General features: G+C 39.4%; 2 protein-coding genes across 3 annotated transcripts; both read left to right on the forward strand.

Moving 5' to 3' along the window:
• Positions 1–16,423: 16,423 nt before the first annotated feature.
• Positions 16,424–41,403, forward strand: LOC139709473 (integrin beta-6-like). Its single transcript, XM_071621434.1, has 9 exons — positions 16,424–16,700; positions 31,992–32,139; positions 32,632–32,729; positions 33,303–33,401; positions 34,863–34,950; positions 35,704–35,835; positions 38,131–38,227; positions 39,625–39,718; positions 41,350–41,403. The coding sequence occupies exons 2-9, from the start codon at positions 32,070–32,072 to the stop codon at positions 41,401–41,403; spliced, it is 732 nt and encodes a 243-aa protein (XP_071477535.1). The 5' UTR covers positions 16,424–16,700; positions 31,992–32,069.
• Positions 39,635–61,017, forward strand: LOC139709492 (integrin beta-3-like). 2 transcript variants are annotated; one of them, XM_071621454.1, is made up of 16 exons: positions 39,635–39,718; positions 41,337–41,507; positions 43,359–43,439; positions 44,232–44,327; positions 45,645–45,734; positions 48,035–48,222; positions 48,787–48,871; positions 49,785–49,924; positions 51,989–52,061; positions 52,632–52,713; positions 53,489–53,616; positions 54,859–54,951; positions 56,389–56,518; positions 57,523–57,639; positions 58,418–58,596; positions 59,634–61,017. In XM_071621454.1, exons 2-16 carry the CDS (start codon positions 41,403–41,405, stop codon positions 59,742–59,744), a joined length of 1,698 nt encoding a protein of 565 aa, XP_071477555.1. In that variant the 5' UTR covers positions 39,635–39,718; positions 41,337–41,402; the 3' UTR covers positions 59,745–61,017. The 2 variants fall into 2 exon arrangements, with proteins under 2 accessions (XP_071477555.1, XP_071477554.1); XM_071621453.1 differs by lacking the exon at positions 59,634–61,017 and having other exon boundaries at positions 58,418–58,893.
• Positions 61,018–144,179: the final 83,162 nt, after the last annotated feature.

A 144,179-nucleotide genomic window follows, 5' to 3' on the forward strand; every position in this document is an offset into this window, starting at 1 on the left:
AGGTTGAAAGGAATACAGGGAGGGCATTACTAGACTTCTGTTGACTGTTCATCAGTGTTACTGAAATCTTTGACATCGCCGATCCTGCACGATTCATGGCCTATATTGTACGATGATGTCACTGTAGTTCTTTTCGCTCCTTATACTCCGCTTTGTTATTATGATAATTGATTGTGACAATGATTATGATGATAAAAGCGATAAGCAGGCCTACTATTCATAACAGTAACAATAATGATAATTGATTGTTATTATTGTAATAATTGATTATTATTATTATTATTATCATTATTTTTATTATCATTATGATTATTTTTATCGTTATTATTACTATGATTATTATTATTATCATCATTATTATCATTATTACTATTATTATTATTATTATTATTATTATTATTATTATTATTATTAATAATGATGATAATAATAATAGTAATTATTATTATTATTATTATTATTATTATTATTATTATTTTGGGCAATAGATGATGTTCGATTACGGTCACACTTGGAATTTTACTTCGAAGAGTTGAATCCGAAATAAGTGATCATGATCACTGTCAGGTGCACGTAACTTCGTTCCAGCCACTCCGATGTAACACCACTTCGGCACAGTTATTCCCATAGAATTTGAAGCAAGTTTCTTGTATACTTCCGTGGTTATTCCCCAAGCATTTGGTATACACTGAAGTCGCATGCACTTCCGGCTTGAGTCGAAGTAGGTCATGTCACTCTCCCATTGTATGACAATTACGTTGTGTTACGTTTACGTTGTGTGTCCCATACAATGCATGTATAACTGGACGTTTCCCTGTCAAATGGATTGCTCTTTTTTTCTCTCAAACCGAACCAGCTTCAGCAATCTATTATTGCATTCTAGGGGGGGGGGGGGGGGGAGGCCGGGGGATGGATAATCTTTTGATTTCTGATATATGTATCTTAAAAAGGGGTGATATAGTTTTGGTTGAGATGGGGATTCAGCTTTAAACTTTGCGGAGATTATTAGTTACCTTTTATGACATATGAAAGAGCATATAATTCTAAGAGGAATTCAAAGTTTATGTGATGAAAATCGGATTTGAAATGGCTGAGAATGTGATATCCAACACAAAGCGATCCGAATAAAAGATGGGACCCACGTTTTAATTAGGATCGCTTTGTTCTACGTTGTTTTCGGAAATCTCGGCAATTTCAAAACCGGTTTAATTAAATAAACTTGAATTCCTCTTAGAATTGTATGCTGTTTCATATTCATAAGTGGTTTCTAATAATCTCACAAAAAGTTACCACCTAAATCCCCATCTCAACCAAAATTCTAATACCATCCTTTTAAAGAGATGGTACAGTGGATTGGTGGAGATGAGAATTGGGCTTTTAACTTTTTTGTGAGATACCAAGAAAACACTTCTGAAATAGTACAGAGCATACCATTTTAAGAAGAATCCAAAGTTTATTTGATGTAAATCCGGTTTGGAATGGCTGAAAAATCCAAAAACAAAGTAAAATAAAGCAATTGTAATAGAAGGTGGGTCCCACATTTATTAGGATCGCTCTGTTTTGGATATCTCAGCCATTTCAAAACCAATTCTCATCAAATAAACGTTGAATTCCTCATGTAATTGCATGCTCTTTCATGTTTCATAAGAGGTTTCTCATTAGCTCACCAAAAAATGTTAGAAACCCGAAGTTAGGTCTCAACCAAAACTATATGATCCCCTTAAGACTCGTCAGCTTATAAAATAAATGTTTGAATAAGGTACAAGAAAAATTCTTCATAAGCATGATGAGGAAGTATGTAGAGCGTTATAAGTGAGGTGTTGAGCAAGTAGTGTCTCGGGCTGGGAAGATGTATTTCAGAGTTCCTATCTGTCAATAATGTTCGAAATATGATCATGTTTGAATATCAGCTCGACCAGAAGGGTTATGCTTTCCGCCTATGACTTATGATTAAAGACACTCTGTACCATTTGCAGATGAAACAAAAACCCAGCCACTGCCAGCGTTATAGTGCTTCAGAATAGTTCTGAAATGTGAGTTAGGGACAGAAGCAGCCAATGCAAAAAGTTAATCAGTATGAATTATAATCATCGTTAAGTATTGGTAAATAATTATGCAAAATATGAACAATAGCTTTATCAAAATTGTTTCTAGAATAAACCGTCTACAGTCACGGTTTATTGAAAAAATAGTGATATCTCGTTATATTTTAGGATTTATTGCATTTTTTCATGGTAGAATATTTTATGATACAACTGACCTACATCGTGTATACACATATGCATCAGTGTGATGACGCAAAATTTTTTAAATCAGTGCTCCCAATGGTAAACAGAGTGGCTTTAATAAGACAATGATGTCTGTCGACGAGAATTTTCAATGATGCGATATCCACGACATATACTTAATCTAGCTGGCTGCCTCGTACTTATTTCAGAGAAAAGAGTATAAAGCGATATCTACAGGAAATTATATGGTTTCCGTCGGTAATTCTGTTCACTCTTTTAGACGCTATACTTACGTCCTACAAACGCGACGGAAGTTGCTCGGACGGTTCTAGACCAGGATTCTCCCATGCCAATGATAACTTCATCATTCTAGTTCATTCAACCCGCCCGTCATTAGTTGAAATTCCCCTGTTTTTGTTTGTTTTTCTCGGTCAAGGACGATGACTTATGAACCACTAAGCCTGATCCAGACAATGACCAACAGACCGCAGTATACAAAGATATAGTTCTACGTAAACACTGTTCAATTTCCACGGAACATATCAAACCTCATCTCCCCGTGGCTTTTGGTGTCCAAATGTAATACACATAATATATATTCTATATTCAATATTCAATATTCTATATTCTACCTCTATATTCTATATTCTCTATTTTGTATATGTATAAATGTTATATGTTACATATTATGTATTATGTTGTATATTGTAGGTTATATATTACTTGTATATATCATATAATTATCTTTTTTTTTGACAATGTATACCACTCTGTGCTGTCCATTACAGTTGCACTTTGATGTTGGTCAACGACCTTTCGTTGACTTGTTTGACGATTTACTATTTAAACCACAACCATGTAGCGTTGCATTTTTAATTTTCCAGGGAAAACATACAATCACAGCTGAGGTTGGAGTCACGGTCTAGTTGAACGTTCAGTGGTAAACAGTAGGCGTAAAAATGCCGATTTTAAAAGGTGAATGAACTACCTGTGTCTTTTATTTGATATACACCAAAAGCAGTCTTGGGAAAACAGCCAACGCATTCCTAGTTGAAGAGGCTATAGTTAGTTCTTACCCGAGGTTCGTTGTTTTAAAGGTTCGTAGATCCGAAAACGAAGCAAGGTTGTTATTTCAAAGATTCGTTAATCCGAAAAATGGAATACGGTTTGCTATTACGAAGGGTTGTTAATCCGAAAAAAAAAGTTCGCTTATCCGAACATTAGTAAGTAGTAAATCATTGAGGAAATAATGGGCATACAAACTTGGGTCTGATGATTCGAATCCCACTCAGTAAATCTATGTTCGTGATCTTTTTTTCCCATGAATACTAAGTGTACTACTGAAACACTGAATAATCGTCGTTTGTTTACGTCGATGAAGGGCAATTGTCACTCAGTTGCAATACAAGGGAACATGTCGTTGAAACTAATCGCAGTCGACTCCTCGAGAATTAAACAAGTTCAAAGTTTGCTTAAAGGACAAGTTCACCTTTATAGACATGTGAGTTGAGTGAATGCGACAATATTAGTAGAACACATCAGTGAGAGTTTGAGCAAAATCGGACAATCCGTTAAAAAGTTATGAATTTTTGAAGTTTCTGCTCAGTCACGGCTGGATGAAAAGACTACTATAGCTTGTGATGTCACATGAGTACAACGATATAAAGAAAGAATAAAGAAAATTCAACATATTTCCATTTTTCTCGCATAACAAAAGAACACTCGACTTCTCTCTTTCAGAAGGCAGGGGGAATAATATTACCCTTAACATACGTCAGTAGCAAGTCGTAGAACTGTGTACTTTATTCAAAAAGTAAAGTTTTGTGAAATTCCCTTTTTATTTTTCTTATATAGTTGTACGCATGTGACATCAATCACTGTAGTAGTCTTCTCTTCCAGCAGTGACTGCGCAGATACTTAAAACATTCGTAACTTTTGAATGGATTGTCCAATTTTCCTCAAACTTTCAGTGATGTGTTCTACTAATATTGCTGCATTCTCTCAATCCTTATGTATATGAAGGTGGACTTGTCCTTTAAGTTGATATGCTACTAGGATTTCAGTACACCTGAGTTCAGTATATACCACGTCTTGCCCCCTTGTTAGTTCGTCTGTTTGTTTGTTTGTTTGTTTGTTTGTTTGTTTGTTTGTTTGGTTGGTTGGTTGGTTGGTTGGTTGGTTGGTTGGTTGGTTGGTTCATTGGTTCATTTGGTTTGTTAGTTTGTTTGATGGCGTATATTTATTCATCATGGAATTCCTGGGTGATACGGCGAGACATCAATAGCTTGCAGTGCGGGAGGAGACTTAATACAGGGAGGTTTTCGTCTCACCTCCCTGCTTTCCCCGACTCAACCTGAGGTGGAGACAACTTGTACACACAACGCTTGGTGTTGCCATGACAACATGAAGGGGCGTGCGCTCCCAACCCCCTCTCGGTGACCCAAAGTGACCTTTCTCTCGAGCAGGTGTTCTTTTTGGTTGTAGACGTGCTACCCGTTGTTTTCTATGTGCTCAAGGCGAGTTGGAAGTCGTAAGAAAAGTCCCTCCTCCACCCATCAAGAGTCCATGTCTCTTTTGCTCTACAAAATGAAGGACGGTATGAAATTTTCATGTTAGACTTTCCCATCAACGTAAAATAATGTGTGTTTAGTAAAACGAGAAATATAGATTGATTCATATAGTGAATTTTTGATGGTATGTAAATATGTAAGTTTGAGGAAAAATCTGGCAATCTGTTCAGAAGTTATGAACTTGAAAAGTTTTGGTGAATTCCCCTTGTCTTTGTTCGTATAAGGGAATAGGATGGGGAGGGGGTAATGCCGAGATGGAAAGAAATACATACGGGGTTTTCCCTTTTCCAGAGATTGTCATCTGAAGGCGGCCTCTAAACATAATTATTCCTGACATTTATATAGGAGAAAATCTCCCGGGGATATCGAATCTATTTTCAAACTTGAGGTCGGTTTACATCGTGGTCTTTTCAACGAAGAACAGATTCGTCCTGTTGTTTGTGTTATTGTATTCTTCTTCTTCCTCTTCTTCTCGTGCTGTTGAATCATAATTGTCTTCATCTTTCTTTGTAGTTATTAATCATTTGGTTCAAAATCTTTCTACATTGTGGAGGTATCTGTACATTCAAGTAAATTATGACCTTAGATAAATCAATGCAACGGACGTAAACGTCAATAAAAACGTGCATTTGTGTGTGATATATTGCAAGTGATAGCTTGGATGACCTGGGAGTTTTGTTGAATCGTGTTGGCATTCCAACTAAAACGAAAGGAATGATCTCAAATGCGGCTTGGGAAAATTGCTTTAGAATGATGATGAAGGGTGAAGAGTAAAGGGAAGCAGAAATGATTATCATTATCAACATTGTTATTGTTGTTGATATTATCGTCATTGTTATCATTATTATTATTATTATTATTATTATTATTGTTATTATTATTATCATTATCATTACTACTACTACTACTGCTACTGCTACTACGATTATCGTTATTACAATTATTATTATGTAACTATTATAATTACTACTACTACTATAACTAATATTATCGTCGTCATCATCATCATCATCATCATTATTGTTACCTATACTATAGTCCGTATTGGTATCCGTTCCATATCGGATACCTAATCTTGAAAGTATTAAATGGAGCACCTCCATACAATCGAGAGAAGGGGTAGGCCTGTAGAATTGGAGAGACTACTACGTCTGACGTAAGAAGTCTAGTCCATGTGTTGCCTCCCTCACCAGAATACTTTATAGGGGGCCCATATAGCATTTTCTGGTACATGTATTATAACAACTGTTTGTAATGTCCTGTTTCTCTGAATGAATAATCATGATAATGACAATAACAAGGAAGGAGACACAATCGATGTCTCCAGGAAAATAGCATAGTTGTAATTCGAACTAGCATTACAATGTAATATCATATTGCTGCAGTACGCAGATATACGGATGGACATGGGAGGTGGAGAGCACCGTGCTGTATAAAACCTGTCAATTTTTATAATTTTCGGAACTCACATGTTTATTGTCACGTATTATTCTGATATGAATTATGCCTTTTATGATAAAATGAATAATTATATTTACATATCTATACATCCATACACTGACATTTATGTTATTATTATTATTATTATTATTATTATTATTATTATTATTATTATCATTAATTCACATATTCATCCATGAAGCGGGTTCATGAAGAAGTTTTGGTGTTGTGAAATTGGCAACTTACAACGAATATCTTCATGTATCTTGGCATTGTTGGCTCACAATCGATTTTGATGATGATGATGCATTAGATGGACAAGCAACTGCAGCTGTGCTTTGAGAATATGAAATGACGCATCGATGAAGTATTGCGAGGGCGGCTGTCTCAAACTTACTTTTTGTTTCCAAAGTTCATGCAAGGTCATGTGAAAATATCGGTCTCATCCCATGATGCAAACTCCAAGTTAAGCTGAACTACCCCTTGCAATAACAGGTGACCACGTTATTGTACATGGATTTTATAACATTATTTTAACCATACGTTTATCCTTATCTGTATTGTAAACAAGGAGTCGACTTGTATACGAGAGAAGGATCCATTCTTGTGTCAGTCTTACAGAACGTTAGCCCTTTCCGGACTTTATTAAATACCATCGACATCTTCCACATATACTTACAAGTCGAAAAGGTGAACAAAAAAATGCTATGAAATACCATCTTTTTCACCAGTTTAATACATTGTATAATAGATACAGTAATGTTAGACAAACAGAATGAACAACAAGATGTTTTATCAAAATCGGACAAATAAGAACGTTATGGCATGATCAAAGTTCATGCATCCTCAGAATAAAATGATAAAGATTTTCTGTGACTTCATTCAGAACCCGAGAAACTTCAAACCGTTATTCTCGGTACCAAAGTGGAGCGTATTGTCAAGTGACGTGGGGTTAGGTTTTCACTTCTTCTTTTTTTTTTAAACTCTGAGGCGTATGACCGTATAAGATTTCATTCACGATGTCCTGAGACATTATTCTTCAAATATGCAAAATTTCGTGACCTTTGCTAAAAGGACATACGATTTATAAGTTTCATGTGTTTTCAGAGAGTATAGTGATTTTAGTCGCCATCACACTCACAGATTAGAGCGATGATGTCATCACCTCTTGGCTTGCCTACTGGCTGGATCATGAAAATCATAATATTTTTGTCAATGATGTAGCAGCATTTATTACGATATAAGTTTGTGAGGAGGATACGACAAAATTATCTTGTTTTTACTCGCCATTGCGTCATCACTTCGCTGGGATGGCGTCACAATGAGGCACAAGCCATATTACTGTGTGAAGATCATGGCCATACGAACATGAAACTTTCAATGTCGCATACGAAGTCAGCCTCGAACTTTGTTAAGCCAGTCAACTGCCGAAGCAAAATTAATACGATGCGTACGGAAGGTGACATGATAAAACCCGAACCACATTAGAAGGCAACACGAAGATGTGATGAGTCTTTGTGTTAAAACGAACCCTATCAAGATCTTTGGGGCTATCTTTTTGTCTTGCCTCAGATTTTACCGTTCCCCATGAAGTTGCTACCGGAGCCTGAGAAACTCCATCGGTGGTCATACGATTGCTTAAGATGTCTTCACGAATGACAGGAAGTTTATACGACATTTCCTTTATTGAGTGTCAATCTTAACTCAATTTCGAGACAGCGTAGCGCCTGCATAAACGTACGCATCGCGCTACATACGACGGGAAAGTACCAAAACAGTCCAGAATTTAGAGTAGATGTTTATTATGAAGAAAGCCAATTAGCTGATGTCGTACTTAGTTTTTGATGTCATAATCATGCTGCCTTTCGAATATACAACTTACTAGTACACTTTTATAAAGGTTCCTGTACAAAGTTTGCTTCCAGTGAGAAAACGGACGTTAATGACCTCAATCCCTGAAGAATAACAATTACCATACAACGGCAAGTTACTTGTCGGAATTGCTGTTTGTTATGGAAGTCAAACGTAGTCCAAAGTCAAATCGACGGTTATTGGGGTCATTCTCTTCCCTGTAGTCCCACTGTCCCACGGGACACAAGTCTCACTCCCAGGGAAAAGAATTTTGAGAGAGGGACAATCGATCTAGAACGTCATGCCAAAAAACAACAACAAGAAAATACAAAACAAAAACAAACATACAAACTAACTAAAAACAAAAACAAAACAATGAATACACAATGCAAACCGGAATACATTTATTTCACTCCACAATATCAGATATAATGACGAGTGTGTATAATCTTTTGGCTACAAAGAATAAATCAGTCGACGAGTGTAATTGAAACTTGCATGATGGAAAAATGCTGGTAGCAAACCCATTCCTTTTGTTATTATAAGCACTATGATTCATTTTCATTTTATGTGTATGTAGGGAGATGATCTAGACTTATGACGAAACATTCTTTGCAGAAATGAAGGCACTACCGCAACTTGATATGTGCCAGCACTTATACGTTCATTTTCAAGCAATACCTGTCTATTCTGTGCAGAGAATGAGTAGTTCTTTGTCTTTACGGAGAATGATATGAATTCGTGTATCATAAACCTCACCATTTGTACTTTTGCCAAACTCACAAAAGCACGTTTGTTGTTCCGTATATGGATGTACATATTTTGTTTGTTTGATTGTTGTGGTACAGTTTACTATAAAAAATATTTTTAAAAAATAGAAATGGCATTGTTATTGCACGTGACCAGGGCGCCACCTACGGACAAAGAGACTGAAAAGGAAGAAGTTAAAGTACAGGTTCTTGTCGCTTTATACAACGATTTACATAACAGTTTGGCATGTGAAAGCGCTTTCCGCAGTTGATTTAGTATTACATTTAAGATCTAGATTATTCTAAAGTATTCACATAGTTTGAAGATAGACGTTGAGGGGGAACAGGCTCTATTGAGCTTTGAGCTTATACGTACACTCAAACACTGCCAATATCAATTACAGAACATCTGGACTGACGATGATAATAATATTGAAAATTAATGATATAGTAATAATCAACATCAATGTTGTCAAGAACAATGGCAGTACGATGTAATAGTGCACGTAATACCTATATCAGTAGTCAAGGAAATTGTTATAATGGCAATGATAATCGTCATAACCATAGTAATAACAGTAACGATGGTAATAATGTTGACGATAATTGTAATGATTAAATTGAAAAAAAAAGAAAATGAAACGAACATTATATGAGAAATATGACAGTGAGGATTGTGAAACATGTGGAGATGAAATAACGAAGAGCTGCAGCGGCTCATGATGATTGCGTACCTATGTAATAGATTTCCTGAACTAGAACAGCCTTTGATCCAACGATGTTTGTTTTCATTCCTTCACATTTTCCTCATGAGGATACTCTTTTTCACCAAGAGTTTTATTTGTATTATAAATCTCTAGAGTCCTTCTGAGCCTCAGACATATGTTGCGCCCACTCGGCAACCATAGTCAACGACTAGACGTGCAGAACTTCAAAATACCCAAACGTGATTATCTCAAAATGTTTGAGGTCGCGAGGGTCATCTATCTTTCACCCCACCTCCCTCATTCCTCCACCCACATTCTACATTTGTCTGCATTACTGAAAGATGAGTTTTGAAATATTGATACCACTCAAATTCGGCACGAATTCTGATGAGCTAAGCGAAGTGGAAAAATTCATCATCACCACGACAATCATCATCTATCAACATCATCACTATCATTATAATCATCATTAGACTCATCATCATCATTTAGAGTCATGATCATGATCATCATTATCATTAGATGAGTCATCATCATCATCATTATTAGACTCATCATCATCATCATCATTATCATCATATAGTCATTATTATCATCATCATCATTATCATTAGACTCATCATCATCATCGTCATCATCATTTAGAGTCACTATCATCATCATCATCATCATTAGACTCATCATCATCATCATCATTATCATTAGACTCATCATCATCATCATCGTCATCATCATTAGAGTCATCATCACCATCATCATTATCATTAGACTCATCATCGTCATCATCGTCATCATCATTAGACTCATTATCATCATCATCATCGTCATCATCATTAGAGTCATCATCACCATCATCATTATCATTAGACTCATCATCGTCATCCTCGTCATCATCATTAGACTCATCATCATCATCATCATTATCATTAGACTCATCATCACCATCATCATTATCATTAGAGTCATCATCGTCATCCTCCTCATCGTCATTATTATCATCACCACTGCTACCTTCATGACACATGGCAGCATATCATGGCACAGCCGGTATTGCATTATTCTTCGTCAAAAATGAGTGATGTTACGCGATCCACCATCATGACCTTTATGCTGTCTGTAGAGGATTAGATTATGATCTGCTCAAACGGCAGCTTGCGATGTTGTGTCGTGTTAACCTGGGTGGTATCGGCCAATGTCTCTTGGAAAAGGTCAAATTCTTCTCGATGTGAGGTCAATGCTGCTTATCGTCGCTCTGCCAAACAGGTCGACCAGCCTCGACTAGCCTCGAGCAGGGGGGAGGGGAGGTGGATCCTATCCACCACCCTCCCTCCAGTGAACTGCAGCGGGCGGCGCGGGGCTCGGAGCACGGGATTGACCCGCTCTCCCTGCCACCATCTCAACGTGCTATAATACACTATGTAAAAAAAATGCAATCGGATTCCGCATTTATAACTTTCAAAGAGATTAAACAATCTGAATACTAATTCAGGGAATGAAGCTATAGCTTCTTACCTACATTTTGCACAAAGCCCCATTTATTTTGGTTAAGTGATCACAGAGAAATGTGGATCGTTGTATAAAGCATGTCATGGGTCCATTTCTTCCAAGCCCAGCAGTTGGATGCTCTGAGAACTGTGCACACTATGGACAAACTTGGAGGGAAGGGATTCCTGACAAGCTCTACAAAGATCTTAATTTCTCTTTGATCACTGAAGCAAATCCGGTAGGGTTTACTGTAAGATGTAGGTAATAAGTTGTAGTTTCATACCTTGAAATTACATTTGGATTGATTGTCTATTCTAAAAGTTATCCTTGCGGAAAGTCCGATTGTAACTTTTGTGGGGCATACATTATATTCACATGGTGCCTACAAAATGTATCGGTATGATGACAACGGTCTCGGGTTAATGGGTATTAGGTGTAGCATGCGTTCCCTGGCTGCAATGGAAGCTAATACACCAGATCGAATGTGAACTGTTGTTGACATAACATTTATTGATGCCACTGAACGTCAACAGTTGATGTCTACTGTCCAGACAGCACTCAGCCTATGGTTACACATTCCAATGGATACCTTTGAAACTCTCGACCTTCGCCATGTTCGCCCTTTTACAATGTTAACGTTATTGAGACGGGAGCATATACAACACTCATGCACTACCCCCCCCCCCCCCCGTCTCTCTTCGCCTCTTGGCAACTCTGATTTCAGTGACTTAGATCAACTGAACAACTTAATTTTAGTCGGTTCTGGTTTTTAAAGGGCATGCATCATCCTTCAAAAACCCATATCACGAATATTATCATGTGGCTGCTCTATTGTCAGTATTACAGTCCCAGACCTCCCCACTTTTTTTTGACTGCAGAATAGGCCCCATTTCGGATGATTTGTTTCAAAAGTAGGAAAGATAGTGCAGTTCCCATAAGAGTGTGTAGTAAAATTCTCAAGTAAAATAGGAAACTTCCATTGAAACAAGAGCTGGGAATGGTCAAAATTCAGATTCTTTCCTCCAAATTCAGAATTGTTGGAAAGTCTGCATTCCCTAGGTAGCGATTGATAAGGGAAAGCGTCATCACATTATTACCCATAATTACCTTCCCTCTTCTTTCTTCTTCTTCTTCTTCTTCTTCTTCTCTCCCTTCTCCTCCTCCTCCTTCTCCTCCTTCTTCTTTTTCTTCTACCTCTTCGTCTCCTCCTCCTTATTCCTCTTCGTCTTCTTATGATTAGTTTCCCTCTGATAAAGATAAATGAAGGCCTCTAGATATACCTGTATAATGCATTATGAATCAGCTGTAACGATAGGCCGGCTTACCCATGATGTGGGCCGATATTGATCGAGAATTCCCCTTTCCAAGACGTCATAAGGAGTGTTGGCCTCCAGCTAGATATGCATCGGCTCAATATTGCTATGCTAGGCAAGTCTCTTGGATTCTTTGTGGTGCTCAGGAGCTAACTATTGTGCAAAGGTTATACCTAAAAAATTTGAATTGTATTTTAGTTCAGTTTTAGTTTGAATTAGTTGTCTTTCTTTCTTGAGACATGTTTGTCATAATCGGTTATACCCTTTCGTTCTACCTTTAACCTTATTGTATTCAACAACTCCACTCACCTATAGTGAACCGAAAGTGAGTATATACTTCGTCTCTTCTCTATCATCTACTCTCTCCATGCACAAAGCATATTTGCACACAATGATATATTTGCAGTTTGTAGCTCGTATGCCACAAAAAGAAAAAAAAGTGCGGACTAGACGACTTCCCGCCAATTTACAGCTCATGCTGCAAACGATACAAGCGGTCCCTTCTGTTCCTGTGTGCTCTCTTATGATATCACTTATACTCATTTAAACAATTGCCGTCAGGCAGACGGGAACCACAGTGGATGATGTATATTTTTTTCTGGTATGTTGGAGATAGAAGAGGTTTGATGTATAGGTGTAATACACTCATGCTTTCTACCGCAGCACCAGATCTCATGTATACCGTATGATGACGTAATGCCGCCACATCAGTGTTGTTCGATGAGACGATAATGTGGTTGGGCAATGACAACAAAATTCGATGACTTCACCCAAACCTTCCTTGGAAATGAGAGGCTTGGTGGATTTTTTAAAACGTCAACGTAACAGAAGAGCCAGCTAATTTTGCATATTAATCCTTCAAGCATATCGATTTTCTCTATCCTGTATACAATGACACCATACTAATGTCATTCTATAAATCACTGATATGAAGTATTAAGAGGCCGTGCCAGACCTGTCCTGTCTCCTTAACAAGTTTGATGTAGTATTGTTGTTTTTTTTTCTTTTTGCATCTGTGAATGTGTAAAATTGCCTCTCTATTCAAAGGGCGGAATTCACCTCCTTGGCTTTGCTCAGCTGTGTCTCTCTAACAGGCGCCATGGATACAAGATCTTCGAGCAAAGTATGCATAATTAGGTCTTGGTGTCTCATTTTGCATTAAAAATCTTGAAAGTGCATCAACTCTTTTCGAAGTTTCAGTGGCGGAGGGGAAATAATAAATTCGGAATATTTCTCTCAAAGCATCAATCACCTTGCGGACACGTAGGCTTACGTGCAGTTCTTCCATTGTATTGCCACTAAGAATGGACTGTGGTATGTAGAGCTGGAAAAAAAAACAGAAACACACACAACTCGGCAAATAGCGAAATGAAGACAGCCGAGAACTTGTTGCTGTTGAATTGAATATCAGTCACCGAAGATGGATGGCTGGTCCCAAGACCTTTTCCATCTCAGAACAATCTTGGCATCAAGCAAACTTGACAGGTAATTTCGCAGGGAGAGCGTCGACTTTACTTACATCAGCCTTGGAAAAAAAAAAGGGGGACCCCGACGGCTCACCTTTTTGGCCTGTGCGTGTCTGGTAAGCCAAGTTCTCGGCCAAACGTCTGTTTGGTGTGTGTGTGTGTGGGGGGGGGGGGTGGCGGTTGTTTTTGTCATATCTACCTAGTCTCAGCTCCAGGATGCTGTGTTTTTATGTTCTTTTTTTTCTTTATTTTTTATTTTTGCTGCATTTATTCTTAGACTCGAAACGCAGACTATTCATGTGTTCCACTGCGCAGAAGTCTTTGATTGATATTGACCAGCAACATATGTCCGCTATGTGCATGAGAAGAGTGTGATGTCAGGATTGGGCCATTAGAAGTAAAAAATCTAAGAAATAAACAAACGACAAACAAACAAAATATGACTTACAATTATAACATTATTCTTATTGAATGGAACTCAGTAACACAAAAAACGCCTCGAAACAAGGCTACTTGCACGTGGCCTTTTTTCTTTCTTTTTTTTTTTAAATCGCGTAACCTGAGAAAGTTATTTAGTCGTTTGACTTCTCTTTTTACTCGAATTGTTATACGAGGTCAGTGCGCAGAACAAAGAGGGCGCTTCGCTAGTGGATAATGTTATTTTCAAATCCACCTTGACCAGAGCTCACAAAACTTAAGGTCAAAGCTTTTTTCACAAGGTGTATTGCAAGGGGATTATCACTAGACAACAAAAAAACTCACAGCCGCGACACGATTAGCCGGTTTCGCGCTGCGGATGATTATGGAAATTCTCTCTCTCGGCGTTGCTCGTACAAAAACGATGTACAAAATGATTGTTATCATGGTTTTATTGACTTCTACAAATGATTCGCATGGGTTGGTGTTTTCTGCTATATGCACTTGTTTGATGAATGTGATCGCCTAGTCGTATGTAAAATGTCTCCCGTATATAGGGCTCACACCTGTAAATAAAATGGAATGTCCCAGACCCCTTCACAAATTCGTACCAAAGATACCAAAATAAATGAAGAAAAAAAATGATTAAAAATCAATGAAAAAAACTGAATAGCTGTAGATACTGAGTATGAATTCCTCTAGAAACTGCATTTTGGTTGGAAGATGAAAGCTTTTCTGATGGAATTTGAGGGGACTATATTTCATTGGGTACGTGTACGGAAAATAGGTGATTTTTTTGAGTGACAAGAACTCGTAGTCTGGCTTTGCGGACCCTTGGACAGAATTTGGGCAGAAGAACCCACCCTGGAAATTTGATGGATGAAAGGGTATATCTCACTTATCCAGGTTAGTGAAAATAAAACTCCTCATTTCTCCCAGCTATTTTACAGAATTTTTTGAAATTTGAATTTTAAAACACGTCTCTAAGGGGAATTATTTACCCGTGTGTATACTTCTTTCTCTTATTAGTCGGAAATGTATCTCCGTTTTATCGGTATCGGTGCAGACTGCTTCCCGGATATGTATGGTTGATGTGTGTTTTTCTAATTTCCGCTCTCATTCTCTGTAGTGTAAAAGCGTCACTTAGTAAGTTATAATAATGTCATTGCAGTGCATCGCTCACCTAGTCATATAATAATTATGATAAATTTCTTTCGTTTTGAATACACACACACACGCGCGCGCGCGCGCGCGCACACACACACACACACACGATCATTGTACTGTGTATGCGGATCTGTATAAGTGTCATTAGTGTATTACTTGACTTTTATGCCCAGTTTTCATAGTAGTCGTGACTAGAGCTAGGTATGTGTTGATTCCACACAAGAGGTGAGTGATATGGGTAGACATATTGCAAACAGATGCGCAAGTTCAACCCTCTTACCATCATGCTGATATTTTAGACAAACAAAAAAGGACTGGTACGAAATGTAAGAAACAAGCGACAAGTTGAGTGTGAAATTGCATGATATGACTCCACAAGTGAATGAAAATATAGAATGTCCCTCTACTTCCTCTATTAAAGTGTGTTCGATGTTTTTGTCCCGGGGGAAAAAAACGAAAATAAAAAGTGTTATAGGTCATTATTCTCATCCAAGTCAATTGCGATATATCAATGTCAGACACCTACCTTGATTTATAGTGCAATTCCCTTCAAGCCCTCTTCCCTCTTGTACTATGGACTTCGAACCACACTGCTGAACAGTTCACAGGATGCCTGTGAGAAGGGGTTCTGTCTCGAGTAGAAAAAAATGATGCTTTCTTTTTCTTCGCGATTGTATCTAGTGGAAAATACATGTGTAACATAGATGCGTATATCAATGCAAAAACATCAATATCAACTCTATTCATTCTAAGCATTACCTTTTAGGGATTTCCCTCTGAAGCAAGCAGTTACTGTAGACAGAAAAAATCGTGCATGTATTATACCCTTTTCACGGCGCCACGATTCGCACAAGGGCAGCGGAGCGTGCGTATAATGTACGCATGCGCGTTTCATTCATCAGGTTGAAAGGTGCTCAGCGAAGTGTGTGTTTCGTATTTACCATTAGGAAAGGACCTGTGGTTATTGAGGTTATCATATATGGCATTCCAGTCCTGTGTCAGTGCTATTGTATTACGATACCACCGGGTATATACGATAGTCGCGCATGAGCCCAACCCTCACTGTATACCGTGCACGTTAACGCAGAGCCCGTCGTACACATTGCGCGGTATGATTGTATTGATAACTTAATCAATTTGGCAAGACTGGAACACTGTTTCTCATAGGGATTTTAAAGGATATATCACGAATTTATCAGTGACGCTATGCTCGGTTCGATGTGTACTGCCACTGCCGATAACACACCTTCAGACCAACATCATAATCAGCTAGCAGCAACGCCACATTATATCGTTCGGTGCATTACGTAAGTAAATGGCTTCCAGAATCTCGTTCAGTCAAACCGCACAGCGAGTTACAACTGATCGGATTTGCTGAACCCGTTTTACATCATTAATTGTACGTCGTTGTATGGAACTAAGCAGCCTCTGCTTTAAATGCTGTGGTGGTTAGACTTTGGATTACGTTGTAACAATGATTTTTGATGAATCAATGAAAAGAAAAAGCGTATAAATCCTCTGATATTTATATTCCCCCCCTTTATTTGGCCCCTGCTGGCTCTTACCTCTCTGCGGGGCTCTACGCTGTCTGACAAGGTACGGATGTGTTTGTAAGTCATTGAAGTGTAGCTTACACTTACAGTGACAATATTCTGATGTAACCGACTGAACATCAATCTATCCAACTCTGCCCCCTCATATACATTGTATCAACTATCTAATAGGAAGGTGCTCAATCCTGAACATCTATCTCCTACCCACGCTCGTCAATCTCCGATATAAACGGAGGGAAGAAAAGAAGACGACCAAGTGTGTGTATAGGTTTATGCAATATACTGTTTGTGATCAAATGCGAACGATACGAATTGGATATAGATTGGTTTCCGGAACAAATCCAGTGCTCTGATGTCTATCCATGGCCTTAGTGTGGCAATACAACATGATTATATGCTTTGATTTTTTTATTTTTTTTTTATAATGAGGGGCTGGCAAATGAAACTTGAAAAAGACATTATTATGCATCGATATAGCATGAGAACAATATAATGGGTAGCAAGACCTACTTGCTTATAACTTCTTGCTTTAACTACTTGTTATAACTCAACAAAAAGACATGGTATAATACGGATGCACATTGCTCCTTACAATGATATCAAAATGGAATTAACCCCACCCAACATATCAGTTAATTTATGAAGTGAAGAATGATGAAACACGTCATTGGATTTTGGGAGATAAAAAAAAAATGACGAGTTGTTCAACAGGTTTGACTTGATTCTATGTGCTGTACATATTGTACCAGGGAGTTGGAAGATTTATCATCGGGAATCGTGATAACAGCTCACACAAGACAAGAGTCTGTGAGAGGGATTTCCACGCCCATTGACTGATTTGGCTTGACGTACCATTGTTATACAAGTGTAAGATGCTTCTGAAGTTTTTGGTTTGGATTTGATTGAAAATAATTATACAGAAACGCTGGTACTGCCACTGCTAGTGATGATGGCAATTGTCGCCATTACGCTGTACAATACGTATTTCAAGCGTACATGTAGTGTGGGACAATAACGGCATCCTGTTTTACCACACGATGGTCAATGCAGTGTTACATCTCTGTACAAAATGTAGTTGATTATCATTTTGTTTTCTCTCAAATTAATGATAGCTGTCTGGATATTAGCCCATAGCAATGTACCGATTGACCCCTGTTTTAAGACTGTATGTTGGGTTCTAAAAACATTAGATACAAACAGTGTTTCAGGGTTTGCTTCTTGGCCGAGCTGTCCCGAGTGGCGCCTTTTTGTTACACCGGCTTTTGGATCGGATAAGGACTTTTAGTAATTAGTTGTCTCCCAGCAAAAACGTCACCAACCGGAACAATCGTGAAAAATCACCAAGTCTATCCTTGTTCGTATACGCCCGCCGTAAATCATAATTATACCATTGTACATAGTCACAGTTACACCAGACAAGCTACCAGTACTCGCACCGCGCACCGGTGATTTCAATCCAAAATGCTCTCAACTTCTGTTTATGAACATTGAAAATTCCAGGCTGGTGGGGGGGGGGGGGGGGGGGGAGGGGGAGGGGGAAGAAGAAAATGAAGGTGGGAATCCCACCTTATAAACAAGAGTAAAAGTACGTTGAACTGCTCTAATGAACCAGAACAGTCAAACATCAAAAAATGAAAGATCTTATTCATTGTATTATCGTATTTTCAGATCATTCGCTTATAATCATGATTGTTATTAAGTCGGGTACATTTACGTATCTAAATATTCTTTACGTATTTATTCATTTTATCTTATTCAATCTTATTCATTCATTTCTTTGTAGTCATAAACTTGTACACTACATGTTGATGCATGTACGTATGTTCATCAAGTCCCCACCCCCTCCCCCCCCCCAAAAAAAAAAAAAAAAAAATGAACGTCATCACTTACACTTTGCATGGTGAATAGGTTGAAACTGATTTCCCCCTGCAATACTTTCAAACAATCATGAAAACAAGATGAACGAATTGCACATACAAGTTTTCCATCCTTTTTTAGAGATCTACTACACACGTACAATAATGTAAGCCTACATGTAGGCATATTTTTTACGTACATGTACGTATACTGCAATTTTGAACCATGGATGGAACAGATTGAAAGGCTTCTTGGCGCCAGACAACTCCTACAGTCCTGGGAGCATGTTCTTGTCGCGTCGCTTGCTGCAATTTTGAACTTTATCCCCAGTCTGCAAACATGCCCTTTGTAATCTTCCCGATATAGAACAAACAAAAAAGCGGCTCTAGACTGTAGTACAATACACGTGAACACGCATTTATTAATAATATGTGCGTGAGATCTTCAGCGATCGAGGGGGGACAGCGAAGTATTAAGCACTATTAACCCATTGGAGACTAGTCCCAAGTGTGCTCAGGCAGGACGTCTTGGGGAAAAGCATGTTGTAGCAAAATCAGCCCGTCCTCAACGGGTTAAGATAATGTCGAATCTTGTGTACGTGTTGTGATGCCACCTAGACACTGTATAGTCTATTTACTATACGCTCACGTCTCACAATTCTGACCTGGCCTGGCATCCAATCTTGAAGTGAAGATTGGCTTTATCAAAGAGTAGGCCTTATTTGCTAATGTAATATACAGCTGTAATCGAATAAAAAACAACGGTATAGATTCCTTGATCTTTCTATTGTGTACATTATGAATTAAATCCTATAGGCCACATTTTACCCCCTTAAGGATTATATTTAAACGGTCATTAATAAACTCCATAATTATTATTGTTTTATCTGTTTAGAAGTTACGTCAGTTTTATGATAATTTGTACTGTACAAGGCAGGCAGAGAATTATAAGCTGCACACCTTTAAGGGCATACGTGTAGTTCGTAAGTGGTGATGATTGTAAAAGCAGGGAGGTGGAAATGGTTTCCTTCCCATTAAACCTCCGTGGCAAAACATCACCAACAATCAAGTTCAGGTTGAAGTAGTGCCATCCACTTGATTTCTCAGGGTCCCTGTAGTATATGTATGCCTACACCTTTTATGATATCTCGTATTTTGTGGTTTACGATTGAATAGTGCATATACCGCGCACCATTTTTTTTTCCATGGCGTCTATAATAAACAACACTCAGTCAGGCATGAAATTGATTCTTTCTTGAGCAGGCTTGCCAAGAATCAAGGTACTTGTTTTTGTGATTGTTTGCTTGGGAGTATTTTAAATTTTGGGAAACTGTGGATCTCCCTCCCATGCCCCCGATGATAACACGAGGGCAACATGATCATGATAACATGGAGCTACTGAGAAGGTATATCATATTTCTATGCATAGTCTCGCCTATATTATGATATGACATACGAACGGTAAACATGTAAAAACCGTGTGTCACATGTCATGTCACAGACTATTTTGTCCTACCAGTCCAGACCTACAGTATACTCATTATGCTCTCAGCAGAGCCAGGACTGCCATAGAGCTGGTGTACAGTGTAGCTCCATCCAATAGTCAGAATATTCTTGGGCTCCCCTTTAATAGGCTCGTCCGACTCACAGCAAGCAAAACGAAGTCCAGTCGCACAGTGTGGGAATGACATTTCCCCAAGAAGCAGGTGTATTGTAATAGAAAACATGCTATCAGTTTTGTACGTCGACATTCTGGCCGGCGGGCCGTCCACTATTTTTTTAAACAATTAAGCAAACCATGCAGTCTGTAATGACAACCGATACAATTTTGCACTAGCTGTGTCCTCTTTAAAGCCGGATGTAACATTATTGCTTCTCCATTCGTACTTCGAATGACCATTGTTTTTTAGATTAAAAAAAGCAGAATACGTGTGAGATGATTGTTGCCAAAGACCAAATGACAACGTTTGCAGTGTATTATGATTCAGCGTACAAATATATAGCCCCTATCCTCACGTGTTCGCTAATGTCTATCAAATTTATGGATGCATGCATATTTATAACCCCCCCCCCCCGAATTCGGGAACGCTTTCTCATTTCACCAGTTCTTCGACATTTGCGTCCAGTGTGGATGCGTCAGTTGCGTTGTTGCTACGTCGGGCAAGTCTCGACGCCGGCTTTCTAGCTAGACCGGGAACAGCCTTTATCATATACAAGAATAGGCCTATATGTATGTACATGAGATGTTGATATGTCAGTAAACTGGTTTATAAATTATGATCTGTGTATGAAAAAAAAAGAACTAGCCAGGAAAGAAGAAAGCAAACCAAAATATGATTCTTTTATAACGAGGTTGAACTGATTTATAGTCTGAGTGACCGAGTGAACCTATAAACCAGTGCCTTTCTAATTTCCTGTCACTTTTGATGTTTTTGAGAGCAAGTAATAAAATGTCGTTATCAGGATTGTGATGTTTGGAGAGTAATAGTGTCCCATTTTGTAGTTGTTTGTTTCCCCTTACAGTTGATAGACGTGATAAATAATATGTTCATAAAGCCATGAATCTCATCATGATCAATGTACATGTACCTAAATGGGACCAGCCGATGCGGATCATTATTTCGTCTTCTAAGGACATACTAGTTAAGTGCTTTTGATCCATCGATATATGCACATAATATTTAGCTTCTGTTATTGGGCTTAGCACAATTTTCACAGCGATGAAGGAACCACTCTCAGGCATAAACGTTTTGAAACTAAGCTGTTGTTGTCAAATGATCTACAATTTGTATGATATTATAAACAAATTATGCATCACATCAGCAGTAAACCTTCTCCATTAACGACTTTTGGAGGATCTCCTTTTAAGGGCCTCTTCCATAGTATGGTGACTGATAATGTATTCAAGAGGTTTCACAGAATTAACTGTACTGTAGTAATGATGTCACAATGATGTGGTACTGGATGGTACAGCCCGGACCTTTATTGTGTTCAAGGGGAAACGAACCTCTGGACTTGCACAGCCATGACATCGGTACAAGCAGGAGGTCTACACTTGAGCAATGTACATGACGTATAGCCTTTGACACACATAAACATACAGCAACGGGCTCCCAGACATCTATACGCCATGTAGGCTATACACAAGCAATGTAGGCTATACACAAGCAATAGTATGTAAGCATAAACGTGTAGGCGTAATACATTGCTCATAGTATCTTGCAATTATCATGATTGTGTGTGCAAATCATTGTTTTAGCTCTATACAAATGGAATGAGGGGGCGCACCGGGCTCGCGCCCCCTCTTTATTTTTCGTTAAAACAAAAGAAATAAAAAGAAACAAACGGGGAGGGGGCGCGTGCCCCCCCCCCCCCTCCCCTTTAATTTTGTAATGGCGCCTCTCCTTTACGGAATCCCTGCAATCCACCCCTGAATGTAATTTACAGGGTACCGTATTGTTTTCCATCACGATTGATTTGGATGTGTGTTTTCTGTTTTTCCCTATGGACCAAGCTGTAGAATTAAGGTATCAATAGGTCTACATTGTTTTGCGTAATGCTTCCTTGCCGTGCCACACCTCTTTTCATCATTAAAAAAAAAAAGATGATGGGAGCTGGAAGGTGGAAAGCATCGTCTCTTTCCACCTCCCTGATGGGACTGAGGTCCATATCGGTGTTCCATCTATTTCCTCCTGTCCAAGGCATACGTGTGCGACAATGCACTGTTGGCGCCAAATCGTGAAAGGCAGAAATTGCAGACATTGTTACTCTATAATGGAAACATGTGCATATAAGAAATAAGGTGAAACAACGCTATGGTAACACAATTTCAATTGGGAAACGACGAAAATCGCATGCAGCAGTTTGTTAGTGCATGTGTTTCAGTACTAGGGCCTACTACTGCTATACTACTAGTCTACAGTGTAGTAGGCCACGATTCGATCATTGTGTACGAGAAATGTTCTACCAACCCACTACTGAACAGGAAAGGCGTGGAATAAGAAATAAAAGTACAATCATGATAGGGCCTACAATCGAAATTATTTTACACCTTTATCTTATATGTTAGATACTCATTATCCTTGTCTTCCAGACAAGTTTCTTGGTAGACTCTTTCGATATAGGTATACATGTACCTATTGCAAGCAAATTCAAAATGGTGGAAGATGAATGTGGAGCCCTCCTGAGAACTTTACATGCACGGTGTAGCTTTAGATTCAGCAGTAATTTCGCACTGTGGGAATCTAATATGGACTTTGTTCACAGATCAATAGCAATATGGATCAAAGGGGAATGCGCGACAGAAATCGCAGTCATGCGCTGGAAACATGCAGCCTGCACAAAATGACATTTCATGCATAGTGCATGAAGTATAAAAGCGTTCTTGTGTATAGTTGGCAGTCTTACAACGACTGGAAAATCGGAAATTTGGCTCATTGTTGTTCAGACAGAAAGAGGAAAATGAACTATGGATGATTATGTTCTGTTTACGAGGTTTTGAATCTTTTGACGCCCCCGCCCAGAGGGTGCCGGAGGCGCTTAGTTTGACAATGTTTGAGAATGTTTGTTTTGATATTAAAGTATTTTCTTGATTCTGAGTCCAGATAGTGCGACTTTATCTGTGGATGTGTGATTTAGATCCCCCTTTTTTGTGATGTTCATTTCCTTGAGGTTAAAGCTCAGAGGTCTCTGAACTTTGGCTCTAGAGAAGAAGAAGACCCATTGCAGTAAGAACGAAAAGCAAGAAAGAAAAGCTATCACTTTCCAGCCATAAATTCGGCCAAACATTTAGACGGAAGGCTGTAGAAATTAATCATACAAACATTTGCATGATAATGGGGGATGGATATCACATGGGGTGTACTGTTTTTCGTTTTGTTTAGTAAATGCCTTGAAGACTTGGTAACGTTTAACCCCCTCTGACCTCATTCTCCGGAGTAAACGTGATAAGTTGTTTCCCACGGGTATGATGGAGCATATCTGATGAACAGGCCAATGCTACTCTTAGCCATGAATACATTTATAGATTTTCTTTTGAAATCCCTGTGCTGTCGTGATTGATATTTCGTTTTACTGAAAGTGTCGCAGTGGTGAGCTTGTATCATAATAAAAAAGAAGACAAATCAGCGCGAGATACGACGAAAAAACGATTGCAAATGTTGCGTGAAATGATATACGCCGATCTTACTAATATCAAATCGCCGTGAAATCGGATCATTTCCGTTCAAAGAGAAAGGGAAGTAAATTATAGTTTCATGTTTCACAGTGTTCTCATTAACCAGCGATGTGGGCCTTAACTCTTTCTGTGCCAGTGTGAGTCTGAATATAATGTGCGCAAATTTAAATCAAATACATTTGAACATATGGTGTACCTAAACAGGAAATGAGCATAGCGCACAAAGGGTTAATAATGTATAGGTTAGAAGAAACCGTAATGCCATTACCTCACCACTGTCCAATGTGGTTAGGAGTAGTTTCACGTAATGATGTAAATTGCTTATACAGGTGTACTATAGGGCTATACATTATTATGAAGGCCCTATATGATTTGTAAGTCATTGAGCCAGTGCTGAATCACAACAACTCTGATTCATTTTGATTGGGCAGATAAAAATTGAATAGCTTCGTGTTTTGATTAATTTATTCAGTATATTTTTGAATGCGGGAAGATTTTAAAGAGGAGACAGTGGGAAAGCATTGAGATGACCTGATCACCAGTAGCCTGCCAGTATCTTATTCGGATTTTATCTAATTGGATTACTGTCACTGTTTGATGAAGACGTGTTGTGAACGTCGAAAAATGGGTGGTCCAATTTGCTGAAACCCCCCACTGTCATGCACTGTTCTGTACTTTTAATGACATGACTTCCTCGTTATTGTTCACCTGGGTTTCCAGCCGTCATTTCTTCCTCCGCTTACTTTATTTTAGACACACACATTATATTTATATAATAATATTACATTATATTCACACCTGTAAATAAAATGGAATGTCCCAGACCCCTTCACAAATTCGTACCAAAGATACCAAGATAAATGAAGAAATAAAATTAATAAAAAATCAATGATGCAGTTTGGCAAAAAAACTGAATAGCTGCAGATATTGAGTATGAATTCCTCTAGAAACTGCATTTTGGTTGGAAGATGAAAGCTTTTCTCATGGAATTTGAAGGGACTACGTTGTATATTATTTCATCGGGTGCATGTACAGAAAATGGGTGATATTTTTGAGTGAAAAGAGCCCGTAGTCTGGCTTTGCGGACCCTTGGACAGAGTTTGAGCTGGAGAACCCTCCTTGGAAATTTGATGGATGAAAGGCTATACAGCTGTATCTCACTTATCCAGGTTAGTGAAGATGAAACACCTTATTTCTCCCAGCTATTTTACAGAATTGATTGAATTCTTAATTTGAACACACGTCTCTATGGGGAATCATTTGCCCGTGTGAGCCCTATAGGTTCCTATAAATACTAAGCGCTAGCACTTGTTCGTTGGCCTCTCCTATCATGCCTATGGAGGAAAACCAGCTGAATTTAGCTATTGTTTGCTTTTGCACAATATTATACAAAAAAAGGAAACTAAGTCTTAAAACGTTTTTCTTTAAGAATAGGGAACCATGTAGCATTACTGTAGCCTTGTTCAGAGACCGACACGCTGTTGTCAGTGCCAGCAATGGCGAGCGAAGAATTATGCCGAGGCCGAGTGCTTCAGCAGGAGCTAGGGGGCTTGCTTCCCGCTAGTGACTGATTCCCTCGCCCGACGGTCCTCTGCTCGCTTCTCTCTCATCTCAGCGAGAGGGCCTTTTACAAAGGCTACAGCTCTTGGCGTTTCTCCAGTTGCATGGAAACACTAACGGCCAAGAAGGGCACGAGTTCCTCAGGCCCAGGAGAGAAGTTCACCCAAGGTCTACAGCGTGCCTGGACGGACAGCGCAGCTGTTTCCTGGATGATGCTGCCAAGATGGCGGAAGACACTGATGGCGAGGGTTCCTTGTTTGCCTGGATGTCTCACGTCGACAGTGGTTGATGACGGATGCTTGGCTCTAAACGACGGATTTTTTTTTTTCGTGTCATCTTGTCTCCACAGTTTTTGAATCCTACACAATGGTCATGCTGCTTCCAGAAACCAAGAATGCCCGTGCACTCTAATCAAAATAATATAGGATCCATGACATTAGCTCCAGCGACAATTATTGCTTCCATAAAATGTCTGCACGCTAGGTCATACCTAAATTTTACCCACAAACATAACCCTGACCCTAATCCTAATCCTCGCATCAAACTAAACCTACAACCCCATATCACAGCCCTATATATAACCCTAACCCTAAGTCCTTGAAGAAATAAGACGGCCGTTGCAGGAGCAGCTGTAGTTGTCATCCATTTGGTTATGTACTAGCGCCAACAACGGCAAGGTGTAGACAGTCAGGTTCCGATCCCTCGGAAGTCGGTCTCCAAGTCATCAAAGTACATGTATAATTATTGCGCTTAATCGTATTTTCTGTTGTCATGATTGCAGTGCGAATCCATGAAAGTTGCATGTTAAGTCGATTGATTCGATTGGTTTCAAGTTGACCAATTTACCGCCCAAGATAATTATATTCGATAAGGGTCATTTTCTTTTCAGGTGAAGTGGCATCATAATTTAAGTGACTGGGTATACGAATGGTTATTTATTGCCATCGATTAAAATCATTTTAGTTTCAGCTCGAGTGTCCATAAACACACGATAATTCAGTTGCTTTATGGGACAAATCCGACCGCCTGTAACTATTTATTTCTGGAGCCTGCTCACTCAACTATCGATTTTTCTATGGTAGCTATGAAAACTGAAAGTAAACCTTTATAATTATTACAATGAGGACAATATCAAGCTATCGAGAGGATTCCGTGAAAAAGTGAAGCGCTTTCGAATCGCTAACTAAACGATTCAATAACCTCATACTCAATCCACAATATAAATATCTTTTATGCGGGCATCTTCTCACGCAACCAGTGAGAATCTTGTCAGGGTGGATTGTGTTTTGCAAGGAAGTTTCCTCGAATCGAAGTGATGTCATGAGATGCGTAATGATGATCTCACTTTGATAGAAAGGACAGACAAACAACTGGATAGAATTCTTTAAATGTGTAATCCGAGTATCTTTTCAATGCTAAGATGATACCTACACTCTACACTTAGTTCCTTGTCATAATAGTTCAAATGACCTTCGAATACAGGCTTGGAAAATCCTATAACCGTTTTATACCATAACTGCTATATCAACGTCTCTCCTTATTATGTAAAAACGGAGCCTGAAAAATTACGGTTGAAAGTGATAGTCCAACCCGGAAGTGGCTAGATTACCCATGCTTGATTTGCCTACAGACAGCAATAGTGTTTAATAGCAAAGAAAATTTCGGAAACCCCATCAACTGACATGAAGAAATGAAATTTGTTCGCAGGTGCCAACAAGCCGTGCAAGGGTCTTTGAAGAAAAGGCTCAACACATCCTAGACTATCTCCACCTGACGGAGAAAATTAACTCCATGGGGTTATGAATACATTGTACCCCCACCCCCTTCTTACCCCGTTGATCTTTCTTTCTCTGCTGGTTTAACCAGGTACCTGCAAATCGCTTGCCCTTGTACTATGCCTCTTCCCACTGTTCCCTTTGAGACTTGCTATTATACTTCCGGTATGTCCCACACATACCGAACGAAGACCTCTTGAACCGAAACTTATAGGCACGGGAGGGCTGTGTTTTGCAACCCGTATGTAGTCGCATGATCTTGAACCAATCAGATCCTTTTGCACAAAGCAAGACAACTGTCATAGTCAATCCATCATTGTAAAACACCGAATGGTCCGTTTCCAATATATATATAGGACTAATACAATGTACTTAGTACGCGCCAATGTGTTCTTCGTCTACTTCCTTAATTTTTTTCCGTTCCTAGACACAGGCCACTACACAAAATAATGTAGGCCCTACGTATAGGTGCACAGAATTGGTTATCTTTACAGATAGCGATGAGATTTAAGTCATGATCACTACATAAACTTACAATCAAGTCAACCCAAATGAAATTCAGTATCATTTAGTTGTGAGTCGATGTAGGCCTACGTCTTTCAAATGCATGCATGTTGGAAGCTACAGACAAAAACAATGAGTTATATTGTAACTGTGTCAATATATAGAATTGTTTGTAAACAAGATGTACATGCAGGCCTATTAGTCTGTTTGGGGAGTTGTGTAATTAGCCGAATTATCTGTGTTTCGGAAGGGTGTGGGAGAGATTATCAGGAGATTCTATGGCAGTGGGTCATTTTTTTATATGTATTTTTATATTTCAGTGTATTTTATTTACTCTCCGATATTTACATAGTTCGTCGAGTCGTTGGATAATTTCAGCTGCTGAAACTATGTTGGCAAAACCGAATTATCTGAGCGTCCTGTGTTGGAGAAATATAAGATGGAAGTGGTTGCATGAATGAAATCTGCACAAAAGCAAAACAACAACAACAACAACAACAACAACAACAAGTTTAATCTTCTGAAAATATGTTGCCAATTTAAGGACAGGATACATTGGAAGTTAGAGATTTAACTATTTAGGGGCTTTTGATTATTATGTAACTGTAGCATACAATAATCATAACTAAAGAGAGAGCTCAATTTATTGGTTTTTTTTAACTCTATATTATGGTTATGACACACTGAAAGGCAATAGATATTAAAAAGAGATAATCATGATGATGATGATGAGAATAATGATAATAATAGTAATAATAATAGTAATAATAATATTACTGATAATAATAATCATCATCATCATCATCGTCATGATAATCATAATCATCATCATAATGATAATCATAATAATAATAATAATAATAATAATAATAATAATAATAATAATAATAATAATCATAATCATAATCATCATACAATAATACGGTAGACTTCACCGGAACCCCAGAAATGTGGTTTCTCTGTGGATTAAACCAGGGAGGTGAGAGGAAATCACCTCCCTGATTAAACGAGGCTGCACGGAGGCGGTAAATAAAATGAAAACAACGTAAACAGGATGTACTGAATTCCGAGTGTATTCGCAAGCAGCACTTTTAAGGCGACGTTGACATCCGGATATTGTTTACGTATCATTTCCGAATATTTTTAACAACACGTAATTTACCCATGTTCTCCATTTTGGGAGAGAATCCAGTTAAAGTCCAAGTTCATTTCGTGTTTAAGTTGGCTTCCATAAGTTAATAAAGAGTAAATCAGATTGTTTGGAATTGATAGATATTTCGTGTTTTCTTCAAAAGAATGTTAGGAGCAACCACGTAGAGGAGACACGGATTCTCACAATTCACTTACGATTCTCAGTGTTGTTGTTTTTTTGAATAAAAAAAGAGTATATTAAATCATATTTTGTGTGTAATTTTGTTCCTAATTATACCCATTTCCACCTGAAGGTCATAACTGCTAGTAAGGTTTTTACCAGACTGCAACAATACATATTATGATTCGTATTGATTGATTGCACTTTCAAAAATAAAAATAATATGAAAACGTGTATTCCATTATATTGCACATTAGAAATATTCATTTGACCAAAATAGCAGACATGTGATCATTGGTCGTGTATATTATTACCGTGTAATGAACACGTGGGAAACTATCTTGTTTTTTCTAGTGGGAATATAGGCCTACTTTTTTTGATGAATCTTTAACCTGCACCCATTCACTTGCTCTGATTGTGTTCTATCTATCCAAACCAACGGAGTAGACCCTGTACGGTGTAGAATTGCGCTTGTAATCACCACCGAAAACAAAAAATTAATGGTCGGTATATGCGAAAGCGAGATGCAATATGATTGATGCGATCATACTCTGCACGCAACTTCCATCTTTAGCCTTGTTTAAACACCCACTCAGAAAAATCATGATTGATTACCAGTATCTGTATTCTACCTACTCTACAATATTGAGCTACAAATAAGGTAGAAGCTCTGTGACTGTACGTGTGGTTATGCTTTTATATATTTCCGCTATTTGCATGGCGCATTTATGAAGTATATACATAGCAGGGCGGTGCGAGCTATCGGTAAGCGAGCCATTTGTTCTTATAAACCAAGAGGTTTGGGTCCGAGACCTATCGAATCCAAGTAGACATTGACGTGACTGTGCTTTCGTGCTGTCCCCCTTTTTGCAAGACAGAACAAGCTCTTACTATATGGTCCTTTCGGTAGGACAAGAAGCAGGGGTCCCGTATACTAAGTATGTGAAGTTGAGAAACATCGTCAGATCGTACGCGGGGAAGACGTCCCGTATAACACACTGTAGTTGATTTCCCCTATAAGTCGAAGGTCTCACGAATCGAATTTCGGCTAAGTCGAGGGAAATTTCATGGTATACATACAATATTGCGGCAGATTTGCGTTAAGTCAGACATGCAAGTTGAACTCTGTCGAAGTCAAAGCCTTTCCTTTGATCCTGCCAAAGTCTATTTAGGCGAAGTTCACTGTACACTGCATTTTTATTTTGAAGAATGGGCTATATTTCCGAGCGGTATCAAGTATAGGGCCAAAGTGCATGCCACAAGAAGTAAAATGCGGTGCCCTGGTTCGTGCACTTGACCGTGACTAAAGTGTGTGGACCTTCACGGGAAATTTGCCCTGTATTAAAGAGAAGAGTCGAGATCAGAGCAATGAATGGGATTGTCAGAGTGCAGCTATTTTATTATGGCCCACTTCCGACATAGAATGGCAATCGGCATATAAAGTACGTGTAGTGTCATTATTGTCAGAATGTCTGAGGAGATGAACCTGTAATTTGTTCGTGTTGTCTGACTCTTTTTTTCTATCAGTCTTTCTCTTTCTCTGTTTGTCTGTCTGTCTGTCCCTGTCACCGCCCCTATTTTGCAGACAATCCAGATGAAAGTATGAATAACGTAAGTCACTATGATCACCGCAGTTTATGCATGTATAGGTCTACTCGTTGATATGCGAGTAAGGGGGTCTCTCATTGCCCCGCTGTACCCCGAGACTGTTTTCAGGGCAATAACCTCTTTTTCTGAAACCTCCATGAGTGGAAGATCCATTGACTGCTGACCCCTTTACGGCAACTCGCGGTCAAGTCGTCTACCACATGTAGCCAGTGGTTGCTAAGATCAGGGAGGGAACTCAGGTCTGGAATAGTGAAGAAATCCCAAAATTGCTCCCACGCATTTTGCGTGCTGCAGTATAACTATTATTAATATGTGAGTGCAGAACGTGCGAGTAACATACTGAGTACTAGGAAAACATCAGCATTCGACTGGAATATCTAGAGGGAAAAAAAGTAACAACAAGAAATAAAAAAGAAATCGGAACGGCAAAAGAAAACAAATAAAAACTTGAATAAAGAAGACGATTACAATAGATAACCTCAATACCATGGACAGGATGGTAGTAAATATAAATTGATGAAATACAATATATACATCGATGCACATGAATATGCATGTATAAATATGATTATAGTATAATACATATTGAATTACATGCATTGCATGGTAAGGTCTGCGTCATATTATAAGAGGAGAATGATATTAGCTGGATTAGATGGTGATGTCTGTTTGTGTTTTGTGTGCTCAATGTGCGATGATAATAGAGTTTAGGAGTCGTTTGACATCACAGTGCAATTAGATGAATGAGTGGATGGCGCACATTCCTATGAAGAAGATGGTAATCCCTAACACACAGTATCTAGGGAGGCGGGCCACATCAGGTGCGTGCTGTATCGAAACTTCACTAACTTGATGAACAGAAGAAACTTCTCCTCCGCCCCGCTCGTCGAATGGAATTATCTGTCATCACTACGGCGTGAATTCACGAATTCACCATCTGTCTCAGCTCACCGCTGCCCCAGTAACCCTTGACCGTAGACTTCCCTAATATCGCTTACAAAAAAGTATGTCTTTCATTTTTGGTTTTGCTGTATTTTTTAATTTTAATAGTCTTCCTCCATCATCATCAAGTTACAAGAGGAATATCCTTGATTTGACGAATACTTGTTGTCGGACACTCGTGCCCAAATCACCGCTCTTCGTACGAGTTTCCGATTTTTCTAGCGAGGGACGTACTGACGTATTGAGCGTTTAATTGAAACTGTTTTTGATCTGGATCTTTTTTTGTGTGTGTGTTTTCAATTCCCTCTGCAGAGTTTTCACTGGATTTTGAAAGTTGTTGTTGGCACACCGAGTTGCAGCTGAGTTACAGTGAGTGAAGTGGAGTCAGACATGAGGTGGTTACACGGGACCCTTCTCTGCACGCTCCTGGCTGCTGTACTGGAGTGTTGCTGTGCCCAGAGTGAGTATAATTTTATCACCTGTAGGGCTGTAATAACCAATCCCCCGGTATCATAATAAGTATATGCTGTGTGGTGAGGGAGAAGTTGGTTACACTAAAAAATATTGTGCCTTCCCACATCATGCCCAAGTTGGTTTTTATTCATAACATATGGCAAATAGCAATGAAAACTGCGTCAAAACCGGACATCCAATATAGAACTTAAGAGTGTTACATGTCTTAAAGACCCCCCCCCCAAAAAAAAAAGAAGAAAAAAAAAGAAGTGGTATTTGATTGTTTGCAACAGATTTGAAAGATAAAAAATAACGAAGTGTTTGATACAGAGAAGATTTATAGGGAATATGTTCAAATCTGAACAAACTCGAGAATGATCGGCATGTGCTGATTCACGTTGATTCACACTATGTTCGACTGTTATACAGGATATACATGTGTGTATACAGTATGTCACAATAATTTGTCTGTTTCTGCCTTCGTGTTTGTGCATTACAGCTACGGTAGTGCTCACTGGAGCAGACTTGTGTCAAGAGGCTGCAAATTGCGCAGAATGCATTCAGATTGGTCCCGAATGCGCATGGTGTGCGCAGAACGTAAGTACAGTTTGCGATAAATAATAACGATTTCGAAATGAGGATGCAAATTCAAGAAGATGTTACAAGACGGAGGGGTTACGAAAAGAAAGTAGGAGAAGAAGAATCCACTTTTGCCAGTGTCAGAATGAACGAAGAAAGGCTATTATAAACGTCAAGCTTTTCGATACACCATTTTTGTTTGTTTATTTGTGTGTGTGTGTGTGTGTGTGTTTGTTTATTTGTTTCTTTGTTTGTGAATGTGTGTTTGTTTGTGTTTTTTTTTTTGTTTATCAAGAGCAGCATCTTCATTGGGAAACCAAATTTCTCGGTGTTACTTCACTTTTGCATGAAACATGATGCAGTGCAAGGTATTTTTTTTGTATTCATCATGCAAATGTGCAGTTTAAAGCTGATATTGCAGACAATCACCCTGCTATACATTTTAACTGCAGTGAACGTTTCAAACAGAATGATACTATTTGTTGTGGTTTTTAGTATTATTATTTATTATTATTATTATTATTATTATTATCATTATTATTGTCATTGTTATTATCATTATTGTTATCATTATTATTACTTTTGTCACAGGATTTTACCGGAGAGCGTTGTGACTTGACCTCCAATCTGCGTGCATCGAACTGCACCGACTTACAGGACCCTGTGCCATACGTTATAGACATCATAAAGGTTGGTGGCACCCTTTTAATTTCAAAGAATAAGAAGAGGCATAGCCCACACTCTATGTAACTATCGATAGTTAGAGATATAGTGATAGCCCGTTACCTCGAGTTCTCCCCTGCACATCAGCGGCAGGCGAGATTTCTTTTCCTACATGTGTTTATCATTAAAGATTTAATATAAAATTTTGGTACCTCAAAAGTTTCCCTGAGTTTCCTTGTCTTAGTTTGTGTTTCAGGTTAAAGTACCTTTCATATAACTAACACAGTGAGACTTACTTGCCCCAAAGTGCTCTCATGTCTTAGTAATTATGCAATAATGGTTTCGTACCAGAGCAGAGCGGGCTCTGAAAAATTCGAACGAGCCGTTAGTATTGTTTGACTCGACGCGGTACCGCGACAATCAATATACACGTATTGTACGAAACCATTATTGCATGATTACTAAGACATGAGAGCACTTTGGGGCGAGTAAGTCCCACAGTGTTAGTTATATGAAAGGTACTTTAACCTGAAACACAAACTAAGACAAGGAAGTTCAGGGAAACTTTTGAGGTACCAAAACTTTATATTATCTTTAAGCTGCTCAAAAACTGGTATACTCACAGCGCAGTCTTATGCTGTGGCATACGAAACCACAAAATTGTTCCAGCATTTTCCCACAGCTGTTATAATGTTTTTCTTCCTCTCCCCCTCTTTCCTCTTCCCCCACCCCTCTCTCTTTTTCTTTCTCTGTCTACCATTGTCACTATAAACATGACACCTACATAATTAGTATAATTATCTCATATCAGAGAAAGTTGCATGGAACTGGGTAAGGTAATTAGAACCGCACAAGTTTAGAAAGCATATATATTATGCAAGCAAGGGGGAGGGATTTGTTGATGCGCGGAGACTTGTCTTTAAAATAAGGCACAAATAAGGGATGTGGTATAATTTCTGTTGAGAGGGGTTTCAGTTCCCCACTTTTTATGAGATACTGAGAAACTTATAGAATGTGAAAGAGCATTCAACTCTAGAAGGAATTCAAAGTTCATTTGATAAAACTGGTTTTGAAATGACTGAGATATCCAACAGCAAAGGGGTCCTCCTCATCCTCATAAAAGGTGGGCGCCACTTTTCAGTAGGACCATTGTGATTCACTCTGTTTTTGGATATCTTAGCCATTTCAAAACCGATTTTCATCAAATGAACTCTAAATAACTTTCAGAATCGTATGCGCTGTAATATTTCACTGGTGGTTGCTAATTATATCGCAAAAAAGTTAAAATCTGAATCCCCCATCTCAACCAAAATTATACCATTCATCACTTTGAAACAGCGAGAATGGGAGTAGTGAAAAACAACATGCTGGCGTGCTCCACGAGGGCGCTGTTTAAAATGTGACGCTATAAATTGCTTATAATTGAGCGTGCTGCGAATCCTCCTGAATTATGTTTCGTTTCTATATATCATTATGACCTATGTACAGAATGAAAACTTGAGTAACGCTGGGGATGCTGCCCTGGGCCAGGCTGTGCAAGTCCAGCCCCAAGAGGTGTCCCTCAAGCTGAGAAAAGGTACGTGTGAGTGTCTCCCCACCACTCCTTACCAACCTTTCCGTACCCTCCTTCCCCCTCCAACTCTTAATCCCTTCATATCAACCATACTCTCCATAAAGGAACGAACACATATCACTCTGTTTTACTTTTATCGGAAGAACGTTGTGTACAATTACGTTTGCAGTCTGTTTTCCCGAAGGTTCGTTAATCCGAAAATGAAATAAGGTTCGTTATATTGAAGGTTTGTAATTCCTAAGGTACGTTAGTATGCTCTTCAAAAAACAAACAAACAAACAAAAAACAATCCGGGTTAACGGACCTTTTGGATTAAACGGACCTTTGGAATTACGAACTTTTTTGTCATTTTCTGATCAACCACTAGAATAACAAACCGGAGTTTCATTTTCGGATTAAAGACTTCAGACTAACGAACCTACCTAAATAGCGAACCTCCGGAATGATATTACATAGATATGTTCATAATTTTTAACGAGCCTTCGGAATATCGAACATCACCCATAACCATATCCACCAATCAGTCAGGATTTCCGATCAATATTGGCCAAAGGATGTCTCATCTTGTTTGCATAAAACAGTGACAATATAATGCAATTGAGACAAAGCAACATTCTTTCATATTTCATAAGAAGTTTTTCATTATTTCAAAAAACATCATTAAAAAAGTTGAAAACCTGAAGCCCCATCTCAACCGAAACTGCCATCCCTTTAAAGGCTCACTTCATTTCACCTTCTCTTTGTGTTGCTTCACAGGAGAGACTGCTAGGCTAGAAATGAAAGTGCGCCAGGCCGAAGACTACCCGGTGGATCTGTACTACGTTATGGACCTCAGTCAGTCCATGAAGGAAGATCTGGACACCCTCCTGCGTCTGGCCGACGATCTAGGTGAGTGTAGCACTCAGTGCTATACCCCTTATACCTGTCCGTCCTTGACTTACACCTGTAGGGTGTTGGGTGGGGTTTTGATTCGCATTTAAAGCATGGGATTTCAGCTGCTGTTCAAACTTGGACCCGTTGTGGTTCATTGGAGAACCAAAAGATAATGAATTTAGAGTGACAAAAACAGAAATTGGTCCCTCAGTCTAGGCCCCATTTCATAAAAAAGTAGGTATGATGGCAATTGTCATGGTAACGACAAGAATCCAACTTCCTGATTGGCTGTTGCTATGGGAAGTTGTCATTCCAACAAGAGTTGCTATAGTGACATCTTCCATGAAATGGGGCCCTGGAAGTCCCTGGTAGCAGCTCTCATGTTCGCAGACAAAGGGCATCACCTAGTTCTTCCTTCGGAGGGTACTCAAAGCTATCGGTCCGGTGGTAGCTTGCTTCTATAAGCATATCCATTCTTCCTCGGTGGCCACGTGAATCAATCATTACCTAAAATCATAATTCAGACTTCGAAGCAGTGTATGATCTGTCTCTCTTCCACCTCCCTGGTATGATACACATGAAAGCTGATATCAGACGGGAAAGGGAGGGGGAGAGTTTCCCAAAGGAAAAGTGACAGCAACTACAACAACAACACGGGGGAGGGGTTGAAAATGAGGTGAAACAGGAGAACAATAGCAACGTTTAGCGAGCACTAGAGAACAAACATTGAGTCATCTCATAAATCATCCTGTAGATATGTCAAACCGGACGTCGTGGCGATACCCCAATGTCTCTAGAAAATCCCAAGTGGTGGGAACTTTTTTCCGTTGAAGTTGCCGCGATGCCAAAGAAAACGTTTATAAAAGGAAGACATGTCCACGATGACAAGCTAATGTCTTCCCACTCACTTCTAAAGGTTCAGTCCGATTCCTTACGTCGAAACAACCGTTGGAGGTAGTTGTACGATTCAAATGCAAGTTGATTTTTTTTTCCCGAGATGGAGCAAAATCACAAAATGGAACCATCAAACATTTACTTGAAACCTTGAAGCTTTTTAGAATATTTTTTTTTCTCACGAAAGAGTAACATCTTGTCGCATGGATCTATGTAATATCCCATTAACGCATAATTTTTCACTGCAATACTTAATGCGTTTATAGATAAGATTGGCGATAAATGTTGTCTATTCTACAAGATCAATTAGCTAGATGCATCAAATGTAAACAAAGGTCATGTCATGTTCTTATGGCAGATATTCTGATTGTGTGAATTGTGAAGATTAAAAAATATATTCCAGTCGACTACGTTAAAGCGATTGCATAATACCGGTTGAGGTAGGGAATTTAGATGTTCACTTTTTGCGAGATAATTACAAACCACTGAATTAAATATTTAAGCGTGATACGATTCTGAGAGCAATTCAAAGTATATTTGATGAAAATCGGTGTTGAAATGGCTGAGATATCCAAAAACAAAGTAAAGCAAAGTGGTCCTCATAAAGGATGGATCCCACCTTTTACTAGGTCCTCTTTGTTTCTGGATATCTCGGCCATTTCAAAATCAATTTTCGTCAAATATGTCACACAAAATGTTAGAAACCTGAAGCCGCATCTCAAACAAAACTGTTTACCATTCCTTTAACAGTGAAATTGTAATGCTCGAGTTCAAGTTGAATTATCCCTTTCAGCCCCCGTCGAGGCATTGGTTACAGCCCGTTATTCCGAAGGTTCGTTATTCCGAAGGTTCGTTATTCCGAAGGTTTTTTTTTTGTTAGTCCGAAGGTTCGTTATTCCGAAGGTTCTTTATTCCGAAGATTCGTTATTCCGAATGTTTGTAAATCTGAAAATGTGATGAGGTTTGTTATTCCGAAGGTTCATTGATCCGAAAATGAAATAATTTCCGTTATTCCGAAGGTTCGTTAATCCGAAAATGAAACAAAGCTCCTTATTCCGAAGGTTTGTTACGGACCCTATATCATTTCGGATCAACGAACCTTCGGAATAGCGAACCCTATTTCATTTTCGGATGGACGAACCTTCGGAATAACGAACCCTTTTTCATTTTCGGATAAACGAGCCTTCGGTATAGCGAACCCTATTTCATTTTCGGAATAACGAACCTTCGGAATAACGAACCTCCGGAATAACGCCACAAATGTTTGGATTAACGAACTCTTTTTCATTTTCGGATTAACGAACCTCTACGTATAGGGAATTTATGTGTTTCGGATTAACGAACCTTCGGAATAACGAACAGCTTCCGAGGCATTAACCTTCTGTTACACACTTTTGTGTTTGCTTCCTATACCAGTCGTTACTCTCCAGGGTTTAACAAGAAACTTGGAACTGGGCTTTGGATCTTTTGTAGACAAAGTTGCCATCCCATTTGCGTCGATTCTACAGAATGGGTGAGTCCACTCAGTTTCTAAAGTCGCTTGCTCTAGGGCGAAATCATGAAGTCTAACAGCCTATGTTCTGATCTTGTATATTTTTCACGTTTTCCTTTTCGGAACAGCTTCCCCCACCAACCATTTCTACAAGTATCTAGCTATCTCTCTATTTGTCCATCCGTCTATGTATATTTCTAATCAACTGTCTTATCAACAAATCAATTGTTTACCTGCTTATAGTTTCGTTACACTTTTTTCTTGGTTTTACATGCTGACGGCTTACGCGTGTTGCTGCAAAAAGAAGGCTACGTGATAATGTACAAACGCACAGCATATCATAATTATTGATAGGATGTGATTTGTACCGTCGCTTTGACATTCGCATTACAGACATTGTCTGCTCCGTAATATCACAGTTTTCATGCCTGTAAAGATCACTGGTGACCCTAAGACTGTTTTTTTTTTTTACAAAGAAATTTTATTCATATAAACATTCAGGTACAAAATAAAATAATGTCACATACCGTTATGATCAAAATTTGACAGGCAACTGCGAAACAATCAAATAATGTAAATACGATTCCAATTAATATTAGATACAAAACCTTTGGTTTTCTCAGACCTATGTTCGTCTACTTTCTTTGCTTGTTTTAGGAATTGACAAAATTGGCTAAAATGTAACGATTTCTTTTTATTTCTTACAGAAAATATGAAGTATTTTGCGTACAAATAAACCACGTTGTAACATTTTGGATTTTCTGTCGAACCAAGTATAAGGGAACTTTTAGTAATTTGTATTTTTTTCTGTAACATAATTTCTTGTATTTGAGCAATAAACCTTTGGGTAGCGTCACATTCCCAAAACAGATGTGCAATTGTTTCTGTGGAGACTGAAGACTGTTTTTTTCAAGGCATAACTAAATGTATCATTGTTTTTCTATGATATCAATAAAACCGCCATCAGCGCGTTGGGTCGGGGGGGGGGGGGGGAGTGTCATCCTGGAAGTCCTCATATCGTCTGTTGAGAATGAGAAGGGCGTTAAGTGGTCTTGAACACTATGGGTTTTGTGGCGACTTAACGCCCTTATCATTCTCAACAGACGATATTATGCTCTAATATATACAATTAGGTATTGATATTTTGATTGTTGTTGTTAAGGTGAGCATACATATTTAGATACAATAAATCGTATGAACGTATAGGTGTACACATGCACTCATTCACACATCATTCAGTAGACTTTTTCAATACGTGCACGCTACATCAAAATACATATGAATCATTAACATGTGTTACCCTGTTTGCGTGTGTTGTGTATGTATGCATGAAAATGTAAGAAGCATACACGCTTGCGCACACAATATAATCATTCTACAAACATGACATAATTCGTTTTTTTTTTCCCTCTACACAGGGAGGTCAAGATTGGCTCAGATTGCATCGGTTGTGAAGATCCTTACATCTTTAAAAACGGCCTCCCGCTTACCAACAACACAGATCTCTTCAAGGTAATTGCTATACGTCACATTTTGATTTATAAAGAGCTGCTAAATTGTAAGTTTTTTACCAAATTTTTGCCTAATCCAGAAAAGAAAAATATCAATGGGAATTTTTTTTTGATTTGTCTTATTATGTTGAATAGATAAGAAAATCTCTATATATAGATTTTCTCATCTATTTAACATAGTAAGACAAATTATTATTTATATTAGAGGCCCACGGCGATCTATAAACTAATAGGTGAACATAACATTATTATGTTCTGCTATTAGATTATAGACCGCCGTGGGCCTCTAGTAGTAAACGGTATCAGCATTGATCAACGCTATAGATTAAAACAAGGGGAAAGTACTTCCTACTCGTAGTACCGTAACCTATCAGCCTTTGCATGTTATTACATTCATGGGATCGCTGCCAAGGTGCTTGTTGTTGAAAGCAAAAAAAGACGAATGCCAAGGCCATTTCCAAGAAGATATTAGTCTCTACCTTGTTATAAAGCCAATCATGATGAAATCTATAGGGCCTACCCACTGGCAACACCAGTGTGTTTCTCTCCATAAGACAAGGAAAGCGTTTATGGGTGTTATTGAAAGCTTCATGTCGGGCCCGAAAACGCTTATGCCCCAGTCACAAAGACATCCCGGATCACCCCGGACCACCCCGGATCTGATCCGGGGAGAGATCCGTGTTGACGCCGGGAGGCCAACACGGCATTATGCCCCAGTCACATATAAACACGGATGCTCAAAGGTCTACACGGTGATCCGGGGGACGTCCAGGGAGATCCGGGGAAATCCGGGATTTTGGTATGATTGTACACACGGTATCAACACGGCAGCTACACGGATAAGGCCGGAAAGAGCGCGGCGTCTACACGGACAAACACGGCATCTACACGAATCAACACGGCAGCCACCCGGACCACCCAGGATTGCTCTGCCAACACGGCGATCCCCGGATGACGCCGGATGTTTTTGACCTCCAAAAGTTGCCGTGTTGGCCTCCCGGCGTCAACACGGGTCTCTCCCCGGATCAGATCCGGGGTGGTCCGGGTTGATCCGGGATGTCTATGTGACTGGGGCTTTAACATGTGACAGGCGCTATACCGGCTTAACATTTTACATTTTATAATGTAATAATAATGATAATGGTAAACATGATAATACTACTACTACTACTACAATAATGATGATGATAATGATGATGATGATAATAATAATAATAACAATAATAATGATGATGATGATAATGATAATAATTATAGTAATAATAATAATAACACTAACTATTATCATTACTATCATCATCATTATAATTATTTTATTAATAATGATAATAATGTTGACGATTATTATTGTTATCATTAGTGTTAGTAGTATTATTACTAATATTATTATTATTATTATCGTTACTATTATCATTATTATCATCATCATCATTACTATTATCACTCAACTGAAAATGGTGAACTGAAAATAATGTAATTGTTGTAGCTTGTGATAGTACTTTTTTCGTTACTGAAGGATGGGTTGGAATGGGGACTACATAGTGTACCTCAGGCATTTGGTAGAATCGAGTAGAGAACGATGCCATTAATTTTATAAACATCTCTTTTTCTCCACCAAGACCACTCTGGCAGGTACCGCCTCCTCAACCAGTCAAGACAGTCCGGAAGGAGGCTTCGATGCTCTAATGCAGGCAGCGGTGTGCAAGGAGGCTATCGGGTGGAGGGACAGCTCGCGTCACATAGTTCTCTACGCATCCGACGCCCTATACCACTCCGCTGGAGACGGGCGGGTATGGCGGAGCTGTTTGTAGCCAATTCCCCAGATTCTTTAATATAGGGGGATATCTCACTGAGCGGCGAATGTTTGCGAACGTAGCAAATATTAGTGAATTTTAGGTTTAGTCAGGATTTGTAAACAGTTGCAATTATTATTTTGTGAATAGTTGCGATCAAATTCGCTGATAGTTTTGATTGTCGCAAAGAAATTTTGAATATTTTCAAAACTTCTTTGCGACATGCAATAAAAACTGTTCACGACAATAAAAAAACTTTCGACGTTGATTTCAATTGTTTACGAATTTGAGTACAACTGTTAACGAACCCTCACGTAACCTGTCAAATCCCTAGAATTCGCTACGCTCGGAAACATTCGCCGCTCAGTGAGATACCCCATTGAGGATGCTCACTGCAAAATTAGATATACTATCTTCATATCTTGCCAACAAAACATAAACGTCTTCCCGTTTGAGGAATTATCTATAGTGTATTTTTCGCGTATTGAGATCCATGTAACGCACATAAACTTCTTCCTGATTGGCTCTTTGGAATCTCCTGATTTCGATATTGTGTAAATATCGACATGCGTGGTGTGTCTCACTTTCGTAATTGTAATAATGAAAATGTAAGGTTCTTTTGAAGCACAAACTGCGATCGAATGATTTCCCTGTATAACATTAAAAGCCTGCATAGTGGCGTGCATGTGTGTTTGTATATGTGGGAGTAGCCCGACCAGACGCTGTTACGCTATGCGACGTACCATGTACAGCGACTGGGCTGTGTATAGTTAATGTGGGAGAAGTTTGTACTATATCTCGTCGTCACACAAAGTTATATGTTCAATAAAGGTACACAAATTAACCCTATTCTAACTGGGCTATTTGAGACCAAGTTTTTACTGGGGGGGGGGGGGGGGGGGGGGGGGTGGTCAATTTGATCCCCCCCCCCCCCTTCAGATCTCGGCCGCCGATCACGCGATCGCAGCAAAATTTTGCCTGAACATAGAGCCGGATGTCAACTATACAAGATTACATGGTCATACAAAAGAAAAATTTTGATTTTCTATTTTTAGTAAATTAATTATGCAAATGTACGCATGAAATCATATCTTCACCTATAATTCCATTAAAAAGACTGAATGATTGCTAAATTTTTGTGTAAGAGTTCCTCAAGACACATTGAACAATTTTCCTGTAAAAAAATAGCACAATCAAAATCAGCTTCTTTTTTTTATTGTTTTGTTAATTTTGTTTTCTATTGTTTTTTGGCCAAAATTTGTTGCAGACACTTTTTCAAGCTTATCTACATTAAAATTGATTAATTTCAATGATTATAAGTTGAAATAATCTAATTTATATCAATTTAACCAAAAAACACAATTTGCGTTGGATTTGCACACGATATGAGCCATTTTCAGGTTGACATGCATACGCAAAACATTACGTAACTTCAGAACGGTGTACCCGGACATCGCAAATTTGGTCTCAAAATATGCGGGAGACTTCAAAGAAAAAAGTGTGTTGCGGAATAGCGGCGCGAAATGTCGAGGGGGGGGGGGGGGGTCAAATTGACCCCCCCCCCCCCCCCCCCCCCCCCCCAGTTAGAATAGGGTTAAATCATTACATCAGTTACTTACAGTTTTAAATTCAGAGGACGGTTTCATGTCTGATACCGGATGATTCATCAACTCGTCTCAATTGAATACATGAAGTCCAAATGCAATGATGTATTATTATTTTTAAGTTGTACCTTTATTGAACGTTACCGGGATGAATAAGAATTTACTTCAAGTGAAAATATAAATGTTGTATTTTAAACGTAAAAAAAAAAAAAACTTCCCATGTATCTGTTTGCATTTCATGTAGCTTGGTGGGATCGTAACACCCAATGATGGAGTATGCCATCTCAACACGGATACAGGTTACTACGACTTTGACCAGCAAATGGTAAGACATCCCATGATTGCAGCTAACAGTTAAATATGCTGGAGGATGTTTCATAAAGCTGTTCTTAAAGTTACGAATGACTTAAGAACGACTGGTGATCAGTTCTTGTGCTGAATTATTGAAATTCTGATAAGTATAGCACGTCAGAACTGATCACCAGTCGTTCTTAAGTCGTTCGTAACTTTAAGAACAGCTTTATGAAACACCCCCTGGACGTACATAATTATGTATTACATCATGTATGCTTATAAGTATAATCTTACATGAATATAGATAACATATTAGACCTCTCCCGTTAATACTCTCTCTTTCTATATTTCTCGTTTACACATACATAAACCCGCGCATTCGTTCACTCCATCTCATTTTCTGTCTTCCTTTCTTTTTTGTATTCTTCCTCACTCACAATCTAACTATCTCTCTATCTATCTATCTGTCCATTCATCCATTTATCTATATATCTATCTATCCGTCCATCCATCTATCTATCCATTATGTTTATCAATCTATCTATTTATGTATGTATGTATGTATGTGTGTATATGTATGTATGTATGTTTGTTTGTATGTATGTAGCTATCTATTTATCTACTCATCTATCTGTTTATCTATACTATCTATCTTTCTTTCTATCTATCTATCTATCTATCTATCTATCTATCTACTCATCTATCTGTTTATCTATACTATCTATCTATCTATCTATCTATCTATGTATCTATCTATCTATCTATCTATCTATCTATCTATCTATATACTTAAGTATTTTACTATCTCTCTTTCTTTCTCCAGGACTACCCATCCCTTGGACACCTGGCCCAAAAGATTCGAGACCAGAGCATCATTGTTATGTTTATTGTTACAGAAGACGTGGAGGCAGAATACAGGGTAAGAGTAATAATCTCTTGATTGCCCTTGGTGACCTGATAGGTAGTAGAGAGCTATTCAATTTCACCTAATTCCCTTGAGTACAGTACAAAATGTACTTCAAATCTGGTTTGCATGTATTGATTCATTGTCATGTCCTCGTTTTCGCTCATTCAGGTTTAGACAGTGTGTGTGTGGAATTAATAACATGAAAAGCGGGCAGGTAAAAAAAAAACATTTAGCGGTTGGATGTTCTGGAATTTTGCTGTAGCAGTCTCCAAGTATAATTCATCCCCTTTTTTCATGAATGCGAATGCACAAAGCTTGTTACTTTGTTCAACATCTGTGGCCGGGATATTTCTGATGACGACGCGATGATAGAATATTATGGCAGATGAAGAGTTGACGGAGTGGGATATCGAATAATTTGATATTTGTAAGGATCACTCGAATGATATTTTGAGCGAAGTGAAGTGTCTTTCAGTTTCACATAAATATCTAAATGGTCAGTTTCGGAATACACTCAAGTTTTACGCGCAACCTCAAAACAAAGATTCTCTTTAGCAATCTTAGAACTTGTCCAGCCTCATATTACATGCATGCAGCCAATATTATTGTTAAGTGGATCTCACTCGGGGGTTGTTAACCTTAGATTCGGAAAACAAATTGAGGCATCTTTTGAGTATATATGTGACAAATCTCCCTCCTTGTTACACTGTACATAAGTACACTTTGGTAGACATTTGATAATGGATGGTATATGGGGACGACCACGGTCGTGTATCTCGCTATAGTGTCGATAAGTTCGTCATAAAAATGTCTCCTTTTTTCCATTCTTTGTTTGCTTCCTGTTGTTATTGTTAAGTGGATCTCTGTCGGGGGTTGTTAACCTAAGATTCAGAAAGCGAATGGAGGCATCTTTTGACTAGAGTATATGTGACAAAACTTTCTCCTTGTTAAGTACATTTTGGTACACATTTATGATAATGGATAGTATATGGGGACGACCATAGTCGTGTATCTCGCTAAGTGTCGATATGAAGAGTTTGTTCGCAAAAACCGATAAGTCCATTTTTGAAGATTTTGAAGTACGGTCTCTGTCATAAAGTACAAAATAATACCTTTTAATTGATATATTGGTCACTACAAGGTACATTTTTGAAGTTATAGTCAAAAGAAGCAAAAATTTTCTTATTATTCTCTTTATTTTTCGTGACCTTTATTCGCAAATATCTCCATTTGGCAAATATGGACTTATCGGTTTTTGCGAACAAACTCTTCATATGTTCCTCATTATGTCTCCTTTTTATCGTTTCATTGTTTACTTTCTTTCTTCAGAGTCTTCTGCCGCATATTCAGGGGTCCCAGATTGGTCAACTAGCTGCTGACTCCAGCAACATCCTCTTTTGGATTGAGCGTCTGTATAATGTGAGCAGACAAAACTTCAACCTCGACACGCTTCTCTAGCACTGTATAAGCAGTTTTGTAGAATACCTGAGGCAACAGTTTTCTCTTTGTGTGTGTGTGTGTTGTCCGTCATGCAATATTTGTACGCTTGAAAAGAATATGTTTTTTTTATCTTGTACTTTAAAATCAAAGGGCGGGTCTTCAGAATGAGATGGTATAGTTTCGGTTGCAATGGGGCTTCTCAGGTTTCCGATGTTTTTGATGTGTGTTGTTTTTTAGATAATGAAAAACCTCTTACGAAACATGAAAGAGCGTTTAATTCAAAGAGGAGAACTGAATAAAAGTGGTTTTGAGATCGCTGTGATGTTGAAAAGAAAGCGATCCTCATAAAGGATGGGACGTACCTTTTATTAGGATAGCTTTGTTTTACTTGGTTTTTGGACATCTCAGCCATTTCAAGTCCGATTTTCGTCAGGCAAACATTGAATTCCTGGTAAAATTGTATGTTCTTTAACATTTGATAAAGTGGTTTCTAAGTATCTCGCTAAAAGTTTAAAGGTGAATCCTCATCTCAACCAATACTGTACCATCCCCATAGCCAAAGGCGGTAGGGATCATCCTTATTGGGGCAGAGGACACAAACTCATTCAAATTGTACAGATGGGTGTTAGATTTAACACATTTGGTGTTAAATCTAACACCAATCAAGTGTCAATAGAGGACCACACCAACAGGTGTAGAAAGTCTGTTATGATGGTGTTGAAAAGTGTTTACCTGGCACTTCGTGGTGTTAGTTTGGTACTGTAGCTGATGATCACTCCGATAGTTTTGACACTGCGTTGGTGTTAATTCAACAATGACACTAGATGGCGTTGATTAGATATTGCTGATGTTAATGTCAGTGGTATAACACCCGCCTAAGTGTCAGTAGGAGACCACACCAACAGGTGTTACTGTTGTGTAGGTGTGTTCACAACTTTAAAAAAAAAATCAAGTATTTTATCGGAAGGTTCTTGTTCCTCTTGTTGAAGTTCAAAATCAATAAGAAGAACAGTAATTAATTAGTAAGGAGTTATTTAAATATTTGAAAAAAAACACATGAAAAACACAGATAAGTGTTTAAATTGTTTGTACCAAAGAAATGGCTTTGTGTTGAAGTAATAATTTTGTATTTCATCCATCCTCTGTATAACTATGTTGCTTCGAGAAACCAATAAATTCTATCATTTGAAAAAAACCCAACTAATTACCTATATTGAAAAAAAAAAGTTTCTTATTTTGAAGCGACATTAGGAGGTGTTAATTTAAAGGGATATTCCGGACAATTTTCATAATTTCACATCATGTAGTGCATAAATCGACAACTCCATGTATAGATTTGTGGAATTTATTGTGGTTCTTGAGCAGAGAAACAATACTTTGAAAAATCTTAAAACAAATCTCACTGAACAAGGATGATGACGTAGGAGGTTCACATATTTCAGAAATGTAGCAGTGTAATTGTTATTACAATACCGCTTGCTTGTGAGTTCACCTGTGTATAATCTATGCATGCCTTCTTCTTTTGTTCTGCTTCCTTGAGCTCCAACTCATGCATTCTTATGGTGACTCTGCCATGTCATCATCCTTGTTCATTGCAATTTGTTCTAGATTTTGAAAATATTCTTATTCTTCATCCCAATTATCAAAAAGTCTGAAACTCAGTCCTCAGTATAACTAATTCATAGTTGTTCAAATGTAAAAATCTGAAAATCATCCGGAGGTCTCCTTTAACACCACAAATGAGAACCGGAAATTAAACACCGGCTCGGTGTTTCGTATTCAACACCCGACTTTTGTTGGGTGTTATTTTCAGGCATGGTTTTCTTCAGATCCAGTATAGTAGTTGTAGTGATGATTCGCTTTGACACCCAAGGGGTAACTCAAGTTGGAGCGAAACTCGAACCCTTGGACTTATCACTTTATTTTCCTCCTTTGCATAGAAATTGCCCGCTTTGATTCCCAGGGGGGTTGGAACACAATGCTGGGTCTGCCACAATCCTTGGACTTATTGTTCTCATCTAAAAATGAGTAGAGAACACACAATCAAATTTTAGGTTGATTTTGCAGTAGCATAATATGTCGGGCATCCAAAGTTGTTTAAACCAGGGAGGTGATTTCGTCTCACCTCCCTGTTTAAACGTAACGGGCAGTCTGTATTAAGGGTGCACCCGTGTATTAAAGTCTGAAAGGGAAGTAAAGTAAGTCAAATTGCAGTTTGGATCAAGAGGTAGCAGCTCATATCATGCCGTGCCTTGGTGTATTGATTTCTCTCTTCTCAGAAAATTACATCCGTCGTAGAACTCAACGTCGACGTCGGCGACGAACTGCTGCTCGAGTTCACCTCAAACTGCCTGAACGGGGTGTCGACACCGGACTCGATGATATGCGATGGCCTGACCATCGGCGACACCGTGTCTTTCTCGATCGACGTGACAGCCGAGAGCTGCGTACCAGGCGGCTCGACGAGGTAATTGTAATATTAATCCAACTGGAAAGTGTTTGAGGATTACTCATTTTGATCACTTCTCCGAATTGTTGATCACCCACGGTTACAAAATGTTCACCAACCCCGCAACTGTAACCAATCAAGGTAAAAAATATAGCCAATATTCGAATGAACTTTTGTTGTGTAATACAACTTGTTAAGAAGCTGCCTTGTGCTGTTTGACTAAGTATTCTTGCCATTCTTTCGAGGAATTAGATAGGAAAAACGTGAAGGGGGTTCTTACTATCCCGTGGTAAAATGTCCACTCAATCAATCCTTCCATCCACTCATCTTTCCATCCAGCCATCCAACCATCCATCTATCCATTCATCCACCCATCAATCAATCGTTCATTTTTAGTTTGTCAGATGGATTATTGTTTACCAAACTTGACCGAGACTTTGAGGAAAAAGGTTGCAATTCATTTCTAATCCTTTGCACGATTCTGTTCCGACTCGACGGGTTTGCTTGTTGGTTTAGGTTTCATGTATTTTTCACTGATCTATCTTTTTTTTACTTATATATCTTTTTTCTTCCCTCTTGTAGCTTTACCGTGAGTCCGGTTGGTTTCAGCGAGGCGATGACGGTCAATGTCGAAATCGACTGCGACTGCGACTGCGAGCTTGAAGGGGTAAGTCATCGGCACTCCGCCATGGGGGTATCTAGGCATTACCTGTCTCAGTTAATCGCTCTTCTGATCAACACCTTAGAATCGCGTTGCCTGTTTAAACAAATAGATTGTTGATTAATTACTTTTTTTTTATACTTTCCAAAATGGTTGTATTTCTTTGTTGTAATCTGCCTTACATCACGGCATTGAAGGGTAATTACAGTCATCCAGAGCTCATGTATGGCGTTTGTGACATGAATGCATTGTGAGAGGAAATGACAATTGTTCGTAATTTATTTTCATTTTGCCACAATTTGGAGTTTCACATTTCACCTTGACATGTTTTAACCCTAAAATGTGTGTGTGTGTGTGTGTGTGGGGGGGGGGGGGAGGGGGATTCCCCCCCCCCCCCCCCCCCCCCGGCTGGTGAGATGGGTAGAAAAAGAACAAACAAACAGACAAACAGATAAACATACAAACAAACAAAAATGTTCTTATCCAATATATAGACGGTCAAGTATAATTGCCTCTTTCAATTAATATTGCCAAATAATAATGTACCCCAAATACAATACCCCAAAAGCGCCAGCAGCAACATAAATGAACAGACAAACGTTTTCTTCTACTTTCACTGAGATGAGACAATATGGGATCTAATTCTAACTCTTATCTGCTTCTCAATTTGTTTATTTCTGTGTTCGTCGGCTCATTCGTTTTTCAAACTGCTGTACACAGTGCTTTTTCATAATGTTATTATCGTTATCATTAAGTTGGTAAAGTTTTGAAATTGTTATACCAAATCAGTTTGCCCATTGTATTTCTTTACCGGTATTTGCCTGTTGTTGAGAGAGATACATTCCGGATACTGAATTTCCTCACTTGTAGACCATGCTTTCAACACCCACTAGAATTCCCCTGTATTGTTTCTTTCAAGGTCCTGAATAGTCCCAGGTGTAATGGAAACGGGACATTCGCCTGTGGCCAGTGCGCCTGCAACCCGGGCCGCTACGGCGATTTCTGTCAGTGCAGCGGGGAGACAGCCACGGTTGGGGACGATAGGGCTGCCTGCATGGCGTAAGTATCATTTTGTATTCCCCTGTTTTCTTGACCAATCTTCTTCGTTAACCATAAAAGAGCTGGCAATCTGGCTTAGTCGATTAAGTGTCTTCCCTAGATACTAGAGGTTCCTTGCTTGCTAGAGTTTCCGCTGAACCAGGGTTCAGAGCCAAAAGTGGCTGGCATAGAACACACAATTGATGTCCAAACGTGTGTAACAGGATAACAAATTATGCATGTGAACATGCCTCCTTACTTTCAATTCACATTAATTTATTGGGTATTTTCTTCATTGAATATGTATTACAAATGAAATACAGTCATTTCTTTTTGTTTTCAAGGCAATAAAACATAAAGTGTGTACATCCGAACAAAACTGAGATATACATGTACAGATTAAAGAGAAGAATAAGAGAACACGTCAATTGGTAACCACTCGAGATAAAGTGAATCACATAATCTGACTGAATTATGCCACATGTATTGGAAGTGTGCATGCAGAAGACTGTCGTCAAATAAGAATGTAGCTTGAAGATACGACAGCCTTGAAAGAGAAGATGAAAAAAAAGCCGAAAATGGGCAAAACATACATCATGTATACTTATAGAAAACAAAGGGAAAAAAAAAACAGAGTCATTCTTTAAAGGCAATCTCAAAAAGATACCAACCTCGTGTTTCGCCCCGGGTAACTAACAATAGTCACTGAACGAACGGCATCAAAGAAAGGGCACGTCGTGGGGAGAAAATAGAAGAGAAAAGGATAGGCATAGTATTATTGTCGAATGGTAGAACTTCACTGACCGTTTGAACCGCGTGCGCACATCCAGAAGTGAGCATGCGCAGCTATGACATACTATGAGCGCATTATCGAGCGGCAGCTCCGTTCTACGGTGAAAACAATTGAGGACGCGGTCATAAATTGCCGAAATTTCATGTTGAGATATAAGAACAGGAAAATGTAATGAAATGCGTGATATCAGTATATTTTCGCTATAAGATAGACACTGAAATGTAGGATGTTATAATATCTGACAATTCTATTCTTGTGGCGTTTTATCATCATCATTGTTATGATTGGTAGTAGTGATGATGATGATCCACAGAATTTGTATGGCGCCATATACCTGTTATAGAAACATTCAATGGTGCAGACTCCTCCAAGACAGTTAGCAATCGAATGCCTTGTGAAAAATGTGAGTTTTGAGTGGTGGTAGATTTGGCTGTAATAGTAGTACATGTAGTAGTCGTAGTAGTAAATAGTAGTAGTAGTAGCAGTAGTGCAGTAGAAACAGTCACGACAGTAGTACGAAGTATAGTAGTACCAGTAGTACCAGTAGTAGTAGTAGTAGTAGTAGTAGTAATAGCATTAGTAGTAGCAGTAGTGTAAGTAGTAGTAGTAGTAGTTGTTGTTGTTATTGTAGCAGTAGTAGTAGTAGTAGTAATATTAGAATCATTATAATTTCTATTATATTCCACATACTAAGAATGTTGCAATAGGATTGGTCCAGAGCTGATAACGTGATGAAGCGTAGTTTTGCCCATCACATCACCTGAGAAGAAAAGTTCGTTACACTCTATGTTGATAGTCCCTTTTGTTTCGCTGATCTCCACACAGTCCACACAGTCCTAATGCAAGATGAGTACGCGCGAAATAAAACTACGTTGCACTGTGGACTATCATGTGACCTAGGTCACTTGATAGTACACAGTGCTACGCACTTTCACTTCGGTGCCGCGCGGTGCGCGCAGCAAATTCATTGTTTTGTCATCTACGCGCACACGTAGCCTAAGCCCTATGGATACCTAAAGACAGCTAAAACGGTTTCAGATGTGGAATAAAATGGGAATTTCTAGGACCCTAGATGTGGAATATAAAGCAAATAATAAACTTTTAGTTTCAGGCAATGAGACAAACTATCACTTCCTCGGCGATCTGAATGTGTACGCTATCTTTCCTCAGCTGCGCTTCGGAAAGATAGCTACATCCAGATCGCCTCGGAAGTGATAGTTTGTCCCATCACCTTCACCAACGTTGATTATTTGCTTACTATTGATGTATTCATTTATTTATGTGCATTGCAGACCAACGTCCAACCTGATCTGCTCCGGACGCGGGGAATGTGTTTGCGGCGAGTGTGTCTGCGATAAGCAATCGGTAAGTTGGTCAGCTGTTTATCAATATGTTTCTCTCCCCCTTCATTTCCACACAGTAATCAATTTAAACAAAAAGGGGCTGTACAGCATATTACTACTACTACTGTTGTTGTTTTTGTTGTTTTTGTTTTTGTTTTTATTGTTGTTGAGATTGTTGAAATTGCTGTTGAGAGTGTTCCTGTTGATGGTGCTGTCGAAGTTGTAGTTAGTTGTTGCCAGAGTTGCTTTGATTTGTTTTGTTGTTGTGGATCATCATTTCTTGATGATATAAATGCTATTGAATGGTACATGTCGCAAAGTTGTTGGAGTTCGAGCTTAGCGCAAGGACTGTATAAGTAGGGATGAATATATTTTTCGTGTTTGTATAAAAATTACAATCACGCGCACTTTTATGATATAAAAATACGGAGTTCAGAAGATGGATTCAAGCAAACATATAAATGCAGGCAAGAGGAATACATTCTTGGACACAGTGCGTCTACTTCTTCTCAAGCTCATATCTGCCAATTTTTTTTTTCTCTCTCTCTTTCTCTCTCTCTCTCTCTCTCTCTCTCTCTTTGCCTAATAACAGGACCCCACCCACGTGGTGTCAGGAAGGTACTGTCAGTGCGACAACTTCAATTGCCCCCTCTACGACGGACAGCTGTGTGGCGGTAAGAGATTCGGGTATAGAGATATTAAAGACGTGATTATCATCTGTTAGAAGTAAATTGAAATAAAGATTGGACAGTGAAAAGATTATTATGGGAAAGAGAAAAGGTGAAAGTGTGGAATCGTTTTACGTTATACGTGCTTCCAGAAAAAAAAAATGGATGGATACAATTACCTAGGTAAGTATTCATATGCAGATATGAAACAAAGATATTATTAAAGAGAATTCCCCAAAACTTCTTTGTTCCCTTTTAAAGAAAAACTCACATTCCTTGGACTTGTTACTGACATATTTTTAGATTATTATTAGTACCCCTGTCCCTAAAAGAATTGTTGTTGGCTTCACAATGAACGTAGCATAGAAGGTGACATCTGGCTATTTTCCCAGCATTTTGCCTATAGTTGCAGGGTGCTACATAATTGTTCTTTTATTTTTTAATTTTTTTTTTACCACTTGCCTGATCGGGCAAGCAAGTTTTCAAATTGTGGACAGAACACTTGCCCGAACACAAATTTGACCTGCCCAAATTAGTAAGTACAAAAATATAGGAAAAATGATGTGGAAAATCACTTGTAAGTCGAACACTTCATTAAACACAATCACTTTATAGTACAAATTTCTATGTTGTTGTTTTTTTCTTCTTCTTTGCGGGCAATGTGTCTCCATCAGTTCTGAAGATTATTGCAGATATCAGCCGGTGTTTTGAGTGTTTGATCACTAATTCACCGGAATATACTTAAAATGCAGAGTTTACTTTACTTAACTGACATAATCAGGCCCTGCACGAGGACGATGTGAGTGCGACATGGCGACCCAACAAAGCAAGTGTGTGTGCACGTCCAGCTACACAGGCGACTCGTGCAACTGTCTCAGGTCACAAGAGCCATGCAGAGCACCAAACGGGGTAAGGTCATAATCATCACTCCTGTGTTTCGATGCGTGCGTAGGTTTATTAAAAAAAAAAAAAACCCGGATATTAATACTTCTTCGATCCGATTGGGTGATTTGCTGTGTGAGAGTTTTTTCATCGACTACTTTTACTATAAGTTTCCAACTCTACAAACTGCATCTACATTATTCCATATCACAGCATTACCTGTGTCTCCGGTAAAATTGAGCCACGCTCAATAAAGTTGTGCAGAGGAAACATCCTTCAGGTGAATTTGTGTGTGGTCATGAGTCGGCAATTCCATAGATGGATGGATGAATAGATAGATAAATTAAATAGATGAACAGATAGATGGATGGATGGATGGATGGATAGATAGATCGCGATGAATTGATGGATAGATATATTAGATGGATATATAGATAGATCGATATATAGAAAGAAAGAAAGGATAGGTAGACAGATAGATAGACAGATAGATAGATAGATAGATAGATAGATAGATAGATAGGTAGATAGATAGATGGTACCGTAGAGAGATAGATGGATAGATAAAAGAATAATTCCATTGATCAGTTCGTTTTATAGTATACCTAAAACCTTTTGTTTATGATAGCATGATTGCTCGCACTATACGTTATAAAAATTTCCCCAATGTTTCTCCAGTGAATCTTCAACTATTTTTTTAAATCAAATGATATAATTTATTCAGCATTTTCCTTGCATGAAACAATGCCAGAATGGATGAATTGATATGAAATTATTTCCAAAAGAATAATACCGTCTATCAAATTGCCTTGCTGACCTTACACGTCTCTCCCTTAAAGGGATGAAAAGTATTGGTTGAGATGAGATTTCAGCCTTTGACTATAGGCGAGATAATCGGAAACCACCTTCTGAAATGTTTAAGAGCATACGATTCTAAGTGGAGTCTAAGGTTTATTTGATGAAAATCGGTTTGAACTGGCTGGGATATTCAAAAACAAAGTAATAAAAACAAAGCGATCCTAATAAAAGTTGGGCTTTTTTTTTTGATATGTCAGCTATTTCCAAACCAATTTTCAACAAATAAACTTAGAATTCCCTTTAGAATCACATACATGTACTTTCTCTTATTTCATAATAGGTTTCTCATTATCTTTAAAAAAAAAAAAATCATCATCATCAAAAAACGTTGTAAACCTGAAGTCCCATCTCACCCGAAACTAAACCACCCCTTTATCAATATTGTTCTCCTCTCTCCTCGTCTATCCCCAGCTCATCTGCAACGCCCACGGGACGTGTGACTGCGGATCCTGCAGATGCGAGGCGGACTCGCCTTTCAAGGGCGCCACCTGTTTTGACTGCGCCGTGAGTAGCTAAACCAGTCTACTGATTCATTCCAGGCAGAGACTCGAAACTTTGGTGGCGCTGTTTTCGCAAAATCTCCCTCTCTCCCGTTGTGTGCCTCCTGAGTCAAATGTGCCTAAATTTCACACATATATCTATGGATAGGAAATCAATTTTGCACGCAGAGAGTTAAGACGTATTTTCTGCTGCTTAGAAATTAGCTTTCTGCCGCCTAGAGTAGCTTTGTCATATAATTATGATATGGTAGAATGTTCGACATGTGCATGTTCGTGCGAATGTTCGCACATTCAGTCTCCAGTTTGCTAAGTGGTCCAGGCGGGAGAATCCCCCGTTTACAACTTAGGGGTTGGAGTTTCGGTCAGGGGGCAGTCAACCAAATTATAGTATACGTGGCTTGAGCAACAATACTGGTCGGACACACCTGTGCAAGGGAAATTGTTAAAAGGTGTATTTTTTTTTTCAGTGAACAGTCTGATTTTCCTGAAACTTCACTACAGTCTACTACTCGTATTTCTACATTCACCTTATCCACATCTGTCTTTGGGATAACATCCTTTTAATTACCAAAGTCAAAGGCAATGACTTACCATAATGGACAAGTGATATTTCGAAACACTGGTTTCGAGAAAATAAAAAGGAGCTATTTATTTATTTTTTTTTTTTTTTGTAATTGTGGCAAGTATCTTTTTTTTTTTCGTCAAAAGATGTGAAGTTGGAAGTTCATTAACAGATCTGCCCGATTTTCAAATACTCTCACATGTTGGTGTTAAAGACAGCCAATCCCTTTTGCATGCAAATTTTTGAAAAATTGGTGAGAACACTTAGGTATTGAAGAAAACACTATTTGGAAACCTCCTGTAAATTTTGAACTCAAGAGGGTCTTTATTTGTTTAGTTAAATTGACCGTTAAGATTTGAATAATTTTTGCGTACTACGCAAAAATTACAAATCTAAATACTAGTCTAGTTTTACAGACCTGTGTGATGCACTTAGTTGTACATGTAGTTCATGTAAGTGGTGTGTTGCTATTTGCCATTGATAACAAAGTAAGAGAAGCTAGTGAATTCTTCTTTTCTGACAGCTTTAACATGCATATCTGTTGTTCGAAGTATAAGTATCATATTACAACCACAGGAGGATTAATGTATGCAGCTGTGCCTAGTACACAGAATACGTTACGGTGAGCGTTTGGTGCATTATTTGAATTTTAACGGCTAACAACCTTCAAATATCACAGAAATGTTATAGATTTACAGTAGTCTTGTCATTCTGGTGGAATATATCATGTTCTGTGCCATTTGGGAAGGAATGCAAAAGGGAAGGGCCATCTTTAACTTCCAATGTATGTTACTTCAATTGACAAACAAACTCGTGGCCAGTAGAATAGTTTTATGTATCTTGTCATTATTTTTTGTGGTGTATTCTTCCATTTTTCAGACATGTTCGGGACAGTGTGAGGTCTACCAGGAGTGTGTGCAGTGCAAAGCCTTTAACACGGGGCCACTGACCGAGCAGCAATGCAGTATGTGCGTTGCAGAGGTTATCATTGTGAAGTCATTTCCGGATGGTGAGTTTGAGTGGCTGGAGACAAGACTAAGCTCAACGTGTCAATCTTATACTTGTATGTGACCTGATTTTACGTGATAAGATATCGTGTAATATTACATCATATGACATTATGAGACGAGTACATCAATCATGGTGGCATAATCTGGATGTAAACAACAGAGGGCAGCACCGAGAATTTTCAGATTATGCTCCTGTCTGGTCTGTTACAGAGTAGATATTTTACACTCATGGAAAAGAAATTAAAATTTGACGAGAGTATTATACTGTAGTAAAAAAAAATGATATTTTGCAACCTATATAGAAAATCCCCTGCCTATAGGGTATGATAAAAATGCGTTCTTTTCGTGCGGGTACGTGGATTACGCATAATCACACCTTAAAACAGCACATAATCAAAGTATGTTTTAAGATGTTTTCTGCTGTTCATGTCGTGGAGATAAAAGCATGATTAGTTTATTTTGCAGACACAAATCTTACCAGCTGTACAGGGAAGAAATAATAAAAGTCCATTTACCACAATAATGAATGTTTTATGCAAAAAAGTAAAAATATATCAAAATCTCAGAATATTTCAATTAAGATAGTTAGGAACACATCTTCTGAGTGATGAAAAATAATTTCATATTAAACAAAATATGCAAACGTAGAAAGGAAGGCTGGATTTTTGAATGCATGTCAGGTTTGCCCAAAGAGAAAGAGGGACAACAATTTTGTCACAAGTGCTTAAAGTATCTAGACGGTATGTGGCTGAGTAGCAGGCCCATAGAGCACCCCCACCCCCCCCCCCCCAAAAAAAAAAAAAAAATACATGGTCACAGACCCTCCTACTACTCGAAATCTATGGCTCCTTTAAAGTTTGATAAATTTGTAGCCCAAGAATTCTTGATGTGCGTGATTATTACTGCGTTTTACTCTTCGTCTAAGAAATAGGAGCAAGTTGTGTCGTTTTGGATGCTGATGGTTTCAAATTCTCCTTGGATTCTATCCCATTACCTTCCACAGTGTCTTACGAGTATAACTGCTCAGTGCCACACACGGATAACTGCTCTATTGTCTTTGTACCCTACTTCGCCAATGGCACTGCCGATGTGCCCACTTTATACGTGCTGGAAGAAGAAGGTTTGTATTATTCTCATGCTCTGACGGAGTATTATCACTACACACCTTTATGATTGTACATTCCTTGATCAGTTTTATTAGATACTTGACATATCATTAATTCCGAGTAGGTGTGCACAACTGTGAATGAGACTGCTATCTTAGAACGGATTATTTTCGTATTTTTTTTAAACTTTGTTCCTTTTCTCTTGTCAAGACAAGATGATAATGAATAATTGTTTCATGATAAAATGTGATATAACGGACACGATTTAGAAGGTTATAAGGCCTTCAGACGTACAGTCAATCACAATGATGCAGAATTGTATCCCTGCTCTGAACTCTTTTCCAGTGGTTTTGCCATTGAGTGATGTTATGTTCTTCCACACCCGGTGGTTCAACATTGATAACGGTCAGGCTTTTTTTCTCTCGACCGCTTTCCGCTGCTGATACACTTATTTAAATCGCATCAGTCTAACGGTGACTGTCATTTTCTTTCCGACCTCGCACCGTGATACACAGGATGAGGGTTAGGGCTCTTGGGTAAGACATTTTAGTGCAAATCTTAATTGGCGGGTACATCTTCAAATTCAATCCCAATAAATGCCCCCCTATGCCCAAATGTATAGGCATGGATGGGAAGTGGCAATAGACCAATCGTAGAGTAAATAGATTATGACGGCAGGCTTGTAATGAAGTATTGTGCTTATACCGAGGATTCTACTTTGGATATCAAGATATTGTAAAATGCAATGTAATCCACTCATTGTTATTGCTCACTTGCCCTTTTTACACGCAGTGTGCCCCCTGGTGGTACCGTACCGAGTAGACGCGCGGTGGGTCGCCGTCGGGCTGGCCGTTGCGATCGTCCTCATAGGTATTCTCTTCATTATCATCTACAAGTGCTACATCACGTACTTAGATCGCAAGGAGTACGAGGAGTGGGAACGCGACAAAAAGAACGCCCAGTTTAGCTCGGTGAGTTACCCCACTCATCCCCTCCCCTTCCCCCTTGCTCTACCCATTCCTACTGTATACCTTGCCTTCCTGTGTACTTCTCTCGTACCTCTGCCTCGTCATTGTTCCTATCGTCTTTTGTCTCGGACCTCTAACTTACAAACTTGAATTACATCTCATAATCACAGTGTTGTCATGTTAAGCATTGGAAGTATGGAAGAGTTATTGATAGGCCCCAAATTTATGCTCAGTGCGTTAAGAATAGTTACGGTGTTGATGATGATGGTGATGGTGATGATGCTAATTACAGTTGCGAATTCAGAGGGGTACACACCGTGTGCGCGCCCCCTCTTTATTTTTAGTTAAAACAATAGAAATAAGAAGAAAAAAGTGGGGGGGGGGGGCCTACGTGCACCCCCTTTCATTTTGCAAAGGCGCCTCCCCTCCGGAATTCCTGGATCCCCCCTGTAATTATGAATCATTATTTTCTCAAAACTTGTCGTAGCTATGGTATTTATCCATCAATATCATCAAAGACTGCAAGGTCTACAACCCACTGTTTTTTTTTTGTTTGATTGATTGTTTTTGTTGTTCACGTCCTCCAGTCTCCCACATAGATCTCACCTGCTAAACTTCGATTCACTTTTAGCTTTGTTTGAATTGAACGTGTTTGCTTTGAAATTCCTGTTCGCCATCGTGAAGAGAGGTTGAAATCATGTAAACAACGAAGGAGGAAAATAAAAAGATTGAAACAGGATGGGAAGAAGAGAGGAAGGTGAAGAGGAGGAGATAAGGGGAAGAAAGTGATGATAAATAATGATGTAGGATGTAGAGAAAGAGAAAAGAGAAGAGAGGATAACAGGAGAATGCATGCCCTCGTCATGTCGGATTTTCTGAGCTCATTTCTGCAGTGACCAGAAAAAAAAATCGTTCACATCGAGAATCGAGTTTAGTGCTTCATGAAGAGGTAACTTCATCAGTATCTTATGTGCCAAAATCTCGCAGACATGCCCTCATTCATGAACTCTCGCATCTCTATTTTCCAATTGCTTTCACAGACCATCAACCCCATCTACAAAGCGGCCAGTTCTATGCATCAAAATCCCGCGTACGGTCAGGAAGAAAAGGCGGAGGAAAGCGAGAAAATGAAAGAAAATAGTAATTCATAGCACTTCGTCACCAAGCCTCGTCATTTGCACTTCGTACCGTTGTGATCCTTTCATTGGAATTAAGGGAAAGGAGTAATAGTACGTTATACGTGTACAGTGTTGGAGACATACAATGTAGAGAGATGGGAAATATTGCTGTGTTTCTCAGGCGTGTGTAGGTTGGTACATTTGGTACAGGGAGATGGGAATTATGCTCTCGCGTGCTCTCAGGGGCAATGTGAGCTTGCCATGTGATGACGGACAATGATGGTTGTAGTCATGGCAACATCATCTTCATGCGCATTGTAGTTATGCCAAACTACATCCTTGTGCGCATGCGTGCGTGTTTCGCTGGTAATGGGAACAGTGGGAAATATAATAGTGACTAGTTGTGAAGGAAAGAATATTTTTTGTTGTTGTTGTTGCTTTGTGTTTTGTCGAAGGTGAGGATGATAAAGTCAGAAGGAGTCAACCTCGTCTGGTTGTTTGACGTATATGAAGGAAATTTAGACAACTCTGTAGGTATGCTTTGGAAATTGACCCTGAAATCAAATGTCTTTTCTCCCCCATGCTCCATCATTCTTTTGTTCCAAGACTGTATAAGAAAGCGGCGCTGTGCACTTCAAAAGTGCATTAATACACTTCAGTGTATATTTACCTCGTGACCAGCAATGAAATCTTCCTTCTTGTAAACTGTTCTTTCTAATGTCATAAATACATAATGAATGTAAAGTAGGTCTCCACATTCTTGCACGACTTTTTGTACGTAATTACACATAGCCATTAAAATCACTCCTTCGAGCAAAATTAATACTCTTAAAAAAAGAAAATAACAACCATCTACTGGGTTATAAACTTGGTAACATCCAGGAAAGTGTGTGGGATTTCGGCTCCCAAAGCCACTGGCGGTAATCGGGCAGTTCAGTGGATCACGCCCCATACTCTGCCTTCTGCTCTCCGATTAGTTGGTCAACGTGCTGGCAGGTGTGCTTGGGAGTTTGATCTCTCGTTAAATCTGGTGTGATTATTTTTTGTTTGTTTGTTTGTTTGTTTGTTTGTTTTTTTAAGATGGGAAACAGTGATGATAATCATCAGCAACAGTGTAGATGTTATTCACTCAAAGAGCTTCCATAAAACAAAAAGAAGAAAAAGAGAACAAAAATGGTCACAAGAATTCTGCGAGAGAAAGGAGAGAAAAGAGAGACAGAGACAACAGCAGTGTGTATTTTTGTGTGTGAGTATGCATGCTGCCAGTGATTGGAGATACCAATGTTCCGGCTCCTCAGCATGCCTGGGCCCAAACTTTTCATATTTATATATTACTTTTCTCATTTCATAAGAGTCGTGGTTCACGCAAGTGGAATGAAAACGCGCATGGGAGACGCATGCATCGCGTCTCACCTCGAGGACATTGCGGGACGGAAGATCCCTTGGGTTCGCAGTCCATTGTGTGACGTCACATTTCCATGTCATCGGTCACGTGGTCGACCTGCTTTCCCCCAAACCAGTCGTGAAATGTTGACGAGGGACAAGCAGAGCACCCCTGGGGGGGGGGGGGGGGGGGGGTATAGAGTGGTTGGCAATTTTTAAGATAATCGCAATTCATCGTCTTTAACATGGATTGCATTGCTTTCTTGTTGCACTAAAATGTTTAATTTCAGAAATCTTTAGTCCTGTGTTCCTTACCATATGAACCAACGATATGAAATTGATATATGCAATCATTATCCTAAAGCCCAAGTTTTCTATTATTTCAATGAATTTCACAATTTATGTCGGTTGCTCTTTTTTGCAAAAGACTTTTGTTGCTTAACAGCTAATGCGCCCGTATAATTCCTAAATGGCCTTGTAAGCGCGTGCGTGTGCGTGTGCGTGTGCATGTGTGTTTGCATTTGTCTTTAGTGTTCTGTTTTGTCGTGTCTTTAAGTGAATGGTGTAAAATAAAAAACAAACAAACAAATTGATGTGTGTCTGTTGGTTGCGTGTTAACCGTAAGAATTAAATCGGGACACTGTATATGATTGTATTTTCCTGTGATTGTAATTATGCAAATGTTTGCATGCGTGAGATTCTTCTAGAATCTATAGGTATTCCTGGAAAGTAAAATGGTTTTAGATCTTTTCTACTTGGCTAAGCTCCTTTTCAAATTTGATTTGCAGCTCATTGTAGTTACGCGTGTAAACGCTCATATTGTTGTTGTGTAGCTATATTTCAGTCTTTTCATTTCACTTTATAGAGTACAGTATAAAAGTCACCACTATTTGGGATTTGTTTTGCTATGTTCAACGTTGTTAGTTTCAGCTCTTTTTTTTTTTCTGTATGTAATCTGTCTATTTATTGCAATTACTACTGTTATATACTTAACTGAAACAATAGATACATCAATTGTATGCCATGTTAATGTCAATGTAAAACAGAGTCGTGTACAGTAGCTAGCAGAACAATATGTCGCATGAGCGAGTTGTCGCTCCCTTCATAAAATACATAAGTGGGATGTCAAGGGCAGTGACAATTAAATAGAATGTCACACTGTGTCCAAAGGAGTGCAGGTGCAACAACATTGGTGCGTTAAAAAACGTGTTAGTATGCATTCACACTGGTCGATTGCCAGCTGTACAGTAGTAGTGGCTTATCAATTCTAGAGTCTTGCCGACTATAGGGAATGTGTTAAAACTGACATAGTATTAAAAGGAAATATTTTGAAACGGAGAGATGTGACGGCAAGTGACTGGCTCACGTTTTGGTCAGAATTCCAGCGAAACTTTGATTGAGTTCACTCCTGCAGTCAGTGCTCTTCAAAAAGAAATACAATGTAGATAGATAGATAAAAGAAACGAGCGAATAAATTTATTTGATGGTATAGATCATGACAAATCGATATCTGCAGTTTTGATTCATAGTCATACTCTGAAAATGTATTAAATGAGTAGAATTATCATTAATTATTACCACAAGTGGATTCACCAAGAACTACACGCATTGTAAAGTAAGCCACCTGTCGATCTTGTCACTATACAGGAAAGATCATGTGCCTGTCCCTATCAAGATGGCCACGTGTTGTGCAAGACAGAGAATAGGTTGCGAGTAGAACAGGACACGGCGCCCGAGTTGATTTCATTTTTCGCGGGGTATATCCCGCGACAGTATGACACTTGGACTGTGGTAGGTATATATAATGTATGAGATGTACCAATTATTTGGGGTGCAACCCACGACATCATACAGTATTTGGACATGACTGTCTGTGAGGAACAAATAGGCTCGGGTGCACGTCACAAGACCGACACCCACGAGTCATACAGCCCACGAGTCATACAGCCCTCGAGCCATACAGCCCACGAGTTCGACATCATAGCAAACAAGGCCCACGAGAGCGACACATTAAACCCTGTGTTGTATCTCTCGATCTAGTGGGCTGTTTTTACCTTCTGTATAACTCATGGGCTGTATGTCTCATGGAGCTTTTTAAAATGTCGAATTCGTAGGACTGTATGACTCGTGGGTGTCGGCCTCGTGGGATGACCCAATTTAGCTCAGGTGACATAATTGAATTCAGTCAGGGGGACGTGTAGGCCTATATCCAGCGCACATAATTGTGTTAGTGCCTTAACTTTGGTATACGCGCATTGAACGCATTATGATGATGAAGTATGTACTTCCTAACTGAATACGGGCTATTCCAAAGCTGTGTGGCATTTTCTCGGTGATTGAATTTTCTTCACTTCATTTTTCGATCATTTTTTAAAATTTCAAGAATAGTCTGATTGATAGTAAGACGTGCTTTTTTTGTCTTCTATGACACGTATGAGGACTCATTTGATATAAAAAAAAGTTGATAAGAAATAAAAATATAAAATCGTGTACTTTACACTTTACATTGTGTAATGTTAACAATAATATTATTGTATATTCTAAACGTTTTGTATTTTCTACGTGGTTTACGAAATGACGTTTTTCTATTTCCTTTGTGTAAGTAACGATTTAACATGTAAAATACTTTGGTAGGATGTATATATCGACGCAAACCTTATAATGTATGTTGATTTATTTTTGAAATACATGTAATATGAATTGATATGAGATGTATGAAGATATTTTTTGTGTCTGCCGCGTTTTATGTTTTCCTGTTGAAGATTCTTTCGTAAGGATTATGTGCAGATAGATATGCCTTGTTTTGTTTGAGTTGTGTGTGTGTGTGTGTGTGTGTGTGTGTGTGTGTGTGTGTGTGTGTGTGTGTCAATCGTAAGTCCCCTAAGTAATCGCAACTTTGCGATTAATTGAAATTTCATCGTGCTGAAAAGAAAAAGCGATGGATATAGATCGCAAACTTCAGACTTAATTCATCGCAAATATTTCAAAAGCTTGGAATGATTCTAGATCAATCGCAGGAAATCGATCGCAAACTATAGATTATGATCGACATTTCAGTTGAATAGGACATTAGAAAGAGAAGATACGACTTCAGACCATAAAAGTAAGTAGGGAGGATTTTGAAAGTAAATACGAAGAAACCAAATGTAGGTAAAGCTTTTGACTCAGTGCTTTCTATGCAGTTAATACAATATAGATCGCTCTGAGTTTGAGATGTATGTTTACATGATTATAATTATGTACAATAGATAGCAAATTGAAAGCAGTGGCAAGGTTTATAATATTTGAAATTGAGTTCAATCAGAAATTTTACAAGGTGAGACCCAGATGTGATTTGTATTACGTAATTACACAATTACAATATTCGTTGTTTTTATTCGGTAAAAGGCAGTGTAGCCTAGTGGATGTGTCGCCTGCCTATATAGCATTCAGGAGGTCCTTGATTCGAATCACACTCGAGTGAGTATGCCTGTATGGCCCATGACTTTTATCATAGCTACCACTCATACACCGAAAAATCGGTGTTTATTAAGTCGATGAAGAGCAATTCGTCAGTCAGGTTTGGTTTCTTCGTATTCCACAGTGAATATCTGGGCATTCATTGGTGTCACATTGAAAATGCATTTCCAGGTTGTTTCATGTAGATCACCTATCGGTCATTCAACTAGACAAACTTGTTTACGTGTAGGGACAACGAGACAAAGAGTGCGAGTGAGTGAGCGAGAGAGAAAGCGAGAGTGAGAGAGAGAGAAAGTGCTAGGACAGGTGTAAATGTTTTACAAGTCGCGCCATCGATGACCGAGAGGAGTTCATTTATTTTTGCATGTCAATTAATGTAGAAAGAAAAGACAGGAAATAGCTCCAGTTCCGGGAGAGTGCTGTATAGGTGTTTTCGTTCAAGTCCTTTTAGTTGTATCAAATATTCCAAATGCCTCGAAAAGGAGTGTCGTAGTCGAGTAGCAATTTAACAGTAGAGTTGAATCTTTTCGTGGCAGACACCATTTTGATTCCACCGAGAGAACATCGAGTTAGCTCCGTGATGGCAGAAAACCAACCTGCCACACCCAGGCGCCAGTTGGCAAGATAATTTTGTGTCTAAGCCCAATTTCCTTTGCGGCCAGGAGCCGTCCGTCCACCTTACCGTCAGCCTGTATACTGGCTGATTAGAGTTCAGATTTTGTTTGCTGCCAGAAGGCGTATTCCAACAGCCTTTTGCAGCCTTCCAGTAGGCAAGAAGAAGAGGCATTTTGGTTATATTACACCGGTCATTGATGGCGCCAAGGCCGAGGTCAAGTTTACTCCCAGGCAGACGCATTCCCAGCCGAGTGACTGTGTCCATCCTTCGCTAGGGAGAAACTTGGACACCAGTGAATACGGAACGCGGGTCCTCGCGACACTTTGGAGCTAAAACAGCGACCTCGCATACAAGGACGCTCCACCCACACGAATTAGTTATGTTCTGGAAGCGAACACTTTGACCATTCATGTGACTCTGTGGACAACGCAGGTGCATGACACCCTGTAGATATGATTGGTTATAACGTGGAAGTGTCGCTGCAGTAGAGAGATAAAGGTCATGTTAAATTGGTAAAAAGATGAATATAATGTGAACATAATTCGAATATTGGTATTTATACACTCCATGATAATTGCGGGTAAACGGAAGCAGTATAATTGAAGACAAGTGTTAAAACCGCGGAAAACCGTCGTGCGTTCAGGCTGGTCATCTCAGGATCAGCACTATACCGGGGTGTGAACCATATAGTGTTGTATTTTATAGCAGATAGCAGTGTTGTCAGGGATAACGAATTGATAGTGAAGCTGTTATAATTATTCTGAACAAGTGTCAAGCCAAAATTACAGGTGGAACCGGACCAAGGCAGGGTCCCGTTCACATGGTCGTCGAATATAAGAGTATTGTAATTTAATTTATCTCACTCAGAATTTTGATTTTGCATTTTATGTTGGTCACAACTCCTTGATTTCAGTCCTGTATTATTCCACAAATGGTTATATTAAATTGTACATTAAAGTGAATGGCACGAGTGTGATTGAGTATTATTTAAGTCCGCCCATGTGACAATTGGACTACAAACCATGGAAAAACATGAGAGGACATGCTGAGTATGATAATAAGTTTCCATGTCAAGCTATAGTCTTGTGGAGGGCGTTCTGACATTAAGACACATCTTGCATTTTCAAAATGTATCAATGTTTTTGTGTTACAACTTTGTAGTTCAGAGTAATTTCATGTGAACATGAAGCTCTTTAATAGGATTTCATCAACTTTCTTCTGTGCCTCTGAAATATGTAGGCCTACATCTCCGGATTCACCCGTGAATCGCAAGTAGTGTCCCAGTTCCTTTTTAGACCCTTGTAGATCTGATACTAGTGATACAGGGCGAGTGACTAGACTATTTGACGCACCTAGATACTCGGCCCGTGACCCCGGCTACACGCATTAGCTTGTGCAAGGCACAACATTGGTGTATTATACATGTTATACATAATATACGTGTGTGCTGCAGGCGTGGGGGTGCAACAGATTGAAGGAGAAATTGTACATTTTAACTAACGATTAACCCTAACTAGGCTGGGCTATTTAGGTAGTTGATAGAGCCGGGGGGGGGGGGCCTCCCAGGCCCCCCCCCCCCCCTCCAGATCTCAGCCGTCGACCGCGCGATCGCGACGAAAATTGGCACACACATTGCCTATGATGTAATCTAAAATACCTTGAAGTTAATTTTTCAAAAAATCATCATTTATGCTAAATTATGCTAATTTATGCATGATGATGCATAAAATCAGACTATTTGGTATAAATCACAAAAAAGCTCAAAACAGGCACATTTTTTGTGTAAATATTCTTTTTAGCGTCCTTAGCAAATGTAACAAAAAAAATTGTGATATCAGAAAAAATTCTTAAAGTATTTTATTGTTTTTTGAATTTCTTATGTATTTCTTTGTTTTTTCGACTTTATGTTTTTCATTGTTTTCTCGATAAAATTTGTCCGCGACATCGCTCCGAACAAGAAAATATGTTATTCATTGATTTTAATCAATAAAACACCAAAATAATCATGCTTTTATGAAATTTGCCAGTAAGCACAGTTTGCATTGAAATTGTACACGAATTAACGTTTTTGAGCATTTTTTGGTCTACCATGCATGTACATATTTATGCATAACTTCGGAACCGCGCGCCTGGGCGTCGCAAATTTGGTGTCAAAAGATGCGGGAGACTCGAAAGAAAAAAAGTCATGAAACGTCGCGGCAATAGCTTTTTGCGATTGCAATACATCGCGCGGAACGTCGGGGGGGGGGGGGGCCTCGGAGCACCCCCCCCCCCCCCGGCCTAGTTAGGGTTAAACAATCATAAAGCACCATTCATATTCATCGAAAAATAGGTGAGTAAAAAGCAGACAGAAGAAGCGTGAAATGCCAAAGAAAATTTAAATAGTGGAGAGAAAAAAATCGTCTCACGACAGCTCAAGAATGAGTAAAGAACGACTAGTTGCATTTCCCGTGATTATCAAATATTAAGATGAGCAATATCCTCATCCATATGATCCTCCAATGCTGTCATCTCCTAAAACTTAACTTTAACATTGTATTTATATATCACTCTTCCATTACGGCATAATTATTCGAAACAGCTCTGCCAGGTTCACCGGAAACCCATCCTAGTTTTTATTTATTTTTTTGTTATTCTACACCAGTAGCTATCTGAGTGATGCCATCCCTCTTTTGTGTAAAGTTGTTAAATCAATTGCAACGCTGTTCATCTTACTAATTGATGTGTATGTTACGTTCCCCACCAGGAGTATTGTTTACCAGGTATATATAAAAATGATACAGATGTTTGATGATGATGATGATGATGATGATGGTGATGATGATGATGATGATGATGAATAGTACTTATAGTGTCATTTATCTGTATATGGTATTAAAAAAAGAACACATTCATAGGCGTTGTACGCCTACAAGATGTCACAAAAGATATGACTTTAGTTCAGATTTGAAGATTCCAGTTTGTTAACTATTTCAAAGTTGGATTGGTAGAGAGGTCCAAAGACAAGGAGCAACCGAAGGGATGGCTCTATACCACCGTAAGTTGTAAGCGGAAATTGGGCACTTGAAGAATCGGTCCCTGCACCAAGTATGGTCCTGGCCGCAGATGACTTACACTGATGAGTACAGATACCTAGCTATAGCACACCAAGTTATGGAGAGCCATATAAGTAAGCAAAAAGATCTTATACACCTGTACTGCACTCCGCATTGAACTGACAACCAATGAAGATCTAGCAATTGTCCAGGCAGGAGTGTTGCCGATATATTATGGTCAAACTTCCTGGTGCCTGCGAACTTGCAGCAGCATTCTGTACAGCTGAGGTACGTTTGACGCTGAATAGCCAGTAAGTAGACAGGACTGGTGCAAAAGTCCAGCCTATGTTTGCTAAGGATTTGAATGTCATTATTAGATTTGGACCAATACCCGGAACAACTATACTGCAGCTTCAAAGTGCTCCTTTTCATCAGATAACGAGACAATAATGTTGGCGGGGAAGAGAAAAAATGGATTTCAGGCAAGTGGTCGAAAGCTTTGACTTGCTGTCAAGCAATTTTAATAGTTTTTGTAACGGTATATAGGCCTACATCTCTAAGATGAAGCTCTATGACTTGTGTTGAAAGAACTTGAGAGTGTACATGATGTATACAGGTTTGTAAACCCGGTTACTAGTTAACGTTCATCATTTATGTTTTACGTCCTTTCGTGTTCTTTTATGTTATAGTCAGTATATGAAATATAGCAAATGTTGCATTGATATTCTCTTGGTTGAATATCATTCAAAACAAGAGATGTTCAAATCCACCCATCTTTTTTAACCTGCGACAGCGACAGATTTTCTTTCTTTGTTTGTTTGTTTGTCTGTAGTTGTTTTCTTGGGGAGGGGGATTCACAAGCCATATATCACAGCTGGTGCCTTAAAGTGCAGGCACGTAACAGATATCTAAAAGGGGGGGGGGTGCGTAAGTCAAGAAAACGGACGTTTGCTGCGTAGTTTAGGGATGGTCCACATTTCTTTCTATCAACAGTTGTTATCGTTTGTTTTTGTTCTGTCTCTCTTTATGTTATTCATCGTTTTTCTCTAATTTTACTTGCTTCGTGACAACCCACTTATTCCAAATCCTCAACGGATTCTGTCTCAAACTACAGTCAAACCTGCCTTATAGCGGCCACCTGTCTTTGGTGCCTAACCTGTAACGGCTACTTTTTCTGCCTCCCTCGGGTGGCCGCTATAGACAGGTTTGACTTTATGTCATATCTTGATCTCGACCAATGCTGCTTGCTCTCAATGTTCATACTAGTGATTACACAAATTTTGCTTCATACACGGGAAGTTATTAATTTGAAAATTACTCGGTGTGTTTGTCGGCGTATATGTAGCATTTTACAATCAAAAGGTTTGTTATTCAGATTTTTTTTTTCTTTTTGATATGTGTTGCCAACCGAAGAAGTAGTAATATACCACAATTAGGTGTCATTTGAATATTCTGTCACAAATAGACAATTACATGTATATATTATACAATAAAGCTGGAGTGGGAGCATTTTGCTGTATCTTATGAAAAACTAATAACGGTGAGAAAATTTTCAATAAAAACATACAGCATCAAACGCAATAAACAAAAAGAGTTGTTCTTTGAACTTGATGGGTTTATGTGTCCAAAAAGCTGCTGATTCACCATATTTTGTTTTGTTTTATATTTTTCTTTTGATTTTGAACTCGTTTGGATATAGGCCTGCAAACATCAGCCCCTTCCCACCCTTATAAGTACTCGACAGAAACGGTGATAATTAACAGATCAATATTGAATATTCGGATGAACAAACCTTATTTCATTTTCGGGTTAAGGAACCTCTAGGTACATGTATAGGGAGTAGTGTGTTTCGGAATAGCGACCTAATCTCATTTGGGGATGAACAATCATTCGGAATATCAAACTAACATCACCCGTTCTTTATACAAGAGAAATATTAAATGGGACTAGTTTAATACATCTGCGCAGAATCAGAAAGAAATATGCCATGAATATGTCAACTATAAAAAAAATTAACCATAGAATTAGACTTTTCTGAAATGTTTTGCCAGCTTATAAAAAACAAGTAATATGCGACAATTAGGAGGCGTTTGAAAATTCTGCAACAAATAGACATTACTTATATGCAATGTTAAGGGATAGAATGACAGAGAATTTTTGAATACTGAATCTTATGAAAAAGGTAAAAGTTTAAATTAAAACATGCGGCATCAAGCACAGAAGAGCTGTTTCTTGAATTTGATGGACTGTATAAAAATTATGTGTCCCAAAATGCTGCTGATACATCGTTTCCTTGTTAATACCTCTGAGTGCCGCGTTAACTTCCTGTTCGTAAGTATGTGTGTGAAAGTTGTGCACATTTTCACCCACTGAAACAGAAAGCGTTAAAGAATCTGCGCTCGTTGGGATATAAACCTACACCCGTCACTTAAAACCACCTTCTTCACACAGCACGGATATTATAGGCCCCTAAACGGAACTCGGATATCACACTGTCTTATCAGCCTGAGGACCAGTATTGGTATTCTTCGCTGAACGTGAACGATTACATGGATTGGTTGTACAATGCTTGGTGGGATGTTCACTGTGCTGTTGTTGTCGCTTTTTTGGCGACAAGTTTACATTGCTTCATGTGAGTAGAGATTCGCTTCATATTTCGAGATTCTATAGTACCGTATATGACAATATGATATATACTATTTATTATTATAGTGAACGGGTTTCAATAAAGCGGAATATGGGCTATCCAGCCATCTTCTCAGATGGAAAATGATATCAAACAAACAAATAAATGAATTAACTTTCCTTCCTCACTCCTTCCTTCCTGCTTTCAGCGTCACCGGTTATTACAAAGGCCCCGCAGAATCAGGCAGGTATTGATGGCAGTGTGGCTACGTTCACTTGCGAAGCGACGGGCAAATCTCCAGTAAGTATTCAATGGTTTCGAAATGGAGTGCAGCTTTGCGTGGGCCTCCGCTTCGTCATTACAAGACTGAGAAGTGGAGGCTCCATGCTCAGGATGTCGCCCATCCGCCGCCTGCGCGACGACGGAAAAGTGATCCGATGCCAAGCTACCGATTTGGAAGGTAACGCTGCGACTTCAAACGCCACGCTGACCGTCTATGGAGGTAAGAATTCTTGAGAAGTTCGTGGATGGAGCGAAGCTTGTGTTGATAGTTATCCGTGGGCTGCACGAATAAACATGAGATACCCGAATTTATCTCATGGAAGGATGTTTATCTCAAAGTAACATTGTTTTCATTTGTCTTTAGAGAATAAATGAAGGGTGGAGAAATAAAAACTTAGGCCCTCTACTTGTACTTAATCCCAAAACACTAACAATCACATTGGCATGACGGTTCTTTGTGTTTTTTCTGTGATGAAACATAGAATCAGAATGGTATTATCACTTTATATAACACGACTGAGTATTCTCCTTGGTATCATTATATGATAACAGAAACATTCAAGAGTAAAGGACAATTCCGGACCAGTTGAAAATTAGTCTGAAAATAAAAGAGCAATATGCTACAAGGAAACTTGCACAACGGTGAAAATTTAATCAGAAATCAGATAAAATCTAGGGAATTAGCCTCTCCTCATAGATCAGTACAAGTGCTAAAATGGTACACTCTTGAATCGAGAAGGTTTTATTTGCTGATGTTATTTTTTTTTTGAAGACGCAGCATAATTTCATTCATTGTGAATCTATGCAAAGTATACTCCGTGAACGATATTAGAGTACGATATCAAATTTCGTTTCCTCAACGCCAGACCGAACGGGTACAACAAACAGCAATCCATAGGTTTCCAGTAATCTGGGAAAGTCTCTCTTCAGATGAGAGAATTGATAGTGTATTTGGAGATATTTCACAAACTCTACATGTTCTTCGTTGTTCTTAAGAGTACAATTATGAAGAGGGTTTAAGTTGTTGTTATGACAATTTTAGAGAATGACGGTCATGTATTTCCAATAAATTTATTCACTTTTCCGTGTGCTGAGAGGAAGGAAATTTACCGATTGTCCGAAAAGGCAAATAGCTATAGTCTCATTTCAAAGAACTAGTTGTTGGTTTTCTGAAATTGTAACATGTAGCGAGAAAAGAGGATTCATTAATTGAGAATGATAGACAGTACTATGTATACCCTTATGAATGTAGAAGGTTAAACGTTGGAAAACAATCCTGCGTGCCTTGCTGGAAAAGCAAGGTAATCGTCATGTATATAAAGGTTGACATATCGTTATTCCGAAGGTTCGTTAATACGAAAACGAAGAAAGGTTCGTAATTCTTAAGGTTCGTTAGTATGCACCTTCTTTTCATTGTCAGATTAATGAACTTATTCACTTTTGGAGTAGCAAACCTTCAGAATAACGAACATAACCCATCTACAGCTGCAGCCATTATTATAAAGAAAATCCATTACAAGACTGACTTAAGTTATGTATATAAAGCTGAGTCTAACTTGCTGTCGAGTTCCCCTCGAGGACCTTGCGCGTCTCAAATTATCGTATGCTATCCATGTTTTGGAAGCATAGAATAGTAATACCAGATTATTGATGTTGACTGTTACGGTAATATTGGCTTTTAATTGTCTGGTATCCTTTGTCATTTGGTCACGCAATTAAAAAAATAAGTCCCCCATCACCACCCATGGTGGAATATCGCAGAATGCTCTGCACTTTATAAGACAATTACAAAAGGTCCCAATTACTCGTGATCACGTTCATTCAATACCCGACTTGTACTTCAAAGACTTAATAGACTAGAACGCATTACATTAGTTACGTTCAGACGGTGATCCTAAACTTCGAAGATAAATTCTACGAGGCGCCAAGTGTCGCACGGTCGATTTAGTTAAGAAATCGACCGTGCGACACTTGGCGCCCCATAGAACCTATCCTCGAAGTTAATGACCACCGTCTAAACGTAACTATTATATCCGTATTAAGTTAGTGGAATTTGAATTAGGCCTATGTTTTGGTCCTCTTCTAATAGCTGACACTCTACCAGTCGGATATCCTGTAGTCTCGACATACGTTCCGCACATAGTGGCGACGAAGAACTTCCCTTCCAAAATTTACTGCGCCGCCAACGGCGACCCCCAGCCGGAGATCGTGTGGTTCAAAGACTATGACCCTGTTGAATCCGACACACGTATTTCCATTACGGATTGTAAGTACAGGTCTATGGCATAACAGGGAAATGTGTGAAAGTTTTCTCTCACACTTCCCTGAGTATAACGACGTGAGAAGACGGGTAGAGAGAGGGAGAGAGAGAGAGAGAGAGAGAGAGTGTGTGTGTGTGTGTGTGTGCGGGGTGGAAGGGGGGGGGGGGAGAAAGAGATGCAAGTGACTGTAACGGGGGGGGGGGTGAGAGAGGAATTGTCTAGTGGGAGGGTGGGGATATTTCACGCCTCAGGTTAGCGTGGAAAAACCTGTGACTTTGTCAGTGTAAAGAGCATTAAAGTTTATACACCCACCATTATAGTGAGAGATATTTTACTTGAAAGGGATTTTCCATTATATCCTTAGAAATATAGACGTATGTGCATTTACGCAAGCGAAACGTGAACTTCTTGACCCCACAATGAAATAACGCTTTAACCTTCAAACAGTGAGGCACATTACTTTTCATCGTGTCTAAAAAAAAAAAAAAAAAAAAATCCACACACACACACACACACACACACATAAATGGAGAGAACTTCTTCAGTTATTTTATTCAATAATTTAAACGTGTAGTAAAGCAGCAAGACAAGAGAATACACCATAAAGTTTGACTTGGTGCGATGTCAAAGACAAATCTAACACGAAGGAACACCATTTTTACCCCTCCCCTGCACACGCACGCGCATCAAAGCTCATCTCCACATCCTACGGACGCAGAGGTCGGATCAGGGCCTGTACCAGTGCGCCGCCAGAAATGCGTTCGGAACGAGGTACTCCGTTGGAACTCTGCTCTATGTCACGGGTGAGTCCTCATAAATCATAATTTTCATATAACTTGTATAATCTAGTGAATTAAGAGATTTGGTGAAGACTATGTCGCCAAATGAAGGGGGAGGGTGAGGCGGTAATTTGACTCAGTCGGTAGCGCGTCTGCCTCCCAATCCAAATGACCCACGGGTTCGATTTCCGAGTCTAGCTGTGGTTTGTAATCCCGTTTTATAGTTAGAGACAAAACACTGTGTTCCTTGGTTGGGACATTCATGAAGGTCCCGGCCATGTGTGAGGGAATCACGACCCAAACACGTAAAAGACCCCACTTCATTAATTCATTTCAAAGAGCAGGGTGCTAATCAGGTGAAGTGATCTTCCCACTTCACACAAGAAAAATGGGGGCAATACGAGGAAGCAGGTATTTACGATAGAGAAGTCCATCGAACGCTCATCGGACGCTCCCGTCGCAAGTGGAGTCATTATATGGTGAATAAAGTGTCGAGTCAGTCCGATGTGTGTCACACTCTAAGTGTTCTACGGCTGTCTGGCGTGTCCAGCCAGCATCCTGTGGCAGACTTGTCAGATAATAAGTGTTTGTAATAACGACAACAGTATTAAGCAGAATTAGATGATCGTTAGTATAGATCTATAGACCCAAACTGACGAAAGTGCAACAAAGTGCTTGATGAAAACATTTCACGTACTAAAGCAAGGATAGGAATTGTAAAGAAAAAAAACTCGCCTTCTAAATATGTACGTCAATCACTTGCTCAGAAAGTAGTCAACGTGACAGCCCGTCAGTCAAGGTGACAGCCACCAGCAAGGAGGTTACGCCAGGAGAAGAGGCGAACTTGACCTGTACTGCAGAGGGTGACCCGACGCCTATCGTGAGATGGATCTTGGAAGACCCTACAGAATCCGGTGGCTCGGTCTCGGACATCCTTGGCATGGGACGCAGCGAGATTATTCTCACCAACATCACTGTGTCAGCTACGTACACATGCGAGGCAGCAAGTATCCTGGGCACAGAGCAGGCATCTATGAGAATAACTGTGCTAGGTTAGTGATCATTCGTCTGCTTTGGTCTCACGTTACATCGATTTAAAGAGATGGTACAGTATTGGTGGAGATGAGAATTGAGCTTTTAACTTTTAGCGAGATACCAAGAAAAAAATAGCACAGAGCATACCATTTTTAAAAGGAATTCAAAGTTCATTCGATGAAATCAGGTTTGGAATGACTGACACGTTCAAAAACAAAGTAAAACAAAGCTATCGTAATAAAAGGTGGGTCCCACACTTTATTAGAAAAATGCTCTGTTTTGGATATCTCAGTCATTTCAAAACCAATTTTCATCGAATAAACGTTGAATTCCTCATGGAATTAAGGAGGTTTGTCATTATCTCAAAAACAAAAATGCTAGAAACCTGAAATTAGGTCTCAACCAAAACTGTACGATCCCTTTCAAGGAACTATGCGATGCTAATGCATGTTGACTTGTATTGATTTATAAGTGTACCCTGACAATAACACGTGGCCTAATAGTATCTAAATATGTATGATATATTCTAAATTAACATTTCTAATATTATTCCTCAGATTACTTGAATATGAATACGCCATCAAAAACAAACTTATAATTTCCAACCAATAAGATTTTGCCAATAAAATATTTGTCAGTCATTGCTTAAGTACTAACAAAAGACACTGGAATGCTCACCTTCCCCTAGACCGAGCATTACTTGCACGCTTTCCTTGTCTTTAGTTCATCATAATGAGTACTTCAGCATTGATTGACAGATGATGTCATCGACAGAGTCGTGTTTTCTAATGGTTTGTGTGTGTATCCCAGTAATCTTCATTAAAAAGGAGAAGAATCGTGAAATATTTATCTATAATGGAACATATAGAACCTGTCACTTTTGATATCAGTTTTTTTATATCAACCAATATAAATACAATGTACACAGTTTTTATTAATATAATTATACTCGTAGATATACACATAATGCACACACACACACACACACACATATACATATATATATATACATATATATCCCATATAATCATATACAACTATATATGTATATACACTCAGCAAAAAAAAGAAGACAGTAAACACTTTTTCGAGATCATATTTTTTATCGAAGACTTTGATGAAAATCAATGTATTATATACCATATTACAGGTAATTAGTTGGCTATCAAGTTAGTAGATTGATACAAAAGGAAATTTTACGCACGAGTGAACACATTAATTTTTGCCCACCAAGACACAAAAGCAAAAATTGCAAAATATGACAATTTGTCTTTCATTTGGTAATGCCCTTCAAGATAACAGTAACAACAAAAAACATTTTAAAACAATGAGAGACATAAATGAAATAGCAAAAACAAGTTTTTGTTCTCTTTATCTCTTTATAACCTCAAACAGAAACAAAATGGGAAACTAAAGGAGGAAAACGAGAATTTTTTGTCAGCTTAAATTTCAAACGACATAGGGAGTATTGGCATAAAGATGACTGAATAAACATAATTTCTTTATTTTACTCGTTTTAGTACGTAAGTCTAAGATTCATGAGATAAATTTAGGAACCAAATATTATTTACAATTCTCCTAATTTGAAAACAAATTGAAATTTCTACCATTTTTATTAATATTTCTTCGTCTCTTATTTCATTTGAATTTTGGCTTGACTCAAGATACTTCATTTTTCTCCCTTATTTTTTTTTTTTGCCTTTATTGATATTTTGGGCTTCAGAGATATTATAGAGATCAAAGGTTCATTTTTGCAACTCAATTCATGTGTCTAATTGTCTTAAATTTGTCTTTTGTTCTTATTGTTATATGGGGGAACACTTGCGCATGAATGACAACTCGTTCAATTTTGCAATTTTTGATTTTGTACCTTGGAAGAGAAAAACAAAGGTGTTCACTCATGCGTAAAGTTTCCCATTTTATTGACCTACTAGGCTGATAGCCAATTAAATAACTTTCAATTATGGTATAGAATACATTAACTTTAAGCCAAATATTCTATGAGAAATATAATCTTGAAAAAGTGTTTACTTTCTCTTTTTTTTTTGCTGAGTGCATATATGTATATATCTATATCTATCTATCTATCTATCTATCTATCTATCTATCTATCTATCTATGTATATATGTATATATCATAATCATAAAACATTGTAGTCCATTCCTCCATGGGTAAATTACCTGCCGATTTCGTTCATAGAGATAAATGTCCACAATACCTGATGTGATGTCAATTATAGTCCATGTATCGAGCAGAAATGGCTTTTCGGGGCACCAAATTAAGCCTAATACTATACACGAAACCTCATCCGAACACTTTCGCAAAGACCTACCAAGAACATGATATTTGGGATTGAATTGGCGTTCCTACATTCGATTTTTCACACCACTACAATGGATTTTTTTTTTTTTTTTTTTTGGGGGGGGGGTCCTGTCACATAGTTGTATCAGTGATCGTATAAAAAGGGAAACTGGCATGTTTAGAATGTAAGTATGTTAAGTTAGACCTTGTTAGTGTAGGTGGTTTCTTTTAAAGCCATCTCGATCATCAGGAGTATGATGTGAGTAATTTACAAAATATGCACTTGTAAATGAAGATTTCAACCAATGAAAACTAGTAAATGCGATGTCGGGCTTTACGGGCCCTGTTGCGACACGGATTGTCGCCCCTACACGGATTGTCGCCCCCGTCACGGATTGTCGTCTGGCGACAATCCGTGACGTTTGTGCAGTTCCCAATTTTTGACCTCGATGGCGACAATCCATGATGGCAAAAAATTTGTTGCGACACGGATTGTCGCCCCGTCAAGGATTGTCGCCTCGGGCTCGGGGTGGTTGCTCCGGTGTTAAGCTTTGGTGGGGTGGGTATGACTGGGAAGTTATGCGTATGTGTGTGTGTGTGTGTGTATTTGTTGTGAGCTGCATGGTATGTGCTGTGTATGATTTGTAGGTGCGTGCAATAAGTGAATTGTGTATGAGTTTCCGTATGTATTGTTGTGTGTGTGTGTGTGTGTGTGTGTGTGTGTGTGTGTGTGTGTGTGCGTGTGTGTTTGGAGCATAATGATACAATATGTAGAAACGGTGCATGTGTGGTGGTTGTATAGTGGTAGTGGTTTGTTTGTCTGTGTGTATACGTGTGCCTGTATGCGTACGTGTGTATGTGGTATATAGTGGCATATTATGTGTACATCAAAGGGTGGTGCGTGTTTGTGGGCGCAGTTTTGTGCCTGCATGAGTATCTGAGGGGTTTGGTGTTCGTGGGCTACGTAGGCCCTACGTATGTGTGTTGTGTGTGAGCGTTCGTGTGTCTATGTAAGGCCCCAGTCACATAATGCTCTGCCTCCGGCGTTACGTCCAAATAAGTCTTTTTTTTTTTTTTCTGCGGACACCCGGGGATCTCTTGCTGTCACCGGAGCATTTTTACAAAACATACGGGAAAAATATGCGGGCGATGCGGAGAGATACGACCAAATGCGAATACTTGCGTCCACTTGCGGATATTCTTACGAATTGGCACGTAATTTTGTTCTTTCAACTTGCATAAACTTCCGAATAGTTCGGAACACTTGCGGAGAGTTGCGACTATTTACGGAGAGTTGCGGATATTTTCGGATAGTTACAGATTGTTATAAATAATTATGTACAATAATCGAGAAATTATGATGATCCCTGCCAAGTCAGTGTATTATGACAGCAAATTTATCACATATTGGACTGTCTTACATTGTACACTGGGGAAAACTGAAATTGAATTTACGTACAAGTTGTGAACAGTTTTCGCATTTCTTTAATTTGCTTTACAGTATATGAAATTTTGAACTTGAAGTTTGAATTTCATTTGTGCAGCTCAAATATGGATAAACATCATAAATGTAAAGACTACATAACATAATTATACTACAAATAGAATACAATCTAGATCGATAAGTTAAACAGAGTAAGAAAATATTACTTACAGTCATGGAATAAACAAACTGTGGTTACGCTGTCATCGTGCAGCGATATTCATGACTTTCTGCGTTATGTTAAGGAGATTGTTATAATAAAGCAATGCCTATTACATTTCCAGAAAAAAACAACAACATTAGAACATTCGGACACCCCTCCCACACCCAAATACAATATAAAAAGAGAAATGTATAAATATCCATGGAGCGTAAAGTGGGTAAGATAGGGAAATACTAAATTCGTTCTCATTTTATATAGTTTATCGCTGTCCCACACCTTCCCGGCCAGAAAATTGAAAAAAAAGTTGTCACCTCATCCCCAACCCCTAAATTGCCTTCCGAGTTTCGAAAAAATATACATCCAAATATTACAAGGAAAAAATTTTCAGCACCAATGGTCAAGCGATGTCATGCGTATATGGGTGCCACCTAAAATGAGCATTTGTGGGAGAAATTTCGTAACTTGACTTTGCGGTTCTGCCTCTCCACCGCTCCGAGTGTGTCGTAGCATTCCTTCAGGTAAATGCGCTGCAGCTTGGCAACACGAGTTGTGTGGCTTCCCACGCGTCTCTGTGTTCCCATGCGAGTGGAAAACAGAAAACGTCGAAGGACGTAATCGTCTACAGCATCCCCTGTACAATTCACTGTACCTAGATGTTCGTTGATCCAAAAATGAAATTCGGAATAACGAACCTTCGAATAAAGAACCTCGGACTAAAGAGCCTTCAGAATAACGAACTTTTGCAATAACGAAATGTAACCCCCCTCCCCACATACACACACACACACACCCGAACCGATACCACATTCTGTCCTGATGAAACGACTTCCCAATGTTGATAAACAAGACATAATGGACCGTATGCAGAAAAGCAGCATCCGCCCGCAAGCAAGCGCCACTCCGAATTCATATGGGTGAAAACGTTGAACGATGTACAATTGGGCAAATCAGGGGTCAAAATTAAAAAACGTCACTCACTGATATAAATATATCTCAGTCAAATGTCATTGATATCAGCTTTCTTGTAAACCTGATTATACTGGGATATCTCCAAGGGTGTTGTTTTTATTCAAGATTAGATAGAACTGTGACATATTGGCGAACGTCTCTGACTAAAATAAACATTGTTTTAGAGAAAATTCAAATGAAGGGTAGAAGAACATGCAAATGAATATATTTTCATCTTGTTTATGCTTTTGAAGACTGTGTTAATTTGTTCCTAAAATATTGCTTACCTCCTGTGAAGTTTACAAAAGCTTATACACACGGAAGTTAAAGTAAAAGTGGAGTTTTTGTCATTTAAGCAGAAATTTTTATATTCTTATCTTCACTTTCATCTCATTTGAACAAAACATATAGCAGGGGTCTCATTTGTTTAAATGTTAATGTTCACTAGATACTAATAATGAATTTAGTGCATTTCGCTTGGTCAAATCCCCATAAAAGCCCTTTACAGATGCTGAAAGTAAGCCATGTTTTGATCAGAGACGTTCAGGTTTCACTCATAGACGTTCCTCAGACATAGACAATAAAAACGATGTCCTTTTCCATAATTACGAGGTTTGTGAACAAACAACATTATTCTTTTATTAAACGCATGTTTATCTTTTGTGAACAATTCACAATGGTAATTTCAACTTGAATTATTTTTCATAACACTCGATTGTAACTACAAACCTCCAAATTGTAAGAGGAATTTCGATTTCTACACCAAAAATCAACAGCAAACCTGTCCTTGTTATATTATTCATATCTTACAACACTTTTGAATGACAGACAAATAAAAATTACATGAAATACTTGCAATTTTGACTACCTTACCTAAATTATTTTTTTATATCAGAGACATTTGCTTTTCCATCAGGGACGTTTCGGCTGTAAGTTATCACTAGAATTAAACACCAAACTCCCTATTTTAAAAGATCCTCGTAACTCAACATTCCACATTCATTGAGAAATCATTTACCGAGGCATATGTCAAGAATTGTTTTTGTTTATGGTGACCACTACGATTTCACCTTCCGGTGTATGCGAAGGTGTGCCCACATGCTATCAATATTGTATATGTTTTCTTTCAAATGTAGTCCAAATCTATAACAAAGGTAAACACGAATTTACTAATACTATTTGAATTTGACCACTATACCTCAAATATGATTGTATGTGTGTGTCAGGCCAGTTCGGATTTTTATTAGGGACCGTACCTGGGCCACTGTTATGATGTCGTCTCAGAAAGCTGTAATTAAGCTATACTTATCCTAGAATCATCAGATTCCACTGTGCTTTTTTGTATACTATGGGAGATATAAATTGTAAATGCCAAACTCAAAAGAATATCAACGGTGTGGTACAGCAAACGTTTGACCAAAATGAACTGAAAACCTCTTTCAAGAGGTTGACAATAATAACATTACAATATCACATTTTACCTGTCACATCGGTAGGGGATTATCAATCCTTCTTTCTACTCGAAGGCGATACATAAGTATAGTGTTGTAGAGGAAACTAAGTAAAGAGACATTCTTAATAGGCATCTTCTTGTTTCATCAATGATGTTAGTATTTTACCTTTTCTAATGTATTTGGCTTACAAACCTATAAAATAATACCACTAGAACATCCCACCTTACTTCTAAGAGAAAAGGAGTAATTACAGGGGAAATTCAGCCCAAATATGAGCTAGCCGCTGATAAGAAAGAATAGAATCTTACGGGCTCAAGAAAAAAATAGTGAAGTTATGACGTTTTGAAGTTTCGCTAATTTTTCAGGAAACAGATTTTGAACGGTCATTATGAATATGCTAATGGCAAATTGAGCTTGTCATTCCCTCACAACTTGCCATAATGTTTGCACATAAACTTGTGAAATTTTCAGTTTTTCATTCAAACATAATTATGCCCGAGGCTTTAATCCGGGTATATCTAATTGATTACTATTCTGAAGGTAATCAACCAGGAATAGCATCATGTTTCAGATTTCAAAGACAGAAAAATTGAATTTTCAGTATTTTTCGTACACGATCAATGGAAAATTGTGAGGTTATGACATGGTTGAGCACATTTGCATATTCTTATCAACTGTACGAGAACTTGTTTGCAGAAATTAGCAAAACTTCAAAAAGGCGGTTAATTAAGGGTGCAATCAAGCACAATTAAGGGTGCAAGTATGCACCGCAGGTGTGCTGCTATTGTTACAAATTAGGTGCAAATTTGAACATTTATTTCTTAGCGTGTACGCCTCAGATTTTACAGCCTGAAAAGCAAACGTAGTGATGTACATTAAAAACAGAGTCCGCATTATAACATTGAATTGTATTTCCCTTCCACTTGGTATTCCATGTCCTCAATCAGTGCATGGTACCGACTGCGTCGCTTGCTACCTGAAACAGGGGTTGGGATAGTCATTATTTTGTAAACAAATGGCACCTCCAAGATGTCCGTCCGGTCTTGCCAGTACCACGGTCGTTGTCTGGAACTTGTAGGCTTCCTGAACATGACTGAGCCTAAAGATCCTGAGCAGGACGAAATTCTAATATTCGGAGCATTTAAAATCCATCCGGTCTTCCCATCTTGCTGTAAGAAAAAAAAAGATAGAGTTAAAATGATATTAAAATGAATTTATCATGCACTGGAAGAACAATGTACGCACAAATGAACGTCTCTGATCAGAATTATAAAATCAACATTGTTTTTAGATTGCGTAAATTACCTAGAACGATGTATGTATACGAGGGCCATATACTGTGGAATAATGAAAGATCTACTCCTTATTGTAGTAGTTGAAAATGTGTAAAACGTTCAATGTAACGTCCCTGACGTAAACATCTTTGCTTATCAGTACTTAATGGATTTGATTTTTACAAGATATTGGCATTATATTTGGATTGAAGAACCAATGTGCTACAAACATAGGCACCAATTCGCCATGGTGGGTCATTGATATTGGTTTGAGAGCAGATCCTATTTGTTCAGAGAACGTCTCTGACCTAAACCTGTTTTTCTTACATTTCTGCCTCTCTCACAAAAAATACGTAAACTAAAGTGACTACTACATAATAATCATAGACTATTGACCTACTACTAGTCATAAAACATATTTTCTGTCCTGGCAATGTGTTTGCACTTGCTCAATCAACAGAAAATCTTAAATTTGAAACTCTTTTACATATTTTCAACATCTTTCAGGAAGCTTCATTTTTCTTAATATTACAACACGCCCGTGTTAACTTGGTTCTACTTGTTCCTATTATACTAACTGAGCCCATCCAGACATAAATTTACTTGAATGTTCTCATAATTTGTATAGTGGATGTCTTTATTTCATGAAACAGTAATTTTCAGAGACGTTTTTCATTTTGCTCAGAGACGTGCGGTCTTTGATTTTCGTGCAGATTCTTACATATTTACTGTTTATCCTTTTTTAATTTACCTCTAATCCAAAGATTAAAATACATAATTTCACAAATGATACTGATTGGCAAATCTACGGAATAATAATTCTAATAAATCGGCACAAACACCAGGAAAGTTTTTGTTATTACTCACATTTTCAAGATTTGTGGGCATATTTGTCGTTGAACTGTGCTGACTCGATTCCAGGATGGCTCGTCAGTGCGTAAAATAAGCACGCAAATAAAGTATCATGCAGTGCAAAAGTGTCAGATGAGGGAATATCCCTTCAGAGACTTTCAATCAGGGACATTCGTTTTGATCAGAGACATTCGCCAATTCGGGTTTTCAACCAGAACTCATTTTTGTGGACAGTATGCTACTAAAGTTGCCAATCATCATAGTCGCCTGGCTCACACTGACATACTGATAACCACTTTTTATCTCAAGCATAATCCACTTTCATTAATGACAACATTAAACAACTGAACATCTCTGATGGTTATTCAGTATAATTTTCTTTAATGAGCCACCACACGATTATTTCACACAGCTCACTCACAAATTTTGATGGAATGGTAGTATGGATAAGACGCTAAATAAATATGGCTTTACATGTTTTCATAGTCATCCTGAATTTTTGGCGTCAAGGAAAAGATAATTCATTCAGAGACGTTCTTTTTCAGACATAAGTGAATTCAACGTTTCCTGATAAGATAAATAATACACACGTTCATGGCAGAAGTACTTGATTAAATAGTTGAAGTGTGTGGGCTTACTCACAAGAAAAACAAAGCTGTAGAATTGCATTAGAACAAAAATTAAGACGTTTGATTCTGGGATTTTTTCCCAAAATATGCATTTTTGTCAATTTTTTCAGCTTCAAGGAATTATTTTTAAAAGAAAATGCAGTAAGAACACTACAAAGTATATATTTTCTAAAAGTTACAACCCTCCCCTACCAAATGATACCTAAAATAATGAAAAACACCCCCAGGTGACAATTTTACAAGGGTTTGAATATCGAAAAGCCCGAAAATGGCCAATTGCACATCGTTCAACGTTTTCACCCATATACAAATCCGCCAAACAAAGTCATCAAAGTCAAAGCTGCTGGTAAGATCAATATCAACATTTATACCAGCAACAGCTTACTAGGTATCCCTACCCACGCGCAGCTAAAAAACACATACGCAAAAAGCTGACATAATAAACACATTCTTCCATCATACACACACACACACACACACACACACACACACACACACACACGCACAAACGGACACTAAATTATCATGTGCGCGCACATACACACTTCCTTGAAACCTCACCATGACTTTTTACATGGCATGTTTGCATGGATGCAGCCATGTAAATTATGTGTTAGTATTTCAAAGACTATGTCCAGAACGATAGTACCCAGCAAAATGTGCTTCGAGGGCGGGCGACAATCCGTGCCGCTGCCCTCGTCACGGATTGTCGCCAGACGACAATCCGTGACGCGGGCGACAATCCGTGCCGCCAACTCCGTCAAGGATTGTCGCCCCCGAGCCGGGAGCGACAATCCGTGTAGGGGCGACAATCCGTGTCGCAACAGGCCCCCTTTGAGCACACCCCCCTCCCCTTGCTTCCTGTAATAACTATGTGCAGGATTGGTATGAAACGTTATCATATCTAATACACGATACTATTATATCATAAAGCTTTTGAGTCTTTTGCTGGATTTTTTATTTATTGTTTGTCAATTAACACCTATCTCTTATACGAGAAATTACAAATGGCATGGTTTTCGAAACTGCAGATGGTAAGGCGGCATCCACTATGCCTCCAAAGTTGACCAGCCTCATTGTGGTTATTGCTGTTATTGGATGCACTTCTTTACTAGGAGCTCTCGTGTGGATAATCAGGATGTAAGTATGACTTTCCTAACTTTAATCGTAACGTGTAACCGTCACCAACGTAAATGCTGACCCAACACTACTCTTAAGCTGTTATTTTCGCGAATTTCGCAAATCACTGTCGGATCGTGAATTTAACTCGCGAAAATTGTAATAGTACATTTATGATACCGTCGCGACGGTGTCAATTCATTAAAACAACATCTCGCGAAACATAATGTATCTGACCTCCTCATTCGAGGAAATAATTATCTGTATGCAAAAATGACAGCTCCATTGTCCATGGAAATAATTATGTCTACAGTACATACATTCAGTAATGAAAAAACAAACTATTATCAAGAATGCAGACAATCGGAAGCGCAGAAATGACTCACGTGCGCTTTTTGAATAGTTTTTCATTTAAAAAAGTCGTAACTATCTGGTACACTACGTGTTATCCTGTGTTCAAAGAGAATCTAGAATATATGCCTGTGACACATTATCGATTGCTGTGTGGGCGTGGCACGAACCGAACCCGGATGTATTAATTCACACGGTCATTTGCACGACCGAAGATAGAGCGGACCCATTGTATTGCAATATAATAAGGTTACAGCTGCCTACAGGTGAAAATAGATTATAGACCCATTTTATAAACAAATAATGCCCATGTCTTTGTTGATAATGTTCGCAAAGGAAATGTAATATTTTTTGGCTGTAAAATGATTTTGTTTATCCTTATTTCAGAAAATGTGTGGCTTTTTGGGGTGATTGTTGGAAATCTGTTATTGTGCTTGTTACTACTGGACCTTTTTTTGGGGTGGGGATGGGGTGGGGAGGGTCTGTATTAAAGGCGTGAGCAAAAGTTTGTCAAGGATAGCGCGCGTTAGCGTGAGAAAGACCCCTGAGGTTTGCGTCTCACGCCTAATGCGTGAGACTTGAAAGGCCTGCTACTAGGATTTGCCTGTGGGTTCCTAATAAATGGTCCAACCGAAATATATGTTCTGTGATGGGTCAAACAGAGATTTTCTCATGTTCCATCCGTTTACTTTCCACATTGAAACCATATAACGGTTTATGATAATGATTACATAATTCATCACTCGCTTCTTTAAACTTGTTTCTCTAGAAGACGAAGGAAGCGACGGCAACGAAATGCTGACTGTGAGGTGACTAGATCTTCGGATCGCGATTCGAATGACACTTACGAGGATACACCCTTGGGCGGAGAGGTGGGCAGGGTAACTTTCCTGCGTGACCAGGATAATGTGGAAAGAGACGAAGTCATCTACGACCTAATCCCGTAGACCGGGGGCCCAGAGCATTTATTCAGCTGAAAAGGGTCACACTTTTTAATGGTCTCATCATATAAGGATGTGGCCAAGGGTCAATAAAATGAATTGCTGGCAAGTCACATCCTGTACCGTAAGCCTAGGGGCCAAAAAAAGGGAACCCGAAAAATGGATTTATTCAGCCGAAGGGGGTCACGGACAAAAGTTGGTGGATATTGTTCCTTTGGGTGTACTTATCATGAAAACAGCAATGCCAGCTATTTTATCCTGTACGGGGCCCCAGACAGTAGCCCCAAAGGGCCCCACAAATATGGTGTTATTCAGCTGAAAAGGGTCACGGCTAATTTCTTTTGCAATGGAAGTAGTTCCCATCAGAGATATCCAAAACACCAATGCCAGCTATTTTATCCTGTACGGGGCCCCAGACAGTAGCCCCAAAGGGCCCAACCCCCCATAGGCCCTACGTACAAACACACACAAACATTGATTTTATTCAGTTGAAAAGAGTCATGGCTAATTTCTTTTGCAATGGAAGGAGTACCAATCAGAGATATCCAAAACACCAAAGCCAGCTATTTTATCCTGCACGGGGCCCCAGACAGTAGCCCCAAAGTGCCCCACCCCCTATAAGCCCTACGTACAAACACACACACACACACACACACACACACACACACACACACACACACACACACATTGACTTTATTCAGCTGATAAGAGTAACGGCTAATTTCATTTGCAATGGAAGTAGTACTCATCAGAGATATACAAAACACCAAAGCCAGCTATTTTATCCTGTACGGGGCCCCAGACAGTAGCCCCAAAGTGACCCCCCCCCCCCCTTTTTTTTTTTTACACACAAATATACTCACACAATAGTTTCATTCAGCTGAAAAGGGTCACGGCTAATTTCTTTTGCAATGGAAATAGTAACCATCAGAGAAATCCGAAATACCAAAGCCAGTTATTTTATCCTGCACGGGGCCCCAGACAGTAGCCCCAAATTGCCCCCTTACCCCCTCCCCCCCCCCCCCCCCCACACACACACATTGATTTTATTCAGCTGAAAAAAAGGGTCACGGCTACTTTCTTTTGCAATCGGAAGTAGTACTCATCAGAGATATCCAAAGCACTAAAGCCAGTTATTTTATCCTCTACGGGGCCCCAGACAGTAGCCCCAAAGTGCCCCCACACACACACACACACACACACACACACACACATTGGTTTCATTCAGCCGAAAGGGTCACGGCTAATTTCTTTTGCAATGGAAGTAGTACCCATCGGATATCCAAAATACCAAAGTCAGATATTTTATCCTGCACGGGGCCCCAGACAGTAGTTCCAAAGTGTTTTCCTTTATTCCCTTTATTGTTTGCATCTCTTCTTCTTCTTAAATATGCGCTCCTTCGTCTTCATTTTCGCGACAACGACAACGTCCTCCTCATCATCATCAGTTTTGCTGTTCTGGCAAACATTTTCCAGCGTATCGGCTACGTTCGATTTTAGAGCAGCGAGAGCGGAAGACATGCGTAATTGAGTCTGGGAAAGCGTAGGAACAGCGTAGCTAAAGCGGCCAACAGCGTTATCGAAGCAGGAATGAAGCGTCGTAGGAACAGGCCTTGATTTTATACGAGAGTAGAGAACTTAGTGAGCGTCGTTAAAGCGAGAAGGTCGTGCTTTGATCAAGAAAGCGGCGCAGCAGCGGGACCATGTCGTCGGTGTCTAGTTTAGACTACTTCCCGTTCTTGTGCCGCTGTTACTACGTCAGAAAAACCTGGAATTGTTACGCTCATCCCGCGGTATTTACACTGTCACTGCTCTCTCCCCGTTTGAGCTACTATTCAAAATAGGTCAATCTTGATGGGGAGATGGGGAAGAAATTTTGAACCAGTTCAAAATTTCTTCCCGATCTGTAAAATTGCCAGACCCAACCCCATCACCCAAACGCTGCTGCTACGATGCTCCCGGTCCCCGTACATTTTTGCCGCTCTCTCCCGATCTGACAGATTGAATAGATCGGGATGCAGATATTGATAGTGGAATTACATGTGGGGACACTTTAGGAACACTCCGTGGGGCCCCGTACAGCTATATAACTGGTTTCGGTGTTTTTGATACCTCGTTGAGTACTATACTTCCATTGCAAAAGAAATTATAGCAGTGATTCTTTTCACTTAGAATAAAATGATACGGGAGCACTTTCCAGCTACTGGCTGGGGGCCCCTTAAAGAATAAAAATAACTGGATGGGTTTGTGTTTTACGTATCTCAGCTGTTAATTCTACTGCCAAGGAAAATAGGCATACATGACTCTTTTCACCTAAAAACACTTAATTCATATGGGGTGGGAATACCTTGGGGCTATACCTGTCAAGGGCCCTGCATCCGGGCCAATTTCGCACCTCTTTTAATCGAATTCTTTAATGTTGAATTAAATTTACCAAAAATTTCGCCCGGCTATAGAGATGACATGGCAGTTCAATGTCATAATCTCTTTATTCAAATTCGTTTTGAAACATTCACATTACCTCTAACCTTATTCTAAATAACACTTTTTCAACTGAAATCCATATATAAGACAAACACCATTCCACTATCCGTTCATTCATAAATTCATAATGATATGTCACGCGATCACATGCTGCGCTCGTTCATTCAAATTGATTTCTGGCCATCTAATCTAACATGTTCTGCAGTCAATTAAACAGATATGTTCATGCTTGACCTCTTTCCTTATTTTCTTTCATCGTAGTTATTGTTTTGCAAGCATCATAACATTTCATGTTTTCGTATTCGTTTAAGAGACTTTGACACCAGTTTTTTGTTTTTTTTTTTTTTTGTTTTTTTTACGTGCTTTTTGAATCCGAAGAAGTAAGAAGCCATAAAATGGATATCTCTGATGGGCACTACTTCCATTGCAAAAGAAAGTAGCCGTGACTCTTTTCAACTGAATAAATCTGGCCGTTACGAGCGCTTTATTACGAGCGGTCGGCCAGTTCCAGGAAGTGAAGGTTATGATCCTCAAATGTTTTTTTTTTTTAATAATTCTTTCTATGTCTTCTATAGATATACGTCTGTATCTATTGTGCTGCCATGACTATAAAAATGAAGTTAATCTGCATTACTGGTACACGTATAGACCTATAATGACATGTATATGAAAGAGAAGGAGCGTTACAGAACAGCCAAATCCAGTTATACTAGATAAGAAATAATACATGATACTTTTACTGCTTTATAACAGTAATTTATAGATGAAACGAAAACACACATAGAAAGACACGTTAAAATGATTTGAAACAAAGAAATAGCATGATTTCAATTTGAATGAACACGTTTGGAATTTGACTGTCTTTCGCGAAATTTAATGACTGAAATACCCTTTTCGGCAAGTCAAGGCGAATTTGAATGAACGTAGGGTACCAGCCAATTTGAATACCCATTTTACGAATTCGAACTTTCTATCAAATGAACCGACAAAAGTGCGAAATTGGCTGGGAAAACCTAACTGGCTTTGATGTTTTGGGTATCTATGATGTAAACTAAGGCCTACTTCGATTGTAAAAGAAAAACAATTATGACTCTTTTCAGCTAAATGATGTCATAATGATTATGTGGGGGAGGGGCACTTTATGGCTACTGTACTGGGCCCAGTACAGGATGAATATAATGACTGGTTTTCGTAATATTATGGTAATCTCGGTTGTGCACTATACAGAAGTATGCTTCCTTTGCAAATTTCTTGGGTGTTTGCTATTGTAACCTATAGGACCCCGTATACAGGATAAGATGACTTGCTTTGGTGTTTGTGATATCTCTGTTCAGTAGGCCATGATATTTACGTTACAATAGAATTTGTAAGACCATTTTCAGCTGATTCACAGTACATGTATAATGGATGGGAAATTGTGGAGCTACTGTTTGGGGCTCTGTACAGGATAAATAACTGGCCTTGGTGTGTTGAATATCTCTGATAGGTACTTCTTCCAGTGCAAAAGAAATTACCCGTGTTTGGGGCTATACTCTCTGGAGCCCCGTACAGGATAAAATAACTAGCTTTGGTATTTCTGATGGGTACTACTTCCATTGCAAAAGAAATTAGCCGTGACCCTTTCCAACTGAATGAAACTAATGTGTGTGTGTGTGTGTGTGTGTGTGTGTGTGTGTGTGTATGTGTGTGTGTGTGTGTGTGTGTGTGTGTGTGTATGTGTGTGTATGTGGAGAGGGGGGCACTTTGGGGCTACTGTCTGGGGCCCCGTACAGGATAAAATAACTGGCTTTGGTGCTTTGGATATTTCTGATGGGTACTATATACTTCCATTGCAAAAGAAATTAGCCGTGACCCTTTTTGGCTGAATGAAACTAATGTGTGTATGTGTGTGTGTGTGTGTGTGTGTGTGTGTGTGTGTGTGTGTGTAGGGGTGCACTTTGGGGCTACTGCCTGGGGCCCCGTACAGGATAAAATAACTGGCTTTAGTGTTTTGGATATCTCTGATGAGTATGCCTACTACTTCCGATTGCAAAAGAAAGTAGCCATGACCCTTTTCAGCTGAATAAAATCAATGTGTGTGTGTGGGGGGGGGGGGGGGGGGGAAGGGAGTAATTTGGGGCTACTGACTGGGGCCCCGTGCAGGATAAAATAGCTGGCTTTGGTATTTTGGATATCTCTGATGGGTATTACTTCCATTGCGAAAGAAATTAGCCGTGACCCTTTTCAGCTGAATGAAACTAATGTGTGTGTTGGGGGGGGGGGGGCACTTTGGGGCTACTGTCTAGGGCCCCGTACAGGATAAAGTAGCTGGCTTTGGTGTTTTGGATATCTCTGATGAGTACTACTTAGAAATAATTGCAAAAGAAATTAGCCGTGACCCTTTTCAGCTGAATAAAATCAATATGTGTGTGTGGGGGGGGGGGGAGGGGGAGGGGGCATTTTGGGCTACTGTCTGGGGCCCCGTGCAGGATAAAATAACTGGCTTTGGTATTTTGGATATATCTGATGGGTACTACTTCCATTGCAAAAGAAATTAGCCGTGACCCTTTTTTGCTGAATAACACCATATTTGTGGGGCCCTTTGGGGCTACTGTCTGGGGTCCCGTACAGGATAAAATAGCTGGCATTGCTGTTTTCATGATAAGTACACCCAAAGGAACAATATCCACCAACTTTTGTCCTTTGGGGCTACTATCCGGGGCCCCGTATACTGGATAGAATAGCTGTCTTTGGTGTTTTTGATATCTCTGATGGGTACTCCTTCTGATTGCAAAAGAAATTAGCCGTGACTCCTCTCAGCTGCACGACTAAAATCAATGTTTGTGTGTGTTTGTACGTATGGCCTATGGGGATGGGGCACTTTGGGGCTACTGTCTGGGGCCCCGTAAAGGATAAAATAGTTGGCATTGGTGTTTTGGATATCTCTGATGGGAACTACTTCCATTGCAAAAAAAAAAGTAGCCGTGACTCTTTTCAACTGAATAAAATCAATGTTTGTGTGTGTTTGTACGTAGGGCCTATGGGGGGGGGGGGGGGTGGGGCCCTTTGGGGCTACTGTCTGGGGCCCCGTACAGGATAAAATAGCTGGCATTGGTGTTTTGGATATCTCTGATGGGAACTACTTCCATTGCAAAAGGAATTAGTCGTGACCCTTTTCAGCTGAATAACACCATATTTGTGGGGCCCTTTGGGGCTACTGTCTGGGGTCCCGTACAGGATAAAATAGCTGGCATTGCTGTTTTCATGATAAGTACACCCAAAGGAACAATATCCACCAACTTTTTCCATGACCCCCTTCGGCTGAATAAATTCATTTTTCGGGGTCCCTTTTTTGTGGTCCCTAGGCTTACGGCACAGGATGTGACTTGCAAGCAATTCATTTTATTGACCCTTGGCCACATGCTTATACGATGAGACCATTAAAAAGTGTGACCCTTTTCAGCTGAATAAATCTTCTGGGCCCCCGGTCTACCGGGCACGTAGGCCTGAAATTGAATGGCGATTTATAATACCCGCTTTATTTAAGAAGGCTGAGAAAGAAGAACTGCGAGGAAGAAAAAAAAATGTTGTGAATGAAATACTGACAGAAATTTAGTAGCCATGCAGCTAGAGGCCGTGGAACTGGGGTTGGAGGGATGGGGATCGCAGCCCCTTCGCAAACACGCACGCACACAATCACACTCTGGGTTCTTTAAAACAGTCGACAACAATAAACGAGAAAAATATCAATCACGAAAAAAACAAAACAAATACTTTCCGAGCTTATGTTTTGAGATTCTTTCTGTCCCGTCAACGCACCATTTATACCCTCGAGCCCCTCCCCCTCCCCCCCCCCCCCCACACATACACACTAAAAGGCTCACACGGGTAAATAATTCTCCATAGAGACGTGTGTTAAAATTCAAATTAAATAAAAACACTTCTGTAAAATAGCTGAGAAAAATGAGGCGTTTCATCTTCACTAGCCTGGATAAGTGAGCTATACCCTGTCATCCATCAAATTTCCAAGACAGGTTCTTCGGCTCAAACTCTGTCCAAGGGACCGCAAAGCCAGACTACGAGTTCTTTTCACTCAAAAAATCACCTATTTTCCGTACACGACCCCAATGAAATAATGGTCCCTTCAAATTCCATGAGAAAAGCTTTCATCTTCAAACCAAACTGCAATTTGTAGAGGAATTCATACTCAACATCTGCAGCTATTCGGTTTTATGCCAAACTGCATTGATGATGTTTAATTACTAATTTATTTTTCTTCATTTATTTTGGTATCTTTGGTACGAATTTGAGAAGGGGTCTGGGATATTCCATTTTATTTACAGGTGTGAGCCCTAGAGCGTTCCGCGGCTCTGGTGGAAATGGCCCTCGAGACCGACACTGCCTACATACATCGTGATGTCGGTCTCGTAGGCCTTTCTTGCCTTGTATCGGACTCGATCGTGGTCCGTGTTTTCCTAGTGTCGGACTCATGGGGCTTATTTGCTAGTGTCGAGCTCGTGGGCTCTATGACTCGAGGGTGGCAGACTCGTGACGTGCACCCAAATAAACAGGGTAAATAAACAGAGTTATGCTTCCGTGGAGCAGGCCCCTGGGAACAACTTTTTCACAGGGGTGCTGAACCCCTGACCCACCCGTTCAGTTGCCGGACCATATTAGCAGCGTTGATGGGGGGGGGGGGGGGGAGGGAGGATGCTTGCCATACAAGCACTGTCCACAATTTCAGGGGGGAGGGGGAGGGGGGAGGGGGGGGGGAGGGGGGAAAGGTGAAGGGTGGGAGACATCGAAACGCGGGTGAGAAAGCCCTGTACTACACAATGAAACTTTTGCAGTTTTAGTGAAGTTCAAGACACTTTATGTGGTAAATTTTGAAATTCTTCAATCAAAACAGAAAGAAAAGTGAATACTCGTGGACTATGTTCATGGATGAAATGTTGTTGAATAAAGTTTCTGTTATGTCATGATCCGTGTGTTGGTCTTCACTTTTTATAAAAGTCCATGGAAGGGGACCTACGGGGGGAGAGTGTGGGAGGGGGTATCCCCCTCCCAAACAAGGGAGATTTTGGATTTTCAGACCTGAAATTCAGCAATCTGGTGCACACTTTTCGTGAAATAAAAAAAAAAGTATGAAAGATTGTGATAAATATTCACAGAAATGTGAATGTCCATTAAATCGGGGAATGATCAGCTCTTGTTCCGCGTGTGCGTCATCACTGTGTAATAAATGTATGGACGTTGATGAGGCGAGGATGAGATGGGTAGCCTCTTCCACACGAATGAGCTTTTGTATTTTTAAAATAAATACAATGATTTGATGCACACACTTGGAGGACTATCTCAAAAGTTGTATCAGAGTTCGTTTGTGTGGATCTTCACTTTGTATTTATAAGTTCATGGAAGGAGACCTAAAATGGGGGGGGGGGGGGGTGTGGGAGGGGATATCCTCCTCCCACACGAGAGAGATTTCAAAATTTCAGACCTGATATTCAGCGATCTGGTGCCCACTTTTGGTAAATTTAAAAAAAAAAGTATCATAAATAATATGCACAAAAATGTGAATGACCATTAAATCGGGGTATAATTAGCTCATTGTTCTGCGTGGGCATCATCACTGTGTAATAAATGTATCGAAGTTGAGGAGGCGTGGATGGAAGGGGTAGCCCCCTCCAACATGACGGAGCTTTTGTATTTTTAGAATTGTTATGTTTCTTTTTCTTACTTGTTTTTTGATAGGAAAAAAATCCCAAATTTCACCAAAAGTGTGCACCAGATCGCTGAATTTCAGGTCTGAAAATGCCAAATTTCCTCATGTGGGAACGATGCCCCTGGGATGATTGCTTTACTGACTTAAATCAAGAAAATTGAAGAATACAATTAATAGCTACAGGAAAATATCTACTGCGTTATTCAAGAAATGGATATCCTTATTAGCATTTTATTGAATTTATCTGATTTCAGGTCTGAAAATGCCAAATTTCCTCATGTGGGAACGATGCCCCTGGGATGATTGCTTTACTGACTTAAATCAAGAAAATTGAAGAATACAATTAATAGCTACAGGAAAATATCTACTGCGTTATTCAAGAAATGGATATCCTTATTAGCATTTTATTGAATTTATCTGGGCATTATTCAGGGCTGCGCTAAGTTTTTGAAAGGGGGGGGGGGTGACAAAATCGCCTGTCAGTCAAGAAGAAAGAACATCAAAAGACAAGAGAAACAACAACAAAAAAGTCTTCATACTTTTAAATCTGATTTTCCGCCGAAAGTCGGCTGACAAGAAAAAACAAACAAACAAACAAACAAAAACAAGAACAAAAAGTCGTCATATTTTTGCTGCCACTTTCCTCCCACTTTGCATGGAAAAGAGTTGGACATTAAAATTGATCCCTGTAAAGTGTGTGTGTAGAGGGGGCGGTTATGGGCTTGTAATCGTGGTGATGGTGATTATCGCCAATCATCCCCCCCCCCCAACTCCTCAGTACGGATTTACGCCGTTGGTGTGTGTGTGTGTGTGTGTGTGTGTGTGTGTGTGCGTGTGTGTGTTATTCTACACCAGTAGCTATCTCAGTGATGCCATCCCTCTTTGGTGTAAAGCTGTTAAATCAATTGCAACGCTGTTCATCTTACCTATTGGTGGGTATTATACGTTCCCCAACAGAAACGTTGTTTACAAGGTATATATAAAATGACACAGATGTTTGATGATGATGATGATGATGATGATGGTAATGATGATGGTGATGATGACGATGATGAACAGTACTTATAATGTCATTTATTTGTACATTAAAGAACACATTCATAGTCGCTGTACTCCTACAAGATGTCACAAAAAATATGACTTAAGTTCAGATTTGAAGATTCCAGTTTGTTAACTATTTCAAAGTTGGATTGGTAGAGAGCTCCAAAGACAAGGAGCAACCGAAGGGATGGCTCTATACCAGCGTAAGTTGTAAGGCGGAAATTGGGCACTTGAAGAATCGGTCCCTGCACCAAGTATGGTCCTGGCCGCAGATGACTTACACTCATTAGTGCAGATACTATAGCTATAGCACACAAGTTATGGAGAGCCTTATAAGAAAGCAAAAGGATCTTATACACCTGTACTGCACTCCGCATTGCACTAGCAGCCAATGAAGATCCAGGAGCGTTGCCGATAATTTGATGGTCACACTTCCTGGTGCCTTCGACATAATTTTTAAGAAGACTTGCAGCTGCGGCATACTGTGTATACAGCCGAGAGACGTTTGACGCTGATAGCCAGTAAGGAGACAGGGCTGGACTGGTGCAGAAGTCCAGCCTATGTTTGCTAAGGATTTGGATGGCATTATTGGGTTTGGACCAAAACCCGGGACAACTGCAGCTTCAAAGTGCTCCATTTCAACAGATGACGAGATACAAGATACAAACTAGAAGATACAAACTGGATTTCAGGCAAGTTGAAATTAAAGGTCTTGGTTACCTTTGGAGCAGTGATTTAAAAAATGTTCAAGATATCACATTTGACGTATATGTTTAGGTCAGTTGTATCACGAAACATCCTACCATATAAGATTTTCGCAACAAAGCCTAAAATATAAGGAGATATCACTATTTTTCTCAATAAACCATAGCTGTAGACGGTTTAGTCTGGAAACCTTTTTATTATAATAATTGTTCACATTTTGTATATTTAACAATGCTTATCATCAATTATACAGATTCATTTTTTACATTGGTTGTTTCTATCGCTAACTCACATTCTAGAACTATTTTGAAGCACTAATGCTGGGTTTTTTATTCATCTGCAAATGGTAAATTATGCCTTTAAGTGGTCGAAAGCTTTGACTTGCTGTCAAGCAGTTTTGTTTTTGTAACGGTATACATCTGTAAGATGAAGCTCTGTGTGTTGAAAAAAGTTGAGAGTGTACATGATGTATACAGCTTTGAAAACCCGGTTACTGGTTAACGTTTATCTTTTGATGTTTTATATTTTTTGTGTTCTTTTATGCTATAATCAGAATGTATAACTAAATAGCAAACATTGGATTGATATTCTTTTGGTTCAACACATGTTTTTATGTTCAAATCCACCAAACTATAGCAATTTTTACACTTGTGTTTCTTAACCCCGTACTTTCTCTGACCCAGGACTATCGTTAGTCCCGTACCAATTTTTCAGCTTTTTACACTCGCCAATTAGTCCCGTACTAAGCTCTTGTCCGGGGCTAAGGAGAAAATTGACCTTTTTACACTCATATTTCTTAGTCCGGTACTTTCCAAACCACATGAATATTCATGATTACGCTGTGCACTGTACACGTACACGCACGCACCGGCAGCACTTGATTACCTCGTTTTTGATTGGTCAGTGGGGGTCGGACTTCGTCTCCGTCGCTTAGCCCCGGATTATTTTTTCGTTCTGTTTACGCTCACTTGCTTGGCACCGCAATTGCGGTGCTAGCCCTGATATTTTGCAGGGCCAGATAGTACAGGATTATCGGTGGGGCTAGCCCACTTTGGCAAAAACGAGTGTAAACAGAATGGGCTAAGGATAGTCCTGTACCAACGGTGGGGCTAAGCCCCCCCCCCCCCCCCCCCCCCCCTTAGCCCCACCGTTGGTACGGGACTAAGCAAAAATTTACAAGTGTAAAAAGCCCTTTTTTTAACCTGCGACAGCGACAGATTTTCTTCTCTTTTTTTTTTTTTGGTTTTTTTTTGTTTGTCGGTTGTTGCTCTTTTCGTGGGTGGGGGGGGGGGGGGGGGATTCACAAGCCATATATCATACCTGGTGTCTTAAAATGCATGCCCGTAGCGGATATCTATAAAGGGGGGGGGGGGAGGTGCGCAAGTCAAGAAAACGGACGTTGGCTACGTAGTTTAGGAGATGGTCCACACTTCTTTTCTATCAATATCTGTTATCGTTTGTTTTTGTTTTGTCTCTCTTTATGTTATTCATCGTTTTTCTCTAATTTTACATGTTTCGTGACAACCTACTTATTCCAAATCTTTAACGGATTCTGTCTCAAACTACAATCAAATCTGCCTTATAGCGGCCACCTGTCTTTGGTGCCTAACCTATAACGGCTACTTTTTCTGCCTCCCTCGGGTGGCCGCTATAGACAGGTTTGACTTTATGTCATATCTTGATCTCGACCAATGCTGTTTGCTCTCAATGTTCATACTAGTGATTACACAAATTTTGCTTCATACACGGGAAGTTATTAATATGAAAATGATTCGGTTTGTTTGTCGGCGTATATGTAGCATTTAATAATCAAAAGATTTGTTATTCACATTTTTTTTTGATATGTGTTGCCAACCGAAGAATTAGTAATATGCGACAATTAGTGAAAATTCTGTCACAAGTAGACAATTACATGTATATATTATACAATAAAGCTGGAGTGGGAGCATTTTGCTGTATCTTATGAAAAACTAATAACGGTGAGAAAATTTTCAATAAAAACATACAGCATCAAACGCAATAAACAAAAAGAGTTGTTCTTTGAACTTGATGGGTTTATGTGTCCAAAAAGCTGCTGATTCACCATATTTTGTTTTGTTTTATATTTTTCTTTTGATTTTGAACTCGTTTGGAAATAGGCCTGCAAACATCAGCCCCTTCCCACCCTTATAAGTACTCGACAGAAACGGTGATAATCAACAGATCAATATTGAATATTCGGATGAACAAACCTTATTTCATTTTCGGGTTAAGGAACCTCTAGGTACATGTATAGGGAGTAGTGTGTTTCGGAATAGCGACCAAATCTCATTTGGGGATGAACAATCATTCGGAATATCAAACTAACATCACCCGTTCTTTATACAAGAGAAATATTAAATGGGACTAGTTTAATACATCTGCGCAGAATCAGAAAGAAATATGCCATGAATATGTCAACTATAAAAAAAATTAACCATAGAATTAGACTTTTCTGAAATGTTTTGCCAGCTTATAAAAAACAAGTAATATGCGACAATTAGGAGGCGTTTGAAAATTCTGCAACAAATAGACATTACTTATATGCAATGTTAAGGGATAGAATGACAGAGAATTTTTGAATACTGAATCTTATGAAAAAGGTAAAAGTTTAAATTAAAACATGCGGCATCAAGCACAGAAGAGCTGTTTCTTGAATTTGATGGACTGTATAAAAATTATGTGTCCCAAAATGCTGCTGATACATCGTTTCCTTGTTAATACCTCTGAGTGCCGCGTTAACTTCCTGTTCGTAAGTATGTGTGTGAAAGTTGTGCACATTTTCACCCACTGAAACAGAAAGCGTTAAAGAATCTGCGCTCGTTGGGATATAAACCTACACCCGTCACTTAAAACCACCTTCTTCACACAGCACGGATATTATAGGCCCCTAAACGGAACTCGGATATCACACTGTCTTATCAGCCTGAGGACCAGTATTGGTATTCTTCGCTGAACGTGAACGATTACATGGATTGGTTGTACAATGCTTGGTGGGATGTTCACTGTGCTGTTGTTGTCGCTTTTTTGGCGACAAGTTTACATTGCTTCATGTGAGTAGAGATTCGCTTCATATTTCGAGATTCTATAGTACCGTATATGACAATATGATATATACTATTTATTATTATAGTGAACGGGTTTCAATAAAGCGGAATATGGGCTATCCAGCCATCTTCTCAGATGGAAAATGATATCAAACAAACAAATAAATGAATTAACTTTCCTTCCTCACTCCTTCCTTCCTGCTTTCAGCGTCACCGGTTATTACAAAGGCCCCGCAGAATCAGGCAGGTATTGATGGCAGTGTGGCTACGTTCACTTGCGAAGCGACGGGCAAATCTCCAGTAAGTATTCAATGGTTTCGAAATGGAGTGCAGCGTTGCGTGGGCCTCCGCTTCGTCATTACAAGACTGAGAAGTGGAGGCTCCATGCTCAGGATGTCGCCCATCCGCCGCCTGCGCGACGACGGAAAAGTGATCCGATGCCAAGCTACCGATTTGGAAGGTAACGCTGCGACTTCAAACGCCACGCTGACCGTCTATGGAGGTAAGAATTCTTGAGAAGTTCGTGGATGGAGCGAAGCTTGTGTTGATAGTTATCCGTGGGCTGCACGAATAAACATGAGATACCCGAATTTATCTCATGGAAGGATGTTTATCTCAAAGTAACATTGTTTTCATTTGTCTTTAGAGAATAAATGAAGGGTGGAGAAATAAAAACTTAGGCCCTCTACTTGTACTTAATCCCAAAACACTAACAATCACATTGGCATGACGGTTCTTTGTGTTTTTTCTGTGATGAAACATAGAGTCAGAATGGTATTATCACTTTATATAACACGACTGAGTATTCTCCTTGGTATCATTATATGATAACAGAAACATTCAAGAGTAAAGGACAATTCCGGACCAGTTGAAAATAAGTCTGAAAATAAAAGAGCAATATGCTACAAGGAAACTTGCACAACGGTGAAAATTTAATCAGAAATCAGATAAAATCTAGGGAATTAGCCTCTCCTCATAGATCAGTACAAGTGCTAAAATGGTACACTCTTGAATCGAGAAGGTTTTATTTGCTGATGTTATTTTTTTTTTTGAAGACGCAGCATAATTTCATTCATTGTGAATCTATGCAAAGTATACTCCGTGAACGATATTAGAGTACGATATCAAATTTCGTTTCCTCAACGCCAGACCGAACGGGTACAACAAACAGCAATCCATAGGTTTCCAGTAATCTGGGAAAGTCTCTCTTCAGATGAGAGAATTGATATTGTATTTGGAGATATTTCACAAACTCTACATGTTCTTCGTTGTTCTTAAGAGTACAATTATGAAGAGGGTTTAAGTTGTTGTTATGACAATTTTAGAGAATGACGGTCATGTATTTCCAATAAATTTATTCACTTTTCCGTGTGCTGAGAGGAAGGAAATTTACCGATTGTCCGAAAAGGCAAATAGCTATAGTCTCATTTCAAAGAACTAGTTGTTGGTTTTCTGAAATTGTAACATGTAGCGAGAAAAGAGGATTCATTAATTGAGAATGATAGACAGTACTATGTATACCCTTATGAATGTAGAAGGTTAAACGTTGGAAAACAATCCTGCGTGCCTTGCTGGAAAAGCAAGGTAATCGTCATGTATATAAAGGTTGACATATCGTTATTCCGAAGGTTCGTTAATACGAAAACGAAGAAAGGTTCGTAATTCTTAAGGTTCGTTAGTATGCACCTTCTTTTCATTGTCAGATTAATGAACTTATTCACTTTTGGAGTAGCAAACCTTCAGAATAACGAACATAACCCATCTACAGCTGCAGCCATTATTATAAAGAAAATCCATTACAAGACTGACTTAAGTTATGTATATAAAGCTGAGTCTAACTTGCTGTCGAGTTCCCCTCGAGGACCTTGCGCGTCTCAAATTATCGTATGCTATCCATGTTTTGGAAGCATAGAATAGTAATACCAGATTATTGATGTTGACTGTTACGGTAATATTGGCTTTTAATTGTCTGGTATCCTTTGTCATTTGGTCACGCAATTTAAAAAAAAGTCCCCCATCACCACCCATGGTGGAATATCGCAGAATGCTCTGCACTTTATAAGACAATTACAAAAGGTCCCAATTACTCGTGATCACGTTCATTCAATACCCGACTTGTACTTCAAAGACTTAATAGACTAGAACGCATTACATTAGTTACGTTCAGACGGTGATCCTAAACTTCGAAGATAAATTCTACGAGGCGCCAAGTGTCGCACGGTCGATTTAGTTAAGAAATCGACCGTGCGACACTTGGCGCCCCATAGAACCTATCCTCGAAGTTAATGACCACCGTCTAAACGTAACTATTATATCCGTATTAAGTTAGTGGAATTTGAATTAGGCCTATGTTTTGGTCCTCTTCTAATAGCTGACACTCTACCAGTCGGATATCCTGTAGTCTCGACATACGTTCCTCACATAGTGGCGACGAAGAACTTCCCTTCCAAAATTTACTGCGCCGCCAACGGCGACCCCCAGCCGGAGATCGTGTGGTTCAAAGACTATGACCCTGTTGAATCCGACACACGTATTTCCATTACGGATTGTAAGTACAGGTCTATGGCATAACAGGGAAATGTGTGAAAGTTTTCTCTCACACTTCCCTGAGTATAACGACGTGAGAAGACGGGTAGAGAGAGGGAGAGAGAGAGAGAGAGAGAGAGTGTGTGTGTGTGTGTGTGTGTGCGGGGTGGAAGGGGGGGGGGGGAGAAAGAGATGCAAGTGACTGTAACGGGGGGGGGGTGAGAGAGGAATTGTCTAGTGGGAGGGTGGGGATATTTCACGCCTCAGGTTAGCGTGGAAAAACCTGTGACTTTGTCAGTGTAAAGAGCATTAAAGTTTATACACCCACCATTATAGTGAGAGATATTTTACTTGAAAGGGATTTTCCATTATATCCTTAGAAATATAGACGTATGTGCATTTACGCAAGCGAAACGTGAACTTCTTGACCCCACAATGAAATAACGCTTTAACCTTCAAACAGTGAGGCACATTACTTTTCATCGTGTCTAAAAAAAAAAAAAAATCCACACACACACACACACACACACATAAATGGAGAGAACTTCTTCAGTTATTTTATTCAATAATTTAAACGTGTAGTAAAGCAGCAAGACAAGAGAATACACCATAAAGTTTGACTTGGTGCGATGTCAAAGACAAATCTAACACGAAGGAACACCATTTTTACCCCTCCCCTGCACACGCACGCGCATCAAAGCTCATCTCCACATCCTACGGACGCAGAGGTCGGATCAGGGCCTGTACCAGTGCGCCGCCAGAAATGCGTTCGGAACGAGGTACTCCGTTGGAACTCTGCTCTATGTCACGGGTGAGTCCTCATAAATCATAATTTTCATATAACTTGTATAATCTAGTGAATTAAGAGATTTGGTGAAGACTATGTCGCCAAATGAAGGGGGAGGGTGAGGCGGTAATTTGACTCAGTCGGTAGCGCGTCTGCCTCCCAATCCAAATGACCCACGGGTTCGATTTCCGAGTCTAGCTGTGGTTTGTAATCCCGTTTTATAGTTAGAGACAAAACACTGTGTTCCTTGGTTGGGACATTCATGAAGGTCCCGGCCATGTGTGAGGGAATCACGACCCAAACACGTAAAAGACCCCACTTCATTAATTCATTTCAAAGAGCAGGGTGCTAATCAGGTGAAGTGATCTTCCCACTTCACACAAGAAAAATGGGGGCAATACGAGGAAGCAGGTATTTACGATAGAGAAGTCCATCGAACGCTCATCGGACGCTCCCGTCGCAAGTGGAGTCATTATATGGTGAATAAAGTGTCGAGTCAGTCCGATGTGTGTCACACTCTAAGTGTTCTACGGCTGTCTGGCGTGTCCAGCCAGCATCCTGTGGCAGACTTGTCAGATAATAAGTGTTTGTAATAACGACAACAGTATTAAGCAGAATTAGATGATCGTTAGTATAGATCTATAGACCCAAACTGACGAAAGTGCAACAAAGTGCTTGATGAAAACATTTCACGTACTAAAGCAAGGATAGGAATTGTAAAGAAAAAAAACTCGCCTTCTAAATATGTACGTCAATCACTTGCTCAGAAAGTAGTCAACGTGACAGCCCGTCAGTCAAGGTGACAGCCACCAGCAAGGAGGTTACGCCAGGAGAAGAGGCGAACTTGACCTGTACTGCAGAGGGTGACCCGACGCCTATCGTGAGATGGATCTTGGAAGACCCTACAGAATCCGGTGGCTCGGTCTCGGACATCCTTGGCATGGGACGCAGCGAGATTATTCTCACCAACATCACTGTGTCAGCTACGTACACATGCGAGGCAGCAAGTATCCTGGGCACAGAGCAGGCATCTATGAGAATAACTGTGCTAGGTTAGTGATCATTCGTCTGCGTTGGTCTCACGTTACATCGATTTAAAGAGATGGTACAGTATTGGTGGAGATGAGAATTGAGCTTTTAACTTTTAGCGAGATACCAAGAAAAAAATAGCACAGAGCATACCATTTTTAAAAGGAATTCAAAGTTCATTCGATGAAATCAGGTTTGGAATGACTGAAACGTTCAAAAACAAAGTAAAACAAAGCTATCGTAATAAAAGGTGGGTCCCACACTTTATTAGAAAAATGCTCTGTTTTGGATATCTCAGTCATTTCAAAACCAATTTTCATCGAATAAACGTTGAATTCCTCATGGAATTAAGGAGGTTTGTCATTATCTCAAAAACAAAAATGCTAGAAACCTGAAATTAGGTCTCAACCAAAACTGTACGATCCCTTTAAAGGAACTATGCGATGCTAATGCATGTTGACTTGTATTGATTTATAAGTGTACCCTGACAATAACACGTGGCCTAATAGTATCTAAATATGTATGATATATTCTAAATTAACATTTCTAATATTATTCCTCAGATTACTTGAATATGAATACGCCATCAAAAACAAACTTATAATTTCCAACCAATAAGATTTTGCCAATAAAATATTTGTCAGTCATTGCTTAAGTACTAACAAAAGACACTGGAATGCTCACCTTCCCCTAGACCGAGCATTACTTGCACGCTTTCCTTGTCTTTAGTTCATCATAATGAGTACTTCAGCATTGATTGACAGATGATGTCATCGACAGAGTCGTGTTTTCTAATGGTTTGTGTGTGTATCCCAGTAATCTTCATTAAAAAGGAGAAGAATCGTGAAATATTTATCTATAATGGAACATATAGAACCTGTCACTTTTGATATCAGTTTTTTTATATTGTTATGGATACATGTGCATTGTACTATCATTTCTGGGCACTTGATTGTTCCGCGGAGGAATATGTAAATAAAGGAGTTCGACAAGATGACCGAGATCGACCAAACACCTTGTTTGAGAGTCTGGGTATTTTTGGTGGTTATGATGGTTCGTTAGGCCAAATTAACCTCCCGTAACAAATTGGGGGCACGTCACGAGAGTTCGGCAGGGTTTCTGCGGACTTAGGTGATTTGGTCGGGTTTGATATTATCCCAGGCATGCCAGGAGTGTTTTTTCGTTCTCGCTTGGCCGATGAATTTCGGTGAGTAGCGTGTGTAGCACTCTATGCTATGTCGTGGACATGGGCGATCGCGATACAGTTTACGTCGCGCAACTACGTATGTCGTTTGCATCGTGATTGTTACAGTGTACTGTATGTGAAGGTGTTACGATTTGAGAAAGCATGGTGCGTTTACGGCGTAGTGTGTGTACGTGTGTGTATGCACGGAGATGGACGCGGAGTGATATGGTATACATTTTGATGTAAATCGGTCGTCTTTCTGTGTCTGCGTGAGGGAAACTCACGTTCGTATTTCTTTCGGGATCGAAAGGGTTAATTTGGCACGTGCGTAGTGTTGAGGATGGTTTAATCTGGGTATACGCTGCTGTAGTGTCTGCATGGAAACGTTGGTCAAACGTTGGTCGTTGGTCCCGTACGTGGTGGTTCGTGTGTGGTTCAGCATACGGGTTATTCTACGGCGGTTTGTATGTGGTTTAGCATACAGGTGATTTCACGGTGGTTCGTGTGTGGTTTAGCACACGGGTTATATTCCACGGTGGTTTGTATGTGGTTTAGCATACAGGTGATTTCATGGTTGTTCGTGTGTGGTATAGCACACGGGTTATTCCACGGTGGTTTGTGTGTGGTTTAGCACACAGGTAATGCCATCGTTGTTCGTGTGTGGTTGAGCACACGGGTTATTCTAAGTCGGTTCGTATGTGGTGTAGCATACGGGTTATTCCCAGTCGGGTCGTGTGTGGTATAGCATACGGGTTACTGTTTATAGTGCGACTGGTTTTTCTTCAATTGAAAAGGGTTTTTTCAGCTGGCTGGCTGGTGAGAAGTCAGGTTTTCTTGTTGCACTATTAACTGTACATTATTGGTGCAGAATGGAGAAAGATCAAGATTTTTCCATTGAGAAGTTTGTGGATTCACCCACAGTTGAGGAGTTGCTAACCTTGAAAAAGGTTGATTTGTTGCGTGTTGCAGAAAACTACAAGGTTCCTGCTGTGAAGAGCACAATGAAAAAGTCAGAGATTACACAGCATACGATCAAATTTCTTGTAGATGAAGAAGTATTTCCCCTCCAGGCATTGCGTAGCATATCAGGTAGTCCCCCTGGTGATGTGCAAGGGAGTGTAGAAGTACGTCTGAAAGAGCTTGAACTTGAGAAAGCGAGAATTGAGTTAGAGAGAGAGAGGGTTTCTCTTGAAAGGGCTCGTCAAGTCGGTGAGAGAGAGTATGGTGTAAGCGTCAGTGGTGGGCATTTTGATATCGCCAAAAATGTCAGAATGGTCCCTGAGTTCGATGAAGGAGATGTGGATAGGTATTTCCTGCATTTCGAACAGGTGGCGGATAGCATGGAGTGGCCGAAAGAAAAATGGCCTAATCTTTTGCAGACTAAGTTAAAGGGAAAGGCATGTGATGCTTATGCTTCACTGTCGCGCGAAGAAGCTCAGGATTATGCAACAGTAAAAAAGGCAATTCTGAACGCGTACGCCTTGGTTCCTGAAGCGTACAGACAAAAATTCAGGAATAGTAGAAAACTGGAGTCACAGTCATTCAGAGAATTTGCAAAAGTGAAGGAAATTGCCTTCACTCGTTGGCTGCAATCAGTAGGCGTGAATACTGTTGATGATTTGCGGGAACTTGTGCTACTAGAGGAGTTTAAGAATTCGCTACCTCAAGAGGTGCGTTCGCATATTGAGGAACGGAAAGTGAAAACTTTGTTGGTAGCTAGTACAGTGGCTGATGAGTATACTTTGTCCCGTAGTCATGGAAACAGGTATGTAGGAAGCAAATATGCAGCTCCTAATCGTCTAAGTGTTGGCAAGACAAATTCTAGCAGTAAGACAGAGGTGAAAGCTGGTCTAGTGGTAGAAAATGAGACTGACAAGAAAGGTAGGAACACTGAGAAGCCTATCGTGTGTTTCCATTGTAGGCAACCAGGGCATGTGAAGTCTAATTGTCCCATTCTGAACAAGAAAAAACAGGAAAAAGACAAAGAAAAGAAGTCTCATCCCAATGGATTGGTGAGTCGTTCAGTGGAATCGGCAGGTGATTGGTGTGAACAAGTTCAGAGTGTGATTAAGTCAGCTGATCAAGACAAGATTAAGTCTCAGTATGAACCATTCACTTCTGTAGGCTATGTGTCATTGGTAGGGTGTGATGAAGCCAGAAAGGTTACCATCCTGCGAGATACTGGTGCATCCCAGTCATTGATTCTCGACAGTGTCCTTCCTTTTGGGCAAACTTCGTCCACAGGCACAAGTGTACTGTTACAAGGAGTAGAAGGAGGTTACGTTGAAGCCCCTCTTCACACAGTCGATTTGCAGTCAGGCCTAGTTTCAGGAAGGGTGAGCCTTGGTGTTAGGAAGTCACTTCCAATGGATGGTGTAGCATTGATATTAGGCAATGATCTTGCAGGAGACAAAGTGACTATTCCAGTGGTCAGTGCAGTCCCTTTGGATAAAGAAGGAAATGAGACAGCTGCATTGGTTCAGGAATTCCCTGAAGTTTTCCCAGCTTGTGTAGTCACACGTTCCATGTCTAGAAAATCAGAGGAGTCTGAATTGAAGGCTAGTCCAGAGGATATGAGTCTAGAAGGGAGTTTCTTCTGTCGGTTAGATGATGTAGAAGCAAGTAGAACCGCAGCATCAAAATCACATCAGATAGTGGATGAGTCTCAGCCTGTAGATGAAACTGAGATTGGGTTGAACAAGAGCTCTTTGATTGACGCACAGAAGAATGATCCACAGTTGGTAGAAGAATGATCCACAGTTGGTAGCGTTGTGTGATAGTGCTCTTGCTGAAGAAGAAGCACTGAGTGAGAGGACTTGCTACTATAAGAAAGGAGATGTGTTGATGAGGAAGTGGATGCCAGTTGACTCTTCCAGTGATGAAGAATGGCGAGAAGTTCACCAAATTGTCATCCCAACAGTATTTCGTAAACACATTTTGAGTGTGTCGCATGAGTCAGCTCTTGGTGGTCATCTTGGAGTCAATAAGACGGTTGACAAGATTTTGAAACATTTCTTTTGGCCTGGCTTGAGACGGGATGTTTCAGATTTCTGTAGGACTTGTCATGTTTGTCAAGTGGTGGGAAAACCTAATCAGAAGATTCCTCCTGCTCCCCTGAAGCCCATACCAGCATTTGATGAGCCGTTTAGCACAGTTATCATAGACTGTGTTGGTCCTTTGCCAAAGACAAAGGCTGGACATGAGTACTTGCTCACTATGATGTGCGCTTCTACGAGATTTCCAGAAGCTGTGCCACTTCGGCGTATCACTGCACAGAACGTTAGCAAGGCGTTAGTGAAGTTTTTTACAACGGTTGGCTTGCCAAAGGTGGTGCAATCAGACCAGGGTTCCAACTTCACTTCAAAGATATTTCAGCAAGTGATGCGTGAGTTGGGTATCAAATGTGTAACCTCCAGTGCCTATCATCCACAGAGTCAAGGCGCTCTGGAGCGTTTTCATCAGACGCTGAAGAACATGATGAGAACATATTGCTTTGAGGTCGAGAAGGACTGGGATGAAGGCTTGCCGTTGTTGCTTTTCTCGGTGCGAGAGTCTGTGCAAGAGTCCTTAGGATTTAGTCCCTTTGAGTTAGTGTTTGGACACGAGGTTCGTGGTCCATTGAAGGTCTTGAGAGAGAAGCTGTTGGGTGAGGATGAGTCACCCGGTTTGTTGAATTATGTGACCACGTTCCGTGGTAGGCTGACTCGTGCACGTGAATTTGCTGCTGGACATTTGAGAAACAGTCAAAAGAACATGAAACAGTTGTTTGATAAGAGGTCCAGGGAAAGGATGTTCAGTCCCGGTGAAAAGGTATTGATACTGCTGCCCATTCCTGGTAATCCTCTGTGTGCTCGCTTCTCTGGTCCCTATGTCGTGGAGGAGAGATTGAGTGATGTGAATTACATCATTCAGACGCCAGATAGGAAGAAAAAGAAACGGTTGTGTCACATCAACATGTTGAAGAAGTATGTTGAGAGAAGTGCAGGTGAAAGTGCGAAGCCAGTCATGTATGTGGTAGGAGCAGTCCAAGATGTCCCCGTTCCCAAGACGAGGAAGGAGCTGATGAGATTCATCGGCATGGCCGGATACTACCGTCGCTTCTGCCATAACTTCTCGGATGTTGTGGCACCCTTGACTGATCTCCTGCGGAAGAACGTGAAGTTCCAGTGGTCAGCCGCATGCCAGTCTGCGTTTGACCAAGTGAAGGCAATCCTGTCGAGTGGTCCTGTGTTGGCAGCGCCGGACTTCACAAAAGGCTTCAGCCTAGCTGTCGATGCCAGCGATGTCGGAGCAGGCGCCGTGCTGATGCAGGCTGATGACGATGGAGTGGACAGACCAGTCTGCTACTTCTCGAAGAAGTTTAACGCGCACCAGCGGAGGTATTCTACCGTTGAGAAGGAGACCCTAGCGTTAATTCTTTCGCTCGGCCATTTTGATGTCTACGTGGGCAGCACAACTCAACCCGTTGTTGTGTGGACTGATCACAACCCACTGACATTCGTCAACAGAATGAGAAACAAAAACCAGAGACTGATGCGATGGAGTTTAATCCTACAGGAGTATAACCTTGACATTAGGCACATTCGCGGAAAGGAAAACATTGTCGCGGACACACTTTCCCGTGCTTAATTGAGACATCTCGATATTTTGTATTGTTGCCAGATGCAACAATTGTGCAAATGTATTTTATGTTTGTGACACTTTAAACAGGTGTAATTCTGTTTTGCAAGTACACAGGAAAGTGTGTGTACATCATGTTTATGTATGTATTTTGCATACACTATAATTGTGATGCCAACAGCATGAATGGCACTTTGAATGTGTAAATAACAACAAGGAAGTATCTTCAGACATGTTTGTGTTAATAAGGAAACACGGCAAGCTATAATTGTGCTTTGAGTCACTCTCCAAAAGAAGACATTATGAAGGCTGTTTTAAGTTACACTAGCCATCAACAGTTGTCAAGAATGTGAGTTGTTGGTAAAATGACTTCAAACAGGTAGTGTTGCTGTTTGTATAGAGAATTTTATGTATCGAGTAATGTAGGTACCGTTCAGGTATTTGAAGTTTTATACTTGTACATGTACAGGTATTGGTTAAATTTGTTGTGGCATACACCCTAAGTTTATTGGATGTTGCCTTTTGGATTTAATTAGCATGTATACTGTATTAGGTACAGAAATTATATAGTTATACATGTACATAGCTTTTGCTCATTGTTATAGTTCAATCATTGCCTTGGCGAAGGTGTCCAGTATTTCACAGTTGATCCAATATACCAACAGGCATGTACAATTGTATTTAAGCGAACTGTGTTATACAGGGATGTATACAGGTATACACACAGGTTATCATCGGGGATATCTCATTCAGGTTCATTTGATGCTTTGTTAGGTAGGTCATACTCTTGGTGTTTTGTATGTTGACAGGCAAGTTTTCAGAAACTTAAATTATATAATTATTAGGGTATATGTGACGGTGCACCTCAAAACGAACATAAAGTCGCACACACTGATTTCGCGTGAGGACTGAAAATAAGTGAAATGGGTCAACCTAGCCGATATTGACCTTTTCATATTTTCTGAAAGAGCAGGTCTTCTTTAACATTATGCTAAAATTTGGTATCATAAAACGGGCGGGAAAGTGTGTTTTTTTAGCAGTTTATGTCGAATGTTTTTTGGTAGAGTAGTGTGATTAGGTGTGTTTTTAGTGTCCCTTTCTTATTTCTGAAAAACCTTGTACACACTCTTCACTTTCAACTCTAATTACTTTTGAAAGGATATAGCTACTGCTTTGAAAGTTGACATTGATTATGGACAGCATGTGCTAATGAGGCATGCTTAATTTCAATTTAATCCAATAATCCCTTCATTGTTGTCACTCTGGTGGTTTACTTCCTGTTTTTTGTCCCATTCATCGCACAGCAAGCAAGGTTTGGTAAAGATTAAGAGCTTGAATAGACACTGTACTTCAGAGCCTCTTTTCTCAGTACACACTTTTCCTGAGTTTGTGCTTTCTTTCCAATATTTAGATAGGTTAGGAGAGTCCATTTGACTTGAGTTATACATCATTTTAAAGCTTAAAGTCTGCTCTTTCAGAATATGGTCTTAACTAAAAATTCATGTCTGGCGACTTTTTGTTTGTTTTGAGGTGCAGGGTCACATATGACATTTGTTGATATCTTGACATTTCAATAGATGCTAATACAACGTCTACAGGTATATGCAAGTCACATATCATGGAATATGATGTTTTGGTTTTAGGTTGTATGATTACAACAGTTGGATTATATGCAGTTGCTTGTGGAAGAGATGACGTGTTTTATAATCGTTGTACACAGGTTAATCATTTGATAATGACAGTGTAAAAAATTGATTTATGTTGCATGTGTGTTCTAACGAGGAAACCACATGATTTTGGTACAAATGTATTGTTTGTGCTGTATGCATAACATGATTGCATAAAGGTTAAGGTGTTGAGAAAGTTAACATTGCAGTATTCAGTGTTGCACAACTACATGCAATGCCAGTATGCTGTAACTCACAAGCAGCAGTAACTCACGAGAGTGTAAGATTGGAACATGTTGAATGGTACTAAAGTCGTACATGTTTTATCACAGGTTGTGATGATGATATAGCCATAGCATATTTTGTTTATGTGTTCTTATAATGATGTAACCATGGTAAACTCATGGAGTTATAAGAGTGAATTGGAAGAGGAATGTACAATGCTGTTCCAAAATATTGTGCCAACGTACATAGAGTCCATTTGTGTTAAAACGTTAAATGCACTCTTTTAGGGGGGAAGTGTTATGGATACATGTGCATTGTACTATCATTTCTGGGCACTTGATTGTTCCGCGGAGGAATATGTAAATAAAGGAGTTCGACAAGATGACCGAGATCGACCAAACACCTTGTTTGAGAGTCTGGGTATTTTTGGTGGTTATGATGGTTCGTTAGGCCAAATTAACCTCCCGTAACAATATCAACCAATATAAATACAATGTACACAGTTTTTATTAATATAATTATACTCGTAGATATACACATAATGCACACACACACACACATATACATATATATATATATACATATATATCCCATATAATCATATACAACTATATATGTATATACACTCAGCAAAAAAAAAGAAGACAGTAAACACTTTTTCGAGATCATATTTTTTATCGAAGACTTTGATGAAAATCAATGTATTATATACCATATTACAGGTAATTAGTTGGCTATCAAGTTAGTAGATTGATACAAAAGGAAATTTTACGCACGAGTGAACACATTAATTTTTGCCCACCAAGACACAAAAGCAAAAATTGCAAAATATGACAATTTGTCTTTCATTTGGTAATGCCCTTCAAGATAACAGTAACAACAAAAAACATTTTAAAACAATGAGAGACATAAATGAAATAGCAAAAACAAGTTTTTGTTCTCTTTATCTCTTTATAACCTCAAACAGAAACAAAATGGGAAACTAAAGGAGGAAAACGAGAATTTTTTGTCAGCTTAAATTTCAAACGACATAGGGAGTATTGGCATAAAGATGACTGAATAAACATAATTTCTTTATTTTACTCGTTTTAGTACGTAAGTCTAAGATTCATGAGATAAATTTAGGAACCAAATATTATTTACAATTCTCCTAATTTGAAAACAAATTGAAATTTCTACCATTTTTATTAATATTTCTTCGTCTCTTATTTCATTTGAATTTTGGCTTGACTCAAGATACTTCATTTTTCTCCCTTATTTTTTTTTTGCCTTTATTGATATTTTGGGCTTCAGAGATATTATAGAGATCAAAGGTTCATTTTTGCAACTCAATTCATGTGTCTAATTGTCTTAAATTTGTCTTTTGTTCTTATTGTTATATGGGGGAACACTTGCGCATGAATGACAACTCGTTCAATTTTGCAATTTTTGATTTTGTACCTTGGAAGAGAAAAACAAAGGTGTTCACTCATGCGTAAAGTTTCCCATTTTATTGACCTACTAGGCTGATAGCCAATTAAATAACTTTTAATTATGGTATAGAATACATTAACTTTAAGCCAAATATTCTATGAGAAATATAATCTTGAAAAAGTGTTTACTTTCTTTTTTTTTTGCTGAGTGCATATATGTATATATCTATATCTATCTATCTATCTATCTATCTATCTATCTATGTATATATGTATATATCATAATCATAAAACATTGTAGTCCATTCCTCCATGGGTAAATTACCTGCCGATTTCGTTCATAGAGATAAATGTCCACAATACCTGATGTGATGTCAATTATAGTCCATGTATCGAGCAGAAATGGCTTTTCGGGGCACCAAATTAAGCCTAATACTATACACGAAACCTCATCCGAACACTTTCGCAAAGACCTACCAAGAACATGATATTTGGGATTGAATTGGCGTTCCTACATTCGATTTTTCACACCACTACAATGGATTTTTTTTTTTTTTTGGGGGGGGGGGGGTCCTGTCACATAGTTGTATCAGTGATCGTATAAAAAGGGAAACTGGCATGTTTAGAATGTAAGTATGTTAAGTTAGACCTTGTTAGTGTAGGTGGTTTCTTTTAAAGCCATCTCGATCATCAGGAGTATGATGTGAGTAATTTACAAAATATGCACTTGTAAATGAAGATTTCAACCAATGAAAACTAGTAAATGCGATGTCGGGCTTTACGGGCCCTGTTGCGACACGGATTGTCGCCCCTACACGGATTGTCGCCCCCGTCACGGATTGTCGTCTGGCGACAATCCGTGACGTTTGTGCAGTTCCCAATTTTTGACCTCGATGGCGACAATCCATGATGGCAAAAAATTTGTTGCGACACGGATTGTCGCCCCGTCAAGGATTGTCGCCTCGGGCTCGGGGTGGTTGCTCCGGTGTTAAGCTTTGGTGGGGTGGGTATGACTGGTAAGTTATGCGTATGTGTGTGTGTGTGTGTGTATTTGTTGTGAGCTGCATGGTATGTGCTGTGTATGATTTGTAGGTGCGTGCAATAAGTGAATTGTGTATGAGTTTCCGTATGTATTGTTGTGTGTGTGTGTGTGTGTGTGTGTGTGTGTGCGTGTGTGTTTGGAGCATAATGATACAATATGTAGAAACGGTGCATGTGTGGTGGTTGTATAGTGGTAGTGGTTTGTTTGTCTGTGTGTATACGTGTGCCTGTATGCGTACGTGTGTATGTGGTATATAGTGGCATATTATGTGTACATCAAAGGGTGGTGCGTGTTTGTGGGCGCAGTTTTGTGCCTGCATGAGTATCTGAGGGGTTTGGTGTTCGTGGGCTACGTAGGCCCTACGTATGTGTGTTGTGTGTGAGCGTTCGTGTGTCTATGTAAGGCCCCAGTCACATAATGCTCTGCCTCCGGCGTTACGTCCAAATAAGTCTTTTTTTTTTTTTTTTCTGCGGACACCCGGGGATCTCTTGCCGTCACCGGAGCATTTTTACAAAACATACGGGAAAAATATGCGGGCGATGCGGAGAGATACGACCAAATGCGAATACTTGCGTCCACTTGCGGATATTCTTACGAATTGGCACGTAATTTTGTTCTTTCAACTTGCATAAACTTCCGAATAGTTCGGAACACTTGCGGAGAGTTGCGACTATTTACGGAGAGTTGCGGATATTTTCGGATAGTTACAGATTGTTATAAATAATTATGTACAATGATGATCCCTGCCAAGTCAGTGTATTATGACAGCAAATTTATCACATATTGGACTGTCTTACATTGTACACTGGGGAAAACTGAAATTGAATTTACGTACAAGTTGTGAACAGTTTTCGCATTTCTTTAATTTGCTTTACAGTATATGAAATTTTGAACTTGAAGTTTGAATTTCATTTGTGCAGCTCAAATATGGATAAACATCATAAATGTAAAGACTACATAACATAATTATACTACAAATAGAATACAATCTAGATCGATAAGTTAAACAGAGTAAGAAAATATTACTTACAGTCATGGAATAAACAAACTGTGGTTACGCTGTCATCGTGCAGCGATATTCATGACTTTCTGCGTTATGTTAAGGAGATTGTTATAATAAAGCAATGCCTATTACATTTCCAGAAAAAAACAACAACATTAGAACATTCGGACACCCCTCCCACACCCAAATACAATATAAAAAGAGAAATTTATAAATATCCATGGAGCGTAAAGTGGGTAAGATAGGGAAATACTAAATTCGTTCTCATTTTATATAGTTTATCGCTGTCCCACACCTTCCCGGCCAGAAAATTGAAAAAAAAAGTTGTCACCTCATCCCCAACCCCAAAATTGCCTTCCGAGTTTCGAAAAATATACATCCAAATATTACAAGGAAAAAATTTTCAGCACCAATGGTCAAGCGATGTCATGCGTATATGGGTGCCACCTAAAATGAGCATTTGTGGGAGAAATTTCGTAACTTGACTTTGCGGTTCTGCCTCTCCACCGCTCCGAGTGTGTCGTAGCATTCCTTCAGGTAAATGCGCTGCAGCTTGGCAACACGAGTTGTGTGGCTTCCCACGCGTCTCTGTGTTCCCATGCGAGTGGAAAACAGAAAACGTCGAAGGACGTAATCGTCTACAGCATCCCCTGTACAATTCACTGTACCTAGATGTTCGTTGATCCAAAAATGAAATTCGGAATAACGAACCTTCGAATAAAGAACCTCGGACTAAAGAGCCTTCAGAATAACGAACTTTTGCAATAACGAAATGTAACCCCCCTCCCCACATACACACACACACACACCCGAACCGATACCACATTCTGTCCTGATGAAACGACTTCCCAATGTTGATAAACAAGACATAATGGACCGTATGCAGAAAAGCAGCATCCGCCCGCAAGCAAGCACCACTCCGAATTCATATATACAAATCCGCCAAACAAAGTCATCAAAGTCAAAGCTGCTGGTAAGATCAATATCAACATTTATACCAGCAACAGCTTACTAGGTATCCCTACCCACGCGCAGCTAAAAAACACATACGCAAAAAGCTGACATAATAAACACATTCTTCCATCACACACACACACACACACACACACACACACACACACACACACGCACAAACGGACACTAAATTATCATGTGCGCGCACATACACACTTCCTTGAAACCTCACCATGACTTTTTACATGGCATGTTTGCATGGATGCAGCCATGTAAATTATGTGTTAGTATTTCAAAGACTATGTCCAGAACGATAGTACCCAGCAAAATGTGCTTCGAGGGCGGGCGACAATCCGTGCCGCTGCCCTCGTCACGGATTGTCGCCAGACGACAATCCGTGACGCGGGCGACAATCCGTGCCGCCAACTCCGTCAAGGATTGTCGCCCCCGAGCCGGGAGCGACAATCCGTGTAGGGGCGACAATCCGTGTCGCAACAGGCCCCCTTTGAGCACACCCCCCTCCCCTTGCTTCCTGTAATAACTATGTGCAGGATTGGTATGAAACGTTATCATATCTAATACACGATACTATTATATCATAAAGCTTTTGAGTCTTTTGCTGGATTTTTTATTTATTGTTTGTCAATTAACACCTATCTCTTATACGAGAAATTACAAATGGCATGGTTTTCGAAACTGCAGATGGTAAGGCGGCATCCACTATGCCTCCAAAGTTGACCAGCCTCATTGTGGTTATTGCTGTTATTGGATGCACTTCTTTACTAGGAGCTCTCGTGTGGATAATCAGGATGTAAGTATGACTTTCCTAACTTTAATCGTAACGTGTAACCGTCACCAACGTAAATGCTGACCCAACACTACTCTTAAGCTGTTATTTTCGCGAATTTCGCAAATCACTGTCGGATCGTGAATTTAACTCGCGAAAATTGTAATAGTACATTTATGATACCGTCGCGACGGTGTCAATTCATTAAAACAACATCTCGCGAAACATAATGTATCTGACCTCCTCATTCGAGGAAATAATTATCTGTATGCAAAAATGACAGCTCCATTGTCCATGGAAATAATTATGTCTACAGTACATACATTCAGTAATGAAAAAACAAAATATTATCAAGAATGCAGACAATCGGAAGCGCAGAAATGACTCACGTGCGCTTTTTGAATAGTTTTTCATTTAAAAAAGTCGTAACTATCTGGTACACTACGTGTTATCCTGTGTTCAAAGAGAATCTAGAATATATGCCTGTGACACATTATCGATTGCTGTGTGGGCGTGGCACGAACCGAACCCGGATGTATTAATTCACACGGTCATTTGCACGACCGAAGATAGAGCGGACCCATTGTATTGCAATATAATAAGGTTACAGCTGCCTACAGGTGAAAATAGATTATAGACCCATTTTATAAACAAATAATGCCCATGTCTTTGTTGATAATGTTCGCTAAGGAAATGTAATATTTTTTGGCTGTAAAATGATTTTGTTTATTCTTATTTCAGAAAATGTGTGGCTTTTTGGGGTGATTGTTGGAAATCTGTTATTGTGCTTGTTACTACTGGACCTTTTTTGGGGTGGGGATGGGGTGGGGAGGGTCTGTATTAAAGGCGTGAGCAAAAGTTTGTCAAGGATAGCGCACGTTAGCGTGAGAAAGACCCCTGAGGTTTGCGTCTCACGCCTAATGCGTGAGACTTGAAAGGCCTGCTACTAGGATTTGCCTGTGGGTTCCTAATAAATGGTCCAACCGAAATATATGTTCTGTGATGGGTCAAACAGAGATTTTCTCATGTTCCATCCGTTTACTTTCCACATTGAAACCATATAACGGTTTATAATAATAATTACATAATTCATCACTCGCATAATTCATTTCTCTAGAAGACGAAGGAAGCGACGGCAACGAAATTCTGACTGTGAGGTGACTAGATCTTCGGATCGCGATTCGAATGACACTTACGAGGATACACCCTTGGGCGGAGAGGTGGGCAGGGTAACTTTCCTGCGTGACCAGGATAATGTGGAAAGAGACGAAGTCATCTACGACCTAATCCCGTAGACCGGGGGCCCAGAGCATTTATTCAGCTGAAAAGGGTCACACTTTTTAATGGTCTCATCATATAAGGATGTGGCCAAGGGTCAATAAAATGATTTGCTGGCAAGTCACATCCTGTACCGTAAGCCTAGGGGCCAAAAAAAAGGGAACCCGAAAAATGGATTTATTCAGCCGAAGGGGGTCACGGACAAAAGTTGGTGGATATTGTTCCTTTGGGTGTACTTATCATGAAAACAGCAATGCCAGCTATTTTTATCCTGTACGGGGCCCCAGACAGTAGCCCCAAAGGGCCCCACAAATATGGTGTTATTCAGCTGAAAAGGGTCACGGCTAATTTCTTTTGCAATGGAAGTAGTTCCCATCAGAGATATCCAAAACACCAATGCCAGCTATTTTATCCTGTACGGGGCCCCAGACAGTAGCCCCAAAGGGCCCAACCCCCATAGGCCCTACGTACAAACACACACAAACATTGATTTTATTCAGTTGAAAAGAGTCATGGCTAATTTCTTTTGCAATGGAAGGAGTACCAATCAGAGATATCCAAAACACCAAAGCCAGCTATTTTATCCTGCACGGGGCCCCAGACAGTAGCCCCAAAGTGCCCCACCCCCTATAAGCCTTACGTACAAACACACACACACACACACACACACACACACACACACACACATTGACTTTATTCAGCTGATAAGAGTAACGGCTAATTTCATTTGCAATGGAAGTAGTACTCATCAGAGATATACAAAACACCAAAGCCAGCTATTTTATCCTGTACGGGGCCCCAGACAGTAGCCCCAAAGTGACCCCCCCTTTTTTTTTACACACAAATATACTCACACAATAGTTTCATTCAGCTGAAAAGGGTCACGGCTAATTTCTTTTGCAATGGAAATAGTAACCATCAGAGAAATCCGAAATACCAAAGCCAGTTATTTTATCCTGCACGGGGCCCCAGACAGTAGCCCCAAATTGCCCCCTTACCCCCTCCCCCCCCCCCCCCCACACACATTGATTTTATTCAGCTGAAAAAAAAGGGTCACGGCTGCTTTCTTTTGCAATCGGAAGTAGTACTCATCAGAGATATCCAAAGCACTAAAGCCAGTTATTTTAACCTGTACGGGGCCCCAGACAGTAGCCCCAAAGTGCCCCCTACACACACACACACACACACACACACACACATTGGTTTCATTCAGCCGAAAGGGTCACGGCTAATTTCTTTTGCAATGGAAGTAGTACCATCGGATATCCAAAATACCAAAGTCAGATATTTTATCCTGCACGGGGCCCCAGACAGTAGTTCCAAAGTGTTTTCCTTTATTCCCTTTATTGTTTGCATCTCTTCTTCTTCTTAAATATGCGCTCCTTCGTCTTCATTTTCGCGACAACGACAACGTCCTCCTCATCATCATCAGTTTTGCTGTTCTGGCAAACATTTTCCAGCGTATCGGCTACGTTCGATTTTAGAGCAGCGAGAGCGGAAGACATGCGTAATTGAGTCTGGGAAAGCGTAGGAACAGCGTAGCTAAAGCGGCCAACAGCGTTATCGAAGCAGGAATGAAGCGTCGTAGGAACAGGCCTTGATTTTATACGAGAGTAGAGAACTTAGTGAGCGTCGTTAAAGCGAGAAGGTCGTGCTTTGATCAAGAAAGCGGCGCAGCAGCGGGACCATGTCGTCGGTGTCTAGTTTAGACTACTTCCCGTTCTTGTGCCGCTGTTACTACGTCAGAAAAACCTGGAATTGTTACGCTCATCCCGCGGTATTTACACTGTCACTGCTCTCTCCCCGTTTGAGCTACTATTCAAAATAGGTCAATCTTGATGGGGAGATGGGGAAGAAATTTTGAACCAGTTCAAAATTTCTTCCCGATCTGTAAAATTGCCAGACCCAACCCCATCACCCAAACGCTGCTGCTACGATGCTCCCGGTCCCCGTACATTTTTGCCGCTCTCTCCCGATCTGACAGATTGAATAGATCGGGATGCAGATATTGATAGTGGAATTACATGTGGGGACACTTTAGGAACACTCCGTGGGGCCCCGTACAGCTATATAACTGGTTTCGGTGTTTTTGATACCTCGTTGAGTACTATACTTCCATTGCAAAAGAAATTATAGCAGTGATTCTTTTCACTTAGAATAAAATGATACGGGAGCACTTTCCAGCTACTGGCTGGGGGCCCCTTAAAGAATAAAAATAACTGGATGGGTTTGTGTTTTACGTATCTCAGCTGTTAATTCTACTGCCAAGGAAAATAGGCACACATGACTCTTTTCACCTAAAAACACTTAATTCATATGGGGTGGGAATACCTTGGGGCTATACCTGTCAAGGGCCCTGCATCCGGGCCAATTTCGCACCTCTTTTAATCGAATTCTTTAATGTTGAATTAAATTTACCAAAAATTTCGCCCGGCTATAGAGATGACATGGCAGTTCAATGTCATAATCTCTTTATTCAAATTCGTTTTGAAACATTCACATTACCTCTAACCTTATTCTAAATAACACTTTTTCAACTGAAATCCATATATAAGACAAACACCATTCCACTATCCGTTCATTCATAAATTCATAGTGATATGTCACGCGATCACATGCTGCGCTCGTTCATTCAAATTGATTTCTGGCCATCTAATCCAACATGTTCTGCAGTCAATTAAACAGATATGTTCATGCTTGACCTCTTTCCTTATTTTCTTTCATCGTAGTTATTGTTTTGCAAGCATCATAACATTTCATGTTTTCGTATTCGTTTAAGAGACTTTGACACCAGTTTTTTGTTGTTTTTTTTGTTTGTTTTTTTTACGTGCTTTTTGAATCCGAAGAAGTAAGAAGCCATAAAATGGATATCTCTGATGGGCACTACTTCCATTGCAAAAGAAAGTAGCCGTGACTCTTTTCAACTGAATAAATCTGGCCGTTACGAGCGCTTTATTACGAGCGGTCGGCCAGTTCCAGGAAGTGAAGGTTATGATCCTCAAATGTTTTTTTTTTTTAATAATTCTTTCTATGTCTTCTATAGATATACGTCTGTATCTATTGTGCTGCCATGACTATAAAAATGAAGTTAATCTGCATTACTGGTACACGTATAGACCTATAATGACATGTATATGAAAGAGAAGGAGCGTTACAGAACAGCAATCCAGTTATACTAGATAAGAAATAATACATGATACTTTTACTGCTTTATAACAGTAATTTATAGATGAAACGAAAACACACATAGAAAGACACGTTAAAATGATTTGAAACAAAGAAATAGCATGATTTCAATTTGAATGAACACGTTTGGAATTTGACTGTCTTTCGCGAAATTGAATGACTGAAATACCCTTTTCGGCAAGTCAAGGCGAATTTGAATGAACGTAGGGTACCAGCCAATTTGAATACCCATTTTACGAATTCGAACTTTCTATCAAATGAACCGACAAAAGTGCGAAATTGGCTGGGAAAACCTAACTGGCTTTGATGTTTTGGGTATCTATGATGTAAACTAAGGCCTACTTCGATTGTAAAAGAAAAACAATTATGACTCTTTTCAGCTAAATGATGTCATAATGATTATGTGGGGGAGGGGCACTTTATGGCTACTGTACTGGGCCCAGTACAGGATGAATATAATGACTGGTTTTCGTAATATTATGGTAATCTCGGTTGTGCACTATACAGAAGTATGCTTCCTTTGCAAATTTCTTGGGTGTTTGCTATTGTAACCTATAGGACCCCGTATACAGGATAAGATGACTTGCTTTGGTGTTTGTGATATCTCTGTTCAGTAGGCCATGATATTTACGTTACAATAGAATTTGTAAGACCATTTTCAGCTGATTCACAGTACATGTATAATGGATGGGAAATTGTGGAGCTACTGTTTGGGGCTCTGTACAGGATAAATAACTGGCCTTGGTGTGTTGAATATCTCTGATAGGTACTTCTTCCAGTGCAAAAGAAATTACCCGTGTTTGGGGCTATACTCTCTGGAGCCCGTACAGGATAAAATAACTAGCTTTGGTATTTCTGATGGGTACTACTTCCATTGCAAAAGAAATTAGCCGTGACCCTTTCCAACTGAATGAAACTAATGTGTGTGTGTGTGTGTGTGTGTGTGTGTGTGTGTGTGTGTGTGTGTGTGTATGTGTGTGTATGTGGAGAGGGGGGCACTTTGGGGCTACTGTCTGGGGCCCCGTACAGGATAAAATAACTGGCTTGGTGCTTTGGATATTTCTGATGGGTACTATATACTTCCATTGCAAAAGAAATTAGCCGTGACCCTTTTTGGCTGAATGAAACTAATGTGTGTATGTGTGTGTGTGTGTGTGTGTGTGTGTGTGTGTGTGTGTGTGTAGGGGTGCACTTTGGGGCTACTGCCTGGGGCCCCGTACAGGATAAAATAACTGGCTTTAGTGTTTTGGATATCTCTGATGAGTATGCCTACTACTTCCGATTGCAAAAGAAAGTAGCCATGACCCTTTTCAGCTGAATAAAATCAATGTGTGTGTGTGGGGGGGGGGGGGGGGGGGAAGGGAGTAATTTGGGGCTACTGACTGGGGCCCCGTGCAGGATAAAATAGCTGGCTTTGGTATTTTGGATATCTCTGATGGGTATTACTTCCATTGCGAAAGAAATTAGCCGTGACCCTTTTCAGCTGAATGAAACTAATGTGTGTGTTGGGGGGGGGGGGGGCACTTTGGGGCTACTGTCTAGGGCCCCGTACAGGATAAAGTAGCTGGCTTTGGTGTTTTGGATATCTCTGATGAGTACTACTTAGAAATAATTGCAAAAGAATTAGCCGTGACCCTTTTCAGCTGAATAAAATCAATATGTGTGTGTGGGGGGGGGGGGAGGGGGAGGGGGCATTTTGGGCTACTGTCTGGGGCCCCGTGCAGGATAAAATAACTGGCTTTGGTATTTTGGATATATCTGATGGGTACTACTTCCATTGCAAAAGAAATTAGCCGTGACCCTTTTTTGCTGAATAACACCATATTTGTGGGGCCCTTTGGGGCTACTGTCTGGGGTCCCGTACAGGATAAAATAGCTGGCATTGCTGTTTTCATGATAAGTACACCCAAAGGAACAATATCCACCAACTTTGTCCTTTGGGGCTACTATCCGGGGCCCCGTATACTGGATAGAATAGCTGTCTTTGGTGTTTTTGATATCTCTGATGGGTACTCCTTCTGATTGCAAAAGAAATTAGCCGTGACTCCTCTCAGCTGCACGACTAAAATCAATGTTTGTGTGTGTTTGTACGTATGGCCTATGGGGATGGGGCACTTTGGGGCTACTGTCTGGGCCCCGTAAAGGATAAAATAGTTGGCATTGGTGTTTTGGATATCTCTGATGGGAACTACTTCCATTGCAAAAAAAAAAAGTAGCCGTGACTCTTTTCAACTGAATAAAATCAATGTTTGTGTGTGTTTGTACGTAGGGCCTATGGGGGGGGGGGGGGGTGGGGCCCTTTGGGGCTACTGTCTGGGGCCCCGTACAGGATAAAATAGCTGGCATTGGTGTTTTGGATATCTCTGATGGGAACTACTTCCATTGCAAAAGGAATTAGTCGTGACCCTTTTCAGCTGAATAACACCATATTTGTGGGGCCCTTTGGGCTACTGTCTGGGGTCCCGTACAGGATAAAATAGCTGGCATTGCTGTTTTCATGATAAGTACACCCAAAGGAACAATATCCACCAACTTTTTCCATTGACCCCCTTCGGCTGAATAAATTCATTTTTCGGGGGTCCCTTTTTTGTGGTCCCTAGGCTTACGGCACAGGATGTGACTTGCAAGCAATTCATTTTATTGACCCTTGGCCACATGCTTATACGATGAGACCATTAAAAAGTGTGACCCTTTTCAGCTGAATAAAATCTTCTGGGCCCCCGGTCTACCGGGCACGTAGGCCTGAAATTGAATGGCGATTTATAATACCCGCTTTATTTAAGAAGGCTGAGAAAGAAGAACTGCGAGGAAGAAAAAAAAAATGTTGTGAATGAAATACTGACAGAAATTTAGTAGCCATGCAGCTAGAGGCCGTGGAACTGGGGTTGGAGGGATGGGGATCGCAGCCCCTTCGCAAACACGCACGCACACAATCACACTCTGGGTTCTTTAAAACAGTCGACAACAATAAACGAGAAAAATATCAATCACGAAAAAAACAAAACAAATACTTTCCGAGCTTATGTTTTGAGATTCTTTCTGTCCCGTCAACGCACCATTTATACCCTCGAGCCCCTCCCCCTTCCCCCCCCCCCCCCACACACACACTAAAAGGCTCACACGGGTGAATAATTCTCCATAGAGACGTGTGTTAAATTCAAATTAAATAAAAACAATTCTGTAAAATAGCTGAGAAAAATGAGGCGTTTCATCTTCACTAGCCTGGATAAGTGAGCTATACCCTGTCATCCATCAAATTTCCAAGACAGGTTCTTCGGCTCAAACTCTGTCCAAGGGACCGCAAAGCCAGACTACGAGTTCTTTTCACTCAAAAAATCACCTATTTTCCGTACACGACCCCAATGAAATAATGGTCCCTTCAAATTCCATGAGAAAAGCTTTCATCTTCAAACCAAACTGCAATTTGTAGAGGAATTCATACTCAACATCTGCAGCTATTCGGTTTTATGCCAAACTGCATTGATGATGTTTAATTACTAATTTATTTTTCTTCATTTATTTTGGTATCTTTGGTACGAATTTGAGAAGGGGTCTGGGACATTCCATTTTATTTACAGGTGTGAGCCCTAGAGCGTTCCGCGGCTCTGGTGGAAATGGCCCTCGAGACCGACACTGCCTACATACATCGTGATGTCGGTCTCGTAGGCCTTTCTTGCCTTGTATCGGACCCGATCGTGGTCCGTGTTTTCCTAGTGTCGGACTCATGGGGCTTATTTGCTAGTGTCGAGCTCGTGGGCTCTATGACTCGAGGGTGGCAGACTCGTGACGTGCACCCAAATAAACAGGGTAAATAAACAGAGTTATGCTTCCGTGGAGCAGGCCCCTGGGAACAACTTTTTCACAGGGGTGCTGAACCCCTGACCCACCCGTTCAGTTGCCGGACCATATTAGCAGCGTTGATGGGGGGAGGATGTTTGCCATACAAGCACTGTCCACAATTTCAGGGGGAGGGGGGAGGGGGGGAGGGGGGGAGGGGGGGGGGAAGGTGAAGGGTGGGAGACATCGAAACGCGGGTGAGAAAGCCCTGTACTACACAATGAAACTTTTGCAGTTTTAGTGAAGTTCAAGACACTTTATGTGGTAAATTTTGAAATTCTTCAATCAAAACAGAAAGAAAAGTGAATACTCGTGGACTATGTTTATGGATGAAATGTTGTTGAATAAAGTTTCTCTTATGTCATGATCCGTGTGTTGGTCTTCACTTTTTATAAAAGTCCATGGAAGGGGACCTACGGGGGGAGAGTGTGGGAGGGGGTATCCCCCTCCCAAACAAGGGAGATTTTGGATTTTCAGACCTGAAATTCAGCAATCTGGTGCACACTTTTCGTGAAATAAAAAAAAAGTATGAAAGATTGTGATAAATATTCACAGAAATGTGAATGTCCATTAAATCGGGGAATGATCAGCTCTTGTTCGCGTGTGCGTCATCACTGTGTAATAAATGTATGGACGTTGATGAGGCGAGGATGAGATGGGTAGCCTCTTCCACACGAATGAGCTTTTGTATTTTTAAAATAAATACAATGATTTGATGCACACACTTGGAGGACTATCTCAAAAGTTGTATCAGAGTTCGTGTGTGTGGATCTTCACTTTGTATTTATAAGTTCATGGAAGGAGACCTAAAATGGGGGGGGGGGGGTGTGGGAGGGGATATCCCCCTCCCACACGAGAGAGATTTCAAAATTTCAGACCTGAAATTCAGCGATCTGGTGCCCACTTTTGGTAAATTTAAAAAAAAAAAGTATCATAAATAATATGCACAAAAATGTGAATGACCATTAAATCGGGGTATAATTAGCTCATTGTTCTGCGTGGGCATCATCACTGTGTAATAAATGTATCGAAGTTGAGGAGGCGTGGATGGAAGGGGTAGCCCCCTCCAACATGACGGAGCTTTTGTATTTTTAGAATTGTTATGTTTCTTTTTCTTACTTGTTTTTTGATAGGAAAAAATCCCAAATTTCACCAAAAGTGTGCACCAGATCGCTGAATTTCAGGTCTGAAAATGCCAAATTTCCTCATGTGGGAACGATGCCCCTGGGATGATTGCTTTACTGACTTAAATCAAGAAAATTGAAGAATACAATTAATAGCTACAGGAAAATATCTACTGCGTTATTCAAGAAATGGATATCCTTATTAGCATTTTATTGAATTTATCTGGGCATTATTCAGGGCTGCGCTAAGTTTTTGAAAGGGGGGGGGGGGGTGACAAAATCGCCTGTCAGTCAAGAAGAAAGAACATCAAAAGACAAGAGAAACAACAACAAAAAAGTCTTCATACTTTTAAATCTGATTTTCCGCCGAAAGTCGGCTGACAAGAAAAAACAAACAAACAAATAAACAAAAACAAGAACAAAAAGTCGTCATATTTTTGCTGCCACTTTCCTCCCACTTTGCATGGAAAAGAGTTGGACATTTGATCCCTGTAAAGTGTGTGTGTAGGGGGAGGGGCGGTTATGGGCTTGTAATCGTGGTGATGGTGATTATCACCAATCATCCCCCCCCCACTCCTCAGTACGGATTTACGCCGTTGGTGTGTGTGTGTGTGTGTGTGTGTGTGTATGTGCGTGTGTGTGTGTGTGTGTGTTATTCTACACCAGTAGCTATCTCAGTGATGCCATCCCTCTTTGGTGTAAAGCTGTTAAATCAATTGCAACGCTGTTCATCTTACCTATTGGTGGGTATTATACGTTCCCCAACAGAAACGTTGTTTGCAAGGTATATATAAAATGACACAGATGTTTGATGATGATGATGATGATGATGATGATGATGGTAATGATGATGGTGATGATGACGATGATGAACAGTACTTATAATGTCATTTATCTGTACATTAAAGAACACATTCATAGTCGCTGTACTCCTACAAGATGTCACAAAAAATATGACTTAAGTTCAGATTTGAAGATTCCAGTTTGTTAACTATTTCAAAGTTGGATTGGTAGAGAGGTCCAAAGACAAGGAGCATCCGAAGGGATGGCTCTATACCAGCGTAAGTTGTAAGGCGGAAATTGGGCACTTGAAGAATCGGTCCCTGCACCAAGTACACCATGGTCCTGGCCGAAGATGACTTACACTCATTAGTGCAGATACTATAGCTATAGCACACAAGTTAAGGAGAGCCTTATAAGTAAGCAAAAGGATCTTATACACCTGTACTGCACTCCGCATTGCACTAGCAGCCAATGAAGATCCAGGAGCGTTGCCGATAATTTTATGGTCACACTTCCTGGTGCCTTCGACATAATTTTAAAGAAGACTTGCAGCTGCGGCATTCTGTACAGCCGAGAGACGGTTGACGCTGATAGCCAGTAAGGAGACAGGGCTGGACTGGTGCAGAAGTCCAGCCTATGTTTGCTAAGGATTTGGATGTCATTATTGGGTTTGGACCAAAACCCGGGACAACTGCAGCTTCAAAGTGCTCCATTTCATCAGATGACAAGACAATATTGGCGGGGAAGATACAAACTGGATTTCAGGCAAGTTGAAATTAAAGGTCTTGGTTACCTTTGGAGCAGTGATTTAAAGATTTTTCAAGATATCACATTTGACGTATATGTGTAGGTCAGTAAGTATCACAAAACGTCCTACCATATAAGATTTTCGCAACAAAGCCTTAAATATAAGGAGATATCACTATTTTTTCTCAATAAACCATAACTGTAGACGGTTTAGTCTGGAAACATTTTTATTATAATTTTTGTTCACATTTTGTATATTTAACAATGCTTATCATCAATTATACAGATTCATTTTTATTTTTTTTCTATCGCTAACTCACATTCTAGAACTATTTTGAAGCACTAATGCTGGGTTTTTTATTCATCTGCAAATGGTAAATTATGCCTTTAAGTGGTCGAAAGCTTTGACTTGCTGTAAATCAGTTTTGTTTTTGTAACGGTATACATCTGTAAGATGAAGCTCTGTGTATTGAAAAAAGTTGAGAGTGTACATGATGTATACAGCTTTGAAAACCCGGTTACTGGTTAACGTTTATCTTTGATGTTTTATATTTTTTGTGTTCTTTTATGTTATAATCAGAATGTATAAAATAGCAAACATTGGATTGATATTCTTTTGGTTAAACACGTGTTAAGCATCTTTCAAAACAGATGTTCAAATCCACCAATCTATAGCCCTTTTTACTCTTGTGTTTCTTAACCCCGTACTTTCTCTGACCCAGGACTATCGTCAGTCCCGGACCAATTTTTTTTCAGCTTTTTACACTCGCCAATTAGTCCCGTACTAAGCTCTTGTCCGGGGCTAAGGAGAAAATCGACCTTTTTACACTCGTATTTCTTAGTCCGGTACTTTCCAAACCACGTGAATATTCATTATTACGCCGTGCACTGTACACGTACACTCACGCACCGGCAGCACTTGATTACCTCGTTTCTGATTGGTCAGTGGGGGTCGGACTTCCCTTCGCTTAGCCCCGGATTATTTTTTCGTTATGTTTACACTCACTTGCTTGGCACAGCAATTGCGGTGCTAACCCTGCTATTTTGCAGGGTCAGATAGTACAGGATTGTCGGTGGGGCTAGCCAACTTTGGCAAAAACGAGTGTAAACAGAAAGTGGGCTAAGGATAGTCCCGTACCAATAGTGGGGCTAAGGGCCTAAGCACCCCCCCCCCCCCCCCCCCCCCCTTAGCCCCACCGTTGGTACGGGACTAAGCAAAAATTTACAAGTGTAAAAAGCCCCTTTTTTACCTGCGACAGCGACAGATTTTCTTCTCTTTTTTGGGGGTTTTATTTTTGTTTGTCGGTTGTTGCTCTTTTCCTGGGTGGGGGATTCACAAGCCATATATCATACCTGGTGTCTTAAAATGCATGCCCGTAGGGGATATCTATAAAGGGGGGGGGGGGGGAGGTGCGCAAGTCAAGAAAACGGACGTTTGCTACGTAGTTTAGGAGATGGTCCACACTTCTTTTCTATCAATATCTGTTATCGTTTGTTTTTGTTTTGTCTCTCTTTATGTTATTCATCGTTTTTCTCTAATTTTACTTGTTTCGTGACAACCTACTTATTCCAAATCTTTAACGGATTCTGTCTCAAACTACAATCAAATCTGCCTTTAGCGGCCACCTGTCTTTTTGGTGCCTAACCTGTAACGGCTACTTTTCTGCCTCCCTCGGATGGCCGCTATAGACAGGTTTGACTTTATGTCATATCTTGATCTCGACCAATGCTGCTTGCTCTCAATATTCATACTAGTGATTACACAAATTTTGCTTCATACACGGGAAGTTATTAATTTGAAAATGATTCGGTTTGTTTGTCGACGTATATGTAGCATTTAATAATCAAAAGGTTTGTTATTCAGATTTTTTTGTTGGATATGTGTTGCCAACCGAAGAATAGGTAACATGCGACAATTAGGAGTCATTTGAAAATTCTGTCACAAGTAGACAATTACATGTATATATTATATAATAAAGAGCTGGAGTGGGAGCATTTTACTGTATCTTATGAAAAACTAATAACGGTGGGAAATTTTTCAATAAAAACATACAGCATCAAACCGTAAAAAAAGAGTTGTTCTTTGTTTATGTGTCCAAAAAAGCTGCTGATTCATTATGTTTTGTTTTGTGTTAGTTTTTTTCTTTTGAATTTGCACTTGTTTGGATAAAGGCCTGCAAACATCAGCTCCTTCCCATCCTCATAAGTACTCGACAGAAACGGTGATAATTAACAGATCAACATTGAATATTCGGATTAACGAACCTTATTACATTTTTGGGTTAAGGAACCTCCAGTTATAGGGAGCTAGTGTGTTTCGGAATAACGACCTAATCTCATTTTGGGATGAACAATCATTCGGAATATCAAACTAACATCACCCGTTCTTTAATCAGGAGAAATACTAAATGGGACTGGTCTAGTACATCTGCGCAGAATCAGAAAGAAATATGACATGAATATGTCAACTATAAAATAACCATAGAATTGGACTTTTCTGAAATGTTTTGCCAGCTTATAAAAAAGCAAGTAATATGCGACAATTAGGAGGCGTTTGAATATTCTACAACAAATAGACATTACTTATTCACAATATTAAGGGATAGAATGACAGAGAATTTTTTAATATTGCATCTTATGAAAAAGGTAAAAGTTTAAATCAAAACATGCAGCATCAAGCACAGAAGACCTGTTCCTTGAATTTGATGGACTATGTGTCCCAAATGCTGCTGATTCATCGCTTCCTTTTTAATGCCTCGTTTGAGTGCCACGTTAACTTCCTGTTCGTAGGTATGTGTGTGAAAGTTGTGCACATTTCACTCACTGGAACAGAAAGGGTTAAAGAATCTGCGCTCGTTGGGATATAAACCTACAATCGCCACTCAAACCTCCTGCTTCACACAACACGACTATATAAACGGAACTCAGATGTCACTCTTGTCATCCTGAGAATCAGACTGGTATTGGTATTCTTCGCTGAACGTGAACGATTACATGGATTGGTTGTACAATGCTTGGTGGGATGTTCGCTGTGCTGTTGTCGCTTTTTTCGCGACAAGTTTTCATTGCTTCATGTGAGTAGAGATTCGCTTCATATTTCGAGATTCCATAGTACAACCGTATATAATATATATACTATATTATAGTGAACGGGTTTCCATATAGCTGAATATGGGCTATCCAGCCATCTTCCCAGATGGAAAATGATATCAAACAAACAAATAAATGAATTAGCTTTCCTTCCTCACTCCTTCCTTCCTGCTTTCAGCGTCACCAGTTATTACAAAGGCCCCGCAGAATCAGGCCGGTGTTGATGGCAGTGTGGCTACGTTCACTTGCGAAGCGACGGGCAAATCTCCAGTAAAGATACGATGGCTTCGAAATGGAGTGCAGCGTGGCATGGGCCTCCGCGTCATCGTTATTTAAGACTGAGAAGTGAATTAGAAAGCTCCATGCTCAGGATGTCGCCCATCCACCGCCGGCGTGACGACGGATCAGTGATTCAATGCCAGGCTACGGACTCGGAAGGTAACGTCACGACTTCAAACGCCACGCTGACCGTCTTTGGAGGTAAGATTCTCGAGAAGTATGTGGATGGAGCAAAGCCTGTGTTAATAGTTTTCCGTGGGCTGCACGAATAAACTTGAGATACCCGAATTTATCTCATGAAAGGATGTTTATCTGAAACTAGCATTGTTTTCATTTGTCTTTAGAGAATATGAAGGGTGAAGAAATAAAATCTTAGGCCCTACTTACTTAACCCCCAAAACGCTAACAATCACATTAGCATGACGGTTCTTTGTGGTTTTTCTGTGATGAAACATAGAATCAGAATGAGATTATCACTTTATATAACACGCGTGAGTATCAGCAAGGAGGTATCCTCCTTGGTATCAGAAACAGATGATAACAGAAACATTCAAGAGTAAAGGACAATGCCGGACCAGTTAAAAGTTAGTCTGAAAATAAAGAGCAATACGTTACAAGCAGGCATGCACAACGGTGAAAATTTAATCAGAAATCGGATAAGAACTAGGGAATTTATGAAACTGGGAAGTTTTGCTAATTTTCACAAAATAGTTCTTGAATATTCAATAATTATGAGCACCCAGATGGTAAGTTAATGTCATCGCCTCACAACATGCCATATAAAATTATAGGTATCTGATTGATCATTATTTTGAAGTTATGCGCCAGGAGCAACACTAAGTTTTATACTTTTATAGCGGGAGAATGGGATTTTCGTCATTTTTTTTAATCAAAGGAAGATAGTTAGTTGATGACATCATCAGCTTCGTCATTTGCATAGTATTATCAACTTTTATTATTCTCATTATTATTATTATTATTATTATTATTATTATTATCATCATCATTATGATGATGATGATTATGATTATGATTATGATTATTATTATTATTATTATTATCATCATTATTATTTCTTCGACATTTCAGACATGTGTACAGGGTCACTACAAAATACAAGTGAAGAAGAAAAATAACCTAGATTTTGACATAGAAAACAGGGCTACCAGGGGCAAGAAAAGGTAAACTTGATTACCATGATCCGCAGGACTTCTACCCCACATCCCATAAACTATGTCAAAATCTGTACGTAAAATAGCACTTACATTGTATCAGTCACAGTAAATTAAACATGCTGTCGTACAGGAAAAAGAAAATGAGGATATGACGTGTATGAGGAGGGCAAAATGATATGTTTTATTTACTGGGCCTACATGACCGTCACTCTCTGAAATAATATCAAAACTACAACCTAAACCCTCTTCACATATTGCACTTTTAAGAACATGTAGAGTATGTGAAATATCTCCAAATACAATATCAATTCTCTCATCTGAAGAGAGACTTACCCAGATTACTGGAAGCCTATAGGGAAACGAAATCTGATATCGTATATACTTTTTATTCATATATCGTTCAAAGAGTATCCTTTGCATCTATAGATTCACAGTGAGTGAAAGTATGTTGCGTCTTCACATAGAATAACATCATCAAATTGAACCTTCTCGATTCAAGAGTGTACCATTGTAGCACTTGCAGCCTATCCTCATAGATTATGTCATCTCTGAACTTTCTCCAACGAGAAATGTTGCGCAAAAATTAGCAAATCTTTAAAATTTTGGTGTAACTGTCTCACTTTTAAGCCGATTGTAATCACGTTTTCACCGTTGTGCCTGGTGGAATCCCCCCCCCCCCCATTTAGACTAACTGTAAACTAGTCCGAGAATGATATACGGAAATCTGAACAAGTATGGAACGTGATAGGAAACAACACTCCATTCATACACTGCTGGCACAGTTAGTGTCAGAGCAGGCTGGGGGCCTGCACCAAGAACGCAGTTAGCCTTGTGTGTGCACTTAATATGGTCTCCCATGCGTAGATGATGCATAGAATGGATCATGACGAACCTCTTATACACAGAAAAAAGCCATACATACGCAGAAAAAAAAGGCCATACATACGCAGAAAAAAAAAGCCATACATACGCAGAAAAAGCAATATGAACTTCCTCTTCCAGAGAATGTATGTTCCTACTTTTTCTTTTTAAAATAGGAAGCTGGACACGCCTACTTCCTTTCAGATTAAAGAAGGACTGTATTCAGCGAAATACGACAAACAATAGAGAGATGCATTTTGTTGAAACAGGGGTCTCAAATTCTGACCAGTGTAGGTTATCATCTTGACCAGGACACATCTCATAACATACCAAAGATATCATGCCAATTTTCTTAAACCTTAATTTTTTTAAATAATTTAAGTATGGGCCCGCAAGTTGTGGGCCCAAAATCTAAAAAAAGGAGATAAAATAAGAGTGAATGAAGACGTAATTGGACTAAGTACTTTATGCAACGTAATAACGAAACTTGGATTGAGAGTTTTTCTGATGAGTGCTGAAAGAAGACTCATATCTCGGTGTTCAATGGACAATATCGCATAAAACTTTAGCTAGTTGTATAGAATATGTGCTAGTTTACGATTATAAAATTATATACAATATGATTTGGTAATTTTCAAATCATACTCATTTAGAGTGCCATTAGTATTTTCGCGGTACACACTGTACAGCTAGATTTGTAGATGGAATAGCTTGTTACTAGTTCTGGGTCCTGCAGTGGATAAAAAAATGATTAATGTCAATGAATTGAATACGCCACCAAAGTAGCCTATTGACGTATTGCAGATTAATTCAACATCATAAACATTGAAATCAGGAGCCTCTCAGACTTTCCAATTGACCAAATGCATGATACCTTTTTCTGTATTATATCTTCTATGAGTATGAATGTAAAAACGAAAGAAAGAAAATAAACGTCTACTACTTCCTCTTCTGATTTGTTAATCAAAGTAACATTATAATCGGAAAGCAATATTCTAATTTTCGCACACTTTTTCAAGTTTTTTAGGAACGGAAGAGAAAATATATTAGTAACGATCATAATTACAATCATCATTATCATCAAATTTGATAATTTTCGTCGTTTACGCTGCCTTCATTGATCGCTGTAAACATAAAAAAATCCCCGAAACAAAAAACAAACAAAACAAACTGAACTACTTTTGGAAATCACCCTTTTCTCAGCCAGTACTATACCAAAATATAGTACAAAGACCCCGTCAGATAATGATTACTTGTTACTGGGGTTTAGTTTGTTGGATGAAGGAAAAAATTTCTCTCCTAATTGTAAAGTTTGAAGTGATATTGCGCAGTCATGTCTTTAGATTTGCTTATTCCTATGAAAAGTAAGCAGCGAAAGTGCAAAATCAGGTAAATTCTGTTTCCGTAAAGAGCGTGTGCCTCATGATGTTTCTCATTGTCTATTCACTTTTCCGTGTACTAAGAGGAAGGAAATTTATTGATTTTCCAAACAGGCAAAAGAAAAAAAAAAGTATTCATCAGATTGATGTTTCCTAAAATTCAAATAGCTATAGTCTCATTTCCAAGAACTATATATATATATATATATATATATATACTTATTTATTTATTTTTTTTTATTTTTTTATTTTTTTTATTTTTTTTTTGGGGGGGGGCTATATTAAAGGTACTGTTTACCAGTGGGGAGCAGTGATTTAAACAATGATTGAGTTATCACAATTGATGCATATGAGAGATAGAGGTTAGTTGTATCACAAAACATCCTACCATACAAAAATTTTGGAATAAAGCCTAAGATATAAGGAGATATCACTATTTTTCTCACTGAACCATAACTGTAGACAGTTTAGTCTAGAAACAATTCTATTAAAACTATTGCTCACATTTTGTACATTTAACAACACTCAACGTTGATTATGATGATTAATTTTTTTTTACATTGGTTGTTTCTATCCCTCACATTTTAGAACTATTGTAAAGCACTAAAGCTGAGGTTTTTTTTTCTTCATCTGCAAATGGTAAATAATGCCTTTAACATGTCGGGAGAAAAGAGGTTTCATTTTATATTAAGAATGATAGACAGTTCTGTATACCCTTGTGAAAATAGAAGGTTATGCTTTAAACGTTGGAAATCAGACCAGATTGCTCAACAATGTTTAGTTATATGTTTATAATACTATTTTATGAGTTACATGACACAATGTCCGTTATAGTTTTTGGACAGATTCAGACCCACAATTATTACACTTTCTTTTTCTCTTACTCCAATAACGGAGACTTTAAAATCTGGAAAAAAAGTATCACAAATGTTCTTTTGATAACATTAATAATGATAGTACAACAACAACAACTACTACTACTACTACTGATACTACTACTACTAATAATGATAATGATAATGAACGTAACATTGCTTATATTGCAAAATAAATAAGACAGAGCAGAAGAGTTTTCAAGTGTGTTTTTTTTTCTTTCCTTCTTTTAAGGAGTCACATGTCATGAACATTTTAAAATGTTAAGAAATGCTATTCCAGAGTTTGGGGGTACCAGTCATAAGTGTTTTGATCTCCCCCACCTCCACCCCATGATTTAGTGACTTCAAGGACAGCAAGAGAACCAGAAACAGATAATTGTAATAATCAAGTGTATGGGAGTCATTTTGAATGAGAGAGATATTGTAACCTTGGGTAGAATCATGAACACACTGAAAAAGTGCACTGCAAAAAGTCCGGTGTTAAATATGAAACTCCGAGCTGATGTAAAATTTCCGGTGCTCATTAATGGTGTTAGATTAACACCTCCGGGTGTCATTTCAAGATATAAAGTTGTTTTTTTTTTTAATACTAGTAGTTTCTTAGGGGCTGAATTTCTTGTTAATTCTGAACAAGACGATGAAGAATTTTCCGATAAAGTACTTGATTTTTGAAAAAAAAGTGTAGACACATTTACACCACAGTAACACCAGTTGGTGTGGTCTCCTATTGAAGCTGGACGGGTGTTATACCAGTGAAATTAATACCACCAATATCAAATCAACACCATGCGGTGTCATTAATGAATTAACTCTAGCGCAGTGTCAAAAATATCACCAGCCACAGTGTCAAATTAACACCACGAATTGCCAGGTGAACACTTTTTAACACCGTCACAATACATTTTCTACACCTGTGGGTGTGGTTCTTTATTGAAGCTTGATCGGTGTTAGATTAACACCCATGATGTTAAATCTAACACCGATGTTTTACAGTGTGATCATTAAACAACGCGATCATGAAGAGGGAGCCAATGAAGTAGCTTTGTTAACTTTATTGAAAAAAGTATAATCAACGAAATTGTATCTCCTTTGACACGCGTGTTTAATTTGTCTTTGTTGTGGTTGTTTCTGTTCCCGAAAAATATATACGAGATTTCTAAAGTAGTTCCCTTTTTAATGAGTCTTCGAATAAATACATTGTATCGTCAAATTTATCTTTTGCTATCAATATATGCTATCTCTCTCAGAAATTCTTAACCGACTAATACACATACATACACTAATTTCTTGAGTCACTGTGATATATATATATATATATATATTCTTTCAACTCTCAATTCTGGTTCAGGAAAAAAACCCTCATGTTTTGCTATTACTTGTATTAGTTTATCGACAAGGTAGCTCTTGCGTTTGATAATGTGTCACATACAACATTGATTTTTTTAAAAACAATTTTTAAGACGATTAATCATGATATTTTGTTATTCATGAATTAAGACATTATCAATGGTATACAGGGTAGGATAATTCTAGACTGGTAAAGTGATAACTATTGTCCACACCTATACGCAGCAGTTTCCTTCATATCACTGGCCAGGGTCCCGTTTTATCAAAAGATAAAATCGATTATAAATTTGCTTACCACATAGGCTGCCATAGACTTATGATAGAAATCAACTATATTAACTCTTCATAAAACAGGGCCAAGGAGTCACAGATGAAGTTGATTTCCTGCGGAGTAGCGCAGGGTTCCCTCTTTGGCCTATCACTGTTCATCCCTATATAACGATCTCGAAATAGTATAATAAATTTTCTTTTTTTCTTTTTTGTTTTTGTTTTTCCTGATAATTAAAATTGGGGTCTTTTTCCCCCCACATCGTGATCCAGCCAGCCTTGCCGATAAAATGGTCAGTAAGCTAAAGAATAATAGTGCAAGCCCGTAGATCAGTGCAAATAAGTTGTAAAAAAAACAACACAATTTTGGAGAATGATTCTTAATCCTCTTAAATTATTACCCAAAACATATCATGTTCAATGACAAGAATTTGTTGTTTCGATTTGTGGATTCTACCAAGTATAGGGCTCCTTGTAGACAGTGACATATTTTGGAAATTGATATAGAGGAATACAGGAATTCTATAAAATAAAAAAACAGAAATAAACACACAACCAAACACTTGAATTGTGTTTTCCACCAAATGTTTTATTGAATGTGTACTCAGCTCTCCACTCTTGAATTATGGGATTCTTGCATGAGGAAATTATGCGGAAAGTTTCTCAGGTAACCTCCTTTTTATATTCAAAACGAGCTATCTTGAATTACTAATCACGCTTCTTAAACTCTCTCTCTCTCTCAAATGAATGATTTTTGTAGGAATAAAATCTTAACAGTAAATCAATTGTATATTCAGTATGTTGGAATATTCATGTAGTTTCTATCTACGAATAACTTACCAACTATTCTTCAAAATATGTCCAAAAGAAACTATTTGATTCAGACATATCTCACTCGGCGGAGTTAGCTTCCACGTACCTGAGCAGTTTTTGCTCGAAATATGATAACATTTACAGGATCTAAATCGTGGTTTGCTTCTTGTGAAAGCTCAGAGTACATCTGTTTATGTTTACAAATGTAAATCAGAATTACATTGGCTTATTTCACTGAATTACGGTAGTGGTTAATGATAGAATTATATCAAATGATAATATGAATAATTGCCATACAAATTATGTATACTATTTATTGCGTATCATACAGTTTAGATAACTCACAACATTGTCCTACTTGTACACCATGGTTGTGCCTCAATATTACAGGGAAATTTTGCTTTGTTTTATTTCAATATACAAACACTCGTTTCTTGTTGAGTTGTTAATTTTAAATAATTTCCTACCTCCCTAATACAAGTAGTAAGAACTCGCATTTCCTTGGAAACGTGCAATAGACAAGCTTTACCTTTACGGACTTTTTTTGTAGGTTTCCTTCATGTTTTTTTTTTTCTCTCTGCTCTTTTGCATCTGCAATATATTCGCAAATTACCCTTAATGTACACTGTTTAATATTAATTTTGTGAGATGTGTTTTGTTTATGATATGTATTTTGTTTTACTACAAAGAAGTTTTAAAAAAATATACAAATTAACTGAACTGAAATCTGAAACTGATGATCTGCGAGCTGAGACTCTCTATGTCATGATGTGTCAAACATGGATATAATACAGGCCTACAAAGCTTATGCAGTTTTTAACTTAATCATGGTATTTAGATAATTATGTCAATTTCCTTTGTCCATAGTATCTAACGTGCCATGATGGAAAAGCAAGGTAATTGTCATATACAAAAGTTACAGTTCGTTATTCCGAAGGTTCGTTAATATGAAAACGAAGAAAGGTTCGTAATTCTTGTATAAGGTTCGTTAGTATGCACCTTCTTTTCATTATCAGATTAACGAACCTTATTTCATTTTTTGATTAGCAAACCTTCAGAATAACGAACATCACCCATGTATATAGAACCTACAGCTGCAGGCATACATGATTATAAAGAAAATGTATTACAAGACTGATATAAATTATGTATAAAACTAAGTTTAACTTACTGCCGAGTTCTCCTATAAAGTATACCTTGCGTGTCTCAAATTCGGAGATAAGTTCTACGGGGCGCCAAGTGTCGCGCGGTCGATTTAGTTAAGAAATCGACCGTGCGACACTTCGCGCCCCATAGAACGTATCCTCGAGGTTAATGTCCACCGTGTAAACGTAACTATTATATCAATATTAAGTTGGTGGAATTTCAATTATGTTTTGGTCCTCTTCTAATAGCTGACACTCTTCCAGTCGGATATCCCGTAATCTCGACATACGTTCCGTACATCCGGTGTCGACGAGGAACTTCCCTTCCAACATTTACTGCGCCGCCAACGGCGACCCCCCGCCGGAGATCGTGTGGTTCAAAGACCAAAGACCTGTTGAGTCCTTACCCGGACGTATTTCCATTACGGATTGTAAGTACAGGTCTATGGTATAACAGGGGGTGTAAGAGAGTTGTCTCTCACACCTCCCCGAGTATAACGACTTGAGAAGACGGGAGAGATAGATGGTGCGGGGTGCAAGGGAAGGAGAAGAGATGCGAGTGACTATTGCGGGGGGGGGGGGGGGGAGGTCTGTCTTTAGTGGAACGATGGGGATATTTTACGCCTCAGGTTAGCATGGGAAAATCTGTTACTTTGTCAGTGTAAAGAGCATGAAAAGTTGAAACATCCCCACAGTTTAGGAAGAGACATTTCACTCGAAACTGATTCCAAATTCAAATCTTTAAATATATAAACGTAAGTGCATATACACACGCGAAACGTCAACTTCTTGATCCCGCACTGAAATAACGAATTAACCTTTAAAGAGTAAGGTACATTACTTTGCATCGTGTCTTTAAAAAATAGCACATACACACACAAAAAATGGGAGAATAACTACTCCCTTTATTTCGTTTAATGCATTAAACATGTAGTAAACAGCAAGACAAAAGAATACAATCATGATAACGTTTAATTTGTAGCGATGTCAAAGACAAATCTAATACGAAGAAACAACATTTTATCCCCCCTCCCCTGCACACGCACGCGTATCAAAGATCATCTCCAGATCCTACGGACGTTCAAAATGGATCAGGGCCTGTACCAGTGCGCCGCCAGAAATGCGTTCGGAACGAGCTACTCCTTTGGAACTCTTCTCTATGTCACGGGTGAGTCCGCATAATTTTTTAATAACTTTTATAAGCTAGTGAAGAGATCTGGTGAAGACAATATCTCCCGATGAAGGGGGGGGGGGGGGGGGTCGGTGATTTCACTCAGTCTGTAGCGCGTCTGCCTCACCAATCCAAAGGACCCGCTGGTTCGATTTCCGAGTCTAGCTGTGGTTTGTAATCCCGTCTTGTTAGAGACAAAACACTGTTCCTTGGTTGGGACATTCATGAAGGTTCCGGCCATATTGTGTGAGGGAATCACGACCCAAGCACGTAAAAGACCCCTCTTCATTCATTCATCTCAAAGAGCAAGGTGCTAATCAGGTGAAGTGATCTTCCCACTTCACACAAGAAAAAACGTGCGAATGATGCCGACTTGTCGTGGTTCGATCGCCTGAGGTGACTTGCAAAAGTCGGGAAATTAACGGTATCAACCAGGCACATTGTGTCTCATACCCCAATTCCACAGAGATTTCTTCTCATCGGTTACTAATCGGAAGCAAAGTTTGTTGCTTCCGGACATCAACCGAAGTGTACCAGATGGCAGTCTGATGAATCCGACTTGGTTGATCGACTATCAGGTGAGTGTCAGACGCGTACGTGGAACGTGATCTTAATCGCACGATCTTGCCTCATCGGATCACCGCCCGATATGTCTGACACTGACCCAATAGTCGACCAACACAAGTCTCATTCATCAAACTGTGATCCGATGCTCTTTGATGGATTGCTTCCGATGAGTGACCGATGAGAGAAAAAAATGGGGGCGATACGAGGAAGAAGGTGTACGATGGAGAAATCCATCGAACGCTCATCGGACGCTCCCGTCGCAAGTTGAGTCGGTATGATTTTGGTGGATAAATTGTCGAGTCAGTCCGATGTGTGTCACACTAAGTGTTGTGCGGCTGTCTGGCGTGTCCAGCCAGCATTATGTGGCAGTCATTGATGTGTCAGATAATAAGTGTTTTTAATAACGAAAACAGTATTAAGCAGAATTAAATGGTCGTTAGTGTAGATCTATACCCAAACTGACGAAAGTGCAACAAAGTGCTTGGTGAAAACATTTCACGTACTAAAGTAAGGATAGGAATTGTAATGAGAAAAAAAAAATCGCCTTCTTATACGTACGTCAATCACTTGATCAGAAAAAAGTCAACGTGACAACCCGTCCGTCAACGTGACTGCCACCAGCAAGGAGGTTACGCCAGGAGAAGAGGCGAACTTGACCTGTACTGCAGAGGGTGACCCGACGCCTATCGTGCGATGGATCTTGGAAGACCCTCCAGAATTCGGTGGCTCGGTCTCAGATGTACTTGGCTTCGGACGCAGCGAGATTATTCTCACCAACATCACTGTGTCAGCTACGTACACATGCGAGGCAGCAAGTATATTGGGCACAGAGCGGGCATCTATGAGAATAACTGTGCTAGGTTAGTGATCATTCGTCTGTTTTGGTCCACGTTACATACCCTGTACATCGATTTAAAGGAAATGTGCGATGCTAATGCATGTTGACATGTATTGATTCATAATATCCTGACAATAACACATATGTGGCCAAATAATATCTGAATATGTGTGATATAATTATTACTTTATAATAACATTTTTAATATTTTTCCTCAGATTACCTGGATATAGATACGCCATCAAAAACAAACTTATAACCAAGATTTTATCAATGAAATTATTTGTCAGTCATTGCTAAAGTACTAATATGATTAACAAAAGACACTGGAATGCATCTTCCCCTAGACCGAGTATAACTTGCACGGTTCCCTAAAATGCCTTTAGTTAATCATAATGAGTACTTCAGCATTGATTGACAGATGATGTCACCGACAGAATCGGGTTTTCTAATTATTTGTATGTGTATTCAAGTGATTTTCAGAAAAAAAAAATTAAAGGAGAAAAATTATGAAATATTTATGGAACGTATAGAACCTGTCACTCTTGTTATTAGGAAAGACCTTTTTTATCAACCAATATAAATACACCTGTTTTATTAATATAATTATACTCGTAGATATACACATGATGCACACACACACACACACACACACACATACAGTGTATAAATTGTATATATATATATATATATATATATATATATATATGTATAGTATATCCTATATCATCATATACATCTAAAAGTCCATTCCTCCCATGGGTAAATTGGTACCTTTCAATGTCGTTCAAAGACATAAATGTCAACAATACCTGAAGTCAATTATAGTCCGTTTATCGAGCAGAAATGACTTTTCGGGGCACCAAATTAAGCTTCATACAATACACGAAACCTCATCCGAAAACTTCCCAAAAAACCTACCAAGAACATGATATTTTGGATTAAATTGGCGTTCCTATATTCGATTTTTTTTACACCACTACAATGGATTTTTGGGGCCCTGTCACATAGTTGTATCAGTGATCGTATAAAAAGTGAAAATGGCATGTAAGTAATGTAAGTATTTTAAGTTAGCCCTTGTTAGTTTATAGGTGATTTCTTTTAAAGCCATCTCGATCATCAGGAGAATGATGTGAGTGATTTACGAAATGTGCACTTGTAAATGAAAATTGCAACCAATCAAAACTAGTAAATGCGTTGTCGGGCTTTACGGCCCCCTTTGAGCATCCTCATCCCCCCTCCCCGCTTCCTGTAATAATGATGTACAGGACTGGTATAAAACGTCATTATGTCTAGTACCCGATACTATTATATATCATAAAGCTTATCAGACTTTTGCTGGATTTTTTATTATTGTTTTGTCATTTAACACCTATCTCTACGAGAAATTAAAAATGGCATGGTTTTCGAAACTGCAGATGGTAAGGCGGCATCCACTATGCCTCCAAAGTTGACCAGCCTCATTGTGGTTATTGCTGTTATTGGATGCACTTCTTTACTAGGAGCTCTCGTGTGGAGGGTCAGGGTGTAAGTACGACTTCCCTAACTTTAATCATAATTACTTGTGTATTCGTCACCAACGGCATGTTGGAAGCACTACTCTGAGCTGTCATTTTCGCGAATTTAACACGCGAATATGTCGCGTTGCGCTGAGGAAATAGTGCATTTATGATACCGTCCGTGTCAATTCACGAAAACAACATCTCGCGAAAAAATGTCTCTGACCTCCTCATTCGAGAAAATAACTGTATGCGAAAATAACAGCTCCATTGTCGATGGAAATAAGTCCTTCGTGCGCGCTCTTTGGTTTTTTTTTTCAGCAAAAAAGACGTAACTACCGGGTACACTACATGTTATCCTGTGGTCAAAGAGGTTCTATAATATGCCTGTGGCACATAATTGATCGCTATGTGTGTGGGCGTGGCACGAACCGAACCCGGATGTATAATCGACTCTCGCGGTCGTTTGCACGACCGAAGATAGAGCGGACCCATTGTATTGCAATACAATAAGGTTACATCTACCTATAGGTGAAACATAGATTATAGATCCATTTTATAAAACAAATAATGTCCAAGTCTATGTTGGTAATGTTCGCTAAGGATATTCAGCATTTTAGGCTGTAAATCTTGCAATCTGGTGGGTACTTACTATGTGATTTTGTTTATTCTTATTTCAGAAAATGTATGACATTTTGCGGATGGTTGTTGGAAATCCATGTTACTCATGTGTTTGTGGCTTTTTCTTTGGGGGGGGGGGAGTAGGTGGGTGGGGAGGGTCTGTAAGGCGTGAGCAAAAGCTTGTCAAGAATATAGCGTGAGGGTGAGAAAGACCTCTGAGGCTTGCGTTTCATGCCTTATGCTTGAGAGGCCTGCTACTAGGATTTGCCTGTGGGTTTCTAATAAATAGTCCAACCGATAGGTCCAATAGAGATTTTCTCATGTTCCATCCGTTTACTTTCCACATTGAAACCGTATGCC

This window comes from Diadema antillarum, unplaced genomic scaffold (assembly GCF_040938485.1).
Source record: "Diadema antillarum isolate AM-2024a unplaced genomic scaffold, OU_Dant_1.0 seq00001438_RagTag, whole genome shotgun sequence".
Lineage (NCBI taxonomy): Eukaryota > Metazoa > Echinodermata > Echinoidea > Diadematoida > Diadematidae > Diadema > Diadema antillarum.

What these genes read in the sequence shown, in the direction of transcription:
- LOC139709473 (XM_071621434.1), top strand. Translation starts at nt 32,070, where the DNA reads ATGAGGTGGTTACACGGGACCCTTCTCTGCACGCTCCTGGCTGCTGTA. An exon ending in GGAGTGTTGCTGTGCCCAGA is followed by an intron (nt 32,140 to 32,631) that starts GTGAGTATAATT and finishes TGTGCATTACAG; the next exon opens with CTACGGTAGTGCTCACTGGA. An exon ending in GCGTCTGGCCGACGATCTAG is followed by an intron (nt 35,836 to 38,130) that starts GTGAGTGTAGCA and finishes TTCCTATACCAG; the next exon opens with TCGTTACTCTCCAGGGTTTA.
- LOC139709492 (XM_071621453.1), top strand. Translation starts at nt 41,403, where the DNA reads ATGCAGGCAGCGGTGTGCAAGGAGGCTATCGGGTGGAGGGACAGCTCG. An exon ending in ACTCCGCTGGAGACGGGCGG is followed by an intron (nt 41,508 to 43,358) that starts GTATGGCGGAGC and finishes CATTTCATGTAG; the next exon opens with CTTGGTGGGATCGTAACACC. An exon ending in GTGTCTGCGATAAGCAATCG is followed by an intron (nt 52,062 to 52,631) that starts GTAAGTTGGTCA and finishes GCCTAATAACAG; the next exon opens with GACCCCACCCACGTGGTGTC.